Source organism: Sander lucioperca, chromosome 3 (genome assembly GCF_008315115.2).
Source record: "Sander lucioperca isolate FBNREF2018 chromosome 3, SLUC_FBN_1.2, whole genome shotgun sequence".
Classification (NCBI taxonomy): domain Eukaryota; kingdom Metazoa; phylum Chordata; class Actinopteri; order Perciformes; family Percidae; genus Sander; species Sander lucioperca.
The window spans coordinates 20,504,053-20,648,231 of NC_050175.1; the positions used below are offsets into that span (position 1 = coordinate 20,504,053).

At 38.2% G+C, this 144,179-nt stretch overlaps 3 protein-coding genes and 1 pseudogene across 8 annotated transcripts; 2 read left to right on the forward strand and 2 right to left on the reverse strand.

Annotated features, from left to right (window-relative positions):
* Positions 1-684: 684 nt before the first annotated feature.
* On the forward strand, positions 685-23,424 carry mindy2 (MINDY lysine 48 deubiquitinase 2). Of its 3 annotated transcripts, none has more exons than XM_031314456.2 (9): positions 685-1,691; positions 2,108-2,165; positions 4,179-4,243; positions 16,190-16,348; positions 17,282-17,384; positions 18,992-19,134; positions 19,999-20,172; positions 21,115-21,297; positions 22,223-23,424. In XM_031314456.2, exons 1-9 carry the CDS (start codon positions 795-797, stop codon positions 22,412-22,414), a joined length of 1,974 nt encoding a protein of 657 aa, XP_031170316.1. In that variant the 5' UTR covers positions 685-794; the 3' UTR covers positions 22,415-23,424. The 3 variants fall into 3 exon arrangements, with proteins under 3 accessions (XP_031170316.1, XP_031170317.1, XP_031170318.1); XM_031314457.2 differs by having other exon boundaries at positions 22,226-23,424; XM_031314458.2 differs by lacking the exon at positions 22,223-23,424 and having other exon boundaries at positions 19,999-20,190.
* A 3,736-nt stretch (positions 23,425-27,160) lies between these two features.
* On the reverse strand, positions 27,161-41,492 carry sltm (SAFB-like, transcription modulator). Its single transcript, XM_031314455.2, has 20 exons — positions 41,277-41,492; positions 39,836-39,929; positions 39,693-39,748; positions 38,957-38,984; positions 36,821-37,571; positions 36,203-36,246; positions 35,964-36,073; positions 35,417-35,566; positions 35,190-35,302; positions 34,951-35,111; positions 34,743-34,843; positions 34,585-34,641; positions 34,344-34,483; positions 34,045-34,225; positions 33,623-33,747; positions 33,149-33,322; positions 31,809-32,120; positions 31,571-31,721; positions 29,385-29,539; positions 27,161-27,882 (listed from the first exon to the last, which is right to left on the reverse strand). Exons 1-20 carry the CDS (start codon positions 41,409-41,411, stop codon positions 27,771-27,773), a joined length of 3,150 nt encoding a protein of 1,049 aa, XP_031170315.2. The 5' UTR covers positions 41,412-41,492; the 3' UTR covers positions 27,161-27,770.
* Positions 32,148-33,141, reverse strand: LOC116060724 (annotated as a pseudogene).
* Positions 41,493-43,551: 2,059 nt separating the features above from the next.
* On the forward strand, positions 43,552-74,207 carry rnf111 (ring finger protein 111). 4 transcript variants are annotated; one of them, XM_031314209.2, is made up of 16 exons: positions 43,552-43,683; positions 44,022-44,084; positions 47,244-48,203; positions 52,420-52,552; positions 61,275-61,426; positions 62,871-63,065; positions 63,307-63,686; positions 64,615-64,867; positions 66,429-66,792; positions 66,898-67,023; positions 67,170-67,287; positions 68,595-68,675; positions 69,194-69,289; positions 69,556-69,642; positions 70,087-70,190; positions 72,684-74,207. In XM_031314209.2, exons 3-16 carry the CDS (start codon positions 47,327-47,329, stop codon positions 72,799-72,801), a joined length of 3,084 nt encoding a protein of 1,027 aa, XP_031170069.1. In that variant the 5' UTR covers positions 43,552-43,683; positions 44,022-44,084; positions 47,244-47,326; the 3' UTR covers positions 72,802-74,207. The 4 variants fall into 4 exon arrangements, with proteins under 4 accessions (XP_031170069.1, XP_031170072.1, XP_031170070.1 ...); XM_031314212.2 differs by lacking the exon at positions 69,556-69,642; XM_031314210.2 differs by lacking the exon at positions 44,022-44,084 and having other exon boundaries at positions 43,568-43,683.
* The last annotated feature ends 69,972 nt before the right edge of the window (positions 74,208-144,179 follow it).

Sequence of the window (144,179 nt, forward strand, 5' to 3'; positions counted from 1 at the left end):
CTGTAAAAAAGAAGAAAGAAAAAATAATGGATGTGGTTCAAATTCACTGCCTCATAATTTCCAAAGGCAACGCGAGATGTCTTTGGTTTCACAAATGCGCGAGCACTCGTGTGCAAGAAGATCAGGACATCGGCAGGTTCAGTTCAGTACATTCAGGAGTCCTCGTAAAAGTAGGCACTTTTCTACAAAGTTTTGGGCCAGTGGAAATATTTTAAGCGTTTTTTTTATATTCTGTATTTTGTTACTTGCTGAGGACAATCAAGGGACGTTATGCTTAAGGACAAACAATCTTTACAGTAATTGCGTCTGTGGTTAGTGCCTATTAATTCAAAGATTGGCAATTCATTGTACAAGCATGGTAAGAAATACAATCTGCCAAATGAAAACGCTGATATCTCAAAGATAACGTTTGTTTTGAGGTGGAAAATATTACAAATTCGGCTTTTTTTTAACGACTCATCAATTAATATCAGCCATAAGTTAACAGTTGAAGTGTAACCTAGTCAGCCCAGCTATTAAAAGACGTTTGACGAAATATAGTAAGTTTAAATGAATATTTCGGATGGGTCAGACCCTGAGTGATAAACTTTAGATTAGAATCTGAAGTATACGAGTCCACCCAAACGCATCACCGCCTGGCAGTCGGTTTTCTACATGGTTTTCTACCGCCCCCTTTGCTCGGCCTGAAAAGCGATTCACTCTGATGACGTCACTCGCAGAGTTGTCATGGCGTCTTTGGGATTGAAGCTGCTGCTGCAACTGAGCTAAAATCTGTCGACAGTCTGTAAATCGAAATGGAGAAAAATGCAAACCTGCATCGAGACACTGACGGGAGCTCTTTGTGTGCCACGATTGCGGGAGAGATGGGCGATGTTACGGCTGTCGGCGGAGTGAAAGGAGCAGCCGAGAAATGCAAGAATAGTGAGGCTCCTCTCAGTACTTTGGTTAACGTTAGTTGTAATAACAGCACCACAAATGTTAGTGCTCCCAGCGCCGTTAATGCAATTTCCAGTGCTGGAAAGTCTGGCGTACCAGAAGTGATCCAAGTCCTCCCAGTGCAGGAGGATAAAAAGAACACCAACACGAGCAGGTCCGGGGATCAGATCAGTAACGGGATGGAGAATGACTCGGTGCTGGCTGCAGAAGATAGCGAGGGTGGTGCCTCAAAGTTAGTAAACAACCAAATCGACGGCCCGTCCTCACCTCCCGCTAAGGAGAGCACAGATGTGCAGGCTGTGGTCCTGGCTTGTGAAGAAAGTAAACCGACAAAACTTGCCAAACCGACTCATCTGTGTCCGGACAATGCAATCGCAGCAAGCGTCAAGCCGGGGCTGTCCGGTGATCACACCTTATCGGAGGGATTGCCGAGTGGGAGTGACCCCGATCACAGCCTCGGTGTGGAGTCCCGAAGCATAGATTCACTCGAGTCCTTCTCCAATCTCAACTCCTGCCCCAGCTCCGACCTGAATAGTGAGGGACTGGAGGACAGAGGACTGGCCCTGGCCCTGCAGGGCGAGTACGGGGCTGATGGGACAAAGACTTCGTGTGCTAAAGACCGGGCCGCTGGCCAGTCCATATACCACATTAAGTGGATAAAGTGGAGGGAGGAGAATACGCCGATCATCACCCAGAACGAGAACGGCCCCTGTCCATTACTGGCAATTATGAATGTCCTACTGCTTGCATGGAAGGTAAAGGTTAGATTAATAGAAACTTCGTTCTAACTTAATACAAATAGGCGAAATTATAAGGTAGCCTTGAGCTCTGTCAGCGGTAATGTAATTACAATGGGAAATGTGTTAACATTCAGATTTGCAAATGGTTAACATAGCCTACACTGACCACTAAGTCCTAGTGCCTCTCTGTTTCTCAGCACTTACTCTTACAAAATGATATGTTCATTTCAATTTTAGCATTATGTATAATTTTATATCAGCATGTTGGTGCATGTTGAATGCTGACATACTGTAGTGTATAAGGTGTCTACAAACTGTAGCACATGGGTCCCAACAGTAATAGTTTTGTCGTTGTAATTGTGTTGTGGTGCTTTTTTGATAAATGTGTACTTAATCAATGAACAATGGGTGTCCATGTCTCTCTGTTGCAGGTTAAGATGCCACCCATGATGGAAATTATAACTGCTGAGCAACTGATGGAGTATCTTGGTGAGCGTTTGAAGCTATTAAACCTATTATTGAGCAAGTTTATGTCACAACATCTATCAAAGGGAAACATCAGTGAATATGGCCCTCTTCTGCTTTTTTTCACCTGGCTTGACGGTGAGAATAATAACAGGTTTTGTAACTTGCAGAAGATAACACATTTATAAAGTAGCTTACTTCAACACTAATGTTGGCCTGCTTTTTACAGTGTTACCCATGTATTCACACTTGTAAACACACTAGCCCATAAAGCCACTGGCATTGAGTTTCAACAGCCTAGTAAACATTCTCATGTTTCATGTCCTCCCAAATTTTAGCGGTAACATACTTTAAGGTCACATATATATATTCAAGAGTCAAGAGACCAGAGCAGGGGAATCCCCCATGATTAAATCTTCTCCTGTTGCAAAGGAAACAGGAGCTATCTCTTTTTTTCTGGCTGTCTCATGCCCTTCATAACTAAAATGACTCTTCAATATCAAAGTAGAGTAGACTGATTACAGCAGGGGTTCTTTAGAGGTAGAGCCAGTCTTCACTAGTGTCTCCTCTCAGCTCTGTCAGGGCCTTCAGTATCCACCTCCATTAGTAGACTGAATAATCCACAGCACTGTGTGTAAACTCTTTTACGGTAGATTTTCCCCATACTGTGATTATTGAACTTGTTTGTGTCCATGGCTCAAAGTGTGCTCTCATCTCTATAAATCACAGTTAAATAATAATGGTATTTCGCTGTGTTATTATCACTCAATGCATTCTTTGTCTCCAAAAGTGCCCAATTATGTTGTATTTGTATTTGGGAGGATGGGTTCACCTTGTGCTTGCATCTAATAACAGCACACACAGTTAATCTTGTATCATGTTCAGGGGCTGCTGGATAACTTCTAAACTCAGCACTCAGTTTGTCATAACACATTGACACAAACACCAAGGGTGATGTAGTTCAGATGTGGTGTTTAAAGTAGGTGTTGGTCGTCGCTCAGCAGTACACAATGTAGCATTGCCACTGATCCAGATGCATAGAGGCAGACAGATAACAGATAGTATGGGAGGACCATAGATAGGTGAGTCCACAGTTAACCTGAGTACAGAGCAGTGAGGGGTTTTCCCTGTCTTGAACATGCTGCAGTCAAACCACTTAGCAGGCACGCCTCCTGCTGGAAAAAAATCTTGACTTGCACTCAAATCTAAACTAAACTGCAACCGGCAGTTCGTCTTTTGTTGTGTCTTCATTCCTTTGCTTAAGCAAAATACACATGAAAGTGTTTTTTTCTCCATGTGTAACTGTTTTTATTTAATGTAGCTGTTAATGACAAGAGTTGATGGCATTTCTCTTCCAAAGTATGTGTTGACAGTGCAGAATGATATTCACGCCAGTTCCTAATAAATCAATGATTTTCTGAGGCATTTTGAAAAAACACTTGCGCAAGAATTTTGACAGCAATAACAAGAATATATATTGCCATTAAATCTATGTGAAATAGTGAAAAATGTTTTCTGAAAACGGGGAACTAAAACATTGTACAAGCAATATAGTATTCAAGAGAAAAGCAAACTTCAACAAAAACAAACGTGGTTTCAGGTGTCGTGGTTAGCTATGTATATGGCGTGCCTTGAAAAATAACCACCTACACCTGATGTAGTGTTAAGTCTAGATTTGGTTTTCTGTGTTAATGATAAGAAAGTCTCACGCTGCACAGCTTTGGAGCCAGACAGCTGCCAGTCTGCGCTCTCTGCTACAGAGCCGAGACGACAGAGCTCTCAAGTGACACCGCAGTGGACAGGGACTCAACTGATGCTACATGTTTGGCACAGCCTTTGCTTGGGAAACAGTTGGCCAGTGCTAAACCCTCCCAATGGCTCTTTAAAACCTCTCAAAACATACTGTCACCTTCTATACCAATGCTTGAACTATGAAGCCATTGTGATAATCAGTAAAAGTAGTGATTGTTTTGCTCTGTCGATACAATACAAGTCAAGGTATCTGCCAACATCTCTTTCCCCCCTGTCACTCTGCAGGAGACTACATTCTGGAAACCAAACCTAAAGAGATATCGGAGGCTCAGCGGCTAAACTATGAGCAGGTAAGGCCTGCCAGAACACTGCGGAATATTATTATTAAACAGGCATGTGTTTTTGCTTATGTGTGTGCATTAGTAAGCTGCTGACTGTTCTTGGTACTTAAAGAGCGCAGGGCTTTTGGGATGAACTCACTCCCTCTTCCTCTCTGTGTTGAAACCATAATTGTGCAAGTTGAACATGAGCTCTTACTTTGTCTCATCGACACACTTAAAATATCTCAGCTGTTGTTGCTGCTGTTATTGATATCTTTTCATCACAGTATACAAAGCAAGGTGCACACTGCTCTGATGTGCATGTGCATTCAGTAGCTGCATGCTTACACTAGGCTCGCATTGCCAGACCTATATCTCCACAGCACTGTGGAGTAAGGACACCACAGATACATTCTAGGATAGGTGAAAAAATGCTCTGGGTGGTTTGAATTTCTTTAAACAAATCATAATCATCTTGGGCGGTGCTAAGCTCCGGACGCAGTGACGGTGGCTCTGCAAAATGGTGTCGGAAAGGAACTTGTTTTAGTGAACATAACAAAACGCCACATACAATATACAGTACAATACAGTAACGTGAGCTATTTAAATTAGCTGGATACATGGTTAAAAATAATTATCTCTTACCAGTGCATCGCCGTATCATGTACTTTGTCCACAGCAATCCTGCCCATCGGTCCTAAAACTTCCCAGTTGGATAGTAAATGCTGTAAACATATTCTTTGTAAATCTTTAAATCACTCACTGAAAGAACCAAGCAGGCCTGCCGTATTGCACGATCCAAATTTTCTTCAAAACTTGCCATTTTCAGAGTGTAGCTTGCTAGTTTGAAGTTTGTTGTTTCCCGTAGCAAAGGGATTTTGAGAACGGCAACACACAGAGTGGAAAGTGAGGGGCAAAGCCTGACATTACGCCGGATGTCAGCCTTTATCCTGGAAATGAACTTCCATTGATCCAAACTATGCTTACACTAAAAACAGGTTTGCATTTTTGCATTGAGGTAGCAGAGAAGGTCAGTAGATGTTCCATAATATAGAACTTTAATATATAAGTTGATTACAAACCACATAAAATTGCAGCGTAGCTTTTTCCCCACTGCTCTATAGGTTACGTAAGATGTGTCTTGCAAGGCCCAGGGAACAACGGGGGTCAGGAGTGTCAGATTATGTTGTTTCACATGGCTGTGAATGCTTAGCGATGCATGGCTGGGTTCAGCTCCTGGCTATTAGTGTGTGTGTGTGTGTGTGTGTGTGTGTGTGTGTGTGTGTGTCTCACCATAAGAGGGCCCTTGGAGATGGACCTCCAGCTCCCCTGCGTCCTCCCATCTCCGTTGCCTGCCTACGGTGTGGGAGAGGCCCTGCCTCTCCTCCTCTTGCGTGGCAGAGTACCAGCACATCTGTGAATGATTTGAAGCCACACACACTTGTCCCTCGTTCAAAGAGGAGAAAAAATAATGTGCAGTCTCCTCATAGAAGCTCACTGCAACGGTCTTTCTAAATTTAAGTTGAGTTGAAATACAACCTTTTAAATAAATCAGTGGTGTCCTCAGCATGCATAGTTAAAGTAAGGGAGTGGTAAGAGTTTGTGTTGCATAGTTATTATGGCAGTCTAATCCTAGACACTGGCCGGAGAGCTCTTTTGCACTGGGGGTGCCCTCATGTCCGTGTGCTGTGGTTGATACAGCATGTCGAGACTACAGTGGGCAGGGCTTTGGTATCTAAGAAAGAGCAAGTCTGAAATGTGTTTATGTGCATGTCAAACAAAAGGTGCCCTCTTCATTATATCTTGCAGAGATGTGCTTTAATTGCTTATTGGATTGTTATACAATACAACTGAAGCCACCCTGACTTTGAAAAGAGGTGTAGGAGTTAATAGCAGAAGTAGTTCTATTTATAAATTTAGCTTAAAAAACATCATCTGCCACAGGAGTGTATGAGGATTAAAATAGCAGTTGCACGGCTGCTCTTTAGCTATTGTTAAATATTTACTCGGAGGAGCTGTGTAAGTGAGTGTAGTTTTGCTCTGCTTTTGTCTCAGTGGACCCAGCTCAACAGCACTCTTACAAGGCAATTCATCCATGATCACTGTTCCGCCATTGGAGGAAATGGGTTATCATGTTTAAGAAGCCTCTTTTGTTTTAATTTTGGTGTGATTCACAGCAATGGGCCTTGTTCACAAATGTTTCTTAAACCTTTCTTTTGTTCTTAGTTATTTTAGCAGATAAAATCCCAACGCAGGATTCCAAAAACATTACTCTCCGATCTTGCATATGTCCTTAAGTGTACTTTTTGATGATGAATTAATGCTATTTTTTCATACCAATTAGTTTAGTAGACTCCCTGGTCATCAAATTAAAGGCCATCTGAACAGGAATCTATCTCTAATTGAGTAAGCAGAGACGTTAAGTGAGACGAAAACATGATGAGATGATTACTGATGGTGAAGAAGAAATGGTTTGGAATCATAAATTATAATAGCTCATAACGGGAGTGAAGGGAGAGACTGTGCTATCAGTTTTACAGGTCACGGTGTTGGACACTGATTTAATTCTAGCAGGATCCATCTAATTATAAAATCAGAGATTAAGCTATACACAGGGTTATCAGTTTGTTAGGTACATTTGTGGATCCATTACAGTGCACAAGCATGTATCTTTGTGAAGGTTATAATCCCTTTATGTTGAAAGGTGCTCTGTCCTCCTTATGTATGTAAATGGGGCCTGACAAACGTTAGATATTTTTGATTAGCTCGATGATACATCCAACAGAAATGTAGAGCAGTGACAGCTGCTGGTGTGTGCCAGGATTCATAAAAGTATGACCCACATTGTGGGACATTACAGTCTTGTAAACTGTTCATTATTTACAGCTCCCACTAATGGGCCATGGTGTTATGTAATGGTTTACTTTTGTCCTCCAGTGATTTGATGTCATTTTTTTTCGGTTCATAGATCTGCTGATCTGATCTGTGTATATTTTTAAAGATTTACATCAATGCAGACAGACTCATAAAGTTTGCATCATGACAAATATCTGATAGTTGCATTTAAAAAAAATAATATTTGGTTTAGCAATGGCAGAACATTTGATTACTGAATCAACCTTAGTATGTTTTTCTAAACCCAAAGCTGTTGCTCAATTGTGTTGCTTGGCGTTTTTAAACTCTAAATGCAGCATGAGGATTTTTTATATATTTTTATAGTGAGGCTTGATTATAGTTTGTTGACTTTAGTATGTTGTAAAGGCCACACAGCCATTATCAATTTAGTTGTTAAGAAATGAAAGCTAAGTAGGAACCAAATCCCTCATCTTGGCACTGTAATGCCATATTCTGTCAACTACCAGTTAATTAGGGTTAGTCTACTCAGGATTTTTTTTTTAGGTACATTTTCGGTGAAAGTCAACAGAGTGAGTTAAGCAGAGAAGCCTTCCCTTAAACACCTAGACTAAGGAGTGAAAGTAAAAATACAGAAAGGCCTCGGTAGAGTACTGTGCTGATGTTATACTGTGAAAGTGCATGCAACACAAGCGCAGATGAATGTGAGTGATGTTTTGCTAATCATCTGATATCCAAGCACTCATCTGCTGTTGGAGCCCTCTGCCCTAAAGTGAAGAGATGTGGTCAATTACACAGCTCTGCTAATCCTGCCATCCTTGCTCCTCATAAGCGTCCTAATCCACACACTCAGATGAACCAGCTGAAGGCTTTTCACCTCAGCTCTCTGCGCCGAGCATCATAGCTGAAGTAGCTCAGCGTTCATGGGAAGTACAGTATCTTTACGGTTAGTCTGTATATCCTTGACGTTCCACTTCCGGAATTGCTCCGGTGCCACAGGAAATTCCGCCGGATGCATGTATTTTCGCTGATGTCCGTTTCCTTCCGCTTTCTTTGTGTTGGAATTTTAAACTCCGGTGGATTTATGAGGACTATTGTTAACTGCTCCTCAGATCTTTGCAGGGTAGACTGAGACAGCTAGCTAGACTATCTGTCCAATATGAGTTTTCTCTCGCACGACTATTTAGCAGCAGCTCCGTGCGGAGTTTAGCACTGCCCATGACGATTGTGATTGGTTTAAAGAAATGCAAATGCCAATAAACCAGAGCACGTTTTTCTCCCATCCCAGAATGCTATGTGGAGTAGCCAGACTCTGGTCTGGCAAAGCAAGACTACTTTACGGTTAACCTAAAAATAGAGTCTGCGCACTATACTGTGAATTTTTGCAAATTTATTTTAAAATGCAAGAGCCGTTATACTCCTCACTGAACATGAAAGACGGTTAAAAGATAATTCATTTAGAAGCCTTTGAAACAGTTCACTTGAACATTTTAAGTCAACGTGACGTTATAATACTACACACACAAAATGTTTGCAATACATCATGGAAAATTGGAAAAGATGGAAAAGATTCACATTCGTTTTGGATTAACAGTTTTTATTTTTATTTATAATAACAAACACAAAATGCAGAACATACAACTCACACCATGAATACAATGCCTCCTCCTTGACCCCCCCCCCCCCCCCCCCCACACACACACACACACACACACACACACACACACTCGTCATCACCACTTCGTTATACAAAAATTAAGACAAAATAAAAATAATAACCATAATATCCAATACAATAATATAACAATAACAAAATAGACAGCTGTAAACCAAACATTATTATTTATGATGATTATAATCATTATTATATATGACAAAACAATAAGCACATAGTATACGCCTCTCCACAGTACATTAGGAGCCCTCCAGAAAACTATTTTGGACAACCGAATTAAAATCACAATACAACATAATGACATCATTTTATATCTATGATTGGATCGGTGGTATTGAATTATCATCCAGCACTGTTTCAAAGCTGGTTAACTGCAAATATCTGCAGTTTGTAGACTCAGGTTTATTGTTCTGGTATATGTAAAGTAATTGGCTTTGCGTTCAGGTCATTTTTCCTGTATCTCTGCCGTCTCTAGTAATTTATTGTAAATGAGTTAAAATCAAATGGAAATCACTCACTACACTACTCACTCACAACAGAGTTGTAGGGCTCAGCTGCCAGGCTTATCTTGATCCCAGGCTTATGGCAGCAGAGATGTATAGCCAGCTGGGAAACATTGCTCTGAGGCTTAATGCAAGAATTAGTCTGTTTCGTTGGGTTCTCAGATGTGTGGATGCATACATATGAGTCACATACAGTATATGACATACATATGATGTGATGTGTATATTCAATTCAATTCAATTTTATTTATAGTATCAAATCATAACAAGAGTTATCTCGAGACACTTTACAGATAGAGTAGGTCTAGACCACACTCTATAAAGCCCCAACAATTCCAATAGTTCCCCCAAGAGCAAGCATTAGCAGTGGCTATTGCGACAGTGGCGAGGAAAAACTCCCTTTTAGGAAGAAACCTCGGCAGACCCAGACTCTTGGTGGGCGGTGTCTGACGGTTGGGGTTATGACGGTACAGGATGTAGCGTGGCACAGCAGAGCATGGGTGGACGCGGTGGACGCAGCAGGACGTAGCCGGGCATTGCAGGGAATCGCAGAGCGTAGCAGGGTGTAGCAGGTCCATAGCCACAGCTGCACCCAAGACCCAGGTCTTGGTGTCGCCCTAATCCGAGGCGATGTTCTGGGCGAAGAAGAAACATAAGGACTCTGGGGAGTAAACTCCCCAGAGCTAGGTGAGTAACAAGCACTTCTGAGACAGGATGTGCATAAAAGGAAACAAAAGAAAAGAGCGTGTCATAAGAAGGAACTTCCTCGGCAGTCTAGAATTATAACAGCATAACTAGGAGAGGCACTATATTATTGATTATACGATAGGTAAATCTGATGACTGTAAAGAGAAGCAGAGAAAAGCAGGGGTGCTGTGTCTGCAGCTATACACCCTGCCCCGCCGGTCTAGGCGTTCACTGCAACTCCTCACTCCCTAACTATAAGCTTTATCAAAGAGGAGAGTTTTCAGTTTAGTCTTAAATGTAGCGACGGTGTCTGCCCCCCGAACCCAGATTGGGAGCTGGTTCCACAGGAGAGGAGCCTGATAGCTGAAGGCTCTGCCTCCCATTCTACTTTTAGAGACTCTAGGAACCACAAGTAACTCTGCATTCTGGGAGCGTAGTGCTCTAGTGGGACAATAAGGTACTAAGAGGTCCTCAAGATATGAAGGAGCTTGACCATTTAGAGCTTTATAGGTCAGAAGAAGGATTTTAAATTCAATCCTGGATTTTACAGGAAGCCAATGGAGAGAAGCTAATACAGGAGAAATATGATCTCTTTTCTTAGTTCTTGTCAGAACACGCGCTGCAGCATTCTGGATCAGCTGGAGAGTCCTAACGGACTTATTTGAGCATCCTGATAATAAGGAATTACAGTAGTCCAGCCTGGAAGTAACGAATGCATGGACTAGTTTTTCTGCATCGTTTTGAGATAGGATGTTCCTAATTTTAGCAATGTTACGAAGGTGAAAAAAGGCTGTTCTAGAGGTGTGTTTTAGATGGGCGTTAAAGGATAGATCCTGATCAAAAATAACTCCTAGATTTCTGACAGTAGTACTGGAGGCCAGGGCAATGCCATCCAGAGTAATTATATCTTCGGCTAATGAGGTTCGTAGGGGTTTGGAGCCCAGGACAATAACTTCGGTTTTGTTTGAGTTTAACATCAGGAAATTGTAGGCCATCCATGATTTTATATCTTTAATGCAAGCTTGAAGTTTAGCTAGCTGGCTGGTTTCGTCTGGCTTGATTGACAGATATAATTGGGTGTCATCCGCATAACAGTGAAAGTTAATTGAGTGTTTCCTAATAATATTGCCTAGAGGAAGCATATATAAGGAGAATAGAATTGGTCCAAGCACTGAGCCTTGAGGAACGCCATGGTTAATTTTAGCGTAATTGGAGGGTTTATTGTTAACATTAACAAATTGCGATCGATCAGAGAAGTAGGACTTAAACCAGTTTAGTGCGATTCCTTTAATGCCAACTAAATGTTCCAGTCTCTGTAAGAGGATGGTATGGTCAATAGTATCGAATGCAGCACTAAGATCTAATAAGACAAGTACGGAGACAAGTCCTTTGTCTGATGCAGTTAGAAGATCGTTAGTGATTTTCACCAGTGCCGTCTCTGTGCTATGATGCTTTCTAAATCCTGACTGAAAGTCCTCAAATAAGCTATTGCTATGTAGAAAATCACATAACTGATTAGCGACTACTTTCTCAAGGATCTTGGAGAGAAAGGGAAGGTTAGATATAGGTCTATAGTTGGCTAAGACCTCAGGATCGAGGGTGGGTTTTTTCAGTAGAGGTTTTATCACAGCTACTTTAAATGACTGCGGTACATAACCTGTCAATAAAGACATATTTATCATATCTAGCAATGAAGTGTTAACCACGGGTAACGCTTCTTTAAGTAGCCTCGTTGGGATGGGGTCCAAGAGACAGGTAGATGGCTTAGCTGAAGAGACCTTTAGCATTAATTGTTGAGGGTTTATAGGATAAAAGCAATCTAAGTATATGTCAGGTCTAGTCGTTCTTTCTAGCAGTCTGTCAGTTAAAGGTGACCCATTAGAGGTTGGGGGAAAGAGGTGATGAATAGTATCTCTAATTGTTATAATTTTATCGTTAAAGAAACTCATGAAGTCGTCACTACTCAGAGCTATAGGAATAGATGGCTCAATAGAGCTGTGGCTATCTGTCAGCCTGGCTACAGTGCTGAAAAGAAACCTTGGGTTGTTCTTATTTTCTTCTATTAGTGATGAATAGTAGTCTGATCTGGCCTTTCTTAGGGTCTTCCTATAGGTTTTCAGACTGTCTTGCCAGTCTAAACGAGATTCTTCCAGTTTGGTGGAACGCCATTTACTTTCAAGTTTGCGCGAGATTTGCTTTAATTTACGAGTTTGGGAGTTATACCAAGGTGCTAGTTTCCTTTGCTTCATCGTCTTCTTTTTAAGGGGAGCAACAGAGTCTAAAGTCGTCCGTAGGCAGGCCGTAGCATCGTCTACGAAATGATCAATTTGAGAGGGACTAAAGTTTACATAAAGATCCTCTGTTATATTACGGCACGTTAATGAGTTTAGTGCTGTTGGAATATCTTCCTTAAATTTAGCTATAGCACTGTCAGATAGGCTTCTAGCGTAGAAGCTTTTATCTAATTTCGTATAATCGGGTAGTAAGAATTCGAAAGTTATTAAGAAGTGGTCTGATAATAAAGGATTTTGCGGGAATACTATTACGTCTTCAATTTTGATGCCATATGCCAGCACAAGGTCAAGGGTGTGGTTAAAACAGTGCGTGGCCTCGTGCACACTCTGACTGAAACCAAATGAATCTAGTAGTGAGTTGAAAGCAGTACTAAGGCTATTGCTGTCAACGTCCACATGGATATTAAAATCACCTACAATAAGTACTTTGTCTGATTTTAGGACTACACATGATAAAAACTCTGAGAATTCCGATAAAAATTCACAATATGGACCTGGTGCTCGGTAGACAACAACAAATATAATTGGCTGTACTGTTTTCCATGTTGAATGCTGAAGGTTAAGAACGAGATTTTCAAAAGAGTTATAATTTAGTTTAGGTTTAGGATTAATTAACAGGTTTGAGTCAAATATGGCTGCAACTCCCCCTCCTCGGCCTGAGCCTCTAGGAATTTGAGTATTAATATGAGTGGGAGGAGTGGCTTCATTTAGACTGACATAATCTTCATGGCCCAGCCAGGTTTCAGTTAGACAGAATATATCAATTTGATTATCGGATATCAATTCGTTTACTAGTATTGCTTTAGAAGACAGAGATCTGATATTTAGTAGACCGCATCTAATTTTCCTATCCTGTTCTATCATTGCAGTGGTAGTTGTAATTCCAATTAGGTTGTTAAGTATTGCCCCTTTTTTGGTTACCTGTGGCTGACGTGAACTGGATGCTAAATTGACTATGTTTGCAGTCAACTTCTTATTACTTAGGGGATTCAACACTTTGTATGGTCTATTGTTGATTATAACTGGAATAGTACTAGTATTACATGTTACCCTGCAGAAAACATTTTCAGATTCATTCACTTGTAAAGTGCCATTAGGATCAATACCTAGGGGGCATGAATCTGTGATATTTTCAACAGAATGTCAATACTTAACTTTCAGTGTGGTCGTTATGTTGTCAGATAGCAGCCTGGCTCCATGTCGGTTTGGGTGGAGACCATCATGTTTCAGCAGGCTGGGCCTCTCCCAGAACAAGTTGAAGTTGTCGACATAGGGAATGCCCAGGGAAGCGCAGTGGGGTTTCAGCCAGGTGTGGAGCCCGAACAGTCTGGACCATCTTTCAGCACCCTTTCTGTAGGTAGGTAGAGGCCCAGAAATGACGATCCGTTTTCCTGTGCCCATCAGGGTGGTGATGAGAGTGGTGAAGTCTTTTTGAAGTGCTGTCGACCGTCTCTCTCTGATGTCGTTTGTGCCCACATGCACGATGATGTTGTCGACCTTAGCGTGGCAGGCGAGGATGCTGGGAAGTTTGTGCTGGATGTCACGGACCTTGGCACCAGGGAAGCAGTAGACCTTGGACGGACCGCTAGGTGTAGGGGGAATGTAGAGGTCCCTGACCATGGAGCTTCCGATGACCAGCGTGGAAGTTGTTGGGTCTGAAGGGGGGCGCGCCGACTGTGTGGATGGGCCAGGATGAGCGCCGTGGGGACGTGGCAGAGAAGGGTTTCTGCAGAGCAGAGGGAACTCCTCATCGTTCATCAGAATGGTGTAGCGATTTTCTAGTTGTATAGGTTGGGCTGGGCCTGAGCGTTGTCCTGACCGCCTGCTGTGGTGCTTGCTTATACGCCATGGCTCAGGCTGGTGTGGAGTGGAGCTGGTCAGCAGAGCTGACTTGGTTCTCGGCAGAAGCCGAGGAAAGTCACTAGTGTTCACACCGTGCAGTAAACGTTTGTTCTGCTAATTACATCCTAACTCAAAATGTAAGGATGAATGGTAGTCATAATGGAAACAGTTCCTTCCACTCAATCGTTCAGTCACTGAATTAAGGAATTTCTTTCTACGTGTGTATATTTTTGGCAGCCTTTAAAACCGTGTCCTCTACTACCAGAGACAAAAACATAATTTCAAAGTCAAACTATTATTCTCAGCTCTGTTTGTAAGAAGACAAATTCAATTAAAAAATAAATAAAAACCTGAAGTAGGATATTTCTGTAAATTTCTCTTGTTTTTTGTTTTTTTTTTCCTTATTTTTGTTTATATAAGAAGCACTGTAATAACAATTTTGTAATTTGATTTTTTGAAATGATAATAAATTCATAATAAAATATTTGAAACAACAGGATATTTCTGTAAATTGAATAATGTTTTGGGGGAAATCACAATTGCAACAATCAGCATTTGTCATTGTGCATTCACCTGGGTAACACATTTAGAAAACAATGATAAGGTGGTAAAAAGCTGTTAAAGAAATGGCTGCACAGATTTAGGAAGAATTCAGGCAGAAGTTCTTACAGACCGCTGAAGGCGAAAGAGAAGTGAAGCAATACTTTCACAGGTCTGTGTTACATTAACAAAGCAAGCACACAGTTTAATTTGAAACTGTCAACAACAATTTGTCAACCAGGCTGCTGCTTTAAAATAGGTCCAGGAGTCTGTTTCCAAGGGTCTTGAGTTTTCCAGTCTGTTCATATTGAGTGTGGTTGGTATCATGTGAAAAAGTAATGTCAGTGCATAGGTATGGTAAAGGGTATGTGATGATGTGGGGCTATTTTAATTCCAAAGGCTAAGGGAACTTTATCAGGATGCATAGTATCCTGGATCCATGAAATAACTGGCCTTTAAAAATAAAAATCTGCCTGCCTCTATGGGAATTTAACATAGGGGTGTCTATACTTATGCCCCCTGTATTTTAAGAAAGAACATTTATTTATTTGCGATACATTATTCATTCACAAAGAAAATTTGTGTTCTCAAAGGTTGGATTTTTCCTAATATTTTCAATTAAGGCATTAAGATCAATTTCCAAAAGATGATTTTTTTATTCCTCTTTTTAGTCAAATGTAGCAGGGGTTCCAATACTCATGAGCAGCACTGTACCTTCTGTTACAGTGAGTCGTCTCCCATCATCTGGACAAAAATACAGTGTATTTAGTTAAAGCTAACAAAGTTAAAGTTGATATTTCATAACTTACCAAAAGAAGTGAATAATGTGTAACACTTTTTATTTTACCTGTATTTATAAATTTTTTTGTTGAGAAGGTCTACTGACTATCAACACGATGGTAGGTCATCCTGTCATGTCTCTACTGTCCGCTATCAGAAATAAAGTTTAAAATACCCCAAAAATCCAACAAAGGCTGTGTTTCTTGCAGGGCTAATGGATTGCATAATATCGTCAAGTGTTTTTGATATTTTGTCCACCCCTTGACAATATTATCAAAGGGAAATGGCATGTCTCACAATGATGAGCCTGAGAACTCAGAAATGTAATATCAATTGGTTTCCTGGCAGCGTCTTCCATTTCTTCCTGCGGTTGTAAGTTGATTGACAGTAAGCAGAGCAAAACCTAATAAGTACAGTAAATATAAAAAAACAGTCAACATAGTCACAGTGAAGTAACTATGAAGCCAGAATATTTAACAAAACCAAATTTAAGGCGTGAGTTGTGTGGAAGCTGTTTTGTATTGCACAGAAATAAATGGAAGCTAATGGCTTCTTGTAAATGTAGAAAAATCAATCCCTGATAGCTCCAGCTATGCTGTCTGTGTGCAGACAACAATAAATAATGTAACAGATAAAGACAGCTTACAGCACATAAAAACGGCTGGATTGGACACAGCACTGGGTTCTGTATAATGTGTACACATAAAGATGCAAACGTCTTTTTCAGAGAGATTTGTTTGTTGTTCACATTGTTGAATCCCAGCATTGTTATCACACAGTTAAAACTCTCCTTGTTTCCTAGAACATGAGTGATGCCATGGCAGTGTTGCACAAGCTGCAGACAGGTCTGGATGTGAACGTAAAGTTCACAGGGGTGCGAGTCTTCGAGTACACCCCAGAATGCATTGTGTTTGATCTGCTTGACATCCCTCTCTACCACGGCTGGCTGGTTGACCCCCAGGTGAGATTGACCTTACTCATCACTGCTGTTTCTCTTTACCTCTCAGACACAAACTTGTCTTATTGTCCTCCTCTCTATTCTTGACACATCTCTTTCAAATTCACTAAGAGTAATGCAATATTCTACTCTACCTGCCAATTCTTGCAGTTTGTCTGAGGTCGCTTTTACACTTGTAGTTCGGTTCATTGTTGCCGTCTAGATTTTGTCTGTTTTGTATCAACTCTAACATCTAATGAACCAAGTGGTGTGTTCATGACGTCAACCCACAGGACTGAGCTTTACTGAAATGAAAACCTGACGCCTTGCACCATAGAGTACCTTTTGAAAGTGCTTTATAAAATAAATTTATTATTATTATTATTATTATTATTATTATTATTATTATTATTATTATATGGGGTGGATACAGTAGTTGCTGTAAAAATGTGGTCTCTACATTTTGCTCACTTGACTGCCAGGCATACATGTTATAATAGTTACCAACAGAAGATCACTTCCTTGACAATCAGCAGATGAGTTGCATACATGTAATAGTAGCTTAGCTTTTGAATTAATATTAATGTCATATCTACTACTACACAGTCCTGTGGTTGGCCCTGTTCTGTTCCTCCTACAAACTAAAACCTCCAGAGTTCTCTTCGAAGCAGACCACCTTCTTTTAAAGTGGTCTGTGTGCAGTTGTTTCATCGAATTCAATTGACAGCGTTCACACCACGCCAAATAAAGATAATTAACATGTTAATGCACCAGAGTTCAGTTAAATGTACCAAAAAAGGGTTCACATTTACGCAGTGTTAGTAGTTTCAGTGTGAACCCCTTGTCACCAGAATGTTTCTCTCGGTTACACATTTTTTATAAATCTACCGTTTAGTAAAACAGCATCAAAGCTTGGTGAATGTCCTTTCCAACAGTTTCTGTTGTTTTTGTTTGCAGATGCAAGACATTGTCAAGGCAGTGGGCAACTGCAGCTACAACCAGCTGGTAGAGAAGATAATATCCTGCAAACAGTCAGACAACAGCGAGCTGGCAGGGGAAGGTGAGTGCTTTCTCTTTACTCCCTCTCTATGTTCTGACCTGCCTGACTCCCCTCCTGTCTCCTCTCCTCTCTTCTCCCCTGTGTACCTGGAGGTGGAGAAAAAGACACAAAATCAAGCATTTTGGGGGGAAATTTAAAGTTAAAGAAATCTTTAAATCTTCTGGGCGCCGCAGCTCAGGGTTCGAGTCCGTCCTGCGGCCATTCACTGCATGTCTTCCCCCTCTCTCTCCCCCCTTTCCTGTCTACAGCTGTCCTGTCTATTAAAGGCTAAAATGCCCAAAAATTATCTTTAAAAAAGTTGATTTTCTGGGCAAAAAGAGATTAAACATTTTGATTTATAAAAAAAAAAAAAAAAAACTCTTTCTATTAATTTTGACTATCTTTGTTTCATAAAGCGTCACAAGTACAACTTTGTACAGGAACAACCGTGTGAGGCGTAACATTAATTCAGTGGCACATTGATTACATGAGATATGTTTACTGGACATGCAAAGTGCAAACACATTCTGCACAAAACCACAGACCAAGTTCAAATGAAACCAGGACATCCTCATGAAATGACCTACTTCCACAGCTTACACTTTTCTTACAAGCTGTCAGTAACTTCTTCTCAACCAAAAACATTTGCTTATTCAACACTGAGCTTCCTGAGTAGTCAACACATGGAAGCCTTTAGTTAATGATGATTTGAAATGGGAGATTCACTCCTTTCTATTGTATTTCTGCATTTGTAGCCGAGAAATTCCTATGAGGGCTTGATTTAAATGGTTTGATGCTGATGCTACTCATCACCGCTTGAAGAGATGAGCTTTCAACCACTTTAAATGCACTGATATAACTCTCAGAAAACTAAACATCTCTGAGTTTTGTTGCCATGCTTTAATGTACTTAAATATTTCACAGGATGTATTTAAAAGTTATTTTCCGCAAGTCTCTAAAGGTTGTGGCTCATTCTAGGGTACTGTTTTCTGTCTGTTTGTGTATCACACTGAGTTTGTCTGTGTTTGCTCCACATTGAATGCCCCTCTGTCTTACAGATGTCACTCACCAGCTGCCTCTCAGCCTATATTGACTTCACTATAGTTACTGTGACCACTTCCAGCAGCACAGCACAGCACAGTCAGAATGTGCAAATAGCTACAACAGACATTACAGCAGGTTTTCCAACATGCTTTCCAAATAGTGATCTATGAATGAATAAGGATTGCTTGATGTGCGGATGACTCATCCAGTGGTCTGCGGTCTATTAATAAAAATATTTGTAAATCAAAAAGAGTTCATTTACAGGTAACATATGAAAGTTGTGCTCCTTCCTAAGCTAAATAATTGAGTATCTTCAAAACTACTTTAGTCACTCACAGGTCAACAGGTGAAGCTTATCAAAATAAAAGCATCATAATTAACATAATATCACTCAGTTTCAAGTAAATTCTGTCTGTATATTCTGCAAAACCCACAGACTAAAAGCATAAACAAAGATATGTTAAAGTATTCAAGTAGGACTCACCATGGGTCCGTGTTTATGCATTTGCTCATCAATCACAAATTCAACCTCTCCTTTTTTGTTTTCCTGTATGTTTCCTCCACCCCCCCTTCTCTCGCCCTAGGCATCGTTGCAGAGCAGTTTCTGAGCAGCACAGCCACTCAGCTTACGTACCACGGCTTATGTGAGCTCACATCCACTGTACAGGAGGGAGAGCTTTGTGTCTTCTTTAGGAATAACCACTTCAGCACCATGATCAGATACAAGGTAAACACTAAAAAGTACTGACAACACGTTTACCGTAAGCATTGGCATTATTTGCACAAGTTAGATTGAGAATCACATGTGGAGCTTACTTTAAGAAATTGCAGCACTTTAAATGTCAGGATGTGTTATGAACTGTTCCTTCCAGTCACTGACAAGCGCCTTGAAGCCCTTTACTTTTATAGGACTATTACTGTGTTTTCTATGTAATATTTTAATGAGTATTTTGTCAGAAGCCTCCACCTCTTAAAGGTTGAGTTATTTCTGTTTGATTGCTAATGTTCATACATATATCAATTGTTGCTATCTACCTGTTAGCAAATTAGGAAGCACCCTGTTCCCATTCCCCTAAAGCTCCTCAGTATTTTACCGTAGTGTTCACCGCACAGACTTGCTATGACATGTTCTTCAAAATGATGACCGCTAGGTATTTATGTGTAACAGAAATACAATATGAGACTAATAATGATGACCCTTTTAAGAGGTCTGCATCCCATCTCTAACAGCCCCCGCCCACAGCAAGCTTGACATTTCACTGCAGCTTGGACAGATTTTTCCTGTTATCTGCAGGAGGGGAAGTAGAGCCTGCTCACTTTTATTTTGAATAGTACTCTATCGTTGCCAATGTAAGCAAAGCTGTGTGTATCACCGATAACCGCCAGACAAAGCATCATGGCAGTAAGCCCTCTTGCAATCACTTAGCTGCACTTTTACATGTACATGTACATCCAGTCACACATGATAAACAACCATAAACAGATTGTGCGGGTGTGTACTTACAGAATAAACCATGCAGTCCTGTATGTCTGCATATAGTGTGACACTGGTAAGATGTGTATATGTAATGTGTGTGTGGTTGTTTCCTAGGGCCAGCTGTACCTCCTAGTTACAGACCAAGGTTTCCTGACAGAGGAGAAGGTCGTCTGGGAGAGTCTGCACAACGTCGACGGAGACAGCAACTTTTGTGATTCCGAGTTCCGGTTGCGGCCTCCCTCCGATCCAGAGACTGTGTACCGTGGTCAGCAGGATCAGATAGACCAGGTCTGAGCACTGATGCAGGCAAGACTAGCAGAACCAGCAATTATCCACTCCAAAACCATGATTATGCTTAATCAAGATGTGCCAAGGCAGAAATACAAGACCAGTAAGGTCATACTGGTCTTGACTGTACTTCTTTACAAAAATAAGAGAAACACTGGAGGAAATGAGAGACAAAGAGAGACAAGGAGAGACAAATACAAACAAAACACATGGTGACATCAAATCTCAGGAAACTAAACTTTGTACCATCCCAGGCAACAAAAGATAAGAAAGTAGTAGATATGTTATAACTTCCCATACCGACTTTTTAAACACACAGGACATCCTAAGAAGCAAATGTCAGGGTTGCATGGCATCCACCTCCATTCCTAACCATGCTTTGCTGTACCACACTGGCCCCTAATGCATCAGGTTTATGTCTCCTAGGCACTCTTAATGGTTTCACAGCTGTCTGCTCATTGGTCGTCCAGAGCTGTCTAAACGCAGAGCTCACTGACAAATTGTCTGCTTTTTCTCCCACACACACAGACTAGACAAAAGCATGGGAGCTATTACTTTTTATTCTCCTTGCTTACTCAGGCCCAGCCCCTCCTTACCTCCAAGATGAGGTTGGCGAGAAAAATCCATTCAGGCAATCTTCTGCACTCATAATGAATTCCGTTAGATTGGAGATAACTTGTAATGATCCCAGTGGGGTAATTGGGTCTTTGTCTGTGACGAAGTAGATGACATAACAGAAGATGCCGAATATAATAAAATGGATAACACCAGCATGAAGGATGTTTTGTAAACTGCACCACAACTAATTACTACAACAAGTATAATGAAGATAGTACAGCAAATGAAAATGAATGAAGACCGACACAAATGGCTCAGTCACACTAACAGCTTTGCTCCTAAATCGAGTCTTTCCCTCTCTTTGTGCATGTTCATGTGTGTCAGGACTATCTGATGGCGCTGTCGCTGCAGCAGGAGCAGCAAAGCCAGGATCTACAGTGGGAGCAGCTCCCCGAGGGCATCAGTGACCTAGAGCTGGCAAAAAAGCTTCAGGAGGAGGAGGACCGACGAGCCTCCCAGTACTACCAGGAGCAAGAGCAGGAGCAGGCGGCGGCAGCAGCAGCGCAGGTGGGGAGGGAGGGGCGGAGGGAGATAGAAGCATGTGGGAGAGGGAGGAGAAGCAGGGCTTTGTACAAATGTGGGGCATTTAATGTAGCATAGAGGGAAGATGCTGGAGACAGATGGTTGTGTCTGCATCAGAGAGTTTGTGCTATAAAGAAAGAATTGAAGATGACAAGCGATAGTGATATTCCTTTTTTCTTGTAATGCTTCCTTCTTTCGCTGTGAGGTCAAGACTCAGGCATTGTCCCTGCTGCTGATTACGTCATTACCTCTCCTTGTTGCAGATATGTGAAATATACAGTATATTGATTTATTTATATGACATAATCGGAACCAATGGGGCATTGCACTTTTTTAACAAGCTCTTGTTTCTTGTTGTTTTGTTAGCTTCTCTGTTAATTCTTTTAATAAATATGCATGCCTTTTTTCATCATATATTTTAGGACAGTGTTTATACATCTGAATGTGGAAACTAAAAACTAAAACCCTTCCCTTCCGTTTCTTTCTTCTTATCTCTTTTTAAATACACCTAAATAATGTGACTGACATATACAAAATCAAAAAAAAAAAATACATGTAAAAGTAAAAACTAAATAAATAACGGAGCCTGCATTTCACTTCTTATAAGGCTATGTTATATCTTATAAGTAATGCTATTTATATTCATATTCAAACATGACCCAATACCCAATTCATGAGGAGATTTCCAACATCACAGTGTCTTAAATGAAGATGAAATGGTTTCCAGATTTCTTCATTAACACTACCTGGAAGGAGTCGCAAAAAACACAGATAAACACTTATATGCAATATTTTTTAACCCAGACATTGATATATCACTTTAATCCAGTTCAGAGCAACAAGTAGCTTTGTTTGTAATATACACATATCTATGAATTTACGCTCTTGCCCTTCGGTCCTATTTGTTCAGCAGGGCCAGCAGGAGCCTGCCGAGGGAGACGAGGCGGACAGAGGCAGTGCAGGAGCAGGCGGAGCAGCAGCCGGTACTGGGACAGCAGCAGCAGCCGGAGCCACACCCAGCCCAGAGAAAAAACAGTCCTCTAGCGGGGAGCGCAAAGCCAAGAAAGAAGCGAAGGATAAAGACAAATGTGTTATTTTGTAACATACAGCGTGTCTGTGTGAGTGTGAGTGTTTTATGCATTTGCTTATCTGTGATAAGGGGACAGCATTTGTTTCTCCACGGACTGGACACACAACACCCAGCCCCCACTTGATGACAAATAAGGGAAGGAGACGTTTTGAGGAGAGACTAACAGAGGGTTTGCTGTTCCCAAACCACTGGTGCCTGCTATCCTCTATCCTCAGTGGAACCTGGACATCAGAGGAAAGGACACTACAACGACAACTACCCCTGGTCTTTCATAGAGTCGGCCAAACTTTGTTACAAGTTGCACAGAGCACTATATTTGTGATGTGGAGTCAAGTTTATTTGGGGTGGTATATTTTATAGCAAAATATATAATCTGAAGAAACAAAATGTCACCCTTGCACCATGTTCTTTTCCAAAAAAAAAGTATCATTAATTTCACTAATTTTTCATTACTGCAGCTCATAAACTTTTTTGTACGTATCAATATTCACAAAACGAATATAGACAGACGCGCGTTTCTTAAGTTGATGCCAAGATTCACATTTTATTTATTTATCTGTGTAAAAGGTATCTTTTGGGAGAGGTTTTATTTTTTTTTGCAAACTGAGAGGGATTTGCTCATAATGTTGCGTGTTGGAAATCAGTGTAACACTATTTGTCCCCTCCGAAACACTATGTACCTAAGGGTTAATTAATGCCAGATAGCTGCCAGACACTGTAGCTACGGAGCAATATTCACCACAGCTAGCCCTGTTCAGATTTGCCTTACCAGAGTATGGCAGTGTTGTATTCTGCTCTGTTTGAATGTGTGTTTGTTTTCATGCGTTCGCTATGTACAGTACACGTGAGGTATAATGGCGTGTGGATTACTTGTCTCATTTACCGAGCACCGCTAATGTAACAAGTTACAATTTGGAAAAAGCCAAATCTTTTACGCTGTAGTAGTTCAGCTACAAATTTGTCTCGTCTTTTATGTTCCGATTCTATTTCACAAAAACTATGTTTGGGGCAATCAAACTGAGAATAACGTTGCAGATTTTAACAGGAATTTTGTCTGAATCTGAAGTTGTTTCTGTGTGAGACACAACTAGCTTTTGGCAGATTTGATTTGTGTTAGATCGCACCATAGACTGTAGGATCGCACCCACTTTCGAGTGTATAGTAGTTCTGAAAGGCCATTTTCTTTCACGCAGTCTCTTCTTGCAGCTTCCTAGAGAGAGAGAGTGTGTGTGTGTGTTAAAAAAAAAAAAAGAAATACTGCAGAATTCAGTCATTTCCATTATATAATATTCTTCTAAACTAGGGCGTTCAAATAATATATGTGATATTGTACTACTGACATGTACTATTCTTTTCCACAAACCTGAATCCAAACCCCAAAATCTGTGACACATCACATTAGTTTCAACTCCAGTTACAATATTTGGGAACCTGACTTGTTTCCTGCTGTAGCTGTGTTGAGTAGATATTTTCTTCCTTGGGTTTAATTCAAAGTCGCTTTTTCTAGCCCCCTTCTGTGTAGAAATTCACCAGTGTGAAATTCAAAGGGATGTAAATTCATCTGTTTTTTGTGGAACATAAGGCCAAATAACCAAACAGCTTTCCTGGGGGGCATAGGATATACATTGGAATTCTGTGGTATCACCTTTTAACTTGTGTGCATTTCACTGCAGCGTGCAAACACATGATGTACATATTTACCTAATGCGTTCTTATAATAGATTTAGCTAGTGGTTTGTGCCATTATTGTACCATGGGACTGCCTCCTGAGAAACTTTTCTATCTATACATTCCAAGTGGATGCCTTGACTCGAGCCTTCTGTTACAGACTGAGGGAGACAGTTGTCATAGTTCTTTGCAGTGCTTGTAAAGTGCGGCCTCCATTATTTTGTTCAGTGAAAACAAATTCACTGTCCGGACAGGACGATTACATTGAGGCAGAAGGCTTCCTGCTGTGTGGGAACCCTTTCTTATGGGCTTCATGTGATGGCTGGAGTTTGAGCTCCATGTTTGTTTGGCCCTAACAAGGCTGTGTTTTGTATATATATATAACGCCTTACAACATTTCAACATATTTTATAGGACATATAGGATATATACATATGGGAAGGAAACAGGCGCATTACCAAAATGAGACAATCCATGCATTTCTTTCACATGAACATCAGAAATAACTCTCAGGCCTTTTGTGAAGGGACATATCCTCCAGTGTCTTTTATGTTCCTTGGCCTGTAGTTACTTTCTCAGTCGCAACTTTAGGTATCTGCTTATGTATACACACAACTATTTTGACACTTTGAAGGACTTTAACACTATATTATTTAAAACCCTCATTGTTGAACTTAATACTAAAAAACTATGAATTAAGCTGCTCCTGTTGTGTTAACTTGGACTACCTGATAGAAAATAAAAACCTTGGACAGGGTTAAGAAACATGAATTATGTACACTTTTCATTGACTCCTTAGCATCTTTTTTTCCATGCAGTTAAAACAAATAACACATGTAATCATGAGGTAAACGCAAGAAGGCAGAGGGGAAGCATTCGGCAACATTGTGCTTTTTCTTTTTTTGTCCGTCTTCTGAATTTCACCTCATTTCCATCTCGGCCCATTAAGTGAACATGCTGATTAAACATTCCAGTGGAAGTTTAAAAAATGTAACTTCACTGAGGGCAGTTGAATTGATATGAAACATGTTATGTTGGTTGTTGTTTGTATGAGTAAAAAGAGTGCGGAGTGACACATGCCACACATTTTTATTATTTCAGATTTACTATTGTGCATTAGCTTGCTATCCCTAGTCATTACTACCAGAATTTGTGTGAATTGTTTCACCCTAGTTCCTAAGACAAATTGATCAGAAGGATATTGTGTGTTTAATGTCTCTAAGTGTTTTTTATTGTATGCCTTGTAAAAGTGATGGTGGGGTAAATGCTGTAATCTTAGTGTTTTGACAAGGTGGTCATTGAACAAGTAGTCGTTGTAATTGGTTTTGCACTGTTAACATTGATATGCACTAACAGAAGAGAAACATACCTCATTTTATACAGAACATAAATTGTGCAAGAGTGCTATTGTCCTTTGGGTACCTTTTGAAAACTGAATAATGGCCAAAAGAATTATTTTAACAACATGGTAGCGGTATCTTAAACCAGCTAAATAATATTAATTTCTAAAAGTACGAAAGGGCTGTTACATTTTTTGGGCTTAAAATGAAAGTACATTTGTTAAAAAACAGTACCACTTCAATAGAACTTGCTGCAATTTGATATTTTCAGGTTAGTGGTACACCTAAACCAGACAAAAGGCTACCAGTACAAAGGTTACCAGTACAAAGGCCTGAGTACCAGCACACAGATGAGGAAGATGTGAATTACAACGACAGATGTTGTCATTTGAATGGTCTAACGGAAGCAGTTTTTCTCAAAGTACAGAAGAAAATATGTAGACAACACTGGTACTCAACTCAATCAGCAAAAAATGGTGTAGGTGCACCCCTAATTCAGGTAGTTATTTTTTCCAGTCCAGTGTCCATCATTTAACTACACAACTTTTCACAAATACACTCAAACTCTAACAAACAAAAAAGGGGAAAAGGGTGCTTTTTAAGGCTTCAATGTTGTCATCTTTGTAGCAGAGGGAAATGTTCATTCTTGTTGCACGAGACACACATCCAGAGTGCTGAACAATCTAAAGGGAGATGTTTTCTTTAATGCAATATCAAACTCCCAGATTGTACTTTGTGGACTGAAAAGTTAGGCAGAGTAAAATGTTATTATTGACGACCCCAAGAATATAATTTCCACTGTACGGCCCATTATGTTTATATTTCACATAAAACATACATGCAAAAGGAAGGTGTTTGTGAATATGGGAGGTTACTCATTTGTGTTGATTTCAATGTTCATCTATTTACATAAATGACCAAATAATGTATGTAGCCTTTCACACGGTCACATAATGATTATATATATATATATATACATATATATACATATATATACACACACACATATACACACACACACACATACACATATACATATATATAACAAAATGCCTTATAGACGAGGGACACTCAACCTGATTAAAAGTACCTGGATATTAAAAGACTAAGATCAATAGCTGCTTTGTTGTCGTTTGTAATGAGCCCTGATCACTTTGAGGATAGGACAACCTGACAAGTTTGATCAGATGAATCTTCGAAGTAATGTATTGAGCATAAACTTCAGTGTCAGCGATTGGGTAGGGCGGTCAATAAATCACATCATAAAATGCTGACCCTGGGTTGATCTGGCCATGGTCAGAGGGGAGACAATGAGGCTTTGACAGCAATCAGCACAAATCATCCTGCTCGTCAGTTTTCTGCAGTTTGATCAAGCTTTATCAACCACTTCTGACCCGTGTAAAGAAAGTGTGTGACAATCTAAGTACATCCAGTGCAGAGCTGGTCGTGTTGGTCAAACTATAAAAAAGGACAAACGCTAACAGTTCTTAAATGACAGATAGAAATGACTATCTATGTTATACATTCGAGTTGTGCATTTACATTATCCCAAATGTTTCCAACAATTTTCAAACCCAGAGAAATCTGTAATTTTATTCAATGACACAGCGTGTTACCTCGTCGCCTGTCGATGGCCTCATACCGTTGACCCCTTTAGTTGCTCTAACTTCTGTCAATAAATCCATGAAAAAAAAAGGAACTAGGCGTTATGGTCCTTTCAGGCACTTGGACACCATTGAATGCTCTGCAGTGACAGATTTGAAAGTCAAATTTTATTTCAGATAGGCCTGTATGTTATTCAACTGGCATGAGAGGTATTTTGCTACAATGCAGGCTAGCTTACAGTTTGACATTGTTTTAGCAAATCCAACTACTCTTTACAAAACAGGACATCCACAGCAAGTATGACAAAAGACAAAAAAAAAAAAAAGTACTCCAATGTCATCCGTTTCCTCACAGAGAAACATCCAAATAGGTGAATGATCCCTTACACTTCATGAGCTCTATAATACACTAAAATAAGAAATATTACACAGGAAAACTGAGTGGGACATTAGGCTAATGAAAATGTACATACGACACTCAGAGGAGAAGTTGGTAACACACTTGAAAACGTGTTACAAAGACCTAGGGGCTGTACAATATTTTCCTACTGTAAATATAAGTAAAACGTGTGCACAGGGTTGTTAAATGGTAACAGCTGAACTGTCAGGAAAACCCTACACAGAGGTAAACACTTGTCTATACAAAATAAAATAGTGTGATCAACCTCATGCCTACAAATGTGCCACCTAAAACAGGTGATACTCTTAAAAAAGAGGTGTTTTGAGGTGCTTTAAAGTGACAGAATTTGGTTGCAGTTAGAACGGCCGCGGTGTTCCTTTGAAGGGCTTGAATCCACCCACGTTGCCACCACTGGGAATGGAGTTGTTGGTGATCTGTACAATTCGGTTCATTCCAGACGAAGAGTGACTGCACACAGAAAAAAACAAGTCCCAGATGTAAGGAGAGAAAAGGGTTCATACGGTTTAGTTTTGGCATCATTTGTTTGTAAGTGTGGTATACAGGGTATCGGCACATTTTTTAACAGCAAATGTAATGACTTTTAAGACCTTTTTTAAGTCCTCTAAAAAAGGAAAATTTAAGACTTTACCACGACAAAAAAAACAGGAAAAATTTCAGTGCGACGCGACAGAATGGTGTGGCGAAGCGTAGTGCGGCACAGCTCACCAGAACCACGCTCAAGACAGGTCACAGGGACACGACAACTTTTATACCAAGTGCTGATTCGCCTTACAACCCTGACCAGTGTTTGGCAAGTTACTTCCAAAATGTAATACATTGATTACTAGTTACTGTCATTTGAGAGTAATAGTTATATTACAATATTACGGTCTCTGAATTGTAATGCTTTACACTACTTTTGCGTTACTTTCACCAAAATTATAGCGGAAGTATAACTTGGCAGGTAGCTATTGTGAATTTCACCACGGAATCAACAAAGTCTCATCTTTATCCACTTTAATACATCATCATTTATTTATATTATTTTGTATTATTAATCTGAAGCTGCAAAGTAACTAAAGCTATAAAATAAATAGTTATGTAAAACATACAATAGCCGACTTGACTCTGTATCGTGGTGGACTAGAAGTAGCCTAATAAGTAGGAGAAAATGAATATACTCAATTAAATGCACCTTAATTGAATCAAAGTAGCCTACGGTATAATTACTTTCCACCGCTGATAAAATGTTAATGATATTACGTGTAGCAAGACTAAACATTAATTCCCGACACGTCATCTGTCAGTTGCTCGGTCACATTGCTGTCGGCACTGACAGGACACAGATGTCCCTGCCTACCGTCTCTGTAACGCGTTACTCCCATCACTGACCCTGACATCGTTGACTGTGTAGATGAGAAGATACTTATGGGCCAACGACTTGCCTGCAACGACACATACTTCTTGTGCTTGTCTGCTTTCATGTGTGAATCGAGCGCTATGTGGCCCATTGTCCCCAGCTGTATCGTCTTTTTACATACAGCACAGTTCGCTTCATGATTACTGGCTGTTTACTTCAGCCACCCGATACTTTTCGTCCTCCAACCAATTGTCATTAAACAAACATTTGCCCATGCTTGCGATTTCACTTCAACCAAAATGCCGTGGTGGCGAACCATCAACGCAACGCATTCATCAATCACCTACTCGTCAGTCACCTATGGAATGATGCAGGTTGCACTCACATAGATCGAAGTGCTGCCCCCAGATGATGCGCTGGTGAAATTGCAGTTGGAAAAATAAATAAAAAATAAATAAAAAATAAATAAACGGATGACGAGTCGGACTCGGTCCCACATGAAATATAAGACCTCCTTATTGTAAATTCCAGATTTTAAGACATTTTCAGACCTTAAAAATACATTTTTTTATTTAAGACTTTTTAAGGACCCGCGGGGACCCTGGTATACCTTGAAGCAGCCATCATGCTGCCCCGGCTGGTTCCCATTCTGCGATTATCAGGGTAGCCCCTGCCCTGGGAGCTAGATCCACCGTGCCACTCCTTCCTCAGTCCCTGATCCCTGCTGTGACGCTCTACCACGACCTGGCGACCAGAGCTGAATGGCTGCAGAGAAAGACAGAGATTTGGAGTCTGGAGCCAGTCTTCCATGAATTGTTAAATGTACGCTTGGGCTACAGCTTGAGACTGAACATTTGTTGTTAAAAACTCCAGACTAAGGGTGCTCCGATCAGGATTTTTGGGGCCGATCACCGATTGCTGTGAGCAGTATCAACAGATGCCGATCACCGGGTCTATTTGAAACCTTCTATTTATCATGTCATATATTTATCATATTAATTTTAATATTAACAACAATGCATAAATATTAAAATTAACAGAAGATAATGTATTGTGAATTGTCAACGGTTTACTTTTAATGACCGGAAACGTTCAACATTCCACTTCCTCTGTTAGAAACACACCTTAAACAGCTTAGAGCTTAACATATAGCTAAAGCCTTATTCGGAATAAATTACTAAAAAACAGTGTGTTCTTCAGTGTGTCTTTAGTGTGTTCTGAGCAGGGTGGGGCCACTTACATTTTTTACCAGCCGCTTTTTCCAGAATTCAAATTTATAAGAGAGTGCACTATCATATTAAATTATGTTTTATTATTAATACATATTTTATTAATATAATGTATTTATTATGTGTCAGTAGCTTGTTGATCTTTACATTGTAAGTTAATTTCCTATCCTGGCCTAGGACACATTCATACGGTTTGATAAAGGACTTATTGGACTTTAACTTATCATTGATTTTACAAGTAGCTGTCCTCAATTTAGGTCATCCTGTACGTCTCATCTCCGTTTTTTCCTGCATCCACCGTGTGTGTGTGTGTGTGTGTGTGTGTGTGTGTGTGTCTCGTCAGTCGGGGGGTAGAACTGAGCAGCAGAGAGCCAACAGATTTAAAACGGCAGCAGCTTTCAAGCGACTTAAACATCGTTACAGTATACATTGACGTTAAAATGTAAACAGGTTGGCAGGACGGTCTGAAATGTTTTGCACGGTCTTTCGCTGTACGTTTTGTCAATGGGCCACTTGTTTGAAAAGTACCTTCTCTTTTTCTTTACTTTGCCCTCAACAGCTTGTACATCCATAGCTACTGCTGACTCGGCGGCGGGCCTCTTAACACCGGGGATATGTCGCCACATTTTTAACAGATAATTTTCCTTTCGTCTGTACCTCAGCTCAGCTAGCTAGCTAGTTACACGGCGTCCCGGACTAGCGCTGAAAACTAGCTACTCGACTATGCGTGGTCAAAGCCCCGGCTGTGAACGTTCATTTCCTGTAAGTTCTTCACAATAAAAGTCCTCCGTTATTTTGGTTATTTGAATGTTTTTATTATGAAGCAGCAAAATCCAGAAATGTTAGGGATTCATTAGCAGTAACGTAACGCGATTCCTATAAGCATTGTGCATTGTTACTTAGCAACAGCATTCTTTGACAAAAACGGTCCAATCCATTACAAGGATACAAGGCTAATTTCCCACCCTGGTTCCGAGGCACTTTTTTTGACCAACTCGGGGAGACTGATCAGTCCAACTGCTTTTTCTGCCAACGGTCGGCCGTCTGGTTGGTGTGTAACTTAGCTGCATATAGAACATTTTCTCACGAGTAGTGCGTCATCTGATCGGCCTATCTGATCGGCCTTTATGGAGACCACCAATAAAACTATTTAAAGCCTTTATCGGCCAATAACGATCGGTTCCCGATCAATCGGAGCACCCTTACTCCAGACGTAGTAAATATGACTATTTACAAGTGAAAAACTGCAAGACTGGACTAACATTTCATCAACAACACTAGTACACTGAAAATGTTAATTTCTACAGCTGAGTAGACTGCTAAGGATTTTTATTATTCATTGTTTATTAGTAAATTAGTAAAGTTCTTTTTACATTTCAATCACTAAGTTAATTCCATTTCTGTAGATTGACTATTCATCAAACAATTACTTATTTCGGCACTAGCAGACTTTCTAAAGAATTGTAAGACTTAAGATAACTTAACCTTAACTTAACCTGTCAATATCCTGTACTATTAGTACAGGGGACCTAAGAAATGTACTCAAACTCTTAGAAGATAAGCTGACCTGATCACTCATGACCATGGGTCTCCCTTCATCCCGATCATTGAAGCTGCTCCTTCCGCGGCTGGCCGAAGAGCCACCTCTAAGTACAGGGACATCTCTGCCCGATCGCTCTGCACGCATGCGCATAGGTCCTCTGCTTAACCCAGCATTACTGCAGACGACAAATTTAAAACAAAGAAATTAGCTGTCATTTGGGGAGAGGAGAAGGGGAGATGCTTCATGTTTTTTTTTTTTTTACCGCATATCTCCCTTGTTTGTGTTTATGCCACCATCATTCTTCCATCCATGCCCTCCATCCCTGGGTGAGCGGTTGTGCGACATGCCAGGCATTGTAGCTCTGGCTCCCATAGGGCGATCCTGCATGGGCACAGGCCGCCTCTCATCTCTGTCCCTGCGGTCGGTGTCGCGGAGTTCGGTGCGCGGAGGAGGAGGCGGCTCAGCTCTGCGGACCGTTTCAAAGTTCTTTGGGAAGCGCTCAAAGCCAGAGCTCTCTCTGTGAGGAGCAGGGCGACTCTTCTTTACCTCTGGCTCACCGTCAAACCGGTTACGTCTTGCAACAAAACAAGACCCAAAATGGGATTAGCAAAAAGCATAACATAAGCATAACATAAAACAGATAATCGGGTTCTTTCCTACGGTGACATGTCAAAATTAGGGCTGTCAATTGATTAAAATACTTAAATTGTGATTATATCGCATGATTGTCCATAGTTTACTCGTGATTAAATCACATTTTTTTCTAAATTTACTTTAAAAAGGATATTTTTCAACTTTTAATGCTCAAGTGGTATTTGAAACTCGACATATTCCGGTGGTAACTCATTTCATATCGACAGTGCATGCAAATAACTTGTCTTGTCGAGAGAACCACCAGGCTTTGAAACTGAACTTTCCATTCAAAAGAGCATTTTCTTTATCCATTTCTGCTCATGGAGTTTGTCTCTTTTTATTTTGGTCTTGCTTTTTAACGATCACCGATCACTGTTACTCATAACGGGAAGTCTCTCTTTAGATTAAGTGTGTGGCTCATAAAGGAGCCTTTTGTTTGTGATTCAGGATCAGGTTTAACCTCCGAGGCTGTACAGGGTGCGGCCCTGCCTCTTCAGAGCGTACACCATAGCCATGGTGGTCACCGTCTTCCTCTTGGCGTGCTCGGTGTTAGGTGGCGGCATTGCGAATTACGTTCTCCAGGAACACCTTCAGCACACCGCGAGTCTCCTCGTAGATTAGACCAGAGACGCGCTTCACTCCGCTGCATCGAGCCAGATGGCGTATGTGGTATGTGGGGATGTTATCACGGCGCACTTTACGGTTTCTGCTAGCCATCCACAATGTTACTGCAAGCATTGCTGCTGCATCGCTCACCGATTTCCCCAACTACGGAGCAGGCCGAGGGCCTAATCACAGAACATGCATGTGGTAATCGCCCGTCACAAAACTTAGTGGCGTTAAAAGGAATTTGCATTATCCAATATTATTTTGACAGCCCTAGTCGAAATATCTTGCGTAAAAAAGGCCTTGTTACTAATAATGTTCCCTCAATGACTACTTCAATTCCTTTGGTTTCACCACTTGTACCTGTCAAACGTGTTAGGCTGCTCGGCAGCAGCCTCTGGAAAGCGAGCCCTTTCCCGGGGAGTAAAGTTTGAAAAGCGGTTCTGCTGCCGGTTGTAGTTGGAGCCTTGGTTCAAACGGACATCAGAGTCAGACTGCATCTTCTTGTTGCCATTCCAATAGGAATCGTCTCTCCGGCTAAGACATTAAATACAAACGTACCACATGAGTAATGAGCTGGGATAGGTCAAGTATTTAATACTGTGGTATCATTAATGCAACATTTGAACACAGCATTGTGTTTGCTTAAAGAGGTTAATGTAAATTTCACCAGGTAAAACCTCCCTCAAAGCCACTGAGCAGCTAAACAAACCCGTATGGCTGCAGATCAAATGCTAAAATATCTACGTTTGAGTCCTCACTTAAGTCCAACAACTTTGATCATAATCACACCATCATGAAACTGCTGAGGGACAACAATTCAAATAGTGTATATACCCATGTTCCACTTCACGGCCCCTTTTGAGGTTGTTTCTCTTTTCTTGGTCATAACGGAGCTGCTCCTGCTGCCTCCGCAGCTCCTCACGTTCACGTGCCATGCGTTCTGCCTCTTTACGTCGTTCCTGAAGGAGGTAATATAATGGCCCAATTAAAAGGAATTACTGAGAGACGTGAAATCGCTACACGCTTATAAGCAGTAAGAAAATCCCAGTCTGAGTGGGTTGAACAACTTTCTAAAAGCAATTTGGAAGCATTGAATAACAAGTGGTAAATTACACAAGCCAACTTATTCTTGCCTATGAACACAGCTGTCTATCTATCTTTATTCCACTGCACACCTGAAATCCCAGACTGCAACTGAGGAGTTTTCAGAGAAGCCTGGACTGTGGAAAGAGCAAATTTGTTCAGGCTCACTGTACCTGCTCTATACGGATTCTTTCCCTTTCAAGCCTCTCCCTCTCCAAGCGCTCCCTTTCTAGTTTTTGTCTTTCCATCTCAAGTCTCTGGCGCTCCCGAAGAAGGTTCTCCCGTTCTTCACGCTCCCGTAACAGACGGACGCGCTCACGCTCCCGGCGTTCTTGTTCGGCAATTTCACGCCGCCTAAAAACAAAAAACACACTTTGTCTTAGAACTTTCAGACAACAAATCAACAATAGTTAAAAAATAAATAATTTTACATCTACTAAATGTGTATGAACTGTGCGCTATTGCACAATACCTGCGCAACTCTATGGCTCTACGGACACGCTCCAGACGAGCCATCCGTTCACGCATCCTCTGCTCCTTCATCTTCTCAAAAGGCAGGATGTCTTCCCCCTTGTTAATAAAAGGTCGCTGTTTGTCTCTCATCATCTCTAACTGGAAGGGTAAAATACAAATTAAAGTTTTAAAAAAAAAAGCTCAATAGCTAAAGCATGTTAAAAGCAAATACAAAGCTATATGTCCATTAAGACTTTTACCTCTTCGGGAGAAATTAACCATTTTGGCCGCCTTTGAACATTCATGTTGACAAAGGGCTGAAAAAGTTTTGAACATAATATCATTTAACATCATCTGATGGCAAATTTAAAATAAGCTTTACAAATACAAATCAATCAAATACAAACAATGGTCTTACTTTATCAAAATACCTTCCCCTTCTGAAAGGTCTCATTTTGCCAAAATTAGAATCTCCTTTGGGATAATGTGCCACCACCATCTTGCCTGGGCTCTTTGTCCCTAGAACAAAAGAAAAGATATATAATCAGAGAGGACATACATATACGTATTGATAAACTCAATGAGATTCTCTCAAATACGATGAGATGAAGAGGAGTAAAACCTACACCCATGCTTTCTGTCATCTTTTTTCGAAGAATCTTGCCCTGAGTTAGATGAAACGGACTCAGATTTTCCACTTCTGGCCTCCTGTTTCTTGGATAAATCTTTTTCCTTTTCTGAGAGTTTATCCAATTTCTTGTCCTCTTTTTTGTAAGATGGCTGTGCTCTATACGTAAGGAGAACAAAAATGTTAAATGTGCTTTCAAATCAACAAATTAGGCTTTCAACTTTTTCTGTCACCCACTTGTTAGTTGGTTTTATTCCTGTCGAACTGCGCTTATCACTTGATTTGCTGGAACTTGCAGTGTCCTCTGCTTCCTTTTTTGAGCCTTCTTTTTTGAATGGATCATTTTTGGCCTGAAAAACAGCAACAGCGAAATATAAATTTTCCATATATAAAAGAAAAAAGAGTTGCATTAGACCAATCAAGGTCTCAAAACATTTTGACTCTACAGCTGCTTCCTAACTTACCCTTTCAACATATATCTGCTGTCCGTGGAGCTCTGTACAGTCAAGGTGGGAGACGCAGCGCGTCACCTCTGTACTGGAAGACATCGTCACCAAGCCATAACACTTTGAACCAGGACTGCGAGCATTTGTAACCACCTTGGCGCTTAAAACCTGTTGGCAACAAATTTCAGCTAGTAAAAATGATCGGGTTAGCCTGACACCTAACATTACATCCAAATTGTGATGGCTACCATTCGCTAAACCAAAACAACTAAACCTTATCAGGCTGATTAACAGTCCCAAGCTTACCATACTGTCATATAAACCAATTAAGGTTACCATAACCCTACTGTAAGAGATTCTAACCTTGAGGCATTTCATTCACTGTGACTCTGTACTCGCAGACCCAGACCGCCAGCCAAAATATCATAAATGTATTGAATCTACACAAATGACCCCATTTGGGATACAAAGCGGAGATTTTCACCAAAAGGTGACACGTTTGCATCCCCCTCATTCAAAATAAGCAACCACTAATTCCAAAAGCAAAACTGCACACGTTATTTACCTTTCCATATTTGCCAAACAGGTTCTTTAGATCAGCTGCTTTGGTGTTTGAAGACAGGCCGCTCACCCATATGTTACGAGAAGAGCTGTTGTTGCTACTGCTGATGACTCCTGATAAAGATGTTTTCCAGAACACATTCAGCAGTCATTGGGTATGAAATATGTGGCATCAAGTTAAATGAAATGGGCAAAGTGCTTCACTGGGTTTCCATTTCAACAACATTTAAACAGAATTCTTACCCTTTTCATCTTTTGCAGCTTTTCCATCTCTGTCTCTTGAAGAGCTACAAAGCAAATGTTGCAACAAACAGAGGAAGTGAGTGAATGTAAATTTACCTGTGTAAAGTGATAAGCATCTAGTGGAATAAAACACCTTATTTTGTACTTTTCAGGAAAAAAAAAATCCTGTGGGCAAGGAGTGGATCTGAACCAATGTCTCAGGCTTCATTGCTTTTCCAGTGGTGAGACGGGTCAGGTTGACAGCCAATTGATTCCCTGGACCAATGAAATCTTCGGAGGTTTGTTCAACTTCACAGCGAATCATTTGACCAAAAAGAAAAAAACACTGCCATCACGGGGACTAATGCTCTTTTACAATGCCTTGAGTAGAAACTGGAAATGGCTTTAAAACGGCTGAAAAGGTCAAAGTAACAAAATAAGAGGTTTTCTCAGCTCCTGGTTAATGTCAAAATTTAACCAACTTCAGAAAAATAAATCAAAGTGGTAAATGGCAGGGTTAGGTACATCAGTGAACATTTCCCTTATGGCAAAAAAAATTCTTGAGGCTACCCACAATGTTGCGTTCTTAGTGAGCTGGACTTGGTAGTAGTATCAAAGAACTGACATAGAAAGACCAACCTCTTTGTTTGACCTGAGGCCCCAGTAGCGGAGGGGCCTTTCTTCCCAGAATCCTTTTCTTTGTCTCCCGTTTCAGCTTTCTTCAGGGCCTCTCTGCTGTCTTTCTTCGTGGGTTCACCCTTGGATCCATCATCTTTCTTACCATCTTTGTGGCCCTCGGTCTCTTCCACCTTCTTGTCGTCATCTGGGCCCGTCTCAGCAGAGGCCTCTGGCTCATCAGTGCCCTTCTCGGCCTCTGGATCTGGAAGTCTCATATGTTTACCTGTTTCCAGGAGATCATCACCATCAACATCTAGGGTGATGGCGTCTTCATTTGGGATTGAGACAGATAGGTGATCATCCTCAGCTTCTTTAGAGGAATTCATGGCTTCAGCATCCATCTCAGCCAGTTCGGTCTCCACCTCTGGCTCGGTCTCCACCTCTGGCTCAGCCTCCCCGTCCACCTCTGGGTCGGCCTCCTCATCCACCTCTGGCTCAGCATCTGCATCGACCTCTGGCTCAGCCTCCTCATCCACCTCTGGCTCGCCATCTGCATCGACCTCTGGCTCAGCCTCCTCATCCACCTCTGGCTCGCCATCTGCATGGACATCTGGCTCAGCATCCACCTCTGGGTCAGGCTCTGAATCAGCCGCCACAGCTTCTGACTCTGGTTCAGCCTCAACCAGGGCCTCAGCCTCAGACTGAGCGAGGCTGTCCTCACAGGGGGCAGGCTTAGAATTTTCACGAGTACCATCATCTGTATCAGTTACATCTGAGGGATTTAACAAGGATAAACATGGCAAAACACAACTTTTAACATTGACATGTTGCATGTTACTTCACCTAAAAAGTAGAATAGAAAGCACATTTAGTGTTAATGGTCATCGAGGGCGTAGACACCACTGGAAGACACAAAACACACACTCTTCACTGAAAATGGGGGATGATTCAGTGCTCTTCATTTCTTGACAAATGTAAAGTACTTGAGTCATAATTCATACTGAATCTGCAATTCCAGATGGCTCCTACAATGTGTGGCAGCTCTCCAGGTGGGACTCTCGTGACAAAGTTCAAATGAGGAGGAACAACTAATCAGTTCATACTTCAGTGTTCTTCCATTTTGCAAAATGCATCCTAAGCTGGTCAGTCCATGGCAAGTCATCGGAGCATTAGGAAATCTTCAACATCTTCCAATATTTCTCCAATAACCAATGTCATATCAGCAGATTTCAGAGCACTCTGAAAAAGTATGTTTCATCATCAAATCCAAACGGCTGTAATGTGTCCACTCAACTGTACGCAAAACATGTGTCCCTTTGGTCACAACAGTCTATCCTTCCAGTCCCAGGCCATGCTGTATGTCAGATCTCTTCACTCTTCACATCCTGCTGAGGCCAGCTGACAGGAATATGTGCATTTGCGATGGCCGTTGTCTGCAATGTACGAAGTCTCTTTATCTTTCAGTTGCCTCCTGACTCGAGGCCTCTGCATCTTTACAAAGTGTTTAAGAGGAGTCCAGCTGTCCTAGAGCTACCCAATCCCAACCTCATTCACAGGCAGTCACCTGACTAAACCTGTAATAAGGTGTCTGATTCCTGTGGGAAAGGGAGCGAAGTATTCAGACCCGCCCAGTGCTCGTCTGTCCACCAATGTTGTCGATCAAAATGTCAACAGGAAAAGTGCAATGATCGTCTATTTCTATAAGTCGTTGATTCCTTTAATTCATTGGACATAATAAAGTGTCAGCTTGTTTGTGAACCTTAACTTTTTGTTTCCCTGCGGAATGTGAGAAGTTGAATGCCAGAGGCAACGGAAATCCACAGAAGAAAACAGAACTTTTCCTTAATGTATTTTGAGTAATCCACGGAAATTGAGTAACTGAGTAAAGACAACTCACATCCAATGGTTCATGTTTGTACCAATTACAAAAAAAAAAAAAAAAAAAATTGGATTGGTCTTCAGAAATGTCTTCATTTAGCATCCTTGATGCTCCTTTTAGCACATTGTGACCTAGACAGTGCAGTAGCTAGCAGAAGCATAAAATACCACTAAAGGTAGGTTATGAAATCTATCAGGAGTTTCTTGTCATCCTACATGTTAGCTTAAAGAAGAAACAACCTAATGTTAGAATTGGGCATTAGTGCACCATGCACATACCTTTTTCTGATCCATACTCTTCAGTTTCCTAGAAAAGAAAACACTGAGATGAGCTGACAAATATTTCAATGCAACAAAAGATTGATATAACCAAGTGTACAGAATTAATTGCAGTTGTTCAAGTATATGCTTCTATTTTATAAATCCTTGAAGCATTAATCAAATCTTTACAATCTTTACACTTTAGACTTTCTAAAGGTTGTAATTTCTATCTGAAAACTACATGATCTAGCTTTAAACTAAGTGCTGACAAACACATTGGCTATGTTTCAGCTAGTGTGAATTAAGTTTGGGGTTTGGAATCAGTTAAGGTGTTAAAGGGACAGAGTAAGGTTTGAATTGTGTGTGAGAACTTTGTAAACAATATTTCTAAGCATGGTAAGTATCTAAACTACTTTTTGTCATACATATTTTTTTACACTTTTTCAGACTCTTAACTTCCTGGCAGCCACTGGAATGCTCGTTGGACGGACGTTTATGTGGCCCCCATTGGTGACCCAAACTTTCAAATAAATTCAGTTTTGGCTTCACATAAACCATGTAAACAGCTGTCATTATCGTGATCAGGCTTACACTTTGGTTCAAAACAATTGCTGCTGTTTATGCACAAGAACTCTATAAAGATGGTATAAGATGCCATTTTAATGATCATTGTGAGAAAGTCTTATATTAGTATCTAGACATTTTGGCAAAAGAGGCAAAGACAAAAAAGCTTTATTTTATTAAGGCCAGTCACCTTGGAAGACACATCTTCTTCCCATGTGGTGTCCCCATCTGAATCCACTTTTTTACCTGAAAGGTGAAATACATAAACCATGAAAAATCTACTTGCTTAGCCACCCCGTCATATAGATTGGGCTAAATCAATAGCAAGATTACCTTGTCCTTTAGCTTTCCCACCTTTCCGAGTTGATGCGTCAGTTGAAAGCTGGATTTGAATGTTTTCTGTGTCACCATCTTCATCCTCAAGAGCCTTAAAAAGATTGAATAAAAAAACATTTAATATTTTCCAACACTCAATATCCTTATTGTTCATGATTGTCTCATCAACAATTGTCTAGTCAACTGCAAAGCCATCTGCCTGATAAAACAGAATAAAACGGTTAGCTAGATATGATAAAATATTAAAATTGAGAAAAAACAATTAATTTTAAACTTGGTCATGTTGCCCTGTTTGGTCATTAATCCCACTCAAGTGAAGTGATGACCAAGTGAGTTGTGTTATGCTGGGCGCTACTGTAAAATAGTCAGGCCAAGGATATCAGTAAGTAATGCCAATAAATTACTGCAACTTCTGATGGTGCACAAATTGTGCTTAAGACTGTAGCACTTATTTAAGCTATTTTATTTATTTATTTTTAAATCAGTCCAGAGTCCATTGGCATACACAAACATTGTATGGCTAGCATTCAACATTGGGCTTACGTGCAGTTTAGTGTCAAATTATTTTCCTAAAACTGAGTCAGACACACACTGGAGACAGGTTAAGGTTAGGGGTAGGGTTAGGGTAGCACAGGTGGTTTAGCAGGTTCATAATTAATTAAGGACATTGTATGGGGAATTTGTGACAATAAACTGCACGTATACCCAACACTGTATTGTTTCTGCCTTTTCATCAGGCAGCAAAAGCTGATTATAGATCTTTGGAATACATTGAGGTGTAGTGTAGATTCAAATCAAAAAGGTGTCAAATGTGAGGTTCTCTTGTGGACGGCTTTGGGTAGTGAATATGATATATAAGGACACTAAGATGTGAAATTATAGCTACATTTTAACTTCAAATGTCAAGTTTAGCCCGTCATGCCTGTAACATAAAATTGTTTAAACCTAAACTATTTAGATTCAGGGGATTTAATACTAGCTAATGTAAAACCCCAACACGACATGCAGCAAAGGGTGTCAGATTCTACCAGGGGAGCTAGAGGTCGTCCCATGTCCAGTACATATTGACTTTAAGTGTTAACAAATTTGGCATCGTGGCGCTTTAAAGATTCAGAAAGCCGTTTTCACACATCTTTTCGAAGCACAGACAGCCTACGCAGGCTTTTCGTGTTTGTTGTGCACCCCTTGATTTACTGCTAAAGTTAACATTAGATCATAAATAATGCGTGTAGCGTTTCACTTTTTTTCCCCCAACAGGTGTATATGTATAGTATTAGCAGTTTACCTAGCTAGTGTGTAGTTACATAGCCAAAGCTAAACAGAGCCAGCAGGCATTTCAACCGTTTAGCCTAGCTAGCTAACATTAGCCTTAGCATCCCTGTAACGCATACCCACCTCGGTCACCCTTCTTTGAACAAAGTAGCTTTTTTTTAGTTACCTGTCTCAATCTTGCGAGGAGAACGCTCTTTATACCAGAAGTGTCCAAATTCCTTCGTTTTAGCTCGGATTTAAGATCAACGACTCTTAAATCCGATATTTTCTTGAACTCCGTGGAAATGGCAGCCGTCGCCATTTTACCTCAAGATGAACTGAATCGTGCGCGCGCAGACCGTTTTTCCCAGCTTCTTCTTCGTTGTCTTGTTTTGTTGTCTTTAAAAGCCGCATCGCTACCTACTGCATAGTGAATGAATCAATGAAAACAAATCGGTGTCCCATAACATATTTCAGGAACGAAATAGTTTAAATGACATCCATTTTATTCAACCACGCGTCCATTCCCTATTTCAGAGGAAATACAAGCAGGGGAAACCGTAGCAAAGTAGGCTACTGAAAACGTTCAGTTGTGACCTGCTACGTTTCCTGCTTTCTTCAGACCATATGTTAGTTCTCGCATGTAGCCTAGCTGTTGTTATATTCAGCTGCTTCTCTTGTTGGTCTCAAAAAACATTTAGGCTCTCCTCTAGACCCACCCAGTCCTCAACTTGCCACACCAGCCTCTGACACTTGCAGGCAGGGCGTAGAACTGGGGGAGAAAAAAGACTAGGTCCCTGATGTTAGGAGAGCCCACAAATACCTATATAAGATGAATAGCAGTGAATGCTAAAGATGGGCCCATAAAGAATATGTATGGAGTCCAGAATGTTGTGCTACTACCCCGTAAATGTATACCCTCACAAACTAGTGTTCTGCACCATACACGCAAGATCTTGGTTTGTGTTGTCTTGTCCCTGTACTTTGTCAATCCTCTGCTTTATAAATGTATTTTGTCCCTATTCTGTACAACTCTTCAAGCTATTTAATCAGCTGTATGTGTAAATTTGCTTGGTAAAACCTACACTTTTTTTTTTAGACAGAATTGCTTCCCTTGTCATTTTTTGTCAGAGTCAGCAGTTCACCCTTCTCTCTTCTGCAGGAAGCAAGCTCCTTCTTCTTCAGCTCCATTTTAGCTGTGAAATCTGCACCTTAGGTCTCTGGTCAAGTGTGAGGCACACACCAGGTCAGACATGGATTCAATAATGTTTCTAATAACTAGGATCATAAAATGTCATTACTATCTAGATAATGTAATTCATAATGCAACATATATGTCCCACTTATTCCTTATCATATAATAGTGACGATAGTTGACAACAAAGATCTGCTGTCATGACCAATCAGAGACACAACTCCATATTAAATCCATAATTTAACACACACAACACAAGAGCTGCAACCCAAATAAATCTCACATGCACACTAAATACAGTAGCACCCTAAATCTTGACATCTAAAACATAATCATAAACATTACAAGACCTATATATTTTACAAAAATAACTACATGCATGTTTATTATGTGTCATCAGGTTTATCTCTGTTAATGTTCATGTGCCAATTGGATGTCATATTTCTCTACATATTTCATTCCATCAGTCAGCACCTGCATGTACAAATGGGGTCACAAGATAACTAGGATAATAAATATATTCCATTTTAAATTATGGATATTGTCTGGCATTTGTTGCCATTTTCTCATGAAATACTGCACAATATACCTCTTTAGGCATCTAACAAATATTCAAATTAAACTATGAAGGGAAAACCGCCCTCTGATTGAGCTGCAGAACGGGGTCACAAGTAGACGTGGCTATATTCACTAACATTGTAAAGACTATGTATTAATCATAAATAGGGGAAAATCCACCGTGTTAATGGCGTTTAAATATAGTCTAGGATGTTCAATTTAAATATTAGTTCTGCATTGTTTGAATATTCGCGGTAGTGTAAAAGGTCAGTGTATATGGATTTGTGAATGATATAATTACATATCAGTTGAATTATAGGGCTAAAATATAAACATAATTAAATGTAAATAAAGTAATATATATTAAAAAATAAAATAAAACTTGAGCCCGTGATAAAAAATGTATGGGCTTTAATTTCGTTTCGACATCTCCAATTTATATCCGTTAGTGGGCGCGCCAGTATTTGGAATCGACGATTCAGGAAGGCGAAACATACGCAAAACAATAATGCATGAACTTCTATTATCATCTTGTACATGGGCTTACATTTCTATTACACAGAGCTTCTCATGCTCTTTTGTCGACACGAAACGGGGCGAGGAGAGAGTGTCCTCTCGAGAGTATTTTTATCTACACGTTATATTTTGAAAAGTAAAAGGGATTAAATCAAGCAGACGCAAAGTGTCGTAAAGTAGCTGACGGCTGGCCACGATCTGGCGCCATCATGCGGCAATGAGGGCAACGACTGTTGTATCCGTAGCCAGCGAACAGACGACCTGCTGGGTAAACAAGAGTGGATGCATCGAAAGGGAGGAATGGCAACTTCGTCGAGGGCTTATAGTGAGACATTTGTATCTTGTCAAACAGAAACATATTAGATAGGTCGTACTACTTTTTAAGATTCGATATGATTCATTTGCGAGTTAAAATGGCTGAGTATAATCGGGTATTTGCTGAGTGAAGTGGAACTAGCCTTTACGTTAGCTTAGCTCGTAGCCATCCAGGGCCCATTGCCTTCGATTTTGCTTCTCGGCTCAGCTCGGGACTGTGTTGTCAGTTTCACAATCCCAGCAGCTAACGTCCTCGGATCGCGATTTCTGTGTAGGCCTGCCTAGTTGCAGTTAGGGTTAACATTTAGATAAATGCTCGTTTTCAACGCTTGTCATTTTTTCCTACAGGATTTAACTTCACATGTTACAAAAAAGACGGTGACACATTTTGAAAAAAGGACTTAGACCCAGGTACGTGTTGTCTTTGTTGTCTTCTGTCTGGAGTAAGTTGACGTTAACTATGTGTCAGGCTAGGTGGTTAGCTGTCCACTTTGGTTCCTCTCGATTCGTTATCGTAATAATCTCAACATAAGTTACTAACATTAGATATTCATATTTTAGTTATTCTCTATTAACTCGAGTTTATCTGGCCCCAGTCACTTCAGCAGCGTTTGTGGGATACAGACAGCAGTCGAGCCTATTGTAATTATTAAGCGTTATAAAAACTATTCCTAGCCCCAGTTTCAGGCTCGATTCTGTCAAGCTAAATACATCTATGTAGCTCTGTGTTTGCTTGCCTAGTCGGAGTGGTTGGTAGTCGTTTCACAGACCGTGAGAAAGCACCGTGAGTATCGTTAGCAGCAGCTCAGCAGTCCTGTCTCAGCCGTACATCTTGAATTGGTTGAATTGGTTTACTGTTGCCATTTCTGTTACACCATACATTTTCTGGTAGCCAAACGCTGCGCCTGATTCATTAGACAGTATCTGCAGTATACCTTACGTATCGTTATTTGGGCCTCTTTATGATAAATTTAAATCATTCAGCCTTGGTGCATGGGGGTTTTTTCATTCAGGGCTGTCCTCTGAGGCCCCTGAATTCATGCATGTCATTGAGCAGCTCACTCCGTGGCATCCGAAGGGCTCTCACTTATCAGTGAGTTGTATATAAAAGCAGAAAGAGCGCTGTACAGCATCAACCTCATCAGCCCTATTTCACAAAAGTTGCAGCTTCGGGTGACAACTAATATGTTTCTATGAAATGAGTTGTGAATGAATAATGAACGGACATTGCTTTCAGTCTGTAACCGACTATCTAATGCAGTGCAACACACAGGAACATCATGAACACCTGAACAATCTAATGCAGTCCAATACAAATACTCTGCAGCAAAACCTACCAGGAATGCTGTGGTGTTACATTTTTACTGAGACTGTGCCAGAGAGATGGAAAGTAAACTCTATAGAAGTTTTTGTAGCTGCGTCCTCTTAAAAAGTCTAGATGACTCTTGATTTTGCTAACAACTGTCCCACAATAACATTTCTTACAATGTTTTAAACAATATAGTTGGATCTTTAAGATGTTGAAGATAAAATTACATAGGGTTGTTGACAGACTCAAGACATCTACATTTCTTAATGTTGTGAATTGTGTAGTCCCAGCAAACAATGTGCATGGCACTAGCAAAGCATTTGTTTAATTTTCTTGCGTTGTGTAACATCACTTTTACTTCCAGATGGCCTCATAGACAGGGTCAGTACAATATGTTCCTTAATCACTTGCTGAAATAGTAGCTCCATGATTTTGTTTTCTGATTACATCATATCAAGAAGTGTGGTTGGCTTGCTGCTGTGGGTGATATCATCACTTGCTTATAGTGCATAAGCCTGCAATTTTCTTCCCACTGTCCCTAATGTTAAAATACAGTTAATCAGTCAACATCACTGCAGATATGCAACACCCTTTGTGATTAAGGAGTGATCATATTTAATCAATTTTCTGCTTTGGAATCTTTTTGGAATATATTCTTTGTGTGTCTGTGCGTGTGCATGCTTTTGCCTAAAATACACAACCGGGATGTTAAAAGTGATCTGGATCGGTATTGGGGCAAATCAAAGTATTAATGGATAAGTGTTAGCTATATAAAGCCTGAACTCGGTCGGGTAATATTGAATATGTGATATGTGATATATTGCAAGAAAACTACATACTTTACATCAGGATATCTGTGTATCTGTGAGGAGGAGTACATACCTCTAAACTATCACAGTTTTCCTAAAAGAAGCAATCAGTAATACGGTATATTAAATGTATTCATTGCATTAAAAGGAGCTTTCAAGTTTATTGACAGCTCTGGCATAGATACTTTTTTCTTTCTTGTCAATTTGAAAACACCTGTTCCCCAGAATTGTAATCCTTGTCAATGCTAACACCACTGTTGGCTGGCTGAGGGTGTAGTAAGCCATGTGCCATCTGAAAATACACATGGAATGAGTCTTAACAGAGACACACATTTTTTATTGTATTCACGAAGTAGCCTGCATTTTAGCTATGCTGGAATTTGGCGTTGCTCTGGGAGACCTTACACCGCTGTGAAAATACTTCCACTGCAACATACCTAAAGAGTCCCTTTATCTTGGGCGTTATTTGTTGGTGTACACAAATATAGACAGAATCCCATTTCATTTAATCTGATTGATGCATTGCCTGCAATCAACAATAAAGCAAACACATCAGTATTGACTCAGCCATTACTTTTGAGTCAGCCTGTGGGTATTTATTTTCATCTTCAATCAGCAGCCTTGGGTCCTGCTGCCTTAATTTGTACTAAAAACAGAATGAATGAACGTATTGCCGCGCATTGAACACCATGAAGTATTGTCATGGGCATATTAATGTTTGTTTTTAGGCCTGTGTGCTGTTGATTTATCAGTAAAATGCTCGAAAATAATCTGTAATAACATTTTAGTTAAAAGCAAGTCTGCTATGCCCTGCTTTAAGCTGTAATGTTGAACAATTCAGTGAAGATAGCATAATGAGAACTAAAATTATCATAAGGCCTGCATCATGGAAAACATTTAAGATAGATTACATATTTTGTTTTTCTGTAATCATTTAACTGACTTTTGCCTCTCTTTTATGCTCCTTGCTTTTTTATATTTCTTTTTACCTAGCTTTTGCATTAGCTTTTCTATTTTTATTCAATTCCCTTGCAACCTTTTAAGAGTCCTTGTAATTGGTACAGAAGGGGTAGGTAGTATTATTAGAAGTCCATCATTTTAAGATTTAGTCATATTTATAACACATTGAAACAGCTAACTAGCTGTGTCCTCTGATCTAATCAGATTGTCTTACAGGCCATTGGTGACTTGCTTTTAATTTATTAACCTAACAGTTTATTTTAGCAATGCGTTTCGTGGATGAATGAGAGCAAAGAACATTTTTAGCTCATCGGTCAGACTCAAATTTAGATGTGATGTTTTGCTTTTTATTGTTGGTTATGAAATTGGTCTTTATTTTCCAGAACCCTTGAAAGGTCTTAATCCTTTCACTGACATGATCTGTCCTTTTACAATCATGCAGCACAAAGCGGCTTGTGCACCTGTAACTCTTTTCCTTTCTTTTTTTTTCAGGTTTTGTGAGATGCAGCGGATAGATGCCTAGGACCTGATGCAAGTGCACTTGCTGTTTGCCCTCTGAGGACGGACCTGCCGCCATGAAGAGTGAGGTGCCATCTGAGGCCCCAAGCAGACAGGAGCATCTGAAGGAGCCACTGGTGAACCCAGAGCCCATGGAGGCAGCCAAGAGCTTTCCTAACAACATGGAGGTGATTGGAAAGGCAGGCAGCGAATTTGAAACCCTGTGTGAGTCCAGGCATCGGCCCCTGAGGGACACAGGAACACACAGAGACTCAGAACGGACCCTCCCTGGGCGCAGAAAAAGAAAAGGCCAACAGGCAGGGCCATCAGATTGCTCACTGAAGGAGGGCCACATCAGTGAGAGTTCACTGGCCCCTCAGCGTCCCAGGGTAGAACTTTTACAGCACCCAAGTGAGGATGAACATAATCACGAGTCCTCTTTTAGTGACTGTGCTTCCTCCCCCTCCTCTAGCCTGCGATTCGGGGACTCGGACACTCTCAGCTCAGAGGAGGAGGGGGAAGCTGGAGCAACAGGGGGCCAACACAAGGCTCCTGCCCTAACAACAGGCGGAGCCGCTGGAGTTGGCCTGCGCCCTGTTCTGGGTCGAACTCGGGGGAATCGTTCTCATAAGTGGGTGCGGTCTGAAGCTGAGCCAGTTCTGCTGAAGCGGCCGTGTCTGAGCAGCCGGCGGCCTCTACATAGGAAACGCTTTGTGAAAACAGCTCCTGCAGGGGGGCAGCGTACTCAGAAGCAAAAGGAGCGACTACTACTGCAGAGAAAGAAACGTGAAGTGATTGCACGTAGGAAGTATGCTCTACTCCATAGCACCAGTAGTTCCAGCGAGGAGCTAAGTAGTGACTCTTCTACCCCCTCTTCTACCGAAGTAGAAGATGAGCTGTATGTAGATGTCAGTAGCACTAGCAGCCAGCCCAACAGTGCTACTGTAGCCACAGGTAATTACAAACCATGACTCTATTACAGTTGTGTCTTTATGTTGCGTTGTAATCTCTGTATTGTATCTAACATATCTTGTTTCACAGCATGAGGTATGTTACGTAGGTTATATCATATGGTTAAAAGCATAAACTAACAGGGAAAGCTTACGTAGCATAATACTGTGTGATCGCAGTGTGATCACCATAACATCGTGGACTACACAGGCCAGACTATGGAATCAGGATCAGTCATTATTTGTTTATATTTTTAGGGCTATCAAAGATTGTGTTAGTGTTAATGTATTTATCTATTTGATTGATTAACAGTCAATAAATAAACTTTAGATGGCTTATACAGTATATCAGGGCCTTTTGCTCTTATTAGACAACATGGGTTTAATAAATATCAACAGGCAAAATGCTACACCACAATGTGGACATATTTATTTGATTGATTATTTGAAAAAACAAAGATGGGTACCATGACCGTTGTAACAGTATAATGGGAATGATGTCTCCTAAAGCTCAGAGGCACCAGGATATCTAACATTGCAGAAAAAAAAACACAGTCCAGCATGAATTAACATTTTGTGTAAAAATGGTTTAAAACTTAAAGTACATTGATGCAATGTGAATTAATATGCACTAAAAAAACTAGAACACAAAAACAGAAATGGCTGGTTCCAGAGAAGAGGTCAACAGGTGTTGTGCAACTTGCAATAGGAGCTAGATCACAAAAAAGTTTATTATTTTGTCAACATCTTTTTAAAGAATTTAAATAACCCTCATAGGCATGTATTGTTAGAATGTATCACACTTTTAAACCATAGACATCCAGTTCACTTCACTGTACAATCAGAAATTAATTGGCTATTGCAGAAGTGCGATAATGGTAACAAGCTCACTGTTTACAGAAGCAGGATCACAGGTCTACAGGTTTTCATTCTGCACCAGGTGATTTCATCCTAGCTCTCAACCAGAGAAGGGGAAGTAGACAGCATTACATAGTGTTTGGCTGTCGTAAAAATATGCTCACAAATAGCTCTTGCCCTCCACATGGCAGCCTATTGCTGCTTTAGTGTGTCCCAAGTCTACGTAAAAACTAGGTGAAAAATGTAACAAATTGTATAGTCTTTATGTCTTTGTAATGGCTTGGGCACATCTGATAAAATAATAGCTACTCTCCTCTGCTTTTCATAGCCCCACATACCTGGCATGTTGTAATGGAAACTGCAGCACTCTGTACTTGTTGGAACAACATGTTTATATCCAAAATCTAAACCATAGCTTATGGCTCTCATTCTCAGCAAAGTGGCACAGCCCAGTGTGCATGTGAAAGTCCCCTTCTATTTACAGGAGTCAGTATATCCTTTAAAAAGCCCTACCTCTACCTTGGTTCATTGTTATTCTCATGTAGCCATTTAGCCTCAGCAATATTTCTGCTGCTGTGGCCTTAGGGGAGTATGGAAAGTTAGTTGTTGTGCCTCTATGGGAGACAGGTGGGAGAAAACTCAGGCACTGTTTAGTGACGGGCTTTGCATAGAAACAGTAGGTCGCGCAGGAAAAACAAGGCATGTGTTTACAGCAGGGGAAAGCATGAAGGCAAGTGATGAAAGCTGCCTTCTAAATGTCCAGAGTTGGAGCAGGTGTGTGATGTAGCCAAGAAACAGTTTAATCCTACCTCTAACCTGAGGTAAACAGAATATATTAAATTTGAATGAACAACATCTAAAAATCACTTTGAATGCAGGTCACACCTGGATTGTCGTTTTTAGATCAAATGAAATTCTACAAATTCCCTCATGCACACGTCATCTGATGATTTGTCACACTACATTGTTGGCATTGTCAATAGCAGTTACAAAGGCTGATTATTCAGGCTTAAGCCCATTGCATGTCATCTTACCACCAACCGATCGAACTGAAGTGGCTGGTTGAACTTCAGAAAGTTGTCACTTGGACTTTTGACATTTTTTGTTCCAGTTTGTCATATAGACATGTGAGGTCCAGTAGTAGTAGGTATTTCTTTACCTAGTCAAACACTACAATCATTGGTTACAATTCTCTACAAGTTGTAAGCAAGGTGTTGTTGTGCCAGGCAGCTAGTCTTGCAGAGGGTGCTAAGCAGCAGTTCTCAGGAGACAATTGGAATAGAAATCACACTGGGGAATTATGGCAAGGCACTTAGCGATGTGCACGAAAACACAGTATACACTTCTGCAGCATAGAATTTTATTACTTTGTTAATCACTCACACGAGTAATGAAGCAGTTACCTTAAAAGGTTTTGTATGTTATTTTAAAACCTCCAGTGCATTGAATTAAGCTGTTGATATAATTCAGTAAAATGTTTTGCTCACAGTCACTGCACTGGTAAATCTGAACAGACATATCTTAATGTTCCTTCCTTGTGTGTGTGTATATATATATATATATATATATATATATATATATATATATATATATATATATATATATATATATATATATATATAATATAAATAAATAAATAAATAAATAAATAAATAAATAAATAAATAAATAAAGGTTGAAAGAAATATATAGATGACATCTACTGTCTGCCATAAATGGTTGACTGAAGATTTACATTTAATTCTTAAGAATGTAGGAGAGAATTTGTAACCTTGACTCATACACCAGATGCATGAGTCAGCAACTCTCACTTACACTGGGAATTGGGATAAATGTATGCCTGGGCTTAAACCTTAAAATGAACCAGTAGATTAATCTGTGTTCACTTGTGAAAAAAACACAACACAGAATCTATTTAAGAAGGCAATGCCACCATTGCTCTCCCATGGTCTTGGCAGTGGCTCTAGAAGACTGAGGAGAATGATGCATTTGTCCCAAATTAGTGTGCCATGACTTTAACTTGTTTGAGCAGTGCCTGTGATGAACTAGGCTCCTTGTGTGCAATGTAGGTGGCATTAATAAACATGCAGCACCTCTGGCAATGAAGTATGACAGGGATCTTTGTGTGCATAATGTGGTCAATGTAATTTTGAAATATAGATAACATATATCTCATTTCACAAACCATATATAAAAGCAGTAGGTGATATGAATATGCATTTTCGTGATTGAGTCTGTGAACGTTGCGGCCCTTAGGATCGACATTTGTTTCATGATATACGTTTTTAAAAACAAGGAGTGCTTGTTTTATGAAAATTATAATAATTTCAAACTAAAAAGGATAAAAAATGTAGTCTTAAATTATTGTCATTGAGAAATTAACTATCCTCCACTCTCTTCTTTCTGATTTCTTATTGTAAACATCTACTTTTAGTGAACACACCTGAGGGGGCTTTCATGGTATTTAGTCCAGGCAGAGATGAAGTGAGATCTAGTGCACAGGGAACCAATCACAGGGCACATTTGGGAACGGTGAAGGAAGAAAGCCAATCCCAGTGAGCACTGATGACCTACATTTCTCCTGTTGAACTGTTGAGCCTGATGATACTGCTGTTAGCATGATGAAACTGGAGAAATACTATCTGGCTACTTACACAACTTGCTTGGTGTTAGACTAAGCCATTAAAAATGTCTATGCTGTATGAGAATAGACGCGTATGACAGCCTGCACAAACTTAAATGTGTTTGTTTGTTTGTTTATTTATTTGTACTAAACTTTAATGTGAAAAATTCCTGATTAATAGTCGTAAAGTGTCATGAAGCGTAGTCGGGCTACAAGTTTTCATTTCAAGTATGTATTTTCTGTTAATTGTATTTAGGGCTGGATTAAAATAATCGATTCTCTAATTAAAATCGATCCGATATTGATTCATAAAATCCAGAAATCAATCTTTTAATATATATACCTTTTTACCATGCATGTATAAGCACTAAATAAAGTATATATGTATATATAAAGTATAAAGTACTTTAAACAACCTTTTTGGGGGGCAATTCTTAATGTAAACATCAACTTGGTGTATTATATATAAAATGAGGGTTGCTTCTTGCTTGTACAATTTACAGCAGAAGTTCTCTGAGAATCTATTTTATTTCCAAGCAAAATTGGTATTGTCACTGAAATATAGAATGTGAAGTATCGAATCAGAAATGTAATCAAATCGGGACCTTGTGAATTGGAATACAATTGATTCAGGAAATCATGCGACACCCAGCCCGAATTGTATTGTAGTTGAATGCTTTCTTTGCCTTTTGTCTGATTGTACTACTAGTACTATATTAAATTCAACTGGTGTGCTCAGGTGGCCTGGATGAGGATGTGGTGGTGATTGAGGCGACTCCAGCTCCAGCTCCTGCTGTCCCTGCAAGCGAGGAGATCAATGTCACCTCAACAGACAGTGAGGTGGAGATCGTCACGGTCGGAGATGGTTTCAGGTAGGCACCTCAGCTTTTTCAGCCGGCATTTAAATAATGTTCTTATATTAATTTTACATTAGCTCAACTGCCCCAATATAGCAAGGGCTATGAATTCCAGTCATAGTGGGTTTTGATCCTGTCATTTACACTAAGTTTCCCTCACTTGTCTGGTTAACCACTAGGCTAAATGTCAGCCTTGTTTAGTTGACAACCTTAGGGTATGGGGCTCTCTCACTACTGATGTAACATAGTATCTTTTTTTTTTTTTTTATGTGAGGTCACAAGGCCTTTAGGATGGTTCTAGAACATATTAATCCTAGGAATACTTTTACCAATATGCAGTATATGTCAGCAGATAAGATAAACATGTTTGAGGCCATTTGTGAGTTGTAAGTGTGGACAGTCAACCTTATTGGCAAGAGAAAAACCCAAGTATTTATGATAACAACTTTTAGTTTTCCTACTGTGGGGGGCATCTACAGACTAAAAAGGTTTAGGACCTAATATTGAACCCTGGTACACCACGAGTATAATAACCAAATGAGGTACTAAACTCGCCTTTTTTTTTTTTTTTTTATCAAAAAGGTCGGATATGAGCAAAGTGCAACCTGCTTCTGTAATGGTCTAATCATTTTTTTATGCTGGAACCCAATGTGGTTTTGGGTTCCGGTAGAACTAAAATCAAAAACAGGAGATTGATGCAGACCTGTAAATCAATATTTAGTCAGATCAAAACATTTCAGAAATGTTATTGTTTGTTAGGAATTTTCAGAGCGTTGTTCTCTTGTGAGTAATCTGCTGAGGACAAGCATCTCAGTACATTTTGCATGACTGGTCATGTGGTATTGTTCCTCTTTTTTTATAGCATGAAGAACCTCCTTTCCCTGCACAGCTGGTTGTGCCATTTATGTGTTGTTTACTAGGGTAGTCTTTTGTGTTTTTAAAACAACAAGTTGCAATGTTTTATTACTGATTTCTGCTTTTGGTGTGGTTCTATATGTGAACTTGGATTAAAGTCAGTAGTCTCTAGCAGGGACTATAACTGAGCACCAGTGTATTGGTGGTATTGGTGTTCATAAGCCTGTCACGCGAACAAACAGAAGTAGTGAATGTAGCAATATTCTGGCAAACCAATGACTTTGGAAGAAAGTGGATGATACTGCAAGAGTTTTAAGTTTATATGGACCTTTCGATTTCTTTTTTCCCTATTAAACCTCTCTTAATTAGAATATATTTTTTACTTAGATTCCTTCAGCATGACCATAGTAAGTGCCTTTTAAGCCTACAGTGTGTAAATCTTTGATACCAAAAATATACTCTTAAGTTAAGGTTGAGTATAACTTAATAAACACCATAACTTAAATTACTTAAAAAGTAATTAAGTTAATTCCAAAATTATGAAATAAATCATCTGAGGTACCCAGCTTATTGCAATATTGATGTTATCGTTCTCTTAAGTCTTAAACTTGATTTATGGTTGTGTGGAGGCTCCACGCAGAGCTTTCGCCGTAGCCTACGTAAGTGGCCTGAAGTTTATACTTATGCGTTGGTGTTTGCGTCGCTCTCTTTAAGAGAATAGCAGGGCCAGCATGTGTGGGGACTCAGTGAGTGGTAGAGCGAGTGAGAGAGTGACGGCGATTATCTTCGGAGCGAGTACCGACTCTAGAGTCATAGTGGGAGAAACTAAGTCTCTCCCCTGTGCTTTCTGACCACGGTCGGAAATCTGTAGTAGGAAAAGTTAACCTTCTCCTTGATATCATGTTGTTTATGGAGATGGAGAACCAGGAAATGAGTCAGGGGAAATGCAACGCTACCAAGCCACGGCCGAGCGACGTGCGTCGCTGCGACATGTAGTTACATTTTTCGAGAGGTGCACGTCCCCCCCCAATTTCCACTGGATGCGGAACGGCGGCGGAGTCATTAGGTTTCCATTAAAGTCAATGTGTGTATTTCTACTGACTGCAGAACGGCTGCGTTCCGACTGCGTCCCAGTTCCGTCAGTCCGCAGCCCTCCGGAGCAGATACGCAAAGCTTCTATTTTTGCCGGACGCTGGAGAGCTCCGCAGCAATTCAGCACACGGCAGATAGTGCGGGACAGGAAGTCGAGCACAGAAACAAAATAAACATCGGTTCATTTTCAAAATAAAATACACCGTGCTCACGGCGGATCATATTTTCCTGCCCTACACCTTGAAAACAGCACAGAGTTGTTTCCCCTCTACTCCTCTGGATGGAAACAAACTGTTGTTGGTTTTGTGGTTCTATTCTACGTGAATTCGCGAGATCTTGTGGGTCCTCGTGACTACAGCTGTCAGTCATGGCCGCAGCTATGCCGCAACAAATCCGGACCTAGTGGGTATTGACGGACGGTGGAGCACGCAGCCGTTCCGCAGTGGAGCCGGTCTGCAGACGTTCTGCATTCAGTGGAAATCCGGAGTTAGGCTACGGCGTAGGGTCCGGCGTAGGTTCGTGTCTCCACGTACCTACGTACGTAGCTACGACATGGATTTTACGCAGAAGTGTAAATCACGCTTTACTCCTTTCACAGTTGTTTTTCTTGAAGTAGCTTTCTATTAATGATGGGAGCTGTTGGTCATGGTAGTTTATGTTACTATGGATTTTCTTGTTCATCAATAGCCACATGGACGCTCAATTGTAAATGAAATGCTTGAGTAAAGGCCTTTAACTCGATTAAGGCCATAACCACATAATGTGTTAGTGATTGCATGTCGGAGTAACCAAGATGACAGAATTAGAAAAGGGAGTAAATGCAGTTTTCTGATTGCTAGTGTTTAAAGATCTGTATGGTTCTTAGGAAGAAAGAGCAGAGGGGGGGCGGTTGGGTGCAGTGTACTCCAGTGCTTTGCTCATAGATTCCATAGCTTACATTGCCCAGAGAAAGTAGGCTACGTGCCTTGTTGTTTATAGAAACAAAACCATATCACGCTGAAGGGACCTGCTCAATGCCCATGTTATTTAATTCTTACTTAGAAACGGCACAAACTAACTCCTTGTATGAATAAAGGTTCATAATCAGCCGGTGTCATGGGTGTACAGCTTGAGAGGCAGTGCAAAAATGTCTCTTTGAACAAGTTGAAAGGTCATTTAGTTATATGCCACTTACATATTAAAACCATATGTTACCATTATTAGTTTATTACTAAGTAATCAGCACTAACAGTGATAGTGCCAGAGAAAGTGAAACACATTTGATATTTATTATTTTTAGATAAAATAACTATAGTGTTTCCGGGTACTCTAGCCCATTTACTAGAACTCAGGTATACTTTGAAGTCCTGCCAGCCATGGTTTTAATCAATTTCTGCAATGTGTGAAAATCAGTTTGTAGAGGCTTGAAACATGCGTGAGGTAGATAATCCTTTTCAGTAAACATAAGCCCTTTTCACACAGCCTGTTTAAGGCAGGAATGTTGTGACGTTATTCCGCCTCGCGTTTCGTATAAAAGGCACAGACAGGGACTGGGGGGGGACAGAGTTGTTCCGCCGTTAAGCCAGCAGTAGAGGTAGTAATAGAGTCGCACGCACGCACGCTCACTCACTCACTCACTCACTCACTCACTCACTCACTCACTCACTCATAGGGTAGTTGATAAGGCTTTAAGAAATATGCAGAACGTGGCACTCTGTTTCTCTTAGAACTACTAAATATTTACAGTGCAAGAGTAATATACTGTATTAGATAAATGGCTCCCAGTGTCATTCTCTGCAGCACACCCCATTTTCCTCACTCCATTGAGAATCTTATTTTTCTATTCTCATTATATCACTTTCTGTCTCAATACTCCACTAATTCCTCATGTAGGCCATTATGCAGCTAAATTCAAAAACCTCTGCCTTTGTGTTAACCTCTATCTGTATCCCTTTTTAATCTTTTCCGACACAGTATCTTTCCTTCTTTTTTTGATTGAAAATTGTTTGTAGAAGTGAATGCGCCAAGCTTGGAATGCTATTGCTTGTCTAATCTTCCTGTTTTCCTGACTGTCAAAGATGTCCTGGCTCGCTAGAGAATGCAGGGATGAGCTTCCCTGAAGGGGGGATGGGCAACAGGAGCGCAGGAGGGCGGGCCAAACCCAAGGCCAACAGAATGAGCAATGAAAGCTTTGTTGACACTGCCAGATTTGTGAACGTCTGCTTTTATGTCAATTTAGGAACAATACATGTGCACGCTTACACAAACACATACAAACAATGTATCATGGCCCTGTTTTTTTTGGTAGTGTAATAGTGTGTTGAAAATAGCTCACTTAAGTATTTATCGTTTTTTGATTGATTGATTCCCCCTGATCCCAATTATTTAATTTGGTTTGTGTAAGAAATAGCAAGTCCGTTATATTTACCGACCTTCATGAAGGTTATAATTTTTAGAGCAGTTTTTGTTGAAACCGTTTTAGAGAGGTTCAACTTTATTTTCATACAATACAGTTCAACAACACCACAAACTATCCTCCAAAAAGATCATAAAGTTGAATCAACACAGTTTCTACCAAAAGTGGACATTAGAACTTTCATGAAGGTAGGATGTATTGCAGGACTGTAATAATTAGACTGCATTAGTATTAGCTAAGTGTACCTAATAATCTGGCAACTGAGTGTACGTTGTCGTATAATTCAGCTGCACAATGCACATGTAGCCTCAAGTAGGCCTACATTGATAAAGATCATTTTCTCATTTCCTTTGGTGTTTTGTATAGTGTCTAGTATAATTTATTGTCATGTCTGTGGACAGAGGAGTGTCTGTAACATGTGGACAGTATTTGGACAGTCTACTCTCTTCATCCCAGCTTAAACAAAATGTCAAAGTTCAAATACAGTTTTCAACCAACAGCAGCACGTTAGGGACATGGTGCAAAATGTAACTGAAATCAGGGCAAAGCAAGCATTTTGAACCCAAACCTGCTCTACTCACATTGCCCATTGACGTGCTGTCATTACGTATATGGATATGTTTAATTTGAATAACTTGCTGGCTGTTATTTATTTGTTTGTGTCGCTCCACAGTTCGCTCACTTGCGAAGCAGTGCAGTAGGAGAACATTCCAGTGTTTTAACAGTGCACTGTGGAGCGAGTTTGGCAGTGATTTACCTAGAGCGCAGTGGGTTACAATAAACAAGGATTATGTAGCTGATATGGATAAAAATCAGCCCCTGCCCTGATTCTGCATATCAGCCCAGGACATGCATAATAATTGGGTCACAAAACGTTTTGAATGTCATTAGACTTTCTGTGACTACAGCACCTACTGCCATCAGGATTCCAGTGTAGATCCTATCTATGTACATAACAGTAATGTTGTGCCTGTATTTGAGATGGCTACAAACAAATCAACAAACAATCAAGTCACTTGCATTGAATGACTGATCCACAAACATATCGCATCAACCTAAAAAAACGAACCTATTCCATTGAAATTGGAGATTTAGCAGACGTTCAATTTGCAGCTTTAAGTCTACTTGCCCAAATTTAACTTGAGCAAAATGTTGCTGAAACGAAAGCTGGATGATATGATATACTTAATTATGTATATTTCCTCTCGTGTTTGTACATTGAAAAGGCTGGGCAAATGTCAAGAGCTGGCAATGCCAGATGAAGGGATAAGCATCAGTACTCATTATACCAACCAGTTCTCTACTGGGAGTGCTGGGAGTTAGAAAGTGATGTAGTCATACTCTAATTTTGAAGACAAACTTGATACTTTCATCATTGCAAAGCTTGATTCCTCAAATTGTTTACCAGTTTTATTCCAGTGTTTTTCCTGTCTTGTATGATCTCATTCCTTTTAACTCCCAAGCCAGTAGTTTACTCTATTTTACTGCAGTGCTCAGCCCTCCTCTGATCCCTGGGGCATGTTTCTCACATCACCTTGGCTTGGCACAACCTCAGCTTTGCCAAACCACCTATTCCCATAGTGTTCATGTTTACAATGTACTATTTACCTCCCCCCTTTCCCCCTCCCACCCCAGGAGATCTTGGTGGTAAACAGATATTTACAAAATAATCCCAGGTCTACTTAATTAGGAACCCCTCCCTAGTGGCTAGTCCTGCTCCCTGGGATCAACCCAGAGCTGAGGAGCCTGGCCAATTGATACACCGACACAACCACCATGTGCCCCTCTCTGGATACCACCCTCATTGCTGTGTGTCTTGTGGGTAGTTGCAACTGTGTGCACAACTTTGCTTTAGCGATTTGTGAAATATGAAAGTTAATAAGCTTCCTCCTCTATTCCACTTCTTGCATTGTGCAGCATGTCTCACAGGAAATTGAATTGGAAGCAGACAGTACAAGCTGATGGGAATCCCCCTTATCACAAACAGCAGTGTGAAAGGCATTTCCTGCGTTAAAACACATCTGAGGAATGTGATCAAAATCCGGGCTGGGCCGGCGGCCTGCCTCTAGCGGAGACGAGAGACGGCGGGATTGGCTCTCATATCAGTCTATACATCCATGCTCTCAGTCAAGAATGTCTTCGCAGTGGCACCTACCTACCAGTGCGGTGCCAAAAAGTGATCATCTGCCAAAAACTGATTGCTGTCTACCCTACATTCAAATGATGAAATTAATCATATACAAACTCACAAGGCTCTTGGGCTCTCCAGCACGTTGCTTTGTTGCTGGCAGTTGTGCACATTTCTCGTGTACGCCGTTCTGCACGCTGGAGGGGCTTCCCCAACAGGCAGAGCCGGGCTCCCTGCTTCCCCCACCCGGGCCACATCGCTACCTGGATGTGTGATGGCTAGACAAAAAAAGGGGACACACCGAATCTAGATGAGCCACAGCCGAGATGCGCCTGATTGTACCGCACTTATAGTTAGATAACGTGGAAAAAAAATGACTGGGAACCAAGCAATTGGCCCATTCCAAACAGGCACGCGCTCCAAACGGGCGCTGCACTAGTTGAAATAACTTTAAAATAGAAAATTACAAAATAAACACAAACATTTTTGTAAGTGTTGCTAATAACGGGGCGACCTCTAGCTCACCCAGTAAGAAGGTGCACCCCATGTTGGCTGAGTCCTGCAGTGGCCCGGGTTCGAGTCCGGCCTGCGACACTTTGCTGCGTGTCATCCCCCATCTCTCTCACACCTTTCCTGTCTAGCCACTGTCACTATCAAATTAAGGGTAAAGCCCCCCCAAAAAAAAAATCATCTTTAAAAAGTGTATTCATGTGTAAGTATTCATACTATATACATTTTTTCAATTTTCAGTTTTAGTTTTTTATTTATTGCTAATTTTATCAAGTGCATAGAGAGGGCTAAGAAAAAGAGAGACACATTACGTTACATATACATTGACACCAAGAGCTTTTGGCACTCAATACACAGCCTTTCCCCTCTGCTCCTGTGCATCTTTTAAACGCTGCAAGGGAATAGCAGTGAAATCCCCTAGCCACAAAGCTCCATGGTATCCAGATTTATGGCACACCCATATAGTTTGTAGTCTCTTGTCCCTTGGGCTCATCCCTCCTCCCTCTGATCACCTGGCTTTACGGGACTGTGGGTGGAAATGAGGCTATTCCCTGGCCACTCACTCCAGTCTCAGAGAGCAAGGGGTAGAGCCAACAGCAGCCTTTGAAAGAGAAAATTAAAAGGAAGAAAAGACAAAGGGCTGAAGGCATGGCAAGAGAGGTACAGAGCATTGTAGCGAGATATAGGAAAAAGGAAGGTGGGTGGAAAGAATGGTGAGATTTAGATGGAAGTGGTGGGGTGGTTGTAGATGCAGAGCTCCATGATAGCAGTCCAGAGAGAACAAGCTATCTGTAGTTTCTGATAGAGCTTATTAACAGAGGCGATCTAAACATTTATAGTGTACAATGTTTGATTATGTGCTAATGTTTTTGAGTCAACTTGTGTGCCACAACTTGTGTACCAAGTCTATATAGTCCTACCATGCTTTCCAGCAACTCACAAAGCCAGGCTGATTTTATACTCACTTAACAGAAAAATCTGTTTTGACTACAGACCACACTAATCATATAAGGATTGATCACCATGTTAGCTCCCAAATTTGAAGGGTCTAAAAGTTTTTTGCGCTGCAGCTCCGTATGGACGTAAAAACAATGTTGAGAGCATCTGGACCGGGCGTCGGCTCATTGTCTTCTGACTGTAAATGAATGTGCGATGACGTCACCAATATGCTAGTCTCGCTTTGCCAGACCTACCTCCACCGCGGCGCTGCGGAGGAAGGTCTAGCTAGTCCACACAGCATTCCGGGATGGGAGAGAAACGTGTTCTGGTTTATTTGCATTTATTCAAACCAATCACAATCGTCATGGGCGGCGCTAAGCACCGGGAAAAGCCACGGAGCCTCTGCAAAATAGCCTCGGGAAGGAACTTGTTTTGGTGGAACGTGTACGTTCAAAAGTTTTTCTAGTTGTGCGACAGAAAACTCAAATTGGACAAATAGTCTAGCTAACTGTCTGGATTTACCCTGCAGAGATCTGAGAAAAGGCTAACCATAGTCCTCATAAATCCACCGGAGTTTAAAAGACTGCAATTAAACTATATATATACTCACTAGGTAATAAAACCAGATCTAAATGCCTTTGTCAGAATTGTCCACTGTTGCTTCCTCGCCTACCTAAGCAGCCACGTTCCTGGAAATGAGCATGAGAGTCTGGCTCTGGCGAAGCAAATGCTTCACTGAGCTGGGAGAATATTCCTGATAGGACCAGCGTTCCTCTACTGCAGTTGGCTGTAATACCGTAGTTTTTTTGTGTCTACAGGTCACGGTCAGTGGGTCTTGGCAGGATTTGGACTAATAGTTGTTCCCAGAATCGTCTCCAGGAGCCACGTGGACGTCACAGACTGTCCACTGTCATCCAACCACTGCGTCAGAATGCTGGAGAGGTGGTGGACCTCACTGTCGATGAAGATGGTAAGAATAAACGTATATTAAAACTATGTCACGCAATGTCAGGGTCCGCCTCATTCAGTTTAAGATTATTATTATTCTATTGGACTCCCTCCAAATTGTTTAGACTTGGATTAAGAGACACACCAAATTGTTGGAAATGTAAGACGGAGGACGGCCAATTGCTCCATGTCCTATGGTCCTGTGATAAGGTCCAGGAGTTTTGGACAAGGACACATGATAACGTATGTCGGACTGCAGGGACCAAGATTCCATTCAACCCAAAATTATTTGTTCTGGGAGATGAGCGGGATAGATGAGCACACAAGAAGTTGGGTCCAAACTAGTTTAGTGATAGCCAGACAGATTCTTCTGAGAGTATGGGGGAACGAAGGGGTACCTTCAATCCAAGAATGGGCTTGTGAGATGGCGAAAATAGCAGCATTTGAAAAAATGTCATACAAACGGTTTGCAAGATTAAGTGTTTACACTAAACATGGGGAAAAACCTTAGCTCCTAAGATGCCATGTCAAAGACAGAGCAATCATAAATTATAGTTTTACAAATGTGCGATAGCCGTTAGCAAAAATAATATTTTAGATCCTGATATCTTAGTACTTAAGTAGTTTAAATCAACTAGCAAAAAAAAGGGTTGTTGTTATGCTTTAAATATTACTAATGTGCATCAATTAACCACTCGGTGATAAGCCACTAACATTAACCACCTTTTACTTTTTTTTCTGTAAAAGGACGCTGCTTCGTGACCTTAGGCATTTGTGTGACTCTTTATCAGCCCACGCCCATGATGGATAGTAAAATGGTAGTATTGGCTAATGGGAGTATTAGAGCCTTTGCATTTCTTAGGAGAAAGAGGGGAAATTAATTTGTGAATATGAAAAGCAGACGTAGTGCACACACTGGAATGCTAATAAGGTCTGCTCTTCTTCTCGGCTGCTAACCCTCTGCAGACAAGTAAACACATGCTACAGTCCACGCTGGGGTTATTTCTCCCAGACAAAGTTGGATTTTAGATTGTGATATAATTTGTGAAAATCATGCCTATTAATCTACAAATAATGTCTACAAATGTTGTCAAAATAAATTCATAGTTTTGTTTACTATTATTGTAAATATTTGTTATAATAATATGTATTGTATGTATTTGAAAACTAACGTAGTATAAAAGACATTTCAGGACAATAGCAGGATGATTTGACAAACAAAACGCACACACATACATACAGACCCATCTCCTTTTAAATTTAATTATGAAATATTTATAAATGAAAAATTTTAGTATCAGAAATTCTCATTTCCGTCAGTAACTCGAGAAATGAAAGACAAGTTGTTTCGTCAAGGAGTTGTCTGCTCTTTCATTTCTCTCCTTTTTAAATGCTCTCCCTCTGAGCGCTGTTGTCATGAATCCTCCTTTTCTAAATTATCACCGACTTTTTTTTTTTCTCCACAGATCTCTCAGTTGTGCCAACAACCTCTGGCAGCATTCACCCTCAAACAGTCAGGTCGTCCTCTTCATCATCTTCCCATCATGCCTCTACCTCAGAGCTCAATGATGCCCCCGGCCCTTCCACTAGCTGCCCAGGCTCAATACCTGAAAGTATGCACACACACAGGCCAAGTGGCTCTACTCGCACAGCCACAGAGGGTAAGCCAGGACATGGCATGTTGAAACCAGCTGCTGTAGACCATTTCATTTAGTCTCTTTTGCTCTGAGGCAGCTTGGGTTCAAAATGACTTCCTTTAAGCTGCTGCTATTACCAAAAATGTTTATATATTAAACTGTGAAATGGTCTATATTATGTAGTAATTTTCTATTTTTTCTCTGCCCTTTAAAATGCTAACCTGCTGTCTCATCGTATAGTTTTCATATATCTTACTCTCATCAGATGACAGCAGACCAGGTTTGTCAGGTACAGGAGAAAACGCCGGCACGGCTATGCCCAGACTCCCATCCTGCTGTCAGCAGCACTCTCCGTGTGGAGGCCCCTCCCCCGCTCACCTGTCCCTGAGCCACTCCCATTCAAGCTGCTTGCAGGCGTCGTCCTCTCAGCAGACCAGTGGCTCTCAGCACGGTCACAGCCACAGCAATGCTCACCACTTCATCCACCATGTCCATCACCCAGCACCACAGCCCCCGGGCACCCTGCCCTTTCAAGAGCCGAGCTGCCCTGTGGAGCGACCCAGTGCTCTGCCCGCATCTTGCGCTGGAGTCAGCAGCAGCAGCAACAGTAGTAGTAGTAGCAACACAGCCCACTACCACGACCAGGTATGCCCATGCTGCATTCAACAACAACAACAACATACTGTTGTTATACAATAGCTTTTTTAATTATTGCTGTTTGTGCTGTCTACTTCACTGTGGTATCCTTGGCCACCAGATTAATTAAATGTAAACTTTAAGTTTAGTATAGTGTAGGCTTGTGACTGGAAGGTTGCTGGTCCAATCTGTGGACTGTCGGGAAAAATATTGGTGAGGAAAGTAAAATCAAGGACCTTAACCCCCAACTGCTCCAGTGGAGCGGCTCAGATCCGACTGTGTGCTGTACTGGGCAGCTTCCAGGTGTGAATGTGTGTAACTGTGAGCTTGAACCGGGTTGTTCCTGAGAAAGAATATTCCTCTCTGTAAATATAAATGTCTTAAATACATGTATGAACTCATTTTGGTTTTGAGGCAAATATTAAGATCAAGAAGTAGTGTTGAAAGCACAACAAAATGAATCTAGGACGAGTAGTAATTGAATTAATGCCTTGTATCTCACTTCAAGTATGAAAACTGTATAAATGAGGTGAGAGGATCACATTTTAAGTTTTAAAGTGTTTTAAATGGTCTTGCAGCCATGATTTCATACTGTGCTAACGTCCTCCTTTACTTTGTCAAAGCTTCACTATGCATCATCCTCCCCTCCACCCCCTCAGTTAGTGAAGGTCATGGTCCAGCATTCTCCACTAATGATGATGCATGCTGTATCTTGAAAGAGCATTTAGCTTGAGACTGAGGGAAACAGAATAGACAAAGGTCCCTCCTATATATTTTTTGACTCAGAAAGAGAAATGCAACAGTGAAAAGACAATTTCATTGTACATGGTATACTGTATGGCTTGAATTGTGTATGACTTGTGCATGACTCATTTAGCATTCCACAGTAGAAATGTGTCCCTCTTCTTTTTATAACATCTCCGCCTTCCTTCCACAGCAAACTCTGCCAGTGGACCTGAGCAACAGCAGTGTTCGGAGCGGAGGAAACAATGGGGCTAGTTTCCATGGCAGCACCTCAGCCTTTGACCCGTGCTGCCCAGGCTCCACCTCACGGCCTCCTGCTTACGTTTCCCAGGCCACCCCTGGGCCCAGCCAGCCAGCTGTGGTGGACTCGTTCAGCTCCTCCATGGTGGCTCAGCCACAGCCACAAACACAACCCCAGCCCTGCAGACATTATATGCACCCCTCCTGTGAGTATACCACGTTAATGCAGTACAGGAAACCTGACATTCACCACTAGTTTTTCAAATCAGAATTTTAAAGTCCAACTGAAATCACATTTAGTCATCCCTTTTTGTAGTAAAAGATAATGTCAACGTGTTGATTAAATGTATTGTTTTCTGTTTTAAAATGTGTGGCTCTTGTGTTGTGTGACAGCTAGATAAAACACTGACATTACTGCTTTACCAAGATTTGATTGCCTGCATCGAAATAAGGTCTCCTTCACTTACAAGACAGACGCTGGACGGTATTCCGTTGAATGAAATCAAAAAATATAAAATACAAATTTATCCGTTTTGGTTTCTGATTTTTCTCTCAAAGGAGAACAAAGGAAAAGTCATTTAAAGAGCATATACTGTATGTATGATGTAGCAAACAAATACAATGCAATTTCATTTCAGTTGGACTTTCAAGTGTCAGCTACTGCATTTAAAAAAAATTCACTCATTTGCAGTGCCGTAGTACTTGTGAAAATTGGCAGACAGCTGCACTTCTAAAACCTAATGCTAATAGTAATTAACAGAGCCTGGTGGTTAATGTGCCAAGTGCTGTGGGAACTGTACCAGCAAGCAGAAGTAGTTAATTTCTCATTCTACTCAGACTAGCTCAGTATGGAGAGTAAAGCGGTGTGACCAGGTTCTCTGGAGGGGATGTAGTAAGAGAGTTAGTTGCTGCTGGTGCATACGTTCACCTCTCTCTTGCCTGCCTCTCCTCCTCATTGTACTGCTGCTTGGACAAGTAGTCTGCACCAAGAAGAGCTACAAACAAAAGAATACATGAATATTTCTAAAGTGGATGACTCACAGTAGTGAACTCAGATCGTTTTGTCTTTGCCAGAGAACAGAGAAGGTTTGTGTCATCAACAACAACAACATTAATTAAGTGCTACAAAGGCATCATCTTTAACATGATGAGCCGAGATGTTTGTCTGCTGGCATAAAGTACACATGTAGAACGCTGTAGTTTTTGTAAATAAGTAAACAAGGATCTGTCTGGTGACCTTCTATATTAATGATAACAAATGCAACAAAATTAGCAACACCAAAAAACAAATTGATCCTATTAGCAAGTATTTCCTGTGTAGCCAAAGCCTAATGTAGCTTAATCCTCTGTGCTGTAGAGCTCCATTGTTGTCCAAGAAAAAAACATCACACTTAACACAAGACAAGAAGAGGAAGTATCCAGAATCCAGAAATTACTAAATTATTGTACTAGCTGACATGTTTCTTTATTACATTGAACTTGGGTACTACAATGCACCTTCCTGCTGCTGTAAATGCTCACTAATGCCTTTTTAAAAATGAAAGTAAATATGTGTGGCCATTTTTTTTTTTTTTTATCTACGCCTTCCTTCAGTAAGAATGAATAGACTTGGGGCTGAGTTCCACAGACAGGCTGGAAAAATATTGAGAGAGTCTCACACATTGTTGGGTTTGGTCTTTTGTTAACAATAACAAAAACATAGAGCATCCTTTAGAATTTAAAGATGTTTTGCGTAATTTTTTTCCTTTTCTCTTTCCTCAAACCTAGATGGCTCTCTAGCACGCTCACTGCATCATCAGCCCTCCTCTGCCTGTCCTCATTCCCATGGGAACCCCCAACTTACACCTCAGCCCCCTCCACAAGGCGATTATGTCATTCCCCACACTGTCACCTTTCATCCGCCACTGCCGTCTCACCCCTCAGGCCACGCTGTGCCCCCTGCCCCTCCCCCTCCTCTGTCTACCCACCACCTCTCTGGTTCAAGTGCCCCACTGGCCCAGCACCTGCCTACGGATCACCAGTCCCTGCCGCACCATATGCCGGCGCTGGGGGCGTCGGTGCAGAGGCTCCATCAACACGAGATGCTGCAGAGGATGGAGGTCCAGAGGCGCAGAATGATGCAGCACCCGACGTGAGTACCTCCATCACCCAGCTGGTGTTTTCCTCATCATGAGTATTCATATTAGCATAAAAGATACAACTCCAGCCGTGAACCTGAATTCTCCTTTCCGTGCAGACGAGCGCATGAGCGTCCACCTCCACACCCCCACAGAATGCACCCCAACTACGGCCATGGACACCACATCCATGTGCCACAAACTATGTCTTCCCACCCTCGCCAGCCTGAGCAGAGAACAGCATGGTCAGTATCAGAGGCATTGAGGTTTGGCAGATTGCTGGTTTCAGCTGAATGCGACGCTAAGGTTCCTTGTTGTTATGTTCAGATTAAGATCTAGAGAAAGTGTTGATGTAATGATGACAGTTTACTTCTTATGTGTTTATCAACAGGGAGCTTGGCATTGAGGCTGGAGTGACTGTGGCACCGTACCCTTCAGGGCACCTGCACTCCCACCTGCCCCACTACCATCCTCCCCCCAGACTGCACCACTTCCCCATCCCCTTCATGGTGAGAGAACCTCTCGGCACACATGCATACATTAGCATAAATGGGAAAGAATCACTTTAAAATGAAGTGTGATTAATGGTGTTGGCCCCTTATTTATAACATCAGTTATTTCAAGGATGGTTTAGTGTACCACATGAATAATGTATTAGCAATTAATAATATCTCATCAGGCATTTCATGTGCAAACTCAACAAATCCACAAGCCTTGACACAGATCCTGCGCAAATGTAGTCGACAGTTTCCTGATGTTATTGCTTTTTTTCTTGGTCACCCTCAAACATCCAAACATTAGTCGTCTTCTACAATCAGTTCTCCTCTGTAGCATCGATGCAAGTGCACATAAAGTCAGGATGCTGTTTTGCAAATGCTTTGAGCATATCCACAGTTCATCACAGCATGCATGCTCAGAATTAGGGGGTAGAGAAGTAGAACCAAAGGATATGCAAGTGAATTTGTGATAAGTCTAGGCAGAGTTCATTAGTTTTAATTTGTATACATCCATGACCTTCATCATTACATATTTGCCACGTGAACACATTCAAAGGGCCCCTCTAATTTGCTTTTAAAATAGATTATCTTGTTAAAACACAAGTTTCATTTTAGAACTGCCATTGCCACTTACAGCTTACACAATGTATAGTTAATATGATGATGATCTATATTTCTATATGCGAAAAGAGTCGTTCATAATGATGAACCTACAAAACATTCCAATCTGCAGCTCCTCTCAGCTTTACGGAGCTTTATAGTGAGTTTCAGCTTGTTAAGCTGTCCAACCATCAACTTTACTGTTTTGATTCTAAGGCTGTACCCGACTCAGACTTTTGTCAGTCAAATCAGATTTGGCAGTTACTCACGAATACTCAATCCTTTTCTCCCCCAAATAGACTATCAAGTTACGCTTTATATAACTGCCAGATATTCTAACAGGGTTCGGCGGGATGTTCAGGGTGAGAAAAATGTTCGCTTAATATCGTAAACAGGTCAAGTTAGCCCTCCTTACTAATGCGTGCTAACTACGCTCCCGACGGATTCAAAATGTGCAACATTCAAGCTCACACTAGATATCAAATAAAAGACAGAAACCGTATTGTATTAATTTGCTTCTACTTTACTTCTTAGCAGAAGGCTGAAGATAAGGTGTCTTGGAGCCTGTCTGGGCAAGGCTTCTACTTCTCTTCTTCCGGGGAGCTCCCTCCCTTTCTCACTCACAGAAGTGCATTTGTTTATGAAACAGACATGCTGAGATTATTAAAATAAAATGTTTCCCAAAGTTAAACAAAATGTTTTCTTCTGTCCCTCCACAGCACACTGGCATATCTGAAGTGACCTACCCGCACATTCGGTACATCTCATCTAGAATGACTGGCTTTGGAAGAACCTATGAGGTGAGGACTTTTTTTTTTTTTATTATTTTACAGTTGCTAAATTAGTTTTTGTCAGTCCCGACACAACTCAAGCACTGAAAGAGTAAATTAATTACCGTTTAATTAATCACTGCCATCACTATTTTCATGCTGTTATAATGAGGACACATTATAACAGTATAGAATTATAGAAGAATATAGAATTCAGAACACTAGACAAAATAAGAGTTTACTGGCAAAATGTAATGTGCAAACATTACATTGTTTTGTGATCGTGAGGAGCCAAAATCAAAATCACGATCAAAATTCGATTAATTGGACAGCCCTAACTCAAGGTCCACTTACTAGCTTTTTTCCAGAGTGTTCAACCACATCTCACAACCTTCATCAGTGGATAAAGTTTGCTCAGTTTAATGTCTTGTTTAACTCGAGGCAGCTGTCACCCATTTGGTAGAGCAGATCGGCTATTGATCATAATGTTGGTGGTTTGATCCACATGTTGATTCTCATAGAGGGTTGTTTATACTGCATCCACTCAGGACCTGCTGCATTTAGAGGAAAGATTGGGGACTGTGAACCGAGGAGCCTCTCAGGGAACCATAGAGAGGTGCACTTACCCACACAAGTACAAAAAGGTGAGGACTTATGAGCTATTATTAGTTATGTGTATATTGTTTATTGATTTTTGCAGATACTGTAAATAGTTGTGCATGTCTGTTACAGTTTATTCTGGGACAGAGTGCACAGTGGTCTTTTGTGCTCATTTCAAACATCTGATGTTTAGCCAAGTACTGTAGTGTGTTTTAGATTGCAGCTGTGAAGACATTGATAAGGAAAAGTTTCCTTAGAAGTTTCTAAATGTATCTAAACAAGCAATCTAACACCCTGCCACCCAATACAGAAGGTGTTGGAGAGAGACATTGACCAACAGTTAACCCCTGAAGCTTGGGCATCTATTGGGAAAAATATGCACGCAACCCCAGAATCGGTGAGAAATAATGAACGAATCAATTTGGAAACATGTCTCTGCTCACATGTACAGTAGATATTAGTATTAGTCTTGGGGGCCAGGGAATTCGGCTCTAGAATAACTTTGATTTGGATAATTTTTATTTGTTTAGCATAGAGACAACAGATAGAATGTTTTTTTCTGTTTTCAGGACAAAATGACCATTCTCTCTGTCCCCAAAGGAATTTTTAATGTTTTCTGTTGAAATGTTTGTTCTAAATATTGTTACCTCTTTATAGGCAATAATAAGGTTTTAAACAAACGTAATATGTACTTGTAATGTTACCAAAGTGTTTAAGTTGAGCAGTTTAATGTGTTACACAAAGAGTGGATTAATAGGATATTATGTAATGAGGCAGCTACCGTTTCCTATTTCGATGCTGCATATAAAAAATCATGTTTCCAAATGTTTCTCACAAACAGAGAAAGCTGCATGGTAAGCAAGATGAAGATGAGGGGGCAGATGAAGACACAGAAGAAAAATGCACCATCTGTCTGTCAATACTGGAGGAGGGGGAGGACGTCAGGTAAATAGCTCCCCTCCTGGGTGTTTGTGCCGTTTGTTGCTTACAGTTTTGAGTGTGTTCAATTATGCTTTCAGGGGTGTGACAAGTGGGATGGCAGGTGTAGTTGTTCCATTTTGCCTCTTGCTCGCTCGCTCTCGCTCTCTATCGCTCTCTCTCTATATTATGTTAAACCCAAAGGTATAGTAATCAACAGAAAACCCCAGAGTGCCTTAAAATTACCAGCCCTAATGGAACTGTTTTTTGGCACTCACTCAGGTTTTTTTAAAAGGATTTTTCTGCCCTCTGTTGGTATAAAAGGAAATTATTATAATTCAGAATAATTATTTTTCTTTTTTTAAACAAAAAACGAAGTTTAAAAAAAATTGAGGCTTTTGCTAAATTATTTACAACCACCTATAAAAAAATAGGACAGGATGCGCTCAACTCACATAGATACTTAGAAAGCTTTGAAGGCTGGGTGCTGGATCCTAAAAGTGAATAATCATAAATAAAGCTACTAGGACAGCACTCCAATTTGATAGAATTTATTGCCACATAACGGACGTTTCAGGCAGCGCCCCTTCTCAGCGTGTGCACAGGCAATTATAAACAATAGTTATAAACTACGTGGAGTAAATCATCTGCAACTAGCCCATCAATCCCAGCGGAGGGAGCCACAACCAATCTAGATCAGGGTTAGTAAACACAAACCAAATCATAAATAAGCAGTGAAAAATAATTTAGCTGGATTCGATATTGATTTTCAGGCTCAAGATTCGATTCAAAATCGATTTTCAATTTTAAAAAAAAGAAAAAAAAAAAAAAAAATCGATTCACAGTATGTAAATGTAGTTACTTTTCCTATGTGATTGCAGTAGACATACAATTTAAAAGAAACACAACAAATTAAATGTAGTTTGATATTACTTTATATGTCTTCATATAAAAATAAAAACTTTTGCAACTAAAAACTGCAAAGTGCCAAGCTTTGGCCAGCTTTCAAATACATTTAATTCAAGTATAAAATAAAACCGTTAAATAAAAAGAGATTTTTGTTCAGAGTTCGGTGGGAGTTTAGAGCATTGAAAGAGTTGGTTGACTGGTATGTTAGGTACTTTAGGTTGTTGTTCGTCCACGTCTTTAATGTTAATCTCTGGGTGATGGCGTACCATGTGAGTTCTCAAGTTTGTGGTGTTTCCAAAATACTTAACTTTCGCTTCGCAAAGCCTGCATATAGCATGATTCCTATCAAGTTCCATCTTCCTCTTGAGGTTATAAAAGCCGAAATGTGTCCAAACTCTCGCCTTCAATGAGGATGGAGCAGGTTGAATAATTCTTTCTGTGAGGTTTGCCATTGTTTGCGCCGACTAAACTACTTCTGCTGCACTCGTTCTTCTTTTGATTATAACAAGAGTGCCCAGGCGTCAGTGTGAATTTAACACAGCGGCATCTATGGGAATGGCAAGCTAAACTCATTTCAGGACAGTAGTATACACGCCATTACAAAACGAAGAAAAAAAAATCGATTTTGAATCGGTAGACCTTGAATCGCGATACAAATGTGAATCGATTTTTTTTGCACACCCCTAGTAAATAGGTCCCCTCTTTTTTCACCTTAGCATCCAAAATCATGTCAATCAATCATCCCGATCATAACGTAAAGTGAATTTAATGGATTCCTTTAAGGTTATGAAGGCATGAAACTTTTCCAAATCTTCTCAAGTACCACTCCAAATAAAAAATAAATCTATATACCTACAATAAATTTTAATGAACTTAAAATAAAGATGAAAATCTTAAAAAAAATTGGGTCACAAATATATATTTTTTTTGTTATAGGTGTGTAACAAATGTTGCTTAAAAAAAAAAAAAAGAGGAAATAGTGTATTTTATTGGGGATTGTTTTCAGCCATGGATTTGGTGCTGTAGTGAGTATTTACAGCAGAAGGACAGAGATTGATCAAAATAAACCACAGTGCCCATCATCATGATAATGAAGGAACATGTCACCCAGTGTAATGTTGGGGCTCACTGGTGTGGTTTTTTAATAGTTTCTGGACAATGGAGCTTTACAGCACACATGACGAGGCTATATCAGTCTCTGGCTCATCTCTCTACATAGACAATACTTGTTGGTAGGGTCAATTATTTAATTTTTTATTTAACCTTTATTTATCCAGGTATGTCGATTGAGAACAAATCCTCATTTGCAACGACGACCTGTCACATTCACACAGTTACACATTCATACCTGGAAGTTGCCCAGTACAACCACAGTCTGATCTGCTGGTCACAGGAGCAGTTGGGGTTAAGCGCCTTGCTCAAGGGCACCTCAGTGGTGGTAATGAGGGAGGGACAAGCGCTGCTCTTTCCCCACCCAGATTTTATTCTGTCGGTCTGGGGATTGAACCGGCGATCTCCCGGTCACAAGCTCGCTTCTTCTTTAACCTTTAGGCCACCACTGCCCACCATTTATTGTTGGTTTGAATCTTTGCCTCTGTGTTTCCCCACTAGGCGCCTACCATGTATGCACCTCTTCCATCAGCTGTGTGTGGATCAGTGGCTCCTCACCAATAAGAAGTGCCCCATCTGCAGAGTGGACATTGAGGCGCAGCTGTCTGCTGAGAGTTGATGCTGTTTTTTTTTTTTTAAACAACCCCTTTTGTTGAAAATTTATTTTGAGATCATATTAATTTTCTCTTCAGTACTGCAGTCAACCAAAGATGGCATGAATTACCTGCGCAGCTCTACTTTGAGAAAATAAAAAAACACCTGACAAAAAAGCATTGAGCCTAGAGTGCCAGCTATCGCACATTACTACAACGGCTAGAATTCTCCATTAAGGGTTTAAGATTTTATTGTATTTATAAAGCTTTTATGTAGCTTTTGATTGTTTCCTCAAGTGTCATTTTTTGTTTTGTTTCTCTGCATGTTTCCTTGCAATGCATTTCTTTGCACATATAATGTGGGCTTAACACAGCCTAACAACTCGCAGGTGAGGATAGCTGCTCTAGTAAAGATGCATTTCTGTAAACCTAATGCCTTGCTTTACTAGAATGTCACCCTCCAGTTTTAAAAAAAAAAAAACAAACATTGCAGGATTCATTTTACCAATCATTGTATTGATTAGTTTGTTTAGAACATGTGGATTGTTAGTGAAATATGTTTTTTAAGTAAATCAAGACATTCCTAACTAGGGAAATATGTTAACAGATCAGCTGCTGTATTAGTGCACACCCAGTATTTCTAGAGTGGAAATAAACTCCAATGTTCACCTCACCTCCCAGAATATGCACATGCTTTGCTACGATTACACCTCCCTCCAGCACCTTCATTTGACTAAAAACACCATTAGCACCATCATCTGATGTATTTTAGAGAACAAGAAAAAGAATGTCACATCCCTCTCTTGACTGTTCTTTCTAAACTGAACGATTGTTGGGACCTGCTGTGAATCTTTTCTTCATTTTGTTTGGGGTTCTTCCCTGCAGATGGGCCTGTGATGGTTAACCTGGTTTCTGTAAGATGATCTCAGGTCTACATGTGTGTAAGAAATTTCACGTGAGCCTAAAACCTGGGATCATTTTGTCAATTTGATACCGGCAGTGGCGTTTAACTTCCCGTGTGTGTGTGTTCAGAGGGAAATACACAGCTCAATATTTACTGTTTGTTCTCACACTTCAAACCATTTTATCCACCCTCCCTTTTGTCTCTCTGTAGTTGAGCAGCAGTGTCCATTTTGGCTGCTGCAGAAAGAAAAACGCTAATACTGTTGACTAACTCACTCGCATAGACTTGCACAAGAGAGAAAAAGGTAGGAGAATAGTAGTGAATATGACAGTGCACTAAGGCCATGTATTTCCACTCTGATGAATATTTAAAGAGGAAAATAAAATCAAAAAATATTTTGAATGGAGTGTTGAAATGCAGTACTTAAAGCAGGTATCCATGCATTCATTGACTTAAAGGCACCAGGATCATATTCTGTGGGATTTATATTAGTTTTAAAAAATATTAATAAACTTGGATAACTCTTAATTGAGTCCTTTCCTTGGTGTCCTTTTTGAAAACCAGATGTTTGAGTAAATGTTGGGTTCTTGATGAAACATTTCATGGAACGTATGTCTTAAAAGATCATGTATGTCAATTACCAAATATCGAGTTTAAAGATAGTGTAATCTTTAAAGTGCTATGCTCATTTTGAGGTTCATAATTGTATTTAGAGGTTATATCAGAATAGGTTTACATGGTTTCATTTTCAAAAAACACCATATTTTTGTTGTACTGCACATTGCTGCAGCTCCTCTTTTCACCCTGTGTGTTGAGCTCTCTGTTTTAGCTACAGAGTGAGGCATCTCACTTCTGTTACATCTTTGTTGGGAGTTGAACATGCGCAGTACCTAGGTAAGGACAACAAGCCAGTCAGTTGCAGAGTGTGGCGTTCCACGCTAGCAGCTAGGCGAGCATTATAAGGTGTGTTACAAAGTGACTTTAAGAGTTAACGACACAATTTCAGTTCCAATTTATATTTATTTTACTTTGGTTGAAAAGATTATTGATTTGGCAGCCAAATTTCATATGTTGGCACTAATGCACAAAAACTATCCAAATATACAGGATTCCTCTTTGAGTTCAGTGCAAGTTTTTATCACCACGGTCAATCCTTTTCAGCACAGGTTTCCATCGTCTGCCAGTTGTTCCCAGTTCAACCAATTTTCATTCCTTGTGTTATTTGGAGTCCTGAAGAAAAAAACATTCAGTGATTTACTAGAAAAAGCAAAGATTAGAGGAAAAGCATAACTGTATTAGAAATGTTTTTCTCCTGCTCTCTTGTGGTAATCATCATGCAACCCCTTAGATTTATCTTGTAGCCCCTTGTGGATGTCATGCCCCACATGTTGGAAACCACAACATGTCACCCTTCTCACAAATTCTCAAATTTAGTCTAAAAATGAATTTTCTGTTTTCCCCATAAACAATAAAAATGTCAACCAAATGAGTACATTAAAATGATTATTAAATTAATTAATAACATGCTTTAGATTTTTTTTAAATGGTGCCCCTATTGACCTTTTGTTTATTTTAATAGACTGAGGATGGGAGTAGGATTCGGTATTCGGTTTCGGATTCGGCAGAATCTTAACCAGTGGATTCGGCCGAACCCCGAAAATCTGGATTCTTAATTATAGATATAACTACGGTGGCCCTGAAGTGCAAATCACAACAGCAATTAGAAAAACGCAACAACAAATCATAAAACACAACGGCAAAAATGAAAACACGACAGCAAATAGGAAAACACGACAGCAAATAGGAAAACAAAACGGACGGACAGTGTGTCTGTCCAATCAGGAGGGTCCGTCCTCTGCTAGATAGGCCCTACCTTTTCTGGTAGAAGTTAATGCTGTTGTGTTTTGTGATTTGTTGAAGTGTTTTCATGTTTGTTGTCGTGTTTTCCTATTTGCTGTCGTGTTTTCCTATTTGCTGTCGTGTTTTCCTATTTGCCGTTTTGTTTTCCTATTTGCTGTCGTGTTTTCCTATTTGCTGTCGTGTTTTCCTATTTGCTCTCGTTTTTTTCCTATTTGCCGTTTTGTTTTCCTATTTGCTGTCGTGTTTCCTATTTGCTGTCGTGTTTTCCTATTTGCTGTCATGTTTTCCTATTTGCCGTTTTGTTTTCCTATTTGCTGTCGTGTTTTCCTATTTGCTGTCGTGTTTTCCTATTTACCATTTTGTTTTCCTATTTGCTGTCGTGTTTTCCTATTTGCCGTTTTGTTTTCCTATTTGCTGTCGTGTTTTCCTATTTGCTGTCGTGTTTTCCTATTTGCTCTCGTGTTTTCCTATTTGCTGTCGTGTTTTCCTATTTGCCGTTTTTTTTTCCTATTTGCTGTCGTGTTTTCCTATTTGCTGTCGTGTTTTCCTATTTGCCGTTTTGTTTTCCTATTTGTTGTCGTGTTTTCCTATTTGCCGTTGTGTTTTATGATTTGTTGAAGTGTTTTCATATTTGCCGTTTTGTTTTCCTATTTGCCGTTGTGTTTTATGATTTGTTGTTGCGTTTTTCTTATTGCTGTTGTGATTTGCACTTCAGGACCACCGTATATAACACAGTAAACACATTAATGAAGTAAACAACGTCCACAGCCTCTAAAATAGTTAAATGTAACAACTTAATGTTGAATTCACACACTCTTTTAACATCGTAGGAAAGCACATCGCTATTGCCAGATGAGTGACAATTTTGTTTGGAAATTTTCGCTAACCGTATGATGTAGGCATATTGGGTGGGTGAAATTAGAAAGCTAACGAGCAGCAGCCGGCCGTTCCGTCGCTCCGCTCCGACTGTAGGGAGACTCATTTGCCGAGAGAACGGCTGCAGCCTGGGAGAGGCACTGTCTGGTTAACACAAGTTTTTAGCTGTGACTGTCCATCCTTTGTCGTACCTGAAATTGCTGCATTTTGGCTGCTGTCTGTAGATTCCTTCATGCACAATGCGTATTCTTTCGGATGCTTCATATGCAAAAAAAAATTCTACGGTTCGGCAGAAACCGAACCCCGTCAAAAAGCCCAATATTCAGCTGAATCCGATGCCGAATCCTGGCACCGAATCCAGGATTAGGTTCAGCCGGATGTGTGTGTGTGTGTGTGTGTGTGTGTGTGTGTGTGTGTGTGTCTCACCTTTGGCTCCCCGGAGGACAAAGCCAAACCCCTCATTTTCTTTCTTCTGTAAAACAGCAATCTTCTCCTCTATGATATAGTCACTGTGAAGAAGAGAGCAGAGGGAGAGCAAGTATGAATCCAACACCATCCTCACTCACACAAAGAGAGAGGGGTGAGAGGGAGGTCAGGAGAGTAAAGTACTTCCTAGTCTATTAACCAATCAAGTTAAAAGTCAAGCAAGCAACCACATCTCAGGATTCCAAGGTGTTTTACTAATATTTTGAGCATCTAAAGGCAGGGCCCTGATAGCTTGTGATTGAAGTATCTTTGGGATAAAACTAAAGAGTGAATCAATATTCAGGCTGATCCCTCAGATGAGACTGCAGCTGAGGAGGGTGTGGAGGGCTTCTGCTAAAGAAACTGACAAAGCCTACTGAGATGCAAAGTTATCCACTGACTAATGACAGAGGGAATAAGAGATTCGGCGCAATATTCGGCCAAAAACGAAGCCGAATCCTGGCACCGGATCCAGGATTCGGCTTTGGATTCAGCCAAATATTGGGACGAAATATGGAATCGGTGCCAGGATTCGGCTTCGGCTTTGGATTCGGCTTCGGCCAGGATTTGGCCCAATATTCAATTATACAATTAGCATGATTTTTTTTTACTTTTCTGAATTACTCATTTTTCCCAGCAGGTCAGGGCAAGAGGCCGATTTTTGAAAATTTCAAAAACTGTCAAAAAACACCCACATTCTGTTGCATTTAGCAATGGTTATCAATGGTTAAATTAGCACTAGGGTAAAAATGTTGAAAACAATTAGTACAATTTTATTTAACTTTTTTGAGTTACTAATTTTTCCCAGCAAGTCCACGGGTCAGGGCGAGAGGCCGATTTTTTTAAATTTCAAAAACTGTCAAAAAACACCCACATTCTGTTGCATTTCACATCTACACATATGCAATGCATGAACAAAGGTAAAAAACGCTGAAAAAAATGTATATACATTTTTTGTTACTTTTTTGAGTTACTCATTTTTCCCAGCAGGTCAGGGCGAGAGGCAGATTTTTTAAAATTTCAAAAACTTTCAAAAAACACCCAAATTAAGTTTCATTTAGTAATGGTTAGCAATGGTTAAATTAGTACTAGGGTAAAAAACATTGAAAAAAACAGTAAAATTATTTTTTTTTTACTCATTTTAGTTACTCATTTTTCCCCGCAGGTCTTGGCGAGAGGCCGATTTAAAAAATAAAAAAAACTGTCATAAACATCCACATTCTGTTTCATTTCACAACTACACATATGCAATGCATGAACAAGGGTAAAAAACGTTGAAAAAAATGTATATACATTTTTTTGTTACTTTTTTGAGTTACTCATTTTTCCCAGCAGGTCAGGGCGAGAGGGCGATTTTTTTAAATTTCAAAAACTGTCAAAAAACACCAACATTCTGTTGCATTTCACATCCTAGCAGCAGGTCATGCAACAGAATGTGGGTGTTTTTTGACAATTTTTTTAATTTTCAAAAAATCTGCCTCTCGCCCTGATCGCGGATCTGCTGGTAAAAATGAGTAACTCAAAAAAGTAACCAAAAATCGTTATAATTCTTTTCAATGTTTTTTACCCTTGTTCATGCATTGCATACATGTAGATGGGAAATGCAACAGAATGTGGGTGTTTTTTGACAATTTTTGAAATTTTTAAAAATTGGCCTCTCGCCCTGACCGCGGACCTGCTGAGATAAATGAGTAACTCAAAAAAGTAACCAAAAATCGTAATAATTCTTTTCAGCATTTTTTACCCTTGTTCATGCATTGCATACATGTGAAATACAACATAATGTGGGTGTTTTTTGACAATTTTTGAAATTTAAAAAAAATCGGCCTTTCGCCGTGACCGCGGATCTGCTGGTAAAAATGAGTAACTCAAAAAACTAAACAAAAATTGTAATAATTCGTTTCAACGTTTTTTACCATTGTTCATGCATTGCATACATGTAGATGGGACATGCAACAGAATGTGGGGGTTTTTTGACAGTTTTTGAAATTTTAAAAAATAGGCCTCTCGCCGTGATGCTGGGAAAAATGAGTAACTCAAAAAAGTAACCAAAAATCGTAGTAATTCTTTTCAACGTTTTTTACCCTTGTTCATGCATTGCATACATGTAGATGTGAAATGCAACAGAATGTGGGTGTTTTTTGAAAGTTTTTGAAATTTTAAAAAATCGGCCACTCGGATCTCGGATCTGCTGGGAAAAATGAGTAACTAAAAAAAGTAAACAAAAATCGTAATAATTCTTTTCAATGTTTTTTACCCTTGTTCATGCATTGCATACATGTAGATAGGAAATGCAACAGAATGTGGGTGTTTTTTGACAGTTTTTGAAATTTAAAAAAATCGGCCTCTCGGCCTGACCGCGGACCTGCTGGTAAAAATGAGTAACTCAAAAAAGTAACAAAAAATCGTAATAATTCTTTTCAACGTTTTTTACCCTTGTTCATGCATTGCATACATGTAGATGTGAAATGCAACAGAATGTGGGTGTTTTTTTACAATTTTTGAAATTTTAAAAAATCGGCCTCTCGCCCTGACCGCGATCTGTTGGGAAAAATGAGTAAATAAAAAAAGTAACCAAAAATCGTAATAATTCTTTTCAGCGTTTTTTACCCTTGTTCATGCATTGCATACATGTAGATAGGAAATGCAACAGAATTTGGGTGTTTTTTGACAGTTTTTGAAATTTTACAAAGTAGGCCTCTCGCCCTGACCGCGGACCTGCTGGGAAAAATGACAAATGAGCCCTGATCTGCTGGGAAAATTGAGTAACTCAACAAAGTAACAAGAAATGTATATATATTTTTTATCAACATTTTCTCCATTGTTCATGCATTGCATACATTTAGATAGGAAATGCAACATAATGTGAGTGTTTTTTGACAGTTTTTGAAATTTTAAAAAATCGGCCTTTCGCCCTGACCGCGGATCTGCTGGGAAAAATGAGTAACTCAAAAAAGTAACCAAAAATCGTAGTAATTTTTTTCAACGTTTTTTACCCTTGTTCATGCATTGCATACATGTAGATGGGAAATGCAACAGAATGTAGGTGTTCTTTGACACTTTTTTAAATTTTCAAAAATTCGGCCTCTCGCCCTGACCGCAGACCTGCTGGGAAAAATGAGTAACTCAAAAAAGTAACCAAAAATCGTAATAATTCTTTTCAGCGTTTTTTACCCTTGTTCATGCATTGCATACATGTAGATAAGAAATGCAACAGAATGTGGGTGTTTTCTGACAGTTTTTGAAATTTAAAAAAATCGGCCTCTCGGCCTGACCGCAGGCCTGCTGGTAAAAATGAGTAACTCAAAAAAGTAACCAAAACTCGTAATAATTCTTTTCAGCGTTTTTTACCCTTGTTCAAGCATTGCATACATGTATATGGGAAATGCAACAGAATGTAGGTGTTTTTTGACACTTTTTTAAATTTTCAAAAATTCGGCCTCTCGCCATGACCGCGGACCTGCTGGGAAAAATTAGTAACTCAAAAAAGTAACCAAAAATCGTAATAATTCTTTTCAGCGTTTTTTACCCTTGTTCATGCATTGCATTCATGTAGATAGGAAATGCAACAGAATGTGGGTGTTTTTGGACAATTTTTGAAATTTAAAAAAATCGTCCTTTCGCCCTGACCGCGGACCTGCTGAGATAAATGAGTAACTCAAAAAAGTAACCAAAAATCGTAATAATTCTTTTCAGCGTTTTTTACCCTTGTTCATGCATTGCATACATGTAGATAGGAAAAGCAACAGAATGTGGGTGTTTTTGGACAATTTTTTAAATTTTAAAAAATCGTCCTCTCGCCCTGACCGCGGACCTGCTGGGAAAAATGAAAAATGAGCCCTGATCTGTTGGGAAAAATCAGTAACTCAAAAATGTACCCAAAAATCGTAATAATTCTTTTCAACGTTATTTACCCTTGTTTATGCATTGCATACATGTAGATGGGAAATGCAACAGAATGTAGGTGTTTTTTGACACTTTTTTAAATTTTCAAAAATTCGGCCTCTCGCCCTGACCGCAGACCTGCTGGGAAAAATTAGTAACTCAAAAAAGTAACCAAAAATCGTAATAATTCTTTTCAGCGTTTTTTACCCTTGTTCATGCATTGCATACATCTAGATAGGAAATGCAACAGAATGTGGGTATTTTTTGAGAATTTTTTAAATTCTCAAAAAAACGCCCTCTCGGCCTGACCGCGGCTCTGCTGGTAAAAATGAGTAACTCAAAAAAGTAACCAAAAATCGTTATAATTTTTTACAACGATTTTTACCCTTGTTCATGCATTGCATACATGTAGATGGGAAATGCAACAGAATGTGGGTGTTTTTTGACCACTTTTGAAATTTTTAAAAATCGGCCTCTCGCCCTGACCGCGGATCTGCTGGGAAAAATGAGTAACGCAAAAATGTACCCAAAAATCATAATAATTCTTTTCAGCGTTTCTTACCCTTGTTCATGCATTGCATACATGTAGATAGGAAATGCAACAGAATGTGGGTGTTTTCTGACAGTTTTTGAAATTTAAAAAAATCGGCCTCTCGGCCTGACCGCAGACCTGCTGGTAAAAATGAGTAACTCAAAAAAGTAACCAAAAATCGTAATAATTCTTTTCAGCGTTTTTTACCCTTGTTCATGCATTGCATACATCTAGATAGGAAATGCAACAGAATGTGGGTATTTTTTGAGAATTTTTTAAATTCTCAAAAAAACGCCCTCTCGGCCTGACCTCGGATCTGCTGGTAAAAATGAGTAACTCAAAAAAGTAACCAAAAATCGTAATAATTCTTTTCAGCGTTTTTTACCCTTGTTCATGCATTGCATACATGTAGATAGGAAATGCAACAGAATGTGGGTGTTTTTGGACAATTTTTGAAATTTTAAAAAATCGTCCTCTCGCCCTGACCGCGGACCTGCTGGGAAAAATGAAAAATGAGCCCTGATCTGTTGGGAAAAATCAGTAACTCAAAAATGTACCCAAAAATCGTTATAATTCTTTTCAACGTTTTTTACCCTTGTTTATGCATTGCATACATGTAGATGGGAAATGCAACAGAATGTAGGTGTTTTTTGACAGTTTTTGAAATTTTCAAAAATTCGGCCTCTCGCCCTGACCGCAGACCTGCTGGGAAAAATGAGTAACTCAAAAAAGTAACCAAAAATCGTAATAATTCTTTTCAGCGTTTTTTACCCTTGTTCATGCATTGCATACATGTAGATAGGAAATGCAACAGAATGTGGGTGTTTTCTGACAGTTTTTGAAATTTAAAAAAATCGGCCTCTCGGCCTGACCGCAGACCTGCTGGTAAAAATGAGTAACTCAAAAAAGTAACCAAAAATCGTAATAATTCTTTTCAGTGTTTTTTACCCTTGTTCATGCATTGCATACATGTGAAATGCAACATAATGTGAGTGTTTTTTGACACTTTTTTAAATTTTCAAAAATTCGGCCTTTCGCCCTGACTGCGGTTCTGCTGGGAAAAATGAGTAACTCAAAAAAGTAACCAAAAATCGTAATAATTTTTTTCAGCGTTTTTTACCCTTGTTCATGCATTGCATACATCTAGATAGGAAATGCAACAGAATGTGGGTGTTTTTTGAGAATTTTTTAAATTCTCAAAAAAACGCCCTCTCGGCCTGACCTCGGATCTGCTGGTAAAAATGAGTAACTCAAAAAAGTAACCAAAAATCGTAGTAATTTTTTTCAACGTTTTTTACCCTTGTTCATGCATTGCATACATGTAGATGGGAAATGCAACAGAATGTGGGTGTTTTTTGACAATTTTTGAAATTTTTAAAAATCGGCCTCTCGCCCTGACCGCGGACCTGCTGAGATAAATGAGTAACTCAAAAAAGTAACCAAAAATCGTAATAATTCTTTTCAGCGTTTTTTACCCTTGTTCATGCATTGCATACATGTGAAATGCAACATAATGTGAGTGTTTTTTGACAATTTTTGAAATTTAAAAAAATCGGCCTCTCGCCCTGACCGCGGACCTGCTGAGATAAATGAGTAACTCAAAAAAGTAACCAAAAATCGTAATAATTCTTTTCAGCGTTTTTTACCCTTGTTCATGCATTGCATACATCTAGATAGGAAATGCAACAGAATGTGGGTGTTTTTTGAGAATTTTTTAAATTCTCAAAAAAACGCCCTCTCGGCCTGACCGCGGCTCTGCTGGTAAAAATGAGTAACTCAAAAAAGTAACCAAAAATCGTTATAATTTTTTACAACGATTTTTACCCTTGTTCATGCATTGCATTCATGTAGATGGGAAATGCAACAGAATGTGGGTGTTTTTTGACACTTTTTTAAATTTTCAAAAATTCGGCCTCTCGCCCTGACTGTGGACCTGCTGGGAAAAATGAAAAATGAGCCCTGATCTGTTGGGAAAAATCAGTAACGCAAAAATGTACCCAAAAATCATAATAATTCTTTTCAGCGTTTTTTACCCTTGTTCATGCATTGCATACATGTAGATAGGAAATGCAACAGAATGTGGGTGTTTTCTGACAGTTTTTGAAATTTAAAAAAATCGGCCTCTCGGCCTGACCGCAGACCTGCTGGTAAAAATGAGTAACTCAAAAAAGTAACCAAAAATCGTAATAATTCTTTTCAGCGTTTTTTACCCTTGTTCATGCATTGCATACATCTAGATAGGAAATGCAACAGAATGTGGGTATTTTTTGAGAATTTTTTAAATTCTCAAAAAAACGCCCTCTCGGCCTGACCTCGGATCTGCTGGGAAAAATGAGTAACTCAAAAAAGTAATCAAAAATCGTAATAATTCTTTACAACGATTTTTACCCTTGTTCATGCATTGCATACATGTAGATGGGAAATGCAACAGAATGTGGGTGTTTTTTGACAATTTTTGAAATTTTTAAAAATCGGCCTCTCGCCCTGACCGCGGACCTGCTGAGATAAATGAGTAACTCAAAAAAGTAACCAAAAATCGTAATAATTCTTTTCAGCGTTTTTTACCCTTGTTCATGCATTGCATACATGTGAAATGCAACATAATGTGAGTGTTTTTTGACAATTTTTGAAATTTAAAAAAATCGGCCTTTCGCCCTGACCGCGGCTCTGCTGGGAAAAATGAGTAACTCAAAAAAGTAACCAAAAATCGTAGTAATTTTTTTCAACGTTTTTTAACCTTGTTCATGCATTGCATACATGTAGATGGGAAATGCAAAAGAATGTAGGTGTTTTTCGACACTTTTTTAAATTTTCAAAAATTCGGCCTCTCGCCCTGACCGCGGACCTGCTGGGAAAAATGAAAAATGAGCCCTGATCTGTTGGGAAAAATCAGTAACGCAAAAATGTACCCAAAAATCATAATAATTCTTTTCAGCGTTTTTTACCCTTGTTCATGCATTGCATACATGTAGATAGGAAATGCAACAGAATGTGGGTGTTTTCTGACAGTTTTTGAAATTTAAGAAAATCGGCCTCTCGGCCTGACCGCAGACCTGCTGGTAAAAATGAGTAACTCAAAAAAGTAACCAAAAATCGTAATAATTCTTTTCAGCGTTTTTTACCCTTGTTCATGCATTGCATACATGTGAAATGCAACATAATGTGAGTGTTTTTTGACATTTTTTGAAATTTTAAAAAATCGGCCTTTCGCCCTGACTGCGGTTCTGCTGGGAAAAATGAGTAACTCAAAAAAGTAACCAAAAATCGTAATAATTCTTTTCAGCGTTTTTTACCCTTGTTCATGCATTGCATACATCTAGATAGGAAATGCAACAGAATGTGGGTGTTTTTTGACAATTTTTGAAATTTTTAAAAATCGGCCTCTCGCCCTGACCGCGGACCTGCTGAGATAAATGAGTAACTCAAAAAAGTAACCAAAAATCGTAATAATTCTTTTCAGCGTTTTTTTTACCCTTGTTCATGCATTGCATACATGTGAAATGCAACATAATGTGAGTGTTTTTTGACATTTTTTGAAATTTTAAAAAATCGGCCTTTCGCCCTGACTGCGGTTCTGCTGGGAAAAATGAGTAACTCAAAAAAGTAACCAAAAATCGTAATAATTCTTTTCAGCGTTTTTTACCCTTGTTCATGCATTGCATACATCTAGATAGGAAATGCAACAGAATGTGGGTATTTTTTGAGAATTTTTTAAATTCTCAAAAAAACGCCCTCTCGGCCTGACCTCGGATCTGCTGGTAAAAATGAGTAACTCAAAAAAGTAATCAAAAATCGTAATAATTCTTTACAACGATTTTTACCCTTGTTCATGCATTGCATACATGTAGATGGGAAATGCAACAGAATGTGGGTGTTTTTTGACAATTTTTGAAATTTTTAAAAATCGGCCTCTCGCCCTGACCGCGGACCTGCTGAGATAAATGAGTAACTCAAAAAAGTAACCAAAAATCGTAATAATTCTTTTCAGCGTTTTTTACCCTTGTTCATGCATTGCATACATGTGAAATGCAACATAATGTGTGTTTTTTGACAATTTTTGAAATTTTAAAAAATCGGCCTCTCGCCCTGACCGCGGACCTGCTGAGATAAATGAGTAACTCAAAAAAGTAACCAAAAATCGTAATAATTCTTTTCAGCGTTTTTTACCCTTGTTCATGCATTGCATACATGTGAAATGCAACATAATGTGAGTGTTTTTTGACACTTTTTTAAATTTTCAAAAATTCGGCCTCTCGCCCTGACCGCGGACCTGCTGGGAAAAATGCAAAATGAGCCCTGATCTGTTGGGAAAAATCAGTAACGCAAAAATGTACCCAAAAATCATAATAATTCTTTTCAGCGTTTTTTACCCTTGTTCATGCATTGCATACATGTAGATAGGAAATGCAACAGAATGTGGGTGTTTTCTGACAGTTTTTGAAATTTAAAAAAATCGGCCTCTCGGCCTGATCGCAGACCTGCTGGTAAAAATGAGTAACTCAAAAAAGTAACCAAAAATCGAAATAATTCTTTTCAGCGTTTTTTACCCTTGTTCATGCATTGCATACATGTAGATAGGAAATGCAACAGAATGTGGGTGTTTTCTGACAGTTTTTGAAATTTAAAAAAATCGGCATATCGGCCTGACCGCAGACCTGCTGGTAAAAATGAGTAACTCAAAAAAGTAACCAAAAATCGTAATAATTCTTTTCAGTGTTTTTTACCCTTGTTCATGCATTGCATACATGTGAAATGCAACATAATGTCAGTGTTTTTTGACAATTTTTGAAAATTTAAAAAATCGGCCTTTCACTGCGGTTCTGCTGGGAAAAATGAGTAACTCAAAAAAGTAACCAAAAATCGTAATAATTCTTTTCAGCGTTTTTTACCCTTGTTCATGCATTGCATACATGTAGATAGGAAATACAACAGAATGTGGGTGTTTTTGGACAATTTTTGAAATTTTAAAAAATCGTCCTTTCGCCCTGACCGCGGACCTGCTGGGAAAACTGAAAAATGAGCCCTGATCTGTTGGGAAAAATCAGTAACGCAAAAATGTACCCAAAAATCATAATAATTCTTTTCAGCGTTTTTTACCCTTGTTCATGCATTGCATACATGTAGATAGGAAATGCAACAGAATGTGGGTGTTTTCTGACAGTTTTTGAAATTTAAAAAAATCGGCCTCTCGGCCTGACCTCAGACCTGCTGGTAAAAATGAGTAACTCAAAAAAGTAACCAAAAATCGTAATAATTCTTTTCAGCGTTTTTTACCCTTGTTCATGCATTGCATACATGTGAAATGCAACATAATGTGAGTGTTTTTTGACAATTTTTGAAATTTTAAAAAATCGGCCTTTCGCCCTGACTGCGATTCTGCTGGGAAAAATGAGTAACTCAAAAAAGTAACCAAAAATCGTAATAATTTTTTTCAGCGTTTTTTACCCTTGTTCATGCATTGCATACATCTAGATAGGAAATGCAACAGAATGTGGGTGTTTTTTGAGAATTTTTTAAATTCTCAAAAAAACGCCCTCTTGGCCTGACCTCGGATCTGCTGGTAAAAATGAGTAACTCAAAAAAGTAATCAAAAATCGTAGTAATTTTTTTCAACGTTTTTTTACCCTTGTTCATGCATTGCATACATGTAGATGGGAAATGCAACAGAATGTGGGTGTTTTTTGACAATTTTTGAAATTTTTAAAAATCGGCATATCGGCCTGACCGCAGACCTGCTGGTAAAAATGAGTAACTCAAAAAAGTAACCAAAAATCGTAATAATTCTTTTCAGTGTTTTTTACCCTTGTTCATGCATTGCATACATGTAGATAGGAAATGCAACATAATGTGAGTGTTTTTTGACAATTTTTGAAATTTTAAAAAATCGGCCTTTCACTGCGGTTCTGCTGGGAAAAATGAGTAACTCAAAAAAGTAACCAAAAATCGTAGTAATTTTTTTCAACGTTTTTTACCCTTGTTCATGCATTGCATACATGTAGATGGGAAATGCAACAGAATGTAGGTGTTTTTTGACACTTTTTTAAATTTTCAAAAATTCGGCCTCTCGCCATGACCGCGGACCTGCTGGGAAAAATTAGTAACTCAAAAAAGTAACCAAAAATCGTAATAATTCTTTTCAGCGTTTTTTACCCTTGTTCATGCATTGCATACATGTAGATAGGAAATGCAACAGAATGTGGGTGTTTTTGGACAATTTTTGAAATTTTAAAAAATCGTCCTTTCGCCCTGACCGCGGACCTGCTGGGAAAACTGAAAAATGAGCCCTGATCTGTTGGGAAAAATCAGTAACGCAAAAATGTACCCAAAAATCATAATAATTCTTTTCAGCGTTTTTTACCCTTGTTCATGCATTGCATACATGTAGATAGGAAATGCAACAGAATGTGGGTGTTTTCTGACAGTTTTTGAAATTTAAAAAAATCGGCCTCTCGGCCTGACCTCAGACCTGCTGGTAAAAATGAGTAACTCAAAAAAGTAACCAAAAATCGTAATAATTCTTTTCAGCGTTTTTTACCCTTGTTCATGCATTGCATACATGTGAAATGCAACATAATGTGAGTGTTTTTTGACAATTTTTGAAATTTTAAAAAATCGGCCTTTCGCCCTGACTGCGGTTCTGCTGGGAAAAATGAGTAACTCAAAAAAGTAACCAAAAATCGTAATAATTTTTTTAAGCGTTTTTTACCCTTGTTCATGCATTGCATACATCTAGATAGGAAATGCAACAGAATGTGGGTGTTTTTTGACAATTTTTGAAATTTTTAAAAATCGGCCTCTCGCCCTGACCGCGGACCTGCTGAGATAAATGAGTAACTCAAAAAAGTAACCAAAAATCGTAATAATTCTTTTCAGCGTTTTTTTACCCTTGTTCATGCATTGCATACATGTAGATAGGAAAAGCAACAGAATGTGGGTGTTTTTGGACAATTTTTTAAATTTTAAAAAATCGTCCTCTCGCCCTGACCGCGGACCTGCTGGGAAAAATGAAAAATGAGCCCTGATCTGTTGGGAAAAATCAGTAACTCAAAAATGTACCCAAAAATCGTAATAATTCTTTTCAACGTTATTTACCCTTGTTTATGCATTGCATACATGTAGATGGGAAATGCAACAGAATGTAGGTGTTTTTTGACACTTTTTTAAATTTTCAAAAATTTGGCCTCTCGCCCTGACCGCAGACCTGCTGGGAAAAATGAGTAACTCAAAAAAGTAACCAAAAATCGTAATAATTCTTTTCAGCGTTTTTTACCCTTGTTCATGCATTGCATACATCTAGATAGGAAATGCAACAGAATGTGGGTGTTTTTTGAGAATTTTTTTAATTCTCAAAAAAAGCCCTCTCGGCCTGACCGCAGACCTGCTGGTAAAAATGAGTAACTCAAAAAAGTAACCAAAAATCGTAATAATTCTTTTCAGCGTTTTTTACCCTTGTTCATGCATTGCATACATCTAGATAGGAAATGCAACAGAATGTGGGTATTTTTTGAGAATTTTTTAAATTCTCAAAAAAACGCCCTCTCGGCCTGACCTCGGATCTGCTGGTAAAAATGAGTAACTCAAAAAAGTAAGCAAAAATCGTAATAATTCTTTACAACGATTTTTACCCTTGTTCATGCATTGCATACATGTAGATGGGAAATGCAACAGAATGTGGGTGTTTTTTGACAATTTTTGAAATTTTTAAAAATCGGCCTCTCGCCCTGACCGCGGACCTGCTGAGATAAATGAGTAACTCAAAAAAGTAACCAAAAATCGTAATAATTCTTTTCAGCGTTTTTTTACCCTTGTTCATGCATTGCATACATGTAGATAGGAAAAGCAACAGAATGTGGGTGTTTTTGGACAATTTTTTAAATTTTAAAAAATCGTCCTCTCGCCCTGACCGCGGACCTGCTGGGAAAAATGAAAAATGAGCCCTGATCTGTTGGGAAAAATCAGTAACTCAAAAATGTACCCAAAAATCGTAATAATTCTTTTCAACGTTATTTACCCTTGTTTATGCATTGCATACATGTAGATGGGAAATGCAACAGAATGTAGGTGTTTTTTGACACTTTTTTAAATTTTCAAAAATTTGGCCTCTCGCCCTGACCGCAGACCTGCTGGGAAAAATGAGTAACTCAAAAAAGTAACCAAAAATCGTAATAATTCTTTTCAGCGTTTTTTACCCTTGTTCATGCATTGCATACATCTAGATAGGAAATGCAACAGAATGTGGGTGTTTTTTGAGAATTTTTTTAATTCTCAAAAAAAGCCCTCTCGACCTGACCGCAGACCTGCTGGTAAAAATGAGTAACTCAAAAAAGTAACCAAAAATCGTAATAATTCTTTTCAGCGTTTTTTACCCTTGTTCATGCATTGCATACATCTAGATAGGAAATGCAACAGAATGTGGGTATTTTTTGAGAATTTTTTAAATTCTCAAAAAAACGCCCTCTCGGCCTGACCTCGGATCTGCTGGTAAAAATGAGTAACTCAAAAAAGTAAGCAAAAATCGTAATAATTCTTTACAACGATTTTTACCCTTGTTCATGCATTGCATACATGTAGATGGGAAATGCAACAGAATGTGGGTGTTTTTTGACAATTTTTGAAATTTTTAAAAATCGGCCTCTCGCCCTGACCGCGGACCTGCTGAGATAAATGAGTAACTCAAAAAAGTAACCAAAAATCGTAATAATTCTTTTCAGCGTTTTTTTACCCTTGTTCATGCATTGCATACATGTAGATAGGAAAAGCAACAGAATGTGGGTGTTTTTGGACAATTTTTTAAATTTTAAAAAATCGTCCTCTCGCCCTTACCGCGGACCTGCTGGGAAAAATGAAAAATGAGCCCTGATCTGTTGGGAAAAATCAGTAACTCAAAAATGTACCCAAAAATCGTAATAATTCTTTTCAACGTTATTTACCCTTGTTTATGCATTGCATACATGTAGATGGGAAATGCAACAGAATGTAGGTGTTTTTTGACACTTTTTTAAATTTTCAAAAATTTGGCCTCTCGCCCTGACCGCAGACCTGCTGGGAAAAATGAGTAACTCAAAAAAGTAACCAAAAATCGTAATAATTCTTTTCAGCGTTTTTTACCCTTGTTCATGCATTGCATACATCTAGATAGGAAATGCAACAGAATGTGGGTGTTTTTTGAGAATTTTTTTAATTCTCAAAAAAAGCCCTCTCGGCCTGACCGCAGACCTGCTGGTAAAAATGAGTAACTCAAAAAAGTAACCAAAAATCGTAATAATTCTTTTCAGCGTTTTTTACCCTTGTTCATGCATTGCATACATCTAGATAGGAAATGCAACAGAATGTGGGTATTTTTTGAGAATTTTTTAAATTCTCAAAAAAACGCCCTCTCGGCCTGACCTCGGATCTGCTGGTAAAATGAGTAACTCAAAAAAGTAAGCAAAAATCGTAATAATTCTTTACAACGATTTTTACCCTTGTTCATGCATTGCATACATGTAGATGGGAAATGCAACAGAATGTGGGTGTTTTTTGACAATTTTTGAAATTTTTAAAAATCGGCCTCTCGCCCTGACCGCGGACCTGCTGAGATAAATGAGTAACTCAAAAAAGTAACCAAAAATCGTAATAATTCTTTTCAGCGTTTTTTTACCCTTGTTCATGCATTGCATACATGTAGATAGGAAAAGCAACAGAATGTGGGTGTTTTTGGACAATTTTTTAAATTTTAAAAAATCGTCCTCTCGCCCTGACCGCGGACCTGCTGGGAAAAATGAAAAATGAGCCCTGATCTGTTGGGAAAAATCAGTAACTCAAAAATGTACCCAAAAATCGTAATAATTCTTTTCAACGTTATTTACCCTTGTTTATGCATTGCATACATGTAGATGGGAAATGCAACAGAATGTAGGTGTTTTTTGACACTTTTTTAAATTTTCAAAAATTTGGCCTCTCGCCCTGACCGCAGACCTGCTGGGAAAAATGAGTAACTCAAAAAAGTAACCAAAAATCGTAATAATTCTTTTCAGCGTTTTTTACCCTTGTTCATGCATTGCATACATCTAGATAGGAAATGCAACAGAATGTGGGTGTTTTTTGAGAATTTTTTTAATTCTCAAAAAAAGCCCTCTCGGCCTGACCGCAGACCTGCTGGTAAAAATGAGTAACTCAAAAAAGTAACCAAAAATCGTAATAATTCTTTTCAGCGTTTTTTACCCTTGTTCATGCATTGCATACATCTAGATAGGAAATGCAACAGAATGTGGGTATTTTTTGAGAATTTTTTAAATTCTCAAAAAAACGCCCTCTCGGCCTGACCTCGGATCTGCTGGTAAAAATGAGTAACTCAAAAAAGTAATCAAAAATCGTAATAATTCTTTTCAGCGTTTTTGAAATTTTAAAAAATCGGCCTTTCGCCCTGACCGCGGATCTGCTGGGAAAAATGAGTAACTCAAAAAAGTAACCAAAAATCGTAGTAATTTTTTTCAACGTTTTTTAACCTTGTTCATGCATTGCATAGATGTGAAATGCAACATAATGTGAGTGTTTTCTGACATTTTTTGAAATTTTAAAAAATCATCCTTTCGCCCTGACTGCGGTTCTGCTGGGAAAAATGAGTAACTCAAAAAAGTAACCAAAAATCGTAATAATTCTTTTCAGCGTTTTTTACCCTTGTTCATGCATTGCATACATCTAGATAGGAAATGCAACAGAATGTGGGTATTTTTTGAGAATTTTTTAAATTCTCAAAAAAACGCCCTCTCGGCCTGACCTCGGATCTGCTGAGATAAATGAGTAACTCAAAAAAGTAACCAAAAATCGTAATAATTCTTTTCAGCGTTTTTTACCCTTGTTCATGCATTGCATACATGTAGATAGGAAATGCAACAGAATGTGGGTGTTTTTGGACAATTTTTGAAATTTTAAAAAATCGTCCTCTCGCCCTGACCGTGGACCTGCTGGGAAAAATGAAAAATGAGCCCTGATCTGTTGGGAAAAATCAGTAACTCAAAAATGTACCCAAAAATCGTAATAATTCTTTTCAACGTTATTTACCCTTGTTTATGCATTGCATACATGTAGATGGGAAATGCAACAGAATGTAGGTGTTTTTTGACACTTTTTTAAATTTTCAAAAATTTGGCCTCTCGCCCTGACCGCAGACCTGCTGGGAAAAATGAGTAACTCAAAAAAGTAACCAAAAATCGTAATAATTCTTTTCAGCGTTTTTTACCCTTGTTCATGCATTGCATACATCTAGATAGGAAATGCAACAGAATGTGGGTGTTTTTTGAGAATTTTTTTAATTCTCAAAAAAAGCCCTCTCGGCCTGACCGCAGACCTGCTGGTAAAAATGAGTAACTCAAAAAAGTAACCAAAAATCGAAATAATTCTTTTCAGCGTTTTTTACCCTTGTTCATGCATTGCATAGATGTGAAATGCAACATAATGTGGGTGTTTTTTGACATTTTTTGAAATTTTAAAAAATCGCCTCTCGCCTGACTGCGGATCTGCTGGGAAAAATGAGTAACTCAAAAAAGTAACCAAAAATCGTAATAATTCTTTTCAGCGTTTTTTTACCCTTGTTCATGCTTGCATACATGTAGATAGGAAAAGCAACAGAATGTGGGTGTTTTTGACATTTTTTAAATTTTAAAAAATCGTCCTCTCGCCCTGACCGCGGACCTGCTGGGAAAAATGAGTAACTCAAAAAAGTAACCAAAAATCGTAGTAATTCTTTTCAACGTTTTTTACCCTTGTTCATGCATTGCATACATGTAGATGGGAAATGCAACAGAATGTAGGTGTTTTTTGACACTTTTTTAAATTTTCAAAAATCTGGCCTCTCGCCCTGACCGCAGACCTGCTGGGAAAAATGAGTAACTCAAAAAAGTAACCAAAAATCGTAATAATTCTTTTCAGCGTTTTTTACCCTTGTTCATGCATTGCATACATCTAGATAGGAAATGCAACAGAATGTGGGTGTTTTTTGAGAATTTTTTAAATTCTCAAAAAAACGCCCTCTCGGCCTGACCGCGGATCTGCTGGTATAAATGAGTAACTCAAAAAAGTAACCAAAAATCGTAATAATTCTTTTCAGCGTTTTTTACCCTTGTTCATGCATTGCATACATGTAGATAGGAAATGCAACAGAATGTGGGTGTTTTTGGACATTTTTGAAATTTTCAAAAAAATCGCCTCTCGCCCTGACCTGGACCTGCTGGGTAAAAATGAAAACATGACGCCCTGATCTGTTGGGAAAAATGAGTAACTCAAAAAGTAACCCAAAAATCGTATAATTCTTTTCAACGTTTTTTACCCTTGTTCATGCATTGCATACATGTGGAAATGCAACATAATGTGAGTGTTTTTTGACATTTTTGAAATTTTAAAAAATCGCCTTTCGCCCTGACCGCGGTTCTGCTGGGAAAAATGAGTAACTCAAAAAAGTAACCAAAAATCGTAATAATTCTTTTCAGCGTTTTTTACCCTTGTTCATGCATTGCATACATCTAGATAGGAAATGCAACAGAATGTGGGTGTTTTTTGAGAATTTTTTAAATTCTCAAAAAAACGCCCTCTCGGCCTGACCTCGGATCTGCTGGATAAATGAGTAACTCAAAAAAGTAACCAAAAATCGTAATAATTCTTTTCAGCGTTTTTTACCCTTGTTCATGCATTGCATACATGTAGATAGGAAATGCAACAGAATGTGGGTGTTTTTGGACAATTTTTGAAATTTTAAAAAATCGTCCTCTCGCCCTGACCGCGGACCTGCTGGGAAAAATGAAAAATGAGCCCTGATCTGTTGGGAAAAATCAGTAACTCAAAAATGTACCCAAAAATCGTAATAATTCTTTTCAACGTTTTTTACCCTTGTTTATGCATTGCATACATGTAGATGGGAAATGCAACAGAATGTAGGTGTTTTTTGACACTTTTTTTGAAATTTTCAAAAATCGCCTCTCGCCCTGACCGCAGACCTGCTGGGAAAAATGAGTAACTCAAAAAAGTAACCAAAAATCGTAATAATTCTTTTCAGCGTTTTTTACCCTTGTTCATGCATTGCATACATCTAGATAGGAAATGCAACAGAATGTGGGTGTTTTTTGAGAATTTTTTAAATTCTCAAAAAAACGCCCTCTCGGCCTGACCGCGTATCTGCTGGTATAAATGAGTAACTCAAAAAAGTAACCAAAAATCGTAATAATTCTTTTCAGCGTTTTTTACCCTTGTTCATGCATTGCATACATGTAGATAGGAAATGCAACAGAATGTGGGTGTTTTTGGACAATTTTTTAAATTTTAAAAAATCGTCCTCTCGCCCTGACCGCGGACCTGCTGGGAAAAATGAAAAATGAGCCCTGATCTGTGGGAAAAATCAGTAACTCAAAAAGTACCCAAAAATCGTAATAATTCTTTTCACGTTTTTTACCCTTGTTCATGCATTGCATACATGTAGATGGGAAATGCAACAGAATGTGGGTGTTTTTTGACACTTTTTTAAATTTTCAAAAATTCGGCCTCTCGCCCTGACCGCGGACCTGCTGGGAAAAATGAGTAACTCAAAAAAGTAACCAAAAATCGTAATAATTCTTTTCAGCGTTTTTTACCCTTGTTCATGCATTGCATACATGTAGATAGGAAATGCAACAGAATGTGGTGTTTTTTGGACATTTTTAAATTTTCAAAAAAATGCCCTCTCGCCCTGACCGCGGACTCTGCTGGTAAAAATGAGTAACTCAAAAAAGTAACCAAAAATCGTTATAATTTTTTACAACGTTTTTACCCTTGTTCATGCATTGCATACATGTAGATTGGAAATGCAACAGAATGTGGGTGTTTTTTGACCACTTTTGAAATTTTTACAAATCGGCCTCTCGCCCTGACCGCGGATCTGCTGGGAAAAATGAGCAACGCAAAAACTGTACCCAAAAATCATAATAATTCTTTTCAGCGTTTTTTACCCTTGTTCATGCATTGCATACATGTAGATAGGAAATGCAACAGAATGTGGGTGTTTTCTGACAGTTTTTGAAATTTAAAAAAATCGGCCTCTCGGCCTGACCGCAGACCTGCGGGTAAAAATGAGTAACTCAAAAAAGTAACCAAAAATCGTAATAATTCTTTTCAGCGTTTTTTACCCTTGTTCATGCATTGCATACATGTAGATAGGAAATGCAACAGAATGTGGGTATTTTTTGAGAATTTTTTAAATTCTCAAAAAAACGCCCTCTCGGCCTGACCTCGGATCTGCTGGTAAAAACGAGTAATTTAAAAAAGTAATCAAAAATCGTAATAATTCTTTACAACGATTTTTACCCTTGTTCATGCATTGCATACATGTAGATGGGAAATGCAACAGAATGTGGGTGTTTTTTGACAATTTTTGAAATTTTTAAAAATCGGCCTCTCGCCCTGACCGCGGACCTGCTGAGATAAATGAGTAACTCAAAAAAGTAACCAAAAATCGTAATAATTCTTTTCAGCGTTTTTTACCCTTGTTCATGCATTGCATACATCTAGATAGGAAATGCAACAGAATGTGGGTATTTTTTGAGAATTTTTTAAATTCTCAAAAATTCGGCCTCTCGCCCTGACCGCGGACCTGCTGGGAAAAATGAAAAATGAGCCCTGATCTGTTGGGAAAAATCAGTAACGCAAAAATGTACCCAAAAATCATAATAATTCTTTTCAGCGTTTTTTACCCTTGTTCATGCATTGCATACATGTAGATAGGAAATGCAACAGAATGTGGGTGTTTTCTGACAGTTTTTGAAATTTAAAAAATCGGCCTCTCGCCTGATCGCAGACCTGCTGGTAAAAATGAGTAACTCAAAAAAGTAACCAAAAATCGAAATAATTCTTTTCAGCGTTTTTTACCCTTGTTCATGCATTGCATAGATGTGAAATGCAACATAATGTGAGTGTTTTTTGACATTTTTTGAAATTTTAAAAAATCAGCCTTTCGCCCTGACTGCGGTTCTGCTGGGAAAAATGAGTAACTCAAAAAAGTAACCAAAAATCGTAATAATTCTTTTCAGCGTTTTTTACCCTTGTTCATGCATTGCATACATCTAGATAGGAAATGCAACAGAATGTGGGTATTTTTTGAGAATTTTTTAAATTCTCAAAAAAACGCCCTCTCGGCCTGACCTCGGATCTGCTGAGATAAATGAGTAACTCAAAAAAGTAACCAAAAATCGTAATAATTCTTTTCAGCGTTTTTTACCCTTGTTCATGCATTGCATACATGTAGATAAGAAATGCAACAGAATGTGGGTGTTTTTGGACAATTTTTGAAATTTTAAAAAATCGTCCTCTCGCCCTGACCGCGGACCTGCTGGGAAAAATGAAAAATGAGCCCTGATCTGTTGGGAAAAATCAGTAACTCAAAAATGTACCCAAAAATCGTTATAATTCTTTTCAACGTTTTTTACCCTTGTTTATGCATTGCATACATGTAGATGGGAAATGCAACAGAATGTAGGTGTTTTTTGACAGTTTTTGAAATTTTCAAAAATTCGGCCTCTCGCCCTGACCGCAGACCTGCTGGGAAAAATGAGTAACTCAAAAAAGTAACCAAAAATCGTAATAATTCTTTTCAGCGTTTTTTACCCTTGTTCATGCATTGCATACATGTAGATAGGAAATGCAACAGAATGTGGGTGTTTTCTGACAGTTTTTGAAATTTAAAAAAATCGGCCTCTCGGCCTGACCGCAGACCTGCTGGTAAAAATGAGTAACTCAAAAAAGTAACCAAAAATCGTAATAATTCTTTTCAGTGTTTTTTTTACCCTTGTTCATGCATTGCATACATGTGAAATGCAACATAATGTGAGTGTTTTTTGAGAATTTTTTAAATTCTCAAAAAAACGCCCTCTCGGCCTGACCTCGGATCTGCTGGTAAAAATGAGTAACTCAAAAAAGTAACCAAAAATCGTAGTAATTTTTTTCAACGTTTTTTACCCTTGTTCATGCATTGCATACATGTAGATGGGAAATGCAACAGAATGTGGGTGTTTTTTGACAATTTTTGAAATTTTTAAAAATCGGCCTCTCGCCCTGACCGCGGACCTGCTGAGATAAATGAGTAACTCAAAAAAGTAACCAAAAATCGTAATAATTCTTTTCAGCGTTTTTTACCCTTGTTCATGCATTGCATACATGTAGATAGGAAAAGCAACAGAATGTGGGTGTTTTTGGACAATTTTTTAAATTTTAAAAAATCGTCCTCTCGCCCTGACCGCGGACCTGCTGGGAAAAATGAAAAATGAGCCCTGATCTGTTGGGAAAAATCAGTAACTCAAAAATGTACCCAAAAATCGTAATAATTCTTTTCAACGTTATTTACCCTTGTTTATGCATTGCATACATGTAGATGGGAAATGCAACAGAATGTAGGTGTTTTTTGACACTTTTTTAAATTTTCAAAAATTTGGCCTCTCGCCCTGACCGCAGACCTGCTGGGAAAAATGAGTAACTCAAAAAAGTAACCAAAAATCGTAATAATTCTTTTCAGCGTTTTTTACCCTTGTTCATGCATTGCATACATCTAGATAGGAAATGCAACAGAATGTGGGTGTTTTTTGAGAATTTTTTAAATTCTCAAAAAAAGCCCTCTCGGCCTGACCGCGGCTCTGCTGGTAAAAATGAGTAACTCAAAAAAGTAACCAAAAATCGTTATAATTTTTTACAACGATTTTTACCCTTGTTCATGCATTGCATACATGTAGATGGGAAATAAAACAGAATGTGGGTGTTTTTTGACCACTTTTGAAATTTTTAAAAATCGGCCTCTCGCCCTGACCGCGGATCTGCTGGGAAAAATGAGTAACGCAAAAATGTACCCAAAAATCATAATAATTCTTTTCAGCGTTTTTTACCCTTGTTCATGCATTGCATACATGTAGATAGGAAATGCAACAGAATGTGGGTGTTTTCTGACAGTTTTTGAAATTTAAAAAAATCGGCCTCTCGGCCTGACCGCAGACCTGCTGGTAAAAATGAGTAACTCAAAAAAGTAACCAAAAATCGTAATAATTCTTTTCAGCGTTTTTTACCCTTGTTCATGCATTGCATACATCTAGATAGGAAATGCAACAGAATGTGGGTATTTTTTGAGAATTTTTTAAATTCTCAAAAAAACGCCCTCTCGGCCTGACCTCGGATCTGCTGGTAAAAATGAGTAACTCAAAAAAGTAATCAAAAATCGTAATAATTCTTTACAACGATTTTTACCCTTGTTCATGCATTGCATACATGTAGATGGGAAATGCAACAGAATGTGGGTGTTTTTTGACAATTTTTGAAATTTTTAAAAATCGGCCTTTCGCCCTGACCGCGGATCTGCTGGGAAAAATGAGTAACTCATAAAAGTAACCAAAAATCGTAATAATTCTTTTCAGCGTTTTTTACCCTTGTTCATGCATTGCATACATCTAGATAGGAAATGCAACAGAATGTGGGTATTTTTTGAGAATTTTTTAAATTCTCAAAAAAACGCCCTCTCGGCCTGACCTCGGATCTGCTGAGATAAATGAGTAACTCAAAAAAGTAACCAAAAATCGTAATAATTCTTTTCAGCGTTTTTTACCCTTGTTCATGCAATGCATACATGTAGATAGGAAATGCAACACAATGTGGGTGTTTTTGGACAATTTTTGAAATTTTAAAAAATCGTCCTCTCGCCCTGACTGTGGAGCTGCTGGGAAAAATGAAAAATGAGCCCTGATCTGTCGGGAAAAATCAGTAACTCAAAAATGTACCCAAAAATCGTTATAATTCTTTTCAACGTTTTTTACCCTTGTTTATGCATTGCATACATGTAGATGGGAAATGCAACAGAATGTAGGTGTTTTTTGACAGTTTTTGAAATTTTCAAAAATTCGGCCTCTCGCCCTGACCGCAGACCTGCTGGTGAAAATGAGTAACTCAAAAAAGTAACCAAAAATCGTAATAATTCTTTTCAGTGTTTTTTACCCTTCTTCATGCATTGCATACATGTGAAATGCAACATAATGTGGGTGTTTTTTGACCACTTTTGAAATTTTTAAAAATCGGCCTCTCGCCCTGACCGCGGATCTGCTGGGAAAAATGAGTAACTCAAAAAAGTAACCAAAAATCGTAATAATTTTTTTCAACGTTTTTTACCCTTGTTCATGCATTGCATACATGTAGATAGGAAATGCAACAGAATGTGGGTGTTTTTGACATTTTTGAAATTTAAAAAAATCGGCCTCTCGCCCTGACCGCAGACCTGCTGGTAAAAATGAGTAACTCAAAAAAGTAACCAAAAATCGTAATAATTCTTTTCAGCGTTTTTTACCCTTGTTCATGCATTGCATACATCTAGATAGGAAATGCAACAGAATGTGGGTATTTTTTGAGAATTTTTTAAATTCTCAAAAAAACGCCCTCTCGGCCTGACCTCGGATCTGCTGGTAAAAATGAGTAACTCAAAAAAGTAACCAAAAATCGTAATAATTCTTTTCAGCGTTTTTTACCCTTGTTCATGCATTGCATACATGTAGATAGGAAAAGCAACAGAATGTGGGTGTTTTTGGACAATTTTTGAAATTTTAAAAAATCGTCCTCTCGCCCTGACCGCGGACCTGCTGGGAAAAATGAAAAATGAGCCCTGATCTGTTGGGAAAAATCAGTAACTCAAAAAAGTAACCAAAAATCGTTATAATTTTTTACAACGATTTTTACCCTTGTTCATGCATTGCATACATGTAGATGGGAAATGCAACAGAATGTGGGTGTTTTTTGACCACTTTTGAAATTTTTAAAAATCGGCCTCTCGCCCTGACCGCGGATCTGCTGGGAAAAATGAGCAACGCAAAAATGTACCCAAAAATCATAATAATTCTTTTCAGCGTTTTTTACCCTTGTTCATGCATTGCATACATGTAGATAGGAAATGCAACAGAATGTGGGTGTTTTCTGACAGTTTTTGAAATTTAAAAAAATCGGCCTCTCGGCCTGACCGCAGACCTGCTGGTAAAAATGAGTAACTCAAAAAAGTAACCAAAAATCGTAATAATTCTTTTCAGCGTTTTTTACCCTTGTTCATGCATTGCATACATCTAGATAGGAAATGCAACAGAATGTGGGTATTTTTTGAGAATTTTTTAAATTCTCAAAAAAACGCCCTCTCGGCCTGACCTCGGATCTGCTGGTAAAAATGAGTAATTTAAAAAAGTAATCAAAAATCGTAATAATTCTTTACAACGATTTTTACCCTTGTTCATGCATTGCATACATGTAGATGGGAAATGCAACAGAATGTGGGTGTTTTTTGACAATTTTTGAAATTTTTAAAAATCGGCCTCTCGCCCTGACCGCGGACCTGCTGAGATAAATGAGTAACTCAAAAAAGTAACCAAAAATCGTAATAATTCTTTTCAGCGTTTTTTACCCTTGTTCATGCATTGCATACATGTGAAATGCAACATAATGTGAGTGTTTTTTGACAATTTTTGAAATTTTAAAAAATCGGCCTTTCGCCCTGACCGCGGATCTGCTGGGAAAAATGAGTAACTCAAAAAAGTAACCAAAAATCGTAGTAATTTTTTTCAACGTTTTTTACCCTTGTTCATGCATTGCATACATGTAGATGGGAAATGCAACAGAATGTAGGTGTTTTTTGACACTTTTTTAAATTTTCAAAAATTCGGCCTCTCGCCCTGACCGCGGACCTGCTGGGAAAAATGAAAAATGAGCCCTGATCTGTTGGGAAAAATCAGTAAAGCAAAAATGTACCCAAAAATCATAATAATTCTTTTCAGCGTTTTTTACCCTTGTTCATGCATTGCATACATGTAGATAGGAAATGCAACAGAATGTGGGTGTTTTCTGACAATTTTTGAAATTTAAAAAAATCGGCCTCTTGGCCTGACCGCAGACCTGCTGGTAAAAATGAGTAACTCAAAAAAGTAACCAAAAATCGTAATAATTCTTTTCAGCGTTTTTTACCCTTGTTCATGCATTGCATAGATGTGAAATGCAACATAATGTGAGTGTTTTTTGACATTTTTTGAAATTTTAAAAAATCAGCCTTTCGCCCTGACTGCGGTTCTGCTGGGAAAAATGAGTAACTCAAAAAAGTAACCAAAAATCGTAATAATTCTTTTCAGCGTTTTTTACCCTTGTTCATGGATTGCATACATCTAGATAGGAAATGCAACAGAATGTGGGTATTTTTTGAGAATTTTTTAAATTCTCAAAAAAACGCCCTCTCGGCCTGACCTCGGATCTGCTGAGATAAATGAGTAACTCAAAAAAGTAACCAAAAATCGTAATAATTCTTTTCAGCGTTTTTTACCCTTGTTCATGCATTGCATACATGTAGATAGGAAATGCAACAGAATGTGGGTGTTTTTGGACAATTTTTGAAATTTTAAAAAATCGTCCTCTCGCCCTGACCGCGGACCTGCTGGGAAAAATGAAAAATGAGCCCTGATCTGTTGGGAAAAATCAGTAACTCAAAAATGTACCCAAAAATCGTTATAATTCTTTTCAACGTTTTTTACCCTTGTTTATGCATTGCATACATGTAGATGGGAAATGCAACAGAATGTAGGTGTTTTTTGACAGTTTTTGAAATTTTCAAAAATTCGGCCTCTCGCCCTGACCGCAGACCTGCTGGTAAAAATGAGTAACTCAAAAAAGTAACCAAAAATCGTAATAATTCTTTTCAGCGTTTTTTACCCTTGTTCATGCATTGCATACATGTGAAATGCAACATAATGTGAGTGTTTTTTGACAATTTTTGAAATTTTAAAAAATCGGCCTTTCGCCCTGACTGCGGTTCTGCTGGGAAAAATGAGTAACTCAAAAAAGTAACCAAAAATCGTAATAATTTTTTTCAGCGTTTTTTACCCTTGTTCATGCATTGCATACATCTAGATAGGAAATGCAACAGAATGTGGGTGTTTTTTGAGAATTTTTTAAATTCTCAAAAAAACGCCCTCTCGGCCTGACCTCGGATCTGCTGAGATAAATGAGTAACTCAAAAAAGTAACCAAAAATCGTAATAATTCTTTTCAGCGTTTTTTACCCTTGTTCATGCATTGCATACATGTAGATAGGAAATGCAACAGAATGTGGGTGTTTTTGGACAATTTTTGAAATTTTCAAAAAATCGGCCTCTCGCCCTGACCGCAGACCTGCTGGTAAAAATGAGTAACTCAAAAAAGTAACCAAAAATCGTAATAATTCTTTTCAGCGTTTTTTACCCTTGTTCATGCATTGCATACATGTAGATGGGAAATGCAACAGAATGTGGGTGTTTTTTGACAATTTTTGAAATTTTACAAAATCGGCCTCTCGCCCTGACCGCGGACCTGCTGAGATAAATGAGTAACTCAAAAAAGTAACCAAAAATCGTAATAATTCTTTTCAGCGTTTTTTACCCTTGTTCATGCATTGCATACATCTAGATAGGAAATGCAACAGAATGTGGGTATTTTTTGAGAATTTTTTAAATTCTCAAAAAAACGCCCTCTCGGCCTGACCTCGGATCTGCTGGTAAAAACGAGTAATTTAAAAAAGTAATCAAAAATCGTAATAATTCTTTACAACGATTTTTACCCTTGTTCATGCATTGCATACATGTAGATGGGAAATGCAACAGAATGTGGGTGTTTTTTGACAATTTTTGAAATTTTTAAAAATCGGCCTCTCGCCCTGACCGCGGACCTGCTGAGATAAATGAGTAACTCAAAAAAGTAACCAAAAATCGTAATAATTCTTTTCAGCGTTTTTTACCCTTGTTCATGCATTGCATACATGTGAAATGCAACATAATGTGAGTGTTTTTTGACAATTTTTGAAATTTTAAAAAATCGGCCTCTCGCCCTGACCGCGGACCTGCTGAGATAAATGAGTAACTCAAAAAAGTAACCAAAAATCGTAATAATTCTTTTCAGCGTTTTTTACCCTTGTTCATGCATTGCATACATGTAGATAGGAAATGCAACAGAATGTGGGTGTTTTCTGACAGTTTTTGAAATTTAAAAAAATCGGCCTCTCGGCCTGATCGCAGACCTGCTGGTAAAAATGAGTAACTCAAAAAAGTAACCAAAAATCGAAATAATTCTTTTCAGCGTTTTTTACCCTTGTTCATGCATTGCATAGATGTGAAATGCAACATAATGTGAGTGTTTTTTGACATTTTTTGAAATTTTAAAAAATCAGCCTTTCGCCCTGACTGCGGTTCTGCTGGGAAAAATGAGTAACTCAAAAAAGTAACCAAAAATCGTAATAATTCTTTTCAGCGTTTTTTACCCTTGTTCATGCATTGCATACATCTAGATAGGAAATGCAACAGAATGTGGGTATTTTTTGAGAATTTTTTAAATTCTCAAAAAAACGCCCTCTCGGCCTGACCTCGGATCTGCTGAGATAAATGAGTAACTCAAAAAAGTAACCAAAAATCGTAATAATTCTTTTCAGCGTTTTTTACCCTTGTTCATGCATTGCATACATGTAGATAGGAAATGCAACAGAATGTGGGTGTTTTTGGACAATTTTTGAAATTTTAAAAAATCGTCCTCTCGCCCTGACCGCGGACCTGCTGGGAAAAATGAAAAATGAGCCCTGATCTGTTGGGAAAAATCAGTAACTCAAAAATGTACCCAAAATCGTTATAATTCTTTTCAACGTTTTTTACCCTTGTTTATGCATTGCATACATGTAGATGGGAAATGCAACAGAATGTAGGTGTTTTTTGACAGTTTTTGAAATTTTCAAAAATTCGGCCTCTCGCCCTGACCGCAGACCTGCTGGTAAAAATGAGTAACTCAAAAAAGTAACCAAAAATCGTAATAATTCTTTTCAGCGTTTTTTACCCTTGTTCATGCATTGCATACATGTGAAATGCAACATAATGTGAGTGTTTTTTGACAATTTTTGAAATTTTAAAAAATCGGCCTTTCGCCCTGACTGCGGTTCTGCTGGGAAAAATGAGTAACTCAAAAAAGTAACCAAAAATCGTAATAATTTTTTTAAGCGTTTTTTACCCTTGTTCATGCATTGCATACATCTAGATAGGAAATGCAACAGAATGTGGGTGTTTTTTGAGAATTTTTTAAATTCTCAAAAAAACGCCCTCTCGGCCTGACCTCGGATCTGCTGAGATAAATGAGTAACTCAAAAAAGTAACCAAAAATCGTAATAATTCTTTTCAGCGTTTTTTACCCTTGTTCATGCATTGCATACATGTAGATAGGAAATGCAACAGAATGTGGGTGTTTTTGGACAATTTTTGAAATTTTCAAAAATTCGGCCTCTCGCCCTGACCGCAGACCTGCTGGTAAAAATGAGTAACTCAAAAAAGTAACCAAAAATCGTAATAATTCTTTTCAGCGTTTTTTACCCTTGTTCATGCATTGCATACATGTAGATGGGAAATGCAACAGAATGTGGGTGTTTTTTGACAATTTTTGAAATTTTTACAAATCGGCCTCTCGCCCTGACCGCGGACCTGCTGAGATAAATGAGTAACTCAAAAAAGTAACCAAAAATCGTAATAATTCTTTTCAGCGTTTTTTACCCTTGTTCATGCATTGCATACATCTAGATAGGAAATGCAACAGAATGTGGGTATTTTTTGAGAATTTTTTAAATTCTCAAAAAAACGCCCTCTCGGCCTGACCTCGGATCTGCTGGTAAAAATGAGTAATTTAAAAAAGTAATCAAAAATCGTAATAATTCTTTACAACGATTTTTACCCTTGTTCATGCATTGCATACATGTAGATGGGAAATGCAACAGAATGTGGGTGTTTTTTGACAATTTTTGAAATTTTTAAAAATCGGCCTCTCGCCCTGACCGCGGACCTGCTGAGATAAATGAGTAACTCAAAAAAGTAACCAAAAATCGTAATAATTCTTTTCAGCGTTTTTTACCCTTGTTCATGCATTGCATACATGTGAAATGCAACATAATGTGAGTGTTTTTTGACAATTTTTGAAATTTTAAAAAATCGGCCTCTCGCCCTGACCGCGGACCTGCTGAGATAAATGAGTAACTCAAAAAAGTAACCAAAAATCGTAATAATTCTTTTCAGCGTTTTTTACCCTTGTTCATGCATTGCATATATGTAGATAGGAAATGCAACAGAATGTGGGTGTTTTCTGACAGTTTTTGAAATTTAAAAAAATCGGCCTCTCGGCCTGATCGCAGACCTGCTGGTAAAAATGAGTAACTCAAAAAAGTAACCAAAAATCGAAATAATTCTTTTCAGCGTTTTTTACCCTTGTTCATGCATTGCATAGATGTGAAATGCAACATAATGTGAGTGTTTTTTGACATTTTTTGAAATTTTAAAAAATCAGCTTTTCGCCCTGACTGCGGTTCTGCTGGGAAAAATGAGTAACTCAAAAAAGTAACCAAAAATCGTAATAATTCTTTTCAGCGTTTTTTACCCTTGTTCATGCATTGCATACATCTAGATAGGAAATGCAACAGAATGTGGGTATTTTTTGAGAATTTTTTAAATTCTCAAAAAAACGCCCTCTCGGCCTGACCTCGGATCTGCTGAGATAAATGAGTAACTCAAAAAAGTAACAAAAAATCGTAATAATTCTTTTCAGCGTTTTTTACCCTTGTTCATGCATTGCATACATGTAGATAGGAAATGCAACAGAATGTGGGTGTTTTTGGACAATTTTTGAAATTTTAAAAAATCGTCCTCTCGCCCTGACCGCGGACCTGCTGGGAAAAATGAAAAATGAGCCCTGATCTGTTGGGAAAAATCAGTAACTCAAAAATGTACCCAAAAGTCGTTATAATTCTTTTCAACGTTTTTTACCCTTGTTTATGCATTGCATACATGTAGATGGGAAATGCAACAGAATGTAGGTGTTTTGTGACAGTTGTTGAAATTTTCAAAAATTCGGCCTCTCGCCCTGACCGCAGACCTGCTGGGAAAAATGAGTAACTCAAAAAAGTAACCAAAAATCGTAATAATTCTTTTCAGCGTTTTTTACCCTTGTTCATGCATTGCATACATGTAGATAGGAAATGCAACAGAATGTGGGTGTTTTCTGACAGTTTTTGAAATTTAAAAAAATCGGCATATCGGCCTGACCGCAGACCTGCTGGTAAAAATGAGTAACTCAAAAAAGTAACCAAAAATCGTAATAATTCTTTTCAGTGTTTTTTTTACCCTTGTTCATGCATTGCATACATGTGAAATGCAACATAATGTGAGTGTTTTTTGACAATTTTTGAAATTTTAAAAAATCGGCCTTTCACTGCGGTTCTGCTGGGAAAAATGAGTAACTCAAAAAAGTAACCAAAAATCGTAGTAATTTTTTTCAACGTTTTTTACCCTTGTTCATGCATTGCATACATGTAGATGGGAAATGCAACAGAATGTAGGTGTTTTTTGACACTTCTTTTCAGCGTTTTTTACCCTTGTTCATGCATTGCATACATGTAGATAGGAAATGCAACAGAATGTGGGTGTTTTTGGACAATTTTTGAAATTTTAAAAAATCGTCCTTTCGCCCTGACCGCGGACCTGCTGGGAAAACTGAAAAATGAGCCCTGATCTGTTGGGAAAAATCAGTAACGCAAAAATGTACCCAAAAATCATAATAATTCTTTTCAGCGTTTTTTACCCTTGTTCATGCATTGCATACATGTAGATAGGAAATGCAACAGAATGTGGGTGTTTTCTGACAGTTTTTGAAATTTAAAAAAATCGGCCTCTCGGCCTGACCTCAGACCTGCTGGTAAAAATGAGTAACTCAAAAAAGTAACCAAAAATCGTAATAATTCTTTTCAGCGTTTTTTACCCTTGTTCATGCATTGCATACATGTGAAATGCAACATAATGTGAGTGTTTTTTGACAATTTTTGAAATTTTAAAAAATCGGCCTTTCGCCCTGACTGCGGTTCTGCTGGGAAAAATGAGTAACTCAAAAAAGTAACCAAAAATCGTAATAATTTTTTTAAGCGTTTTTTACCCTTGTTCATGCATTGCATACATCTAGATGGGAAATGCAACAGAATGTGGGTGTTTTTTGACAATTTTTGAAATTTTTACAAATCGGCCTCTCGCCCTGACCGCGGACCTGCTGAGATAAATGAGTAACTCAAAAAAGTAACCAAAAATCGTAATAATTCTTTTCAGCGTTTTTTACCCTTGTTCATGCATTGCATACATCTAGATAGGAAATGCAACAGAATGTGGGTATTTTTTGAGAATTTTTTAAATTCTCAAAAAAACGCCCTCTCGGCCTGACCTCGGATCTGCTGGTAAAAATGAGTAATTTAAAAAAGTAATCAAAAATCGTAATAATTCTTTACAACGATTTTTACCCTTGTTCATGCATTGCATACATGTAGATGGGAAATGCAACAGAATGTGGGTGTTTTTTGACAATTTTTGAAATTTTTAAAAATCGGCCTCTCGCCCTGACCGCGGACCTGCTGAGATAAATGAGTAACTCAAAAAAGTAACCAAAAATCGTAATAATTCTTTTCAGCGTTTTTTACCCTTGTTCATGCATTGCATACATGTGAAATGCAACATAATGTGAGTGTTTTTTGACAATTTTTGAAATTTTAAAAAATCGGCCTCTCGCCCTGACCGCGGACCTGCTGAGATAAATGAGTAACTCAAAAAAGTAACCAAAAATCGTAATAATTCTTTTCAGCGTTTTTTACCCTTGTTCATGCATTGCATATATGTAGATAGGAAATGCAACAGAATGTGGGTGTTTTCTGACAGTTTTTGAAATTTAAAAAAATCGGCCTCTCGGCCTGATCGCAGACCTGCTGGTAAAAATGAGTAACTCAAAAAAGTAACCAAAAATCGAAATAATTCTTTTCAGCGTTTTTTACCCTTGTTCATGCATTGCATAGATGTGAAATGCAACATAATGTGAGTGTTTTTTGACATTTTTTGAAATTTTAAAAAATCAGCTTTTCGCCCTGACTGCGGTTCTGCTGGGAAAAATGAGTAACTCAAAAAAGTAACCAAAAATCGTAATAATTCTTTTCAGCGTTTTTTACCCTTGTTCATGCATTGCATACATCTAGATAGGAAATGCAACAGAATGTGGGTATTTTTTGAGAATTTTTTAAATTCTCAAAAAAACGCCCTCTCGGCCTGACCTCGGATCTGCTGAGATAAATGAGTAACTCAAAAAAGTAACAAAAAATCGTAATAATTCTTTTCAGCGTTTTTTACCCTTGTTCATGCATTGCATACATGTAGATAGGAAATGCAACAGAATGTGGGTGTTTTTGGACAATTTTTGAAATTTTAAAAAATCGTCCTCTCGCCCTGACCGCGGACCTGCTGGGAAAAATGAAAAATGAGCCCTGATCTGTTGGGAAAAATCAGTAACTCAAAAATGTACCCAAAAGTCGTTATAATTCTTTTCAACGTTTTTTACCCTTGTTTATGCATTGCATACATGTAGATGGGAAATGCAACAGAATGTAGGTGTTTTGTGACAGTTGTTGAAATTTTCAAAAATTCGGCCTCTCGCCCTGACCGCAGACCTGCTGGGAAAAATGAGTAACTCAAAAAAGTAACCAAAAATCGTAATAATTCTTTTCAGCGTTTTTTACCCTTGTTCATGCATTGCATACATGTAGATAGGAAATGCAACAGAATGTGGGTGTTTTCTGACAGTTTTTGAAATTTAAAAAAATCGGCATATCGGCCTGACCGCAGACCTGCTGGTAAAAATGAGTAACTCACAAAAGTAACCAAAAATCGTAATAATTCTTTTCAGTGTTTTTTACCCTTGTTCATGCATTGCATACATGTGAAATGCAACATAATGTGAGTGTTTTTTGACAATTTTTGAAATTTTAAAAAATCGGCCTTTCACTGCGGTTCTGCTGGGAAAAATGAGTAACTCAAAAAAGTAACCAAAAATCGTAGTAATTTTTTTCAACGTTTTTTACCCTTGTTCATGCATTGCATACATGTAGATGGGAAATGCAACAGAATGTAGGTGTTTTTTGACACTTCTTTTCAGCGTTTTTTACCCTTGTTCATGCATTGCATACATGTAGATAGGAAATGCAACAGAATGTGGGTGTTTTTGGACAATTTTTGAAATTTTAAAAAATCGTCCTTTCGCCCTGACCGCGGACCTGCTGGGAAAACTGAAAAATGAGCCCTGATCTGTTGGGAAAAATCAGTAACGCAAAAATGTACCCAAAAATCATAATAATTCTTTTCAGCGTTTTTTACCCTTGTTCATGCATTGCATACATGTAGATAGGAAATGCAACAGAATGTGGGTGTTTTCTGACAGTTTTTGAAATTTAAAAAAATCGGCCTCTCGGCCTGACCTCAGACCTGCTGGTAAAAATGAGTAACTCAAAAAAGTAACCAAAAATCGTAATAATTCTTTTCAGCGTTTTTTACCCTTGTTCATGCATTGCATACATGTGAAATGCAACATAATGTGAGTGTTTTTTGACAATTTTTGAAATTTTAAAAAATCGGCCTTTCGCCCTGACTGCGGTTCTGCTGGGAAAAATGAGTAACTCAAAAAAGTAACCAAAAATCGTAATAATTTTTTTCAGCGTTTTTTACCCTTGTTCATGCATTGCATACATCTAGATAGGAAATGCAACAGAATGTGGGTGTTTTTTGAGAATTTTTTAAATTCTCAAAAAAACGCCCTCTCGGCCTGACCTCGGATCTGCTGGTAAAAATGAGTAACTCAAAAAAGTAACCAAAAATCGTAATAATTCTTTACAACGATTTTTACCCTTGTTCATGCATTGCATACATGTAGATGGGAAATGCAACAGAATGTGGGTGTTTTTTGACAATTTTTGAAATTTTTAAAAATCGGCCTCTCGCCCTGACCGCGGACCTGCTGAGATAAATGAGTAACTCAAAAAAGTAACCAAAAATCGTAATAATTATTTTCAGCGTTTTTTACCCTTGTTCATGCATTGCATACATGTAGATAGGAAAAGCAACAGAATGTGGGTATTTTTTGAGAATTTTTTAAATTCTCAAAAAAACGCCCTCTCGGCCTGACCTCGGATCTGCTGAGATAAATGAGTAACTCAAAAAAGTAACAAAAAATCGTAATAATTCTTTTCAGCGTTTTTTACCCTTGTTCATGCATTGCATACATGTAGATAGGAAATGCAACAGAATGTGGGTGTTTTTGGACAATTTTTGAAATTTTAAAAAATCGTCCTCTCGCCCTGACCGCGGACCTGCTGGGAAAAATGAAAAATGAGCCCTGATCTGTTGGGAAAAATCAGTAACTCAAAAATGTACCCAAAAGTCGTTATAATTCTTTTCAACGTTTTTTACCCTTGTTTATGCATTGCATACATGTAGATGGGAAATGCAACAGAATGTAGGTGTTTTGTGACAGTTTTGAAATTTTCAAAAATTCGGCCTCTCGCCCTGACCGCAGACCTGCTGGGAAAAATGAGTAACTCAAAAAAGTAACCAAAAATCGTAATAATTCTTTTCAGCGTTTTTTACCCTTGTTCATGCATTGCATACATGTAGATAGGAAATGCAACAGAATGTGGGTGTTTTCTGACAGTTTTTGAAATTTAAAAAAATCGGCCTATCGGCCTGACCGCAGACCTGCTGGTAAAAATGAGTAACTCACAAAAGTAACCAAAAATCGTAATAATTCTTTTCAGTGTTTTTACCCTTGTTCATGCATTGCATACATGTGAAATGCAACATAATGTGAGTGTTTTTTGACAATTTTTGAAATTTTAAAAAATCGGCCTTTCACTGCGGTTCTGCTGGGAAAAATGAGTAACTCAAAAAAGTAACCAAAAATCGTAGTAATTTTTTTCAACGTTTTTTACCCTTGTTCATGCATTGCATACATGTAGATGGGAAATGCAACAGAATGTAGGTGTTTTTTGACACTTCTTTTCAGCGTTTTTTACCCTTGTTCATGCATTGCATACATGTAGATAGGAAATGCAACAGAATGTGGGTGTTTTTGGACAATTTTTGAAATTTTAAAAAATCGTCCTTTCGCCCTGACCGCGGACCTGCTGGGAAAAATGAAAAATGAGCCCTGATCGTGGGAAAAATCAGTAACGCAAAAATGTACCCAAAAATCATAATAATTCTTTTCAGCGTTTTTTACCCTTGTTCATGCATTGCATACATGTAGATAGGAAATGCAACAGAATGTGGGTGTTTTCTGACAGTTTTTGAAATTTAAAAAAATCGGCCTCTCGGCCTGACCTCAGACCTGCTGGTAAAAATGAGTAACTCAAAAAAGTAACCAAAAATCGTAATAATTCTTTTCAGCGTTTTTTACCCTTGTTCATGCATTGCATACATGTGAAATGCAACATAATGTGAGTGTTTTTTGACAATTTTTGAAATTTTAAAAAATCGGCCTCTCGCCCTGACCGCGGACCTGCTGAGATAAAATGAGTAACTCAAAAAAGTAACCAAAAATCGTAATAATTCTTTTCAGCGTTTTTTACCCTTGTTCATGCATTGCATACATGTGAAATGCAACATAATGTGAGTGTTTTTTGACAATTTTTGAAATTTTAAAAAATCGGCCTCTCGCCCTGACCGCGGACCTGCTGAGATAAATGAGTAACTCAAAAAAGTAACCAAAAATCGTAATAATTCTTTTCAGCGTTTTTTACCCTTGTTCATGCATTGCATACATGTAGATAGGAAATGCAACAGAATGTGGGTGTTTTTGACATTTTTGAAATTTTAAAAAATCGGCCTCTCGCCCTGACCGCGGACCTGCTGGAAAAATGAGTAACTCAAAAAAGTAACCAAAAATCGTAATAATTCTTTACAACGATTTTTACCCTTGTTCATGCATTGCATACATGTGAAATGCAACATAATGTGAGTGTTTTTTGACAATTTTTGAAATTTTAAAAAATCGGCCTTTCGCCCTGACCGCGGATCTGCTGGGAAAAATGAGTAACTCAAAAAAGTAACCAAAAATCGTAATAATTCTTTTCAGCGTTTTTTACCCTTGTTCATGCATTGCATACATCTAGATAGGAAATGCAACAGAATGTGGGTGTTTTTTGAGAATTTTTTAAATTCTCAAAAAAACGCCCTCTCGGCCTGACCTCGGATCTGCTGAGATAAATGAGTAACTCAAAAAAGTAACCAAAAATCGTAATAATTCTTTTCAGCGTTTTTTACCCTTGTTCATGCATTGCATACATGTAGATAGGAAATGCAACAGAATGTGGGTGTTTTTGGACAATTTTTGAAATTTTAAAAAATCGTCCTCTCGCCCTGACCGCGGACCTGCTGGGAAAAATGAAAAATGAGCCCTGATCTGTTGGGAAAAATCAGTAACTCAAAAATGTACCCAAAAATCGTATAATTCTTTTCAACGTTTTTTACCCTTGTTCATGCATTGCATACATGTAGATGGGAAATGCAACATAATGTAGGTGTTTTTTGACACTTTTTTAAATTTTCAAAAATTCGGCCTCTCGCCCTGACCGCAGACCTGCTGGGAAAAATGAGTAACTCAAAAAAGTAACCAAAAATCGTAATAATTCTTTTCAGCGTTTTTTACCCTTGTTCATGCATTGCATACATGTAGATAGGAAATGCAACAGAATGTGGGTGTTTTTTGACAGTTTTTGAAATTTAAAAAAATCGGCCTCTCGGCCCTGACCGCGACCTGCTGGTAAAAATGAGAAACTCAAAAAAGTAACCAAAAATCGTAATAATTCTTTTCAGCGTTTTTTACCCTTGTTCATGCATTGCATACATGTGAAATGCAACATAATGTGAGTGTTTTTTGACAATTTTTGAAATTTTAAAAAATCTGCCTCTCGCCCTGACGCGGATCTGCTGGGAAAAATGAGTAACTCAAAAAAGTAACCAAAAATCGTAGTAATTTTTTTCAACGTTTTTTACCCTTGTTCATGCATTGCATACATGTAGATAGGAAATGCAACAGAATGTGGGTGTTTTTGACAATTTTTGAAATTTTAAAAAATCGTCCTTTCGCCCTGACCGCGGACCTGCTGGGAAAATGAAAAATGAGCTGACTGTTGGGAAAAATCAGTAACCAAAAAGTACCCAAAAATCGTAATAATTCTTTTCAGCGTTTTTTACCCTTGTTCATGCATTGCATACATGTAGATAGGAAATGCAACAGAATGTGGGTGTTTTTGACAGTTTTTGAAATTTAAAAAATCGGCCTCTCGCCCTGACCGCAGACCTGCTGGTAAAAATGAGTAACTCAAAAAAGTAACCAAAAATCGTAATAATTCTTTTCAGCGTTTTTTACCCTTGTTCATGCATTGCATACATGTGAAATGCAACAGAATGTGGTGTTTTTTGACAATTTTTGAAATTTTAAAAAATCGGCCTCTCGCCCTGACTGCGGTTCTGCTGGGAAAAATGAGTAACTCAAAAAAGTAACCAAAAATCGTAATAATTCTTTTCAACGTTTTTTACCCTTGTTCATGCATTGCATACATGTAGATGGGAAATGCAACAGAATGTGGGTGTTTTTTGACAATTTTTGAAATTTTTAAAAATCGGCCTCTCGCCCTGACCGCGGACCTGCTGAGATAAATGAGTAACTCAAAAAAGTAACCAAAAATCGTAATAATTCTTTTCAGCGTTTTTTACCCTTGTTCATGCATTGCATACATCTAGATAGGAAATGCAACAGAATGTGGGTGTTTTTTGGACATTTTTTGAAATTTTCAAAAAAATCGCCTCTCGCCCTGACCGCGGATCTGCTGGTAAAATGAGTAACTCAAAAAAGTAACCAAAAATCGTAATAATTTTTTTCAACGTTTTTTACCCTTGTTCATGCATTGCATACATGTAGATGGGAAATGCAACAGAATGTGGGTGTTTTTTGACAATTTTTGAAATTTTTAAAAATCGGCCTCTCGCCCTGACCGCGGACCTGCTGGGAAAAATGAGTAACTCAAAAAAGTAACCAAAAATCGTAATAATTCTTTTCAGCGTTTTTTACCCTTGTTCATGCATTGCATACATGTAGATGGGAAATGCAACAGAATGTGGGTGTTTTTTGACAATTTTTGAAATTTTAAAAAATCGTCCTTTCGCCCTGACCGCGGACCTGCTGGGATAAAATGAGTAACTCAAAAAAGTAACCAAAAATCGTAATAATTCTTTTCAGCGTTTTTTACCCTTGTTCATGCATTGCATACATGTAGATAGGAAATGCAACAGAATGTGGGTGTTTTCTGACAGTTTTTGAAATTTAAAAAAATCGGCCTCTCGCCCTGACCGCAGACCTGCTGGTAAAATGAGTAACTCAAAAAAGTAACCAAAAATCGTAATAATTCTTTTCAGCGTTTTTTACCCTTGTTCATGCATTGCATACATGTGAAATGCAACATAATGTGAGTGTTTTTTGACAATTTTTGAAATTTTAAAAAATCGGCCTTTCGCCCTGACTGCGGTTCTGCTGGGAAAAATGAGTAACTCAAAAAAGTAACCAAAAATCGTAATAATTCTTTTCAGCGTTTTTTACCCTTGTTCATGCATTGCATACATCTAGATAGGAAATGCAACAGAATGTGGGTGTTTTTTGAGAATTTTTAAATTCTCAAAAAAACGCCCTCTCGGCCCTGACCTCGGATCTGCTGAGATAAATGAGTAACTCAAAAAAGTAACCAAAAATCGTAATAATTCTTTTCAGCGTTTTTTACCCTTGTTCATGCATTGCATACATGTAGATAGGAAATGCAACAGAATGTGGGTGTTTTTGGACAATTTTTGAAATTTTAAAAAATCGTCCTCTCGCCCTGACCGCGGACCTGCTGGGAAAAATGAAAAATGAGCCCTGATCTGTTGGGAAAAATCAGTAACTCAAAAATGTACCCAAAAATCGTAATTATTCTTTTCAACGTTTTTTACCCTTGTTTCATGCATTGCATACATGTAGATGGGAAATGCAACAGAATGTAGGTGTTTTTTGACAGTTTTGAAATTTTCAAAAATTCGGCCTCTCGCCCTGACCGCAGACCTGCTGGGAAAAATGAGTAACTCAAAAAAGTAACCAAAAATCGTAATAATTCTTTTCAGCGTTTTTTACCCTTGTTCATGCATTGCATACATGTAGATAGGAAATGCAACAGAATGTGGGTGTTTTCTGACAGTTTTTGAAATTTAAAAAAATCGGCCTCTCGGCCTGACCTCAGACCTGCTGGTAAAAATGAGTAACTCAAAAAAGTAACCAAAAATCGTAATAATTCTTTACAACGATTTTTACCCTTGTTCATGCATTGCATACATGTGAAATGCAACATAATGTGAGTGTTTTTTGACAATTTTTGAAATTTTAAAAAATCTGCCTTTTGCCCTGACTGCGGTTCTGCTGGGAAAAATGAGTAACTCAAAAAAGTAACCAAAAATCGTAGTAATTTTTTTCAACGTTTTTTACCCTTGTTCATGCATTGCATACATGTAGATGGGAAATGCAACAGAATGTAGGTGTTTTTTGACACTTCTTTTCAGCGTTTTTTACCCTTGTTCATGCATTGCATACATGTAGATAGGAAATGCAACAGAATGTGGGTGTTTTTGGACAATTTTTGAAATTTTAAAAAATCGTCCTTTCGCCCTGACCGCGGACCTGCTGGGAAAAATGAAAAATGAGCCCTGATCTGTTGGGAAAAATCAGTAACTCAAAAATGTACCCAAAAATCATAATAATTCTTTTCAGCGTTTTTTACCCTTGTTCATGCATTGCATACATGTAGATAGGAAATGCAACAGAATGTGGGTGTTTTCTGACAGTTTTTGAAATTTTCAAAAATTCGGCCTCTCGCCCTGACCGCAGACCTGCTGGTAAAAATGAGTAACTCAAAAAAGTAACCAAAAATCGTAATAATTCTTTTCAGCGTTTTTTACCCTTGTTCATGCATTGCATACATGTAGGAAATGCAACAGAATGTGGGTGTTTTTTGACAATTTTTGAAATTTTAAAAAAATCGGCCTCTCGCCCTGACCGCGGATCTGCTGGGAAAAATGAGTAACTCAAAAAAGTAACCAAAAATCGTAATAATTCTTTTCAGCGTTTTTACCCTTGTTCATGCATTGCATACATCTAGATAGGAAATGCAACAGAATGTGGGTGTTTTTTGAGAATTTTTTAAATTCTCAAAAAAACGCCCTCTCGGCCTGACCGCGTATCTGCTGGTGAAAGTGAGTAACTCAAAAAAGTAACCAAAAATCGTAATAATTCTTTACAACGATTTTTACCCTTGTTCATGCATTGCATACATGTAGATGGGAAATGCAACAGAATGTGGGTGTTTTTTGACAATTTTTGAAATTTTTAAAAATCGGCCTCTCGCCCTGACCGCGGATCTGCTGGGAAAAATGAGTAACTCAAAAAAGTAACCAAAAATCGTAATAATTCTTTTCAGCGTTTTTTACCCTTGTTCATGCATTGCATACATGTAGATAGGAAATGCAACAGAATGTGGGTGTTTTTTGACAGTTTTTGAAATTTTAAAAAAATCGTCCCTCTCGCCCTGACCTGCGGGAAAAATGAAAAATGGCCCTGATCTGTTGGGAAAAATCAGTAACTCAAAAAATGTACCCAAAATCGTAATAATTCTTTTCAACATTTTTTACCCTTGTTCATGCATTGCATACATGTAGATGGGAAATGCAACATAATGTAGGTGTTTTTTGACAATTTTTGAAATTTAAAAAAATCGTCCTTTCGCCCTGACCGCGGACCTGCTGGGAAAAATGAGTAACTCAAAAAAGTAACCAAAAATCGTAATAATTCTTTTCAGCGTTTTTTACCCTTGTTCATGCATTGCATACATGTAGATAGGAAATGCAACAGAATGTGGGTGTTTTTGACAATTTTTGAAATTTCAAAAAAATCGGCCTCTCGCCCTGACCGCGGACCTGCTGGGTAAAAATGAGTAACTCAAAAAAGTAACCAAAAATCGTAATAATTCTTTTCAACGTTTTTACCCTTGTTCATGCATTGCATACATGTAGATAGGAAATGCAACAGAATGTGGGTGTTTTTGGACAATTTTTTAAATTTTAAAAAATCGTCCTCTCGCCCTGACCGCGGACCTGCTGGGAAAAATGAGTAACTCAAAAAAGTAACCAAAAATCGTAATAATTCTTTTCACGTTTTTTACCCTTGTTCATGCATTGCATACATGTAGATGGGAAATGCAACAGAATGTGGGTGTTTTTGACAATTTTTGAAATTTTAAAAAATCGGCCTCTCGCCCTGACCGCGGACCTGCTGGGATGAATGAGTAACTCAAAAAAGTAACCAAAAATCGTAATAATTCTTTTCAACGTTTTTTACCCTTGTTCATGCATTGCATACATGTGAAATGCAACAGAATGTGGTGTTTTTTGACATTTTTGAAATTTTCAAAAATCGGCCTCTCGCCCTGACCTGCTGGTAAAAATGAGTAACTCAAAAAAGTAACCAAAAATCGTAATAATTCTTTTCAGCGTTTTTTACCCTTGTTCATGCATTGCATACATGTAGATAGGAAATGCAACAGAATGTGGGTGTTTTTGGACAATTTTTGAAATTTAAAATAATCGTCCTTTCGCCCTGACCGCGGACCTGCTGGGAAAAATGAAAAATGAGCCCTGATCTGTTGGGAAAAATCAGTAACTTAAAAATGTACCCAAAAATCGTAATAATTCTTTTCAACGTTTTTACCCTTGTTCATGCATTGCATACATGTAGATGGGAAATGCAACAGAATGTGGGTGTTTTTTGACAGTTTTTGAAATTTTCAAAAATCGGCCTCTCGCCCTGACTGCGGACCTGCTGGTAAAAATGAGTAACTCAAAAAAGTAACCAAAAATCGTAATAATTCTTTTCAGCGTTTTTACCCTTGTTCATGCATTGCATACATGTAGATGGGAAATGCAACAGAATGTGGGTGTTTTTTGACAATTTTTGAAATTTTAAAAATCGGCCTCTCGCCCTGACCGCGGTTCTGCTGGGAAAAATGAGTAACTCAAAAAAGTAACCAAAAATCGTAGTAATTTTTTTCAACGTTTTTTACCCTTGTTCATGCATTGCATACATGTAGATGGGAAATGCAACAGAATGTGGGTGTTTTTTGAGAATTTTTTAAATTCTCAAAAAAAGGCCCTCTCGGCCTGACCGCGGATCTGCTGGTAAAAATGAGTAACTCAAAAAAGTAACCAAAAATCGTAATAATTCTTTACAACGATTTTTACCCTTGTTCATGCATTGCATACATGTAGATAGGAAATGCAACAGAATGTGGGTGTTTTTGGACAATTTTTGAAATTTAAAAAAATCGTCCTCTCGCCCTGACCGCGGACCTGCTGGGAAAAATGAAAAATGAGCCCTGATCTGTTGGGAAAAATGAGTAACTCAAAAAAGTAACCAAAAATCGTAATAATTCTTTTCAGCGTTTTTTACCCTTGTTCATGCATTGCATACATGTAGATAGGAAATGCAACAGAATGTAGGTGTTTTTTGACACTTTTTTAAATTTTCAAAAATTCGGCCTCTCGCCCTGACCGCGGACCTGCTGGGAAAAATGAGTAACTCAAAAAAGTAACCAAAAATCGTAATAATTCTTTTCAGCGTTTTTTACCCTTGTTCATGCATTGCATACATGTAGATAGGAAATGCAACAGAATGTGGGTGTTTTTGGACAATTTTTGAAATTTTAAAAAATCGTCCTTTCACCCGGACCTGCTGGGAAAAATGAAAAATGAGCCCTGATCTGTTGGGAACAATCAGTAACTCAAATATGTACCCAAAAATCATAATATTTCTTTTCAACGATTTTTACCCTTGTTCATGCATTGCATAGATGTAGATGGGAAATGCAACAGAATTTTGGTGTTTTTTGACAGTTTTTGAAATTTTCCAAAATAGGCCTCTCGCCCTGACTGCGGACCTTCTGGTAAAAATGAGTAAATCAAAAAAGTAACCAAAAATCGTAATAATTCTTTTCAGCGTTTTTTACCCTTGTTCATGCATTGCATACATGTGAAATGCAACATAATGTGAGTGTTTTTTGACAATTTTTGAAATTTTTAAAAATGGGCCTCTCGCCCTGACCGCGGAACTGCTGAGATAAATGAGTAACTCAAAAAAGTAACCAAAAATCGTATAATTCTTTTCAGCGTTTTTTACCCTTGTTCATGCATTGCATACATGTAGATGGGAAATGCAACATAATGTGGTGTTTTTTGACATTTTTGAAATTTTAAAAAATCGGCCTTTCGCCCTGATCTGCTGGTAAAAATGAGTAACTCAAAAAAGTAACCAAAAATCATAGTAATTTTTTTCAACGTTTTTTACCCTTGTTCATGCATTGCATACATGTAGATAGGAAATGCAACAGAATGTGGGTGTTTTTGGACAATTTTTGAAATTTAAAAAAATCGTCCTTTCGCCCTGACCGCGGACCTGCTGGGAAAAATGAAAAATGAGCCCTGATCTGTTTGGAAAAAATCAGTAACTCAAAAATGTACCCAAAAATCATAATAATTCTTTTCAACGATTTTTACCCTTGTTCATGCATTGCATAGATGTAGATGGGAAATGCAACAGAATTTTGGTGTTTTTTGACAGTTTTTGAAATTTTCCAAAATAGGCCTCTCGCCCTGACCGCGGACCTGCTGAGATAAATGAGTAACTCAAAAAAGTAACCAAAAATCGTAGTAATTTTTTTCAACGTTTTTTACCCTTGTTCATGCATTGCATACATGTAGATGTGAAATGCAACAGAATGTGGGTGTTTTTTGAGAATTTTTGAAATTCTCAAAAAAACGCCCTCTCGGCCTGACCGCGGATCTGCTGGTAAAAATGAGTAACTCAAAAAAGTAACCAAAAATCGTAATAATTCTTTACAACGATTTTTACCCTTGTTCATGCATTGCATACATGTAGATGGGAAATGCAACAGAATGTGGGTGTTTTTTGACAATTTTTGAAATTTTTAAAAATCGGCCTCTCGCCCTGACCGCGGACCTGCTGAGATAAATGAGTAACTCAAAAAAGTAACCAAAAATCGTAATAATTCTTTTCAGCGTTTTTTACCCTTGTTCATGCATTGCATACATGTGAAATGCAACATAATGTGAGTGTTTTTTGACAATTTTTGAAATTTTAAAAAATCGGCCTTTCACCCCCTGAACACGGACCTGCTTGGAAAAATGAGTAACTCAAAAAAGTAACCAAAAATCGTAATAATTCTTTTCAGCGTTTTTTACCCTTGTTCATGCATTGCATACATGTAGATAGGAAATGCAACAGAATGTGGGTGTTTTTGGACAATTTTTGAAATTTAAAAAAATCGTCCTTTCGCCCTGACCGCGGACCTGCTGGGAAAAATTAAAAATGAGCCCTGATCTGTTGGGAAAAATGAGTAACTCAAAAAAGTAACCAAAAATCGTAATAATTCTTTTCAGCGTTTTTTACCCTTGTTCATGCATTGCATACATCTAGATAGGAAATGCAACAGAATGTGGGTGTTTTTGGACAATTTTTGAAATTTAAAAAAATCGTCCTTTCGCCCTGACAAAAAAAATTAAAAAAAATCGTCCTTTCGCCCTGGGAAAAATGAAAAATGAGCCCTGATCTGTAGGGAAAAATCAGTAACTCAAAAATGTACCCAAAAATTATAATATTTCTTTTCAACGATTTTTACCCTTGTTCATGCATTGCATAGATATAGATGGGAAATGCAACAGAATTTTGGTGTTTTTTGACAGTTTTTGAAATTTTACAAAATAGCCTCTCGCCCTGACTGCGGACCTGCTGGGAAAAATGAGTAACTCAAAAAAGTAACCAAAAATCGTAATAATTCTTTTCAGCGTTTTTTACCCTTGTTCATGCATTGCATACATCTAGACAGGAAATGCAACAGAATGTAGGTTTTTTTTGACACTTTTTTAAATTTTCAAAAATTCGGCCTCTCGCCCTGACCATGGACCTGCTTGGAAAAATGAGTAACTCAAAAAAGTAACCAAAAATCGTAATAATTCTTTTCAGCGTTTTTTACCCTTGTTCATGCATTGCATACATGTAGATAGGAAATGCAACAGAATGTGGGTGTTTTTGGACAATTTTTGAAATTTAAAATAATCGTCCTTTCGCCCTGACCGCGGACCTGCTGGGAAAAATGAAAAATGAGCCCTGATCTGTTGGGAAAAATCAGTAACTTAAAAATGTACCCAAAAATCGTAATAATTCTTTTCAACGTTTTTACCCTTGTTTATGCATTGCATACATGTAGATGGGAAATGCAACAGAATGTAGGTGTTTTTTGACACTTTTTTAAATTTTCAAAAATTCGGCCTCTAGCCCTGACTGCAGACCTGCTGGGAAAAATGAGTAACTCAAAAAAGTAACCAAAAATAGTAATAATTCTTTTCAGCGTTTTTTACCCTTGTTCATGCATTGCATACATCTAGATAGTAAATGCAACAGAATGTGGGTGTTTTTTGAGAATTTTTTAAATTCTCAAAAAAACGCCCTCTCGGACTGACCGCGGATCTGCTGGTAAAAGTGAGTAACTCAAAAAAGTAACCAAAAATCATAGTAATTTTTTTCAACGTTTTTTACCCTTGTTCATGCATTGCATACATGTAGATAGGAAATGCAACAGAATGTGGGTGTTTTTGGACAACTTTTGAAATTTAAATAAATCGTCCTTTCGCCCTGACAAAAAAATTTTTAAAAATCGTCCTTTCGCCCTGGGAAAAATGAAAAATGAGCCCTGATCTGTTGAGAAAATCAGTAACTCAAAAATGTACCCAAAAATCGTAATAATTCTTTTCAACGTTTTTTACCTTTGTTTATGCATTGCATACATGTAGATGGGAAATGCAACAGAATGTAGGTGTTTTTTGACACTTTTTAAAATTTTCAAAAATTCGGCCTCTTGCCCTGACCGCAGACCTGCTGGGAAAAATGAGTAACTCAAAAAAGTAACCAAAAATCGTAATAATTCTTTACAACGATTTTTACCCTTGTTCATGCATTGCATACATGTAGATGGGAAATGCAACAGAATGTGGGTGTTTTTTGACAATTTTTGAAATTTTAAAAAATCGGCCTCTCGCCCTGACCGCAGACCTGCTGGGAAAAATGAGTAACTCAAAAAAGTAACCAAAAATCGTAATAATTCTTTTCAGCGTTTTTTACCCTTGTTCATGCATTGCATACATGTAAAATGCAACATAATGTGAGTGTTTTTTGACAGTTTTTGAAATTTTAAAAAATCGGCCTTTCGCCCTGACCGCGGATCTGCTGGGAAAAATGAGTAACTCAAAAAAGTAACCAAAAATCGTAATAATTCTTTTCAGCGTTTTTTACCCTTGTTCATGCATTGCATACATGTAGATAGGAAATGCAACAGAATGTGGGTGTTTTTGGACAATTTTTGAAATTTTAAAAAATCGTCCTTTCGCCCTGACCGCGAACCTGCTGGGAAGAATGAGTAACTCAAAAAAGTAACCAAAAATCGTAATAATTCTTTACAACGATTTTTACCCTTGTTCATGCATTGCATACATGTAGATGGGAAATGCAACAGAATGTGGGTTTTTTTTGACAATTTTTGAAATTTTTAAAAATCGGCCTCTCGCCCTGACCGCAGACCTGCTGGGAAAAATGAGTAACTCAAAAAAGTAACCAAAAATCGTAATAATTCTTTTCAGCGTTTTTTACCCTTGTTCATGCATTGCATACATGTAGATAGGAAATGCAACAGAATGTGGGTGTTTTTGGACAATTTTTGAAATTTTAAAAAATCGTCCTTTCGCCCTGACCGCGAACCTGCTGGGAAGAATGAGTAACTCAAAACAGTAACCAAAAATCGTAATAATTCTTTACAACGATTTATACCCTTGTTCATGCATTGCATACATGTAGATGGGAAATGCAACAGAATGTGGGTTTTTTTTGACAATTTTTGAAATTTTTAAAAATCGGCCTCTCGCCCTGACCGCAGACCTGCTGGGAAAAATGAGTAACTCAAAAAAGTAACCAAAAATCGTAATAATTCTTTTCAGCGTTTTTTACCCTTGTTCATGCATTGCATACATGTAAAATGCAACATAATGTGAGTGTTTTTTGACAGTTTTTGAAATTTTAAAAAATCGGCCTTTCGCCCTGACCGCGGATCTGCTGGGAAAAATGAGTAACTCAAAAAAGTAACCAAAAATCGTAATAATTCTTTTCAGCGTTTTTTACCCTTGTTCATGCATTGCATACATGTAGATAGGAAATGCAACAGAATGTGGGTGTTTTTGGACAATTTTTTAAATTTTAAAAAATCATCCTTTCGCCCTGACCGCGAACCTGCTGGGAAGAATGAGTAACTCAAAAAAGTAACCAAAAATCGTAATAATTCTTTACAACGATTTATACCCTTGTTCATGCATTGCATAGATGTAGATGGGAAATGCAACAGAATGTGGGTGTTTTTTGACAATATTTGAAATTTTTAAAAATCGGCCTCTCGCCCTGACCGCGGACCTGCTGAGATAAATGAGTAACTCAAAAAAGTAACCAAAAATCGTAATAATTCTTTTCAGCGTTTTTTACCCTTGTTCATCCATTGCATACATGTGAAATGCAACATAATGTGAGTGTTTTTTGACAATTTTTGAAATTTTAAAAAATCGGCCTTTCGCCCTGACCGCGGATCTGCTGGGAAAAATGAGTAACTCAAAAAAGTAACCAAAAATCATAGTAATTTTTTTGAACGTTTTTTACCCTTGTTCATGCATTGCATACATGTAGATGGGGAATGCAACAGAATGTAGGTGTTTTTTGACACTTTTTTAAATTTTCAAAAATTCGGCCTCTCGCCCTGACCGCGGACCTGCTGGGAAAAATGAGTAACTCAAAAAAGTAACCAAAAATCGTTATAATTCTTTACAACGATTTTTACACTTGTTCATGCATTGCATACATGTAGATGGGAAATGCAACAGAATGTGGGTGTTTTTTGACAATTTTTGAAATTTTAAAAAATCGGCCTTTCGCCCTGACCGCGGATCTGCTGGGAAAAATGAGTAACTCAAAAAAGTAACCAAAAATCATAGTAATTTTTTTCAGCGTTTTTTACCCTTGTTCATGCATTGCATACATGTAGATAGGAAATGCAACAGAATGTGGGTGTTTTCTGACAGTTTTTGAAATTTAAAAAAATCGGCCTCTAGGCCTGACCGCAGAGCTGCTGGTAAAATGGGTAACTCAAAAAAGTAACCAAAAATCGTAATATTTCTTTTCAGCGTTTTTTGCCCTTGTTTATGCATTGCATACATGTGAAATGCAACATAATGTGAGTGTTTTTTGACAATTTTTGAAATTTAAAAAAATCGTCCTTTTGCCCTGACCTGGGCAAAAGGACCTGCTGGGAAAAATGAAAAATGATCCCTGATCTGTTGGGAAAAATCAGTAACTCAAAAATGTACCCAAAAATCATACTATTTCTTTTCAACGATTTTTACCCTTGTTCATGCATTGCATAGATGTAGATGGGAAATGCAACAGAATTTTGGTGTTTTTTGACAGTTTTTGAAATTTTACAAAATAGGCCTCTCGCCCTGACTGCGGACCTGCTGGTAAAAATGAGTAACTCAAAAAAGTAACCAAAAATCGTATTAATTCTTTTCAGCGTTTTTTACCCTTGTTCATGCATTGCATACATGTAGATAGGAAATGCAACAGAATGTGGGTGTTTTTGGACAATTTTTAAAATTTAAAAAAATCGTCCTCTTGCCCTGACCGCGGACCTGCTGGGAAAAATGAAAAATGAGCCCTGATCTGTTGGGAAAAATCAGTAACTCAAAAATGTACCCAAAAATCATAATAATTCTTTTCAGCGTTTTTTACCCTTGTTCATGCATTGCATACATGTAGATAGGAAATGCAACAGAATGTGGGTGTTTTTGGACAATTTTTGAAATTTTAAAAAATCGTCCTTTCGCCCTGACCGCGGACCTGCTGGGAAAAATGAAAAATGAGCCCTGATCTGTTGTGAAAAATCAGTAACGCAAAAATGTACCCAACAATCATAATAATTCTTTTCAGCGTTTTTTACACTTGTTCATGCATTGCATACATGTAGATGGGAAATGCAACATAATGTAGATGTTTTTTGAAACTTTTTTAAATTTTCAAAAATTCGGCCTTTCGCCCTGACTGCGGTTCTGCTGGGAAAAATGAGTAACTCAAAAAAGTAACCAAAAATCGTAATAATTCTTTACAACGATTTTTACCCTTGTTCATGCATTGCATACATGTAGATGGGAAATGCAACAGAATGTGGGTGTTATTTGACAATTTTTGAAATTTTTAAAAATCGGCCTCTCGCCCTGACCGCGGACCTGCTGAGATAAATGAGTAACTCAAAAAAGTAACCAAAAATCGTAATAATTCTTTACAACGATTTTTACCCTTGTTCATGCATTGCATGCATGTAGATAGGAAATGCAACAGAATGTGGGTGTTTTTGGACAATTTTTGAAATTTTAAAAAATCGTCCTCTCGCCCTGACCGCGGACCTGCTGGGAAAAATGAAAAATGAGCCCTGATCTGTTGGGTAAAGTCAGTAACGCAAAAATGTACCCAAAAATCATAATAAATCTTTTCAGCGTTTTTTACCCTTGTTCATGCATTGCATACATGTAGATAGGAAATGCAACAGAATGTGGTTGTTTTCGGACAATTTTTGAAATTTCAAAAAATCGTCCTTTCGCACTGACCGCGGACCTGCTGGGAAAAATGAGTAACTCAAAAAAGTAAACAAAAATCGTAATAATTCTTTTCAGCGTTTTTTACCCTTGTTCATGCATTGCATACATGTAGATAGGAAATGCAACAGAATGTGGGTGTTTTCTGACAGTTTTTGAAATTTAAAAAAATCGGCCTCTCAGCCTGACGCAGACCTGCTGGTAAAAATGAGTAACTCAAAAAAGTAACCAAAAATCATAATAATTCTTTTCAGCATTTTTTACCCTTGTTCATGCATTGCATACATGTGAAATGCAACATAATCGGAGTGTTTTTTGACAATTTTTGAAATTTTTAAAAATCGGCCTCTCGCCCTGACCGCGGACCTGCTGAGATAAATGAGTAACTCAAAAAAGTAACCAAAAATCATAATAATTCTTTTCAACGATTTTTACCCTTGTTCATACATTGCATAGATGTAGATGGGAAATGCAACAGAATTTTGGTGTTTTTGGACAGTTTTTGAAATTTTACAAAATAGGCCTCTCGCCTTGACTGAGGACCTGCTGGTAAAGATGAGTAACTCAAAAAAGTAACCAAAAATCGTAATAATTCTTTTCAGCGTTTTTTACCCTTGTTCATGCATTGCATACATGTAGATAGGAAATGCAACAGAATGTGGGTGTTTTTGGACAATTTTTAAAATTTAAAAAATCGTCCCCTTGCCCTGACCGCGGACCTGCTGGGAAAAATGAAAAATGAGCCCTGATCTGTTGGGAAAAATGAGTAACTCAAAAAAGTACCCAAAAATCGTAATAATTCTTTTCTTCGATTTTTACCCTTGTTCATGCATTGCATACATGTAGATGTGAAATGCAACAGAATATGGGTGTTTTTTGACAATTTTTGAAATTTAAAAAAATCGTCCCCTTGCCCTGACCGCGGACCTGCTGGGAAAAATGAAAAATGAGCCCTGATCTGCTGAGATAAATGAGTAACTCAAAAAAGTAACCAAAAATCGTAGTAATTTTTTTCAACGTTTTTTACCCTTGTTCATGCATTGCATACATGTGAAATGCAACATAATGTGAGTGTTTTTTGAGAATTTTTTAAATTCTCAAAAAAACGCCCTCTCGGCCTGACCGCGGCTCTGCTGGTAAAAATGAGTAACTCAAAAAAGTAACCAAAAATCGTAATAATTCTTTACAACGATTTTTACCCTTGTTCATGCATTGCATACATGTAGATGGGAAATGCAACAAATGTGGGTGTTTTTTGACAATTTTTTAAATTTTTAAAAATCGGCCTCTCGCCCTGACCGCGGACCTGCTGAGATAAATGAGTAACTCAAAAAAGTACCCAAAAATCGTAATAATTCTTTTCAGCGTTTTTTACCCTTGTTCATGCATTGCATACATGTAGATAGGAAATGCAACAGAATGTGGGTGTTTTTGGACAATTTTTAAAATTTAAAAAAATCGTCCCCTTGCCCTGACCGCGGACCTGCTGGGAAAAATGAAAAATGAGCCCTGATCTGTTGGGAAAAATGAGTAACTCAAAAAAGTACCCAAAAATCGTAATAATTCTTTTCTTCGATTTTTACCCTTGTTCATGCATTGCATACATGTAGATGGGAAATGCAACAGAATGTGGGTGTTTTTTGACAATTTTTGAAATTTTTAAAAATCGGCCTCTCGCCGCTGAGATAAATGAGTAACTCAAAAAAGTAACCAAAAATCGTAGTAATTCTTTACAACGATTTTTACACTTGTTCATGCATTGCATACATGTAGATGGGAAATGCAACAAAATGTGGGTGTTTTTTGACAATTTTTTAAATTTTTAAAAATCGGCCTCTCGCCCTGACCGCGGACCTGCTGAGATAAATGAGTAACTCAAAAAAGTACCCAAAAATCGTAATAATTCTTTTCAGCGTTTTTTACCCTTGTTCATGCATTGCATACATGTAGATAGGAAATGCAACAGAATGTGGGTGTTTTTGGACAATTTTTAAAATTTAAAAAAATCGTCCCCTTGCCCTGACCGCGGACCTGCTGGGAAAAATGAAAAATGAGCCCTGATCTGTTGGGAAAAATGAGTAACTCAAAAAAGTACCCAAAAATCGTAATAATTCTTTTCTTCGATTTTTACCCTTGTTCATGCATTGCATACATGTAGATGGGAAATGCAACAGAATGTGGGTGTTTTTTGACAATTTTTGAAATTTTTAAAAATCGGCCTCTCGCCGCTGAGATAAATGAGTAACTCAAAAAAGTAACCAAAAATCGTAGTAATTCTTTACAACGATTTTTACACTTGTTCATGCATTGCATACATGTAGATGGGAAATGCAACAAAATGTGGGTGTTTTTTGACAATTTTTTAAATTTTTAAAAATCGGCCTCTCGCCCTGACCGCGGACCTGCTGAGATAAATGAGTAACTCAAAAAGTACCCAAAAATCGAATAATTCTTTTCAGCGTTTTTTACCCTTGTTCATGCATTGCATACATGTAGATAGGAAATGCAACAGAATGTGGGTGTTTCTGGACAATTTTTAAAATTTAAAAAATCGTCCCCTTGCCCTGACCGCGGACCTGCTGGGAAAAATGAAAAATGAGCCCTGATCTTTTGGGAAGAATGAGTAACTCAAAAAGTACCCAAAAATCGTAATAATTCTTTTCTTCGATTTTTACCCTTGTTCATGCATTGCATACATGTAGATGGGAAATGCAACATAATGTGGGTGTTTTTTGACAATTTTTGAAATTTTTAAAAATCGGCCTCTCGCCGTGACCGCGGACCTGCTGAGATAAATGAGTAACTCAAAAAAGTAACCAAAATTCGTAGTAATTCTTTCCAGCGTTTTTTACCCTTGTTCATGCATTGCATACATGTAGATGGGAAATGCAACAGAATTTTGGTGTTTTTTGACAGTTTTTGAAATTTTACAAAATAGGCCTCTCGCCCTGACTGCGGACCTGCTGGTAAAAATGAGTAACTCAAAAAAGTAACCAAAAATCGTAATAATTCTTTTCAGCGTTTTTTACCCTTGTTCATGCATTGCATACATGTAGATAGGAAATGCAACAGAATGTGGGTGTTTTCTGACAGTTTTTGAAATTTAAAAAAATCGGCCTCTCGGCCTGACCGCAGACCTGCTGGTAAAAATGAGTAACTCAAAAAAGTAACCAAAATCATAATAATTCTTTTCAGCGTTTTTTACCCTTGTTCATGCATTGCATACATGTAGATAGGAAATGCAACAGAATGTGGGTGTTTTTTGACAATTTTTGAAATTTTTAAAAATCGGCCTCTCGCCGTGACCGCGGACCAGCTGAGATAAATGAGTAACTCAAAAAAGTAACCAAAAATCGTAGTAATTTTTTCAACGTTTTTTACCCTTGTTCATGCATTGCATACATGTAGATGGGAAATGCAACAGAATGTAGGTTTTTTTTGACACTTTTTTAAATTTTCAAAAATTCGGCCTCTCGCCCTGACCGCAGACCTGCTGGGAAAAATGAGTAACTCAAAATAGTAACCAAAAATCGTAATAATTCTTTTCAGTTTTTTTTAGCCTTGTTCATGCATTGCATACATCTAGATAGGAAATGCAACAGAATGTGGGTGTTTTTTGACAATTTTTGAAATATTTAAAAATCGGCCTCTCGCCGTGACCGCGGACCAGCTGAGATAAATGAGTAACTCAAAAAAGTAACCAAAAATCGTAGTAATTTTTTTCAACGTTTTTTACCCTTGTTCATGCATTGCATACATGTAGATGGGAAATGCAACAGAATGTAGGTTTTTTTTGACACTTTTTTAAATTTTCAAAAATTCGGCCTCTCGCCCTGACCGCAGACCTGCTGGGAAAAATGAGTAACTCAAAATAGTAACCAAAAATCGTAATAATTCTTTTCAGTTTTTTTTAGCCTTGTTCATGCATTGCATACATCTAGATAGGAAATGCAACAGAATGTGGGTGTTTTTTGACAATTTTTGAAATATTTAAAAATCGGCCTCTCGCCGTGACCGCGGACCAGCTGAGATAAATGAGTAACTCAAAAAAGTAACCAAAAATCGTAGTAATTTTTTTCAACGTTTTTTACCCTTGTTCATGCATTGCATACATGTAGATGGGAAATGCAACAGAATGTAGGTTTTTTTTGACACTTTTTTAAATTTTCAAAAATTCGGCCTCTCGCCTTGACCGCAGACCTGCTGGGAAAAATGAGTAACTCAAAATAGTAACCAAAAATCATAATAATTCTTTTCAGTTTTTTTTAGCCTTGTTCATGCATTGCATACATCTAGATAGGAAATGCAACAGAATGTGGGTGTTTTTTGAGAATTTTTTAAATTCTCAAAAAAACGCCCCCTCGGCTTGACCTCGGATCTGCTGAGGTAAATGAGTAACTCAAAAAAGTAACCAAAAATCGTGATAATTCTTTTCAGCGTTTTTTACCCTTGTTCATGCATTGCATACATGTAGATGGGAAATGCAACAGAATGTGGGTGTTTTTTGACAATTTTTGAATTTTTTAAAAAATCGGCCTCTCGGCCTGACCGCAGACCTGCTGGTAAAATGAGTAACTCAAAAAAGTAACCAAAATCGTAGTAATTTTTTTCAACGTTTTTTACCCTTGTTCATGCATTGCATACATGTAGATAGGAAATGCAACAGAATGTGGGTGTTTTTGGACAATTTTTTAAAATTTAAAAAATCGTCCTCTTGCCCTGACCGCGGACCTGCTGGGAAAAATGAAAAATGAGCCCTAATCTGTTGGGAAAAATCAGTAACTCAAAAATGTACCCAAAAATCATAATAATTCTTTTCAGCGTTTTTTACCCTTGTTCATGCATTACATACATGTAGATAGGAAATGCAACAGAATGTGGGTGTTTTTGGACAATTTTTGAAATTTTAAAAAATCGTCCTTTCGCCCTGACCGCGGACCTGCTGGGAAAAATGAAAAATGAGCCCTGATCTGTTGGGAAAAATCAGTAACGCAAAAATGTACCCAACAATCATAATAATTCTTTTCAGCGTTTTTTACCCTTGTTCATGCATTGCATACATGTAGATGGGAAATGCAACATAATGTAGGTGTTTTTTGACACTTTTTTAAATGTTCAAAAATTCGGCCTATCGCCCTGACTGCGGTTCTGCTAGGAAAAATGAGTAACTCAAAAAAGTAACCAAAAATCGTAATAATTCTTTTCAGCGTTTTTTACCCTTGTTCATGCATTGCATACATCTAGACAGGAAATGCAACAGAATGTGGGTGTTTTTTGACATTTTTTGAAATTTTTAAAAATCGGCCTCTCGCCGTGACAGCGGACCTGCTGAGATAAATGAGTAACTCAAAAAAGTAACCAAAAATCGTAATAATTCTTTACAACGATCTTTACCCTTGTTCATGCATTGCATACATGTGAAATGCAACATAATGTGAGTGTTTTTTGACAGTTTTTGAAATTTTAAAAAATCGGCCTTTCGCCCTGACCGCGGATCTGCTGGTAAAAATGAGTAACTCAAAAAAGTAACCAAAAATCGTAATAATTCTTTTCAGCGTTTTTTTACCCTTGTTCATGCATTGCATACATGTAGATGGGAAATGCAACAGAATGTGGGTGTTATTTGACAATTTTTTAAATTTTTAAAAATCGGCCTCTCGCCCTGACCGCGGACCTGCTGAGATAAATGAGTAACTCAAAAAAGTACCCAAAAATCGTAATAATTCTTTTCAGCGTTTTTTACCCTTGTTCATGCATTGCATACATGTAGATAGGAAATGCAACAGAATGTGGGTGTTTTTGGACAATTTTTAAAATTTAAAAAAATCGTCCCCTTGCCCTGACCGCGGACCTGCTGGGAAAAATGAAAAATGAGCCCTGATCTGTTGGGAAAAATGAGTAACTCAAAAAAGTACCCAAAAATCGTAATAATTCTTTTCTTCGATTTTTACCCTTGTTCATGCATTGCATACATGTAGATGGGAAATGCAACAGAATGTGGGTGTTTTTTGACAATTTTTGAAATTTTTAAAAATCGGCCTCTCGCCGCTGAGATAAATGAGTAACTCAAAAAAGTAACCAAAAATCGTAGTAATTCTTTACAACGATTTTTACACTTGTTCATGCATTGCATACATGTAGATGGGAAATGCAACAAAATGTGGGTGTTTTTTGACAATTTTTTAAATTTTTAAAAATCGGCCTCTCGCCCTGACCGCGGACCTGCTGAGATAAATGAGTAACTCAAAAAAGTACCCAAAAATCGAATAATTCTTTTCAGCGTTTTTTACCCTTGTTCATGCATTGCATACATGTAGATAGGAAATGCAACAGAATGTGGGTGTTTCTGGACAATTTTTAAAATTTAAAAAAATCGTCCCCTTGCCCTGACCGCGGACCTGCTGGGAAAAATGAAAAATGAGCCCTGATCTTTTGGGAAGAATGAGTAACTCAAAAAAGTACCCAAAAATCGTAATAATTCTTTTCTTCGATTTTTACCCTTGTTCATGCATTGCATACATGTAGATGGGAAATGCAACATAATGTGGGTGTTTTTTGACAATTTTTGAAATTTTTAAAAATCGGCCTCTCGCCGTGACCGCGGACCTGCTGAGATAAATGAGTAACTCAAAAAAGTAACCAAAAATCGTAGTAATTCTTTCCAGCGTTTTTTACCCTTGTTCATGCATTGCATACATGTAGATGGGAAATGCAACAGAATTTTGGTGTTTTTTGACAGTTTTTGAAATTTTACAAAATAGGCCTCTCGCCCGACTGCGGACCTGCTGGTAAAAATGAGTAACTCAAAAAAGTAACCAAAAATCGTAATAATTCTTTTCAGCGTTTTTTACCCTTGTTCATGCATTGCATACATGTAGATAGGAAATGCAACAGAATGTGGGTGTTTTCTGACAGTTTTTGAAATTTAAAAAAATCGGCCTCTCGGCCTGACCGCAGACCTGCTGGTAAAAATGAGTAACTCAAAAAAGTAACCAAAAATCATAATAATTCTTTTCAGCGTTTTTTACCCTTGTTCATGCATTGCATACATGTAGATAGGAAATGCAACAGAATGTGGGTGTTTTTTGACAATTTTTGAAATTTTTAAAAATCGGCCTCTCGCCGTGACCGCGGACCAGCTGAGATAAATGAGTAACTCAAAAAAGTAACCAAAAATCGTAGTAATTTTTTTCAACGTTTTTTACCCTTGTTCATGCATTGCATACATGTAGATGGGAAATGCAACAGAATGTAGGTTTTTTTTGACACTTTTTTAAATTTTCAAAAATTCGGCCTCTCGCCCTGACCGCAGACCTGCTGGGAAAAATGAGTAACTCAAAATAGTAACCAAAAATCGTAATAATTCTTTTCAGTTTTTTTTAGCCTTGTTCATGCATTGCATACATCTAGATAGGAAATGCAACAGAATGTGGGTGTTTTTTGACAATTTTTGAAATATTTAAAAATCGGCCTCTCGCCGTGACCGCGGACCAGCTGAGATAAATGAGTAACTCAAAAAAGTAACCAAAAATCGTAGTAATTTTTTTCAACGTTTTTTACCCTTGTTCATGCATTGCATACATGTAGATGGGAAATGCAACAGAATGTAGGTTTTTTTTGACACTTTTTTAAATTTTCAAAAATTCGGCCTCTCGCCCTGACCGCAGACCTGCTGGGAAAAATGAGTAACTCAAAATAGTAACCAAAAATCATAATAATTCTTTTCAGTTTTTTTTAGCCTTGTTCATGCATTGCATACATCTAGATAGGAAATGCAACAGAATGTGGGTGTTTTTTGAGAATTTTTTAAATTCTCAAAAAAACGCCCCCTCGGCTTGACCTCGGATCTGCTGAGGTAAATGAGTAACTCAAAAAAGTAACCAAAAATCGTGATAATTCTTTTCAGCGTTTTTTACCCTTGTTCATGCATTGCATACATGTAGATGGGAAATGCAACAGAATGTGGGTGTTTTTTGACAATTTTTGAATTTTTTAAAAATCGGCCTCTCGGCCTGACCGCAGACCTGCTGGTAAAAATGAGTAACTCAAAAAAGTAACCAAAAATCGTAGTAATTTTTTTCAACGTTTTTTACCCTTGTTCATGCATTGCATACATGTAGATAGGAAATGCAACAGAATGTGGGTGTTTTTGGACAATTTTTAAAATTTAAAAAAATCGTCCTCTTGCCCTGACCGCGGACCTGCTGGGAAAAATGAAAAATGAGCCCTAATCTGTTGGGAAAAATCAGTAACTCAAAAATGTACCCAAAAATCATAATAATTCTTTTCAGCGTTTTTTACCCTTGTTCATGCATTACATACATGTAGATAGGAAATGCAACAGAATGTGGGTGTTTTTGGACAATTTTTGAAATTTTAAAAAATCGTCCTTTCGCCCTGACCGCGGACCTGCTGGGAAAAATGAAAAATGAGCCCTGATCTGTTGGGAAAAATCAGTAACGCAAAAATGTACCCAACAATCATAATAATTCTTTTCAGCGTTTTTTACCCTTGTTCATGCATTGCATACATGTACATGGGAAATGCAACATAATGTAGGTGTTTTTTGACACTTTTTTAAATTTTCAAAAATTCGGCCTATCGCCCTGACTGCGGTTCTGCTAGGAAGAATGAGTAACTCAAAAAAGTAACCAAAAATCGTAATAATTCTTTTCAGCGTTTTTTACCCTTGTTCATGCATTGCATACATCTAGACAGGAAATGCAACAGAATGTGGGTGTTTTTTGACATTTTTTGAAATTTTTAAAAATCGGCCTCTCGCCGTGACAGCGGACCTGCTGAGATAAATGAGTAACTCAAAAAAGTAACCAAAAATCGTAATAATTCTTTACAACGATCTTTACCCTTGTTCATGCATTGCATACATGTGAAATGCAACATAATGTGAGTGTTTTTTGACAGTTTTTGAAATTTTAAAAAATCGGCCTTTCGCCCTGACCGCGGATCTGCTGGTAAAAATGAGTAACTCAAAAAAGTAACCAAAAATCGTAATAATTCTTTTCAGCTTTTTTTTACCCTTGTTCATGCATTGCATACATGTAGATGGGAAATGCAACAGAATGTGGGTGTTATTTGACAATTTTTGAAATTTTTAAAAATCGGCCTCTCGCCCTGACCGCAGACCTGCTGAGATAAATGAGTAACTCAAAAAAGTAACCAAAAATCGTAATAATTCTTTACAACGATTTTTACCCTTGTTCATGCATTGCATGCATGTAGATAGGAAATGCAACAGAATGTGGGTGTTTTTGGACAATTTTTGAAATTTTAAAAAATCGTCCTCTCGCCCTGACCGCGGACCTGCTGGGAAAAATGAAAAATGAGCCCTGATCTGTTGGGTAAAGTCAGTAACGCAAAAATGTACCCAAAAATCATAATAAATCTTTTCAGCGTTTTTTACCCTTGTTCATGCATTGCATACATGTAGATAGGAAATGCAACAGAATGTGGTTGTTTTCGGACAATTTTTGAAATTTTAAAAAATCGTCCTTTCGCACTGACCGCGGACCTGCTGGGAAAAATGAGTAACTCAAAAAAGTAAACAAAAATCGTAATAATTCTTTTCAGCGTTTTTTACCCTTGTTCATGCATTGCATACATGTAGATAGGAAATGCAACAGAATGTGGGTGTTTTCTGACAGTTTTTGAAATTTAAAAAAATCGGCCTCTCAGCCTGACGCAGACCTGCTGGTAAAAATGAGTAACTCAAAAAGTAACCAAAATCATAATAATTCTTTTCAGCATTTTTTACCCTTGTTCATGCATTGCATACATGTGAAATGCAACATAATCGGAGTGTTTTTTGACAATTTTTGAAATTTTTAAAAATCGGCCTCTCGCCCTGACCGCGGACCTGCTGAGATAAATGAGTAACTCAAAAAAGTAACCAAAAATCATAATAATTCTTTTCAACGATTTTTACCCTTGTTCATACATTGCATAGATGTAGATGGGAAATGCAACAGAATTTTGGTGTTTTTGGACAGTTTTTGAAATTTTACAAAATAGGCCTCTCGCCTTGACTGAGGACCTGCTGGTAAAGATGAGTAACTCAAAAAAGTACCCAAAAATCGTAATAATTCTTTTCTTCGATTTTTACCCTTGTTCATGCATTGCATACATGTAGATGTGAAATGCAACAGAATGTGGGTGTTTTTTGACAATTTTTGAAATTTAAAAAAATCGTCCCCTTGCCCTGACCGCGGACCTGCTGGGAAAAATGAAAAATGAGCCCTGATCTGCTGAGATAAATGAGTAACTCAAAAAAGTAACCAAAAATCGTAATAATTCTTTACAACGATTTTTACCCTTGTTCATGCATTGCATACATGTAGATGGGAAATGCAACAAAATGTGGGTGTTTTTTGACAATTTTTTAAATTTTTAAAAATCGGCCTCTCGCCCTGACCGCGGACCTGCTGAGATAAATGAGTAACTCAAAAAAGTAACCAAAAATCGTAGTAATTCTTTCCAGCGTTTTTTACCCTTGTTCATGCATTGCATACATGTAGATGGGAAATGCAACAGAATTTTGGTGTTTTTTGACAGTTTTTGAAATTTTACAAAATAGGCCTCTCGCCCTGACTGCGGACCTGCTGGTAAAAATGAGTAACTCAAAAAAGTAACCAAAAATCGTAATAATTCTTTTCAGCGTTTTTTACCCTTGTTCATGCATTGCATACATGTAGATAGGAAATGCAACAGAATGTGGGTGTTTTCTGACAGTTTTTGAAATTTAAAAAAATCGGCCTCTCGGCCTGACCGCAGACCTGCTGGTAAAAATGAGTAACTCAAAAAAGTAACCAAAAATCATAATAATTCTTTTCAGCGTTTTTTACCCTTGTTCATGCATTGCATACATGTAGATAGGAAATGGAACAGAATGTGGGTGTTTTTTGACAATTTTTGAAATTTTTAAAAATCGGCCTCTCGCCGTGACCGCGGACCAGCTGAGATAAATGAGTAACTCAAAAAAGTAACCAAAAATCGTAGTAATTTTTTTCAACGTTTTTTACCCTTGTTCATGCATTGCATACATGTAGATGGGAAATGCAACAGAATGTAGGTTTTTTTTGACACTTTTTTAAATTTTCAAAAATTCGGCATCTCGCCCTGACCGCAGACCTGCTGGGAAAAATGAGTAACTCAAAATAGTAACCAAAAATCGTAATAATTCTTTTCAGTTTTTTTTAGCCTTGTTCATGCATTGCATACATCTAGATAGGAAATGCAACAGAATGTGGGTGTTTTTGGACAATTTTTGAAATTTTAAAAAATCGTCCTCTCGCCCTGACCGCGGACCTGCTGGGAAAAATGAAAAATGAGCCCTGATCTGTTGGGTAAAGTCAGTAACGCAAAAATGTACCCAAAAATCATAATAAATCTTTTCAGCGTTTTTTACCCTTGTTCATGCATTGCATACATGTAGATAGGAAATGCAACAGAATGTGGTTGTTTTCGGACAATTTTTGAAATTTTAAAAAATCGTCCTTTCGCACTGACCGCGGACCTGCTGGGAAAAATGAGTAACTCAAAAAAGTAAACAAAAATCGTAATAATTCTTTTCAGCGTTTTTTACCCTTGTTCATGCATTGCATACATGTAGATAGGAAATGCAACAGAATGTGGGTGTTTTCTGACAGTTTTTGAAATTTAAAAAAATCGGCCTCTCAGCCTGACGCAGACCTGCTGGTAAAAATGAGTAACTCAAAAAAGTAACCAAAAATCATAATAATTCTTTTCAGCATTTTTTACCCTTGTTCATGCATTGCATACATGTGAAATGCAACATAATCGGAGTGTTTTTTGACAATTTTTGAAATTTTTAAAAATCGGCCTCTCGCCCTGACCGCGGACCTGCTGAGATAAATGAGTAACTCAAAAAAGTAACCAAAAATCATAATAATTCTTTTCAACGATTTTTACCCTTGTTCATACATTGCATAGATGTAGATGGGAAATGCAACAGAATTTTGGTGTTTTTGGACAGTTTTTGAAATTTTACAAAATAGGCCTCTCGCCTTGACTGAGGACCTGCTGGTAAAGATGAGTAACTCAAAAAAGTACCCAAAAATCGTAATAATTCTTTTCTTCGATTTTTACCCTTGTTCATGCATTGCATACATGTAGATGTGAAATGCAACAGAATGTGGGTGTTTTTTGACAATTTTTGAAATTTAAAAAAATCGTCCCCTTGCCCTGACCGCGGACCTGCTGGGAAAAATGAAAAATGAGCCCTGATCTGCTGAGATAAATGAGTAACTCAAAAAAGTAACCAAAAATCGTAATAATTCTTTACAACGATTTTTACCCTTGTTCATGCATTGCATACATGTAGATGGGAAATGCAACAAAATGTGTGTGTTTTTTGACAATTTTTTAAATTTTTAAAAATCGGCCTCTCGCCCTGACCGCGGACCTGCTGAGATAAATGAGTAACTCAAAAAAGTACCCAAAAATCGTAATAATTCTTTTCAGCGTTTTTTACCCTTGTTCATGCATTGCATACATGTAGATAGGAAATGCAACAGAATGTGGGTGTTTTTGGACAATTTTTAAAATTTAAAAAAATCGTCCCCTTGCCCTGACCGCGGACCTGCTGGGAAAAATGAAAAATGAGCCCTGATCTGTTGGGAAAAATGAGTAACTCAAAAAAGTACCCAAAAATCGTAATAATTCTTTTCTTCGATTTTTACCCTTGTTCATGCATTGCATACATGTAGATGGGAAATGCAACAGAATGTGGGTGTTTTTTGACAATTTTTGAAATTTTTAAAAATCGGCCTCTCGCCGCTGAGATAAATGAGTAACTCAAAAAAGTAACCAAAAATCGTAGTAATTCTTTACAACGATTTTTACACTTGTTCATGCATTGCATACATGTAGATGGGAAATGCAACAAAATGTGGGTGTTTTTTGACAATTTTTTAAATTTTTAAAAGTCGGCCTCTCGCCCTGACCGCGGACCTGCTGAGATAAATGAGTAACTCAAAAAAGTACCCAAAAATCGAATAATTCTTTTCAGCGTTTTTTACCCTTGTTCATGCATTGCATACATGTAGATAGGAAATGCAACAGAATGTGGGTGTTTCTGGACAATTTTTTAAAATTTAAAAAAATCGTCCCCTTGCCCTGACCGCGGACCTGCTGGGAAAAATGAAAAATGAGCCCTGATCTTTTGGGAAGAATGAGTAACTCAAAAAAGTACCCAAAAATCGTAATAATTCTTTTCTTCGATTTTTACCCTTGTTCATGCATTGCATACATGTAGATGGGAAATGCAACATAATGTGGGTGTTTTTTGACAATTTTTGAAATTTTTAAAAATCGGCCTCTCGCCGTGACCGCGGACCTGCTGAGATAAATGAGTAACTCAAAAAAGTAACCAAAAATCGTAGTAATTCTTTCCAGCGTTTTTTACCCTTGTTCATGCATTGCATACATGTAGATGGGAAATGCAACAGAATTTTGGTGTTTTTTGACAGTTTTTGAAATTTTACAAAATAGGCCTCTCGCCCTGACTGCGGACCTGCTGGTAAAAATGAGTAACTCAAAAAGTACCAAAAATCGTAATAATTCTTTTCAGCGTTTTTTACCCTTGTTCATGCATTGCATACATGTAGATAGGAAATGCAACAGAATGTGGGTGTTTTCTGACAGTTTTTGAAATTTAAAAAAATCGGCCTCTCGGCCTGACCGCAGACCTGCTGGTAAAAATGAGTAACTCAAAAAAGTAACCAAAAATCATAATAATTCTTTTCAGCGTTTTTTACCCTTGTTCATGCATTGCATACATGTAGATAGGAAATGGAACAGAATGTGGGTGTTTTTTGACAATTTTTGAAATTTTTAAAAATCGGCCTCTCGCCGTGACCGCGGACCAGCTGAGATAAATGAGTAACTCAAAAAAGTAACCAAAAATCGTAGTAATTTTTTTCAACGTTTTTTACCCTTGTTCATGCATTGCATACATGTAGATGGGAAATGCAACAGAATGTAGGTTTTTTTTGACACTTTTTTAAATTTTCAAAAATTCGGCATCTCGCCCTGACCACAGACCTGCTGGGAAAAATGAGTAACTCAAAATAGTAACCAAAAATCGTAATAATTCTTTTCAGTTTTTTTTAGCCTTGTTCATGCATTGCATACATCTAGATAGGAAATGCAACAGAATGTGGGTGTTTTTTGACAATTTTTGAAATATTTAAAAATCGGCCTCTCGCCGTGACCGCGGACCAGCTGAGATAAATGAGTAACTCAAAAAAGTAACCAAAAATCGTAGTAATTTTTTTCAACGTTTTTTACCCTTGTTCATGCATTGCATACATGTAGATGGGAAATGCAACAGAATGTAGGTTTTTTTTGACACTTTTTTAAATTTTCAAAAATTCGGCCTCTCGCCCTGACCGCAGACCTGCTGGGAAAAATGAGTAACTCAAAATAGTAACCAAAAATCATAATAATTCTTTTCAGTTTTTTTTAGCCTTGTTCATGCATTGCATACATCTAGATAGGAAATGCAACAGAATGTGGGTGTTTTTTGAGAATTTTTTAAATTCTCAAAAAAACGCCCCCTCGGCTTGACCTCGGATCTGCTGAGGTAAATGAGTAACTCAAAAAAGTAACCAAAAATCGTGATAATTCTTTTCAGCGTTTTTTACCCTTGTTCATGCATTGCATACATGTAGATGGGAAATGCAACAGAATGTGGGTGTTTTTTGACAATTTTTGAATTTTTTAAAAATCGGCCTCTCGGCCTGACCGCAGACCTGCTGGTAAAAATGAGTAACTCAAAAAAGTAACCAAAAATCGTAATAATTCTTTTCAGCGTTTTTTACCCTTGTTCATGCATTGCATACATGTAGATAGGAAATGCAACAGAATGTGGGTGTTTTCGGACAGTTTTTGAAATTTAAAAAAATCGGCCTATCGGCCTGACCGCAGAGCTGCTGGTAAAATGGGTAACTCAAAAAAGTAACCAAAAATCGTAATATTTCTTTTCAGCGTTTTTTACCCTTGTTTATGCATTGCATACATGTGAAATGCAACATAATGTGAGTGTTTTTTGACAATTTTTGAAATTTTAAAAAATCTGCCTTTCGCCCTGACTGCGGTTCTGCTGGGAAAAATGAGTAACTCAAAAAAGTAACCGAAAATCGTAATAATTCTTTTCGGCGTTTTTTACCCTTGTTCATGCATTGCATACATCTAGATAGGAAATGCAACAGAATGTGGGTGTTTTTTGAGAATTTTTTAAATTCTCAAAAAAACTCCCTCTCGGCCTGACCTCGGATCTGCTGGTAAAAATGAGTAACTCAAAAAAGTAACCACAAATCGTAATAATTCTTTTCAGCGTTTTTTACCCTTGTTCATGCATTGCATACATCTAGATAGGAAATGCAACAGAGTGTGGGTGTTTTCTGACAGCTTTTGAAATTTAAAAAAATCGGCCTCTCGGCCTGACCGCAGACCTGCTGGGAAAAATTAGTAACTCAAAAAAGTAACCAAAAATCATAGTAATTTTTTTCAACGTTTTTTACCCTTGTTCATGCATTGCATACATGTAGATAGGAAATGCAACAGAATGTGGGTGTTTTTGGACAATTTTTGAAATTTAAAAAAATCGTCCTTTCTCCCTGACCGCGGACCTGCTGGGAAAAATGAAAAATGATCCCTGATCTGTTGGGAAATATCAGTAACTCAAAAATGTACCCAAAAATCATACTATTTCTTTTCAACGATTTTTACCCTTGTTCATGCATTGCATAGATGTAGATGGGAAATGCAACAGAATTTTGGAGTTTTTTGACAGTTTTTGAAATTTTACAAAATTTGCCTCTCGCCCTGACTGCGGACCTGCTGGTGAAAATGAGTAACTCAAAAAATTAACCAAAAATCGTAATAATTCTTTTCAGCGTTTTTTACCCTTGTTCATGCATTGCATACATGTAGATAGGAAATGCAACAGAATGTGGGTGTTTTCTGACAGTTTTTGAAATTTAAAAAAATCGGCCTCTCGGCCTGACCGCAGACCTGCTGGTAAAAATGAGTAACTCAAAAAAGTAACCAAAAATCATAATAATTCTTTTCAGCGTTTTTTACCCTTGTTCATGCATTGCATACATGTAGATAGGAAATGCAACAGAATGTGGGTGTTTTTTGACAATTTTTGAAATTTTTAAAAATCGGCCTCTCGCCGTGACCGCGGACCAGCTGAGATAAATGAGTAACTCAAAAAAGTAACCAAAAATCGTAGTAATTTTTTTCAACGTTTTTTACCCTTGTTCATGCATTGCATACATGTAGATGGGAAATGCAACAGAATGTAGGTGTTTTTTGACACTTTTTTAAATTTTCAAAAATTCGGCCTCTCGCCCTGACCGCAGACCTGCTGGGAAAAATGAGTAACTCAAAATAGTAACCAAAAATCGTAATAATTCTTTTCAGTTTTTTTTAGCCTTGTTCATGCATTGCATACATCTAGATAGGAAATGCAACAGAATGTGTGTGTTTTTTGAGAATTTTTTAAATTCTCAAAAAAACTTTCTCTCTGCCTGACCGCGGATCTGCTGGTAAAAATGAGTAACTCAAAAAAGTAACCAAAAATCGTAATAACTCTTTACAACGATTTTTACCCTTGTTCATGCATTGCATACATGTAGATGGGAAATGCAACAGAATGTGGGTGTTATTTGACAATTTTTGAAATTTTTAAAAATCGGCCTCTCGCCCTGACCGCGGACCTGCTGAGATAAATGAGTAACTCAAAAAAGTAACCAAAAATCGTAATTATTCTTTTCAGCGTTTTTTACCCTTGTTCATGCATTGCATGCATGTAGATAGGAAATGAAACAGAATGTGGGTGTTTTTGGACAATTTTTGAAATTTTAAAAAATCGTCCTCTCGCCCTGACTGCGGACCTGCTGGGAAAAATGAAAAATGAGCCCTGATCTGTTGGGTAAAGTCAGTAACGCAAAAATGTACCCAAAAATCATAATAAATCTTTTCAGCGTTTTTTACCCTTGTTCATGCATTGCATACATGTAGATAGGAAATGCAACAGAATGTGGTTGTTTTCGGACAATTTTTGAAATTTTAAAAAATCGTCCTTTCACACTGACCGCGGACCTGCTGGTAAAAATGAGTAACTCAAAAAAGTAACCAAAAATCATAATAATTCTTTTCAGCGTTTTTTACCCTTGTTCATGCATTGCATACATGTGAAATGCAACATAATCTGAGTGTTTTTTGACAATTTTTGAAATTTTTAAAAATCGGCCTCTCGCCCTGACCGCGGACCTGCTGAGATAAATGAGTAACTCAAAAAAGTAACCAAAAATCATAATAATTCTTTTCAACGATTTTTACCCTTGTTCATACATTGCATAGATGTAGATGGGAAATGCAACAGAATTTTGGTGTTTTTGGACAGTTTTTGAAATTTTACAAAATAGGCCTCTCGCCTTGACTGAGGACCTGCTGGTAAAGATGAGTAACTCAAAAAAGTAACCAAAAATCGTAATAATTCTTTTCAGCGTTTTTTACCCTTGTTCATGCATTGCATACATGTAGATGTGAAATGCAACATAATGTGAGTGTTTTTTGAGAATTTTTTAAATTCTCAAAAAAACGCCCTCTCGGCCTGACCGCGGCTCTGCTGGTAAAAATGAGTAACTCAAAAAAGTAACCAAAAATCGTAATAATTCTTTACAACGATTTTTACCCTTGTTCATGCATTGCATACATGTAGATGGGAAATGCAACAAAATGTGGGTGTTTTTTGACAATTTTTTAAATTTTTAAAAATCGGCCTCTCGCCCTGACCGCGGACCTGCTGAGATAAATGAGTAACTCAAAAAAGTAACCGAAAATCGTAGTAATTCTTTACAACGATTTTTACCCTTGTTCATGCATTGCATACATGTAGATGGGAAATGCAACAAAATGTGGGTGTTTTTTGACAATTTTTTAAATTTTTAAAAATCGGCCTCTCGCCCTGACCGCGGACCTGCTGAGATAAATGAGTAACTCAAAAAAGTACCCAAAAATCGTAATAATTCTTTTCAGCGTTTTTTACCCTTGTTCATGCATTGCATACATGTAGATAGGAAATGCAACAGAATGTGGGTGTTTCTGGACA

Excerpts from the sequence above, each read along its gene's own strand:
- mindy2 (XM_031314456.2), top strand. The coding sequence starts at position 795 with ATGGAGAAAAATGCAAACCTGCATCGAGACACTGACGGGAGCTCTTTG. Across the intron at positions 2,166-4,178 it reads GCAACTGATGGAGTATCTTG|GAGACTACATTCTGGAAACC; the intron begins GTGAGCGTTTGA and ends GTCACTCTGCAG. Across the intron at positions 21,298-22,222 it reads CGGCGGCAGCAGCAGCGCAG|CAGGGCCAGCAGGAGCCTGC; the intron begins GTGGGGAGGGAG and ends CTATTTGTTCAG.
- sltm (XM_031314455.2), bottom strand. The coding sequence starts at position 41,411 with ATGGCGACGGCTGCCATTTCCACGGAGTTCAAGAAAATATCGGATTTA. Across the intron at positions 36,074-36,202 it reads AGCTGCAAAAGATGAAAAGG|GAGTCATCAGCAGTAGCAAC; the intron begins GTAAGAATTCTG and ends CATCTTTATCAG. Across the intron at positions 34,642-34,742 it reads GGGGAAGGTATTTTGATAAA|CCCTTTGTCAACATGAATGT; the intron begins GTAAGACCATTG and ends AAACTTTTTCAG.
- rnf111 (XM_031314209.2), top strand. The coding sequence starts at position 47,327 with ATGAAGAGTGAGGTGCCATCTGAGGCCCCAAGCAGACAGGAGCATCTG. Across the intron at positions 63,687-64,614 it reads CAGCCCACTACCACGACCAG|CAAACTCTGCCAGTGGACCT; the intron begins GTATGCCCATGC and ends TTCCTTCCACAG. Across the intron at positions 69,643-70,086 it reads TGCACGCAACCCCAGAATCG|AGAAAGCTGCATGGTAAGCA; the intron begins GTGAGAAATAAT and ends TCTCACAAACAG.